The sequence below is a fragment of the Vicia villosa genome, linkage group LG6, assembly GCF_029867415.1.
Source record: "Vicia villosa cultivar HV-30 ecotype Madison, WI linkage group LG6, Vvil1.0, whole genome shotgun sequence".
In the NCBI taxonomy this organism is placed as follows: domain Eukaryota; kingdom Viridiplantae; phylum Streptophyta; class Magnoliopsida; order Fabales; family Fabaceae; genus Vicia; species Vicia villosa.
The window spans coordinates 154,464,041-154,583,657 of NC_081185.1; the positions used below are offsets into that span (position 1 = coordinate 154,464,041).

At 33.8% G+C, this 119,617-nt stretch overlaps 8 protein-coding genes, 1 long non-coding RNA gene, 2 other non-coding genes and 2 pseudogenes across 13 annotated transcripts; 7 read left to right on the top strand and 6 right to left on the bottom strand.

Annotated features, from left to right (window-relative positions):
- Positions 1 to 9,293: 9,293 nt before the first annotated feature.
- LOC131610635 (stemmadenine O-acetyltransferase-like) lies at positions 9,294 to 10,586 on the top strand. Its single transcript, XM_058882635.1, has one exon. The coding sequence runs from the start codon at positions 9,294 to 9,296 to the stop codon at positions 10,584 to 10,586; it is 1,293 nt and encodes a 430-aa protein (XP_058738618.1).
- Positions 10,587 to 10,636: 50 nt separating this feature from the next.
- LOC131610634 (double-stranded RNA-binding protein 2-like) lies at positions 10,637 to 14,970 on the bottom strand. Its single transcript, XM_058882634.1, has 4 exons — positions 14,819 to 14,970; positions 12,829 to 13,076; positions 12,363 to 12,582; positions 10,637 to 11,960 (listed from the first exon to the last, which is right to left on the bottom strand). The coding sequence occupies exons 2-4, from the start codon at positions 13,072 to 13,074 to the stop codon at positions 10,867 to 10,869; spliced, it is 1,560 nt and encodes a 519-aa protein (XP_058738617.1). The 5' UTR covers positions 13,075 to 13,076; positions 14,819 to 14,970; the 3' UTR covers positions 10,637 to 10,866.
- Positions 14,971 to 26,561: 11,591 nt separating this feature from the next.
- LOC131610636 (phytyl ester synthase 1, chloroplastic-like) lies at positions 26,562 to 31,702 on the top strand. 2 transcript variants are annotated; one of them, XM_058882637.1, is made up of 13 exons: positions 26,562 to 27,067; positions 27,421 to 27,472; positions 28,059 to 28,114; positions 28,251 to 28,409; positions 28,497 to 28,601; positions 28,955 to 29,061; positions 29,191 to 29,309; positions 29,460 to 29,568; positions 30,074 to 30,207; positions 30,369 to 30,738; positions 30,839 to 30,952; positions 31,039 to 31,124; positions 31,209 to 31,702. In XM_058882637.1, the coding sequence occupies exons 1-13, from the start codon at positions 26,629 to 26,631 to the stop codon at positions 31,510 to 31,512; spliced, it is 2,154 nt and encodes a 717-aa protein (XP_058738620.1). In that variant the 5' UTR covers positions 26,562 to 26,628; the 3' UTR covers positions 31,513 to 31,702. The 2 variants fall into 2 exon arrangements, with proteins under 2 accessions (XP_058738620.1, XP_058738619.1); XM_058882636.1 differs by having other exon boundaries at positions 29,188 to 29,309; positions 31,209 to 31,700.
- Positions 31,703 to 34,798: 3,096 nt separating this feature from the next.
- LOC131610638 (uncharacterized) lies at positions 34,799 to 46,073 on the bottom strand. 2 transcript variants are annotated; one of them, XR_009286551.1, is made up of 20 exons: positions 45,906 to 46,073; positions 44,877 to 44,983; positions 43,830 to 43,988; positions 43,353 to 43,418; positions 43,142 to 43,231; positions 42,681 to 42,977; positions 42,405 to 42,502; positions 40,927 to 40,962; positions 40,731 to 40,851; positions 40,367 to 40,603; positions 39,108 to 39,203; positions 38,920 to 38,985; positions 38,731 to 38,769; positions 38,477 to 38,611; positions 37,710 to 38,068; positions 37,106 to 37,199; positions 36,696 to 36,893; positions 35,798 to 35,920; positions 35,251 to 35,323; positions 34,799 to 35,127 (listed from the first exon to the last, which is right to left on the bottom strand). XR_009286551.1 is itself a non-coding variant. In XM_058882638.1 (19 exons), exons 2-18 carry the CDS (start codon positions 44,973 to 44,975, stop codon positions 35,822 to 35,824), a joined length of 2,289 nt encoding a protein of 762 aa, XP_058738621.1. In that variant the 5' UTR covers positions 44,976 to 44,983; positions 45,906 to 46,073; the 3' UTR covers positions 34,799 to 35,323; positions 35,798 to 35,821. The 2 variants fall into 2 exon arrangements, 1 of the variants encoding a protein (XP_058738621.1); XM_058882638.1 differs by having other exon boundaries at positions 34,799 to 35,323.
- A 10,879-nt stretch (positions 46,074 to 56,952) lies between these two features.
- On the top strand, positions 56,953 to 60,137 carry LOC131612851 (uncharacterized). The gene is made up of 5 exons (XM_058884605.1): positions 56,953 to 57,391; positions 57,478 to 57,626; positions 57,740 to 57,901; positions 59,014 to 59,129; positions 59,765 to 60,137. Exons 1-5 carry the CDS (start codon positions 57,151 to 57,153, stop codon positions 59,781 to 59,783), a joined length of 687 nt encoding a protein of 228 aa, XP_058740588.1. The 5' UTR covers positions 56,953 to 57,150; the 3' UTR covers positions 59,784 to 60,137.
- A 3,497-nt stretch (positions 60,138 to 63,634) lies between these two features.
- LOC131612853 (uncharacterized) lies at positions 63,635 to 64,326 on the bottom strand. The gene has a single exon (XM_058884606.1). The coding sequence runs from the start codon at positions 64,305 to 64,307 to the stop codon at positions 63,774 to 63,776; it is 534 nt and encodes a 177-aa protein (XP_058740589.1). The 5' UTR covers positions 64,308 to 64,326; the 3' UTR covers positions 63,635 to 63,773.
- Positions 64,327 to 65,966: 1,640 nt separating this feature from the next.
- On the top strand, positions 65,967 to 66,127 carry LOC131615263 (U1 spliceosomal RNA). Its single transcript, XR_009287690.1, has one exon. It is a non-coding gene; the product is annotated as a U1 spliceosomal RNA (small nuclear RNA).
- Positions 66,128 to 76,785: 10,658 nt separating this feature from the next.
- LOC131615264 (U1 spliceosomal RNA) lies at positions 76,786 to 76,946 on the bottom strand. Its single transcript, XR_009287691.1, has one exon. It is a non-coding gene; the product is annotated as a U1 spliceosomal RNA (small nuclear RNA).
- A 1,655-nt stretch (positions 76,947 to 78,601) lies between these two features.
- On the top strand, positions 78,602 to 79,259 carry LOC131612854 (uncharacterized). The gene has a single exon (XM_058884607.1). It carries the CDS (start codon positions 78,606 to 78,608, stop codon positions 79,137 to 79,139), a length of 534 nt encoding a protein of 177 aa, XP_058740590.1. The 5' UTR covers positions 78,602 to 78,605; the 3' UTR covers positions 79,140 to 79,259.
- A 4,023-nt stretch (positions 79,260 to 83,282) lies between these two features.
- Positions 83,283 to 85,018, top strand: LOC131612855 (aldehyde oxidase GLOX-like). The gene has a single exon (XM_058884608.1). It carries the CDS (start codon positions 83,342 to 83,344, stop codon positions 85,016 to 85,018), a length of 1,677 nt encoding a protein of 558 aa, XP_058740591.1. The 5' UTR covers positions 83,283 to 83,341.
- A 12,139-nt stretch (positions 85,019 to 97,157) lies between these two features.
- LOC131612856 (benzyl alcohol O-benzoyltransferase-like) lies at positions 97,158 to 99,196 on the bottom strand (annotated as a pseudogene).
- Positions 99,197 to 100,533: 1,337 nt separating this feature from the next.
- LOC131612857 (uncharacterized) lies at positions 100,534 to 101,577 on the top strand. The gene is made up of 3 exons (XR_009287487.1): positions 100,534 to 100,685; positions 101,237 to 101,365; positions 101,455 to 101,577. It is a non-coding gene; the product is annotated as an uncharacterized LOC131612857 (long non-coding RNA).
- A 13,025-nt stretch (positions 101,578 to 114,602) lies between these two features.
- Positions 114,603 to 116,418, bottom strand: LOC131615047 (benzyl alcohol O-benzoyltransferase-like; annotated as a pseudogene).
- Positions 116,419 to 119,617: the final 3,199 nt, after the last annotated feature.

Genomic DNA, 119,617 nt, shown 5'->3' on the forward strand with positions numbered 1-119,617 from the left:
AGAAAAAAAATTAACTTTAAACTGTTGAATTTTCACTTTAACTGTTACGTTAATATCCGGACAGCTAGTTACCAGTCAAACCCGCTATCAGCGCAATTCTCCGTGTTTGTACCATCAGTCAAATCAATTTTTCGCACTTCAAATTTCCAAGATTTTGTTCTAGAAGTCTTCTGATAATCACGTGGTCAACAGAGACTCAACACTGCACAAAAATCAGGTACGCCTAACTGTCTCCTACACAAACAGTCCCTAACTAGGGTTTTTGTTTTTTTTTCAGGAGAACGAGTTTTTGAGACCTCAAATGGATTTCATGGATCTCCATATGTCTCAAAATACCACCAGACAAAATTTCAAACTTCGATTCGCTCAGACGCACAGTCAACAGCTCAAACAGTCAACAGACGACCAGTTTGACCAAAAAGTCAACAGACAGTCAAAAATGCAATTTTTTGTCAACATCCATATTTTGTCAAAAGATTCATCATGTGATCAATGGTTGATCATAATTCATCAAGAAAAGTTCAGAAATCGACAAAACTCAAAATTGCAAAATTAGAGTTTTTTAGCTAAAAGTCAACTGAACTTTAACCGACCATAACTCTCTCATAATTTATCAGAAAAATTCCAACCAAAGCTCATTCTCAAGGAAATTCAATTCTCTACAACTTTGATGTTGGGACCAAGGTCAAGAAATGCTTCCGCCTAAGAGATATAAGCCAAAACATTACGGGTCATTTTGAAAGTCAACAAAAAGCAGTTTTTTGTCAAAGCCCATATCATCAAAATAACTTCTCCAAATGCAAAAACGCTTCCAAAGTGGCTTGTAGAGGACATCTTGGGCTTTCCAAAAAGTTAAAGAACACTTTCATAGGATCAAAATTGAGGGAGATATGCCTTGATGAAGTTGACCTTTTTCGGAAAAATGCATGAAACAAGTAATGACCAAAATTTGATTTTTTTTCAAAAAGGCCAATTCTTTTGTGATTCAATCTTGATTCTCATATGTTTAAAGGGCATCCACGACCCATCCATGGTTCATGACATTTTTATTTCATTTTAATTAAATTTTATTCATTTAAAGTTTAATTAAAGTGAGATAATTCAAAGATATTATCAAAGATGCTTATGGTTGCCAATCAAGACCAATTCAAGATGCTTAAATATATTATTGCAAGGTTGAAGAGAATAATACTTGAGTGTTTTAACCATGGTTAAGAAATACACTCATTGAAAATATTCCATTATCATATTTTTTCCACAAAATCAATCATGACAATTTCCACTTGCAAGGCTTCCAAGATCAAACTCTTTGCCTATAAATAGAACTTCATTTTCTTCATTCAAGGGGAGGAAAAAAAGAGAGGAACAAGAGGAGAGCACAACAACAAACACCAAAGCCATAGCATAAGTTTTATATTTTCCAAAAGTTTCAATAAACTTGTAAAAATCAAGGCTCATTCAAATAGCCACTTTCAATCAATTTCAATCACTCTATTCCACTCTTGGGACATCATAGAGTAAGTACAATGTAATTTTTAATATGTAGTAGTGTTAGGAGTTCATGAATTAAAAACTCCATATTTATGCATATTTTCAATTTCTCAAAAAAAAAATGTTTTAATTTTAGTTTTAAGTTAATAAAATGTTTATTTAATTTTTAACATAAAAATATTTTATTTCTTTCCATAATTAATTTATCTTGCTTAATTAATTAGTAATTATGTAAATATTGCTTTTTAATTATTTTAAACCAATCAAAAAACTCCAAAAATATTTTCCTTTTAGATTTAGGTTTATATTTTTATAATCTAATATTTGACATAAAAATATTTTATTTTTATTCATAGTTAATTTATTTTGCTTAATTAATTAGTAATTATATATATATTTGCTTTTTTTAATTATTTCTAACCTATCAAAAAATTCAAAAAAAAATATTTTATTTTGTTAAATTAGGTTTATGTATCATATACTAATTTTATACATAACTAGATTTATTTTTTTTGTTAAGTTTAATTATTTGTATAATTATTTGTTTAATTAGCTTGTTAATTAACTTAAAATCAAATTCCAAAAAAAATCACAAAAAGAATGAGTTAAGTTTAATTTGTTTTATATTTATTTTTGTATATTATTTGATATTGTTTCTTATCTTTTTCCTTTGTCCCGAATCAGAATAAAAGATCAAATATGGCAGAGATTGTATGCAGTTGTTTTAAGACTTTTGGAAATTTATCGTGTAGTCGCTATGATTCTATCAAGCTTCTGATAAATTTTCATTAATTTTAAATCCGAGATCATCATTCACTCACCATTGATCTTCACTAACATCGTGAATATACTTGACTAGCTTCAAGATGATTCACGTGCTAACATACTAACAATTAACTTTAAATTCTGCATTTTATTATATTGTTCTTTATATTTCTTGCTTTATACTTTATTTTATCATTCATATTATTTATGTTTCTGTTATTTTTTCTTTGTCCATTTGGACATATTATTTATGTTTCTGTCATTTTTTCTTTGTCCATTTGGACATATTATTTATGTTTCTGTCATTTTTTTTCTTTGTCCATTTAGACATATTATTTATATTTCTGCTATTTTTCCTTTGTCCATTTGGACATATTAATTATATTTCTGCTATTTTTCCTTTGTCCATTTGGACATATTATTTATATTTCTGCTATTTTTCCTTTGTCCATTTGGACATATTATTTATATTTCTGCTTTTTTTTTCTTTGTCCATTTGGACATATTATTTATATTTCTGCTATTTTTCCTTTGTCTATTTGGACATATTATTTATATTTCTGCTATTTTTTCTTTGTCCATTTGGACGTATTATTTATATTTCTGCTATTTTTCTTTGTCCACTTGGACATATTATTTATGTTTCCGCTATTTTCTCTTTGTCCATTTGGACGCTATGTTTATGTTTCCGCTATTTTCTTTTTGTCCACTTGGACCATACTTTACTTTTATGCTAAAACACTAATAAACAACAAAAAAACTAAAAAAACGCCTAAGGTTCTCTCTTGGACTACTGGTTACTATCCCTAGCATTTTGGAGATTCGGACTTATGGACTTAATGCCTCTGGACCCTTATTCTGTTATTACTCTGTGGTTGTTCTGTCTGTCTGGCATTGGATTGTTGTTTGTTTGTGTATGCAGGTATTTCCTTGAAAGTCCTTGATGGTTAATTCCGAGGCATTGAGATAAGGATTTTACCCGAAAACAGCCGTTACTCTGCCCGATTTTCATCAAAATTTTAATGTGCTTAATGCAAAGTGGTACTAAAGATAATAAGTTCATCTGGATCCCCAAGTGGTAATGCGTCGGTCAACTGTTGGTTTCTTATTTTGGTCAGATCATTCTCTCCTTAAACTTTTATTTTATGCACTAGGTTAGCCTCTTCATCTCCTCCCACTTCTTAAATTTTCAAAATCTTCTCCCTTTTTTCAAAATCTTCTTATGTTTGTAAAACCTCTTTTAAAAATCTTTTCTTATAAAATACCTTTTGCCCTTAGTGGCTTTTCTTTCAAAGTTTAGACACGATTAAGTGTTGTAGTGAGTTGAGATACCCCACGATTTTGAGATTGATTGATATAATGGAATCTTTTCCACGTGAAAGAGATAGTGTCATACTCGTTGATTTTCATCCGAGTTGGAGCCCTTCTTTCATTTGTGATGCAAAGAATCTATTTGTTCTCATGATCAAGATCAATGGCTGAGTATTTCTCTCTGACGACGATAAAGTGTTTATTCCTTTTTTAAATAAAAAAAAACCATTTTCCCTTTTAAGCGGAACTACATTAGCTCTGACTTCTCCATTGCACCGAGGAGGTATGTAGGCACAAGGCTTAATGTCTTGCCGAGCTTATTTTTAAAAAAATCAAACAAGAGCAAAAGTGATCTAAGCAAAACTAAGAGCCCATGGATAACCATGGATACAAAGGGTGCTTAAAACCTTCCCTTTGTATAACCAACCCCCCGAACCCAAAATCTGTCAAAAGGTCTTTTTCTGTTCTTTTATGCCTTTCCTAAATGTTGGATAAAATAAAAGTCGGTGGCGACTCTTGCAAACAAAATAAAAATAAAAAAAAGATTAAAAAAAAAGAGCAAGGAGTCAGTTCGCAAAAACCGAGTTTACAGTCACCACGGTTCTTCACTATGCCGTGGTGATATCTCAAAAATAAGGCGCTACCATATTATTTTTATTTTTGATTAAAAATTAATTGTATATAACAACGGTTGAGCAGCCAACTGTGATAAAACAATCAAGCTTTCATGGGTTCGAACCTCAACGCAATTATATATATTATTCCTTTAATATTAAGACGCGTCTTTTTTATTTATTTATTTTATATAAAAAACTTAAAGGAATATAACTACAGTTGGTACGTTCCACCATTGTGATATATTTATAATAAATAAATATTTATTAATACGGTTGGTAGATAACCGTTGTGAAATAATTTACCCATATATAAGCGAATTAACTCTCACTTATTGAAAGTAGCGTCTTTTCCTTCACAGTGAAACCCTAGCATCCATTTTTTTTCTTCTTCTTCACCATTAGTCGTGAATCTTGTGCTTCATACGTTAAACTATTCTTCTTCTTACATCTTATTCTTAGATAGTTCTGTATTATTTCGTTTGTTGCGTGTTATTTTTGTTGATTAATTATTTTCCTTTTTTCAGATTCGTCTTCACTACCTTAAATAAGACCATACTTTGGCTATGATACATATTGTTTGTATAGTTACGGAAAAAAGTACAAGAAGCATAGAGCTATGATGGAAACTTCATCCAGCTTTTACTTCTTCTTCATAGCTTCACAACCAATATGTTTTTCATACTTTGTTGACAAATAAGTTTGCGTTTTCACATGTTAATAACTTTCATGGTTATTGTAGGACTCAACAAGAACGACACATTTTAGTTAATGAAGAAACAACAGCGACAACAAACTTCATCTATTTTGAGATACAATGAGAAGAAATATAAGAAGTATGAAGCTGTTGTGTAAACTTCTTCCTCCTTATATTTCTTTTTCATTGCTTCACAAACTAGATGAACTTCAGAATTGATTCTTGTTCCACGATTAGTTTCAATAAAAGGTGCATCCTGGAAATTTATAATATCTGGTTCTGTTGTATGATGTTGTTTGAGTTTATTATATTCTATGTAGATTGTTTGTTTCACTAACCTTCACTTAAAATACATTCATTTAAATTGACATAGATAATATAATCTGAAAATTAAATTGTATTTGAAAACCAAGTACTTATGTGTTTCGAACCCAGTACCTATGTGTAAGTATCAAAATGGTTTATAAGTATAACCGTTGTGATAAGTATAACAGTTTCCAGACTGTGATAGAAACAACGAACTTACAACCACACCCTATTTAATTACAGTATGACTCGCGTGATGTTACCCCTTTTCTAACCGTTGTGAAAGAGGTCTTCTGTAGTAGTGTATGATACAATTTCATCTGATGGAAATTCATCTGAGAAAAGTTCAAGTTTTATCTGATACATGCTCGATTGGATTGTTATTTTGAACTTATGACTTTTGTTATTCATCTGCTTAAGTGCTCTGGTTCATCTGATATTAAGCTTTGAGGTTAATTCAAAGGAAGAAAATTCTTGTGTTAATTTATTTGACTTCTTCTTGGTTAGATCTTTTTATTCCTTAGCTTTTACTTTGTGCTTTAGGATAGTCCCTTCATCTCTTACCCATCCTCTTAAATTTCAAAATCTTTCTCTCTCTCTCTCTCTCTCTCTCTCTCTCTCTCTCTCTCTCTCTCTCTCTCTCTCTCTCTCTCTCTCTCTCTCTCTCTCTCTTCAAAATCTACTTGTTTTTAAACTCTTTTGCAATAAACCTTGACTTTGTCAAGTGATCGTCAAATCTTTTCTTGAATACATACTAAGACACTTAAGCATGTCAGAACTCTTTCAAAATTAAGGGAGGAAATGTTCAAGTACCTCTTGCCTAAGGGGCCCACTTGAGATAGTTCTCATAACAAAACACAAACCTCATTCAAACCTTTTGCCATTTGGCTTTTCCTTTTAAAATTTGTTTCTTAAAGATTAGACATGAGTAATAATCATAGTTGAGATGTAATTCTCCTATCCCCATGATATTGATTGATATGGTGTTGATTCTTTTCCACTCGAAAGAGCTAGTGACATACTTGTTGATCTCTATCCAAGTTGGAGCCCTTCTTTCATTGTGATGCAAAGATCCATCGGTTCTCATGCTTATGGTTGATCACTTGAGCTTTCTCCCTTAAGATGACAAAGTGTCTCTTTACTTAAAATCAATCAAAACAAATCATCGTGTTTTCTTTGTGAGTAGGACTACAAATGATCTGACTTCCCTATTTCACTCAAGGGGTATGTAGGCACAAGATGGGACGTCTTGCCGAGCATAAATAAAAACCATAAAAAATGTTCTTTTCTCATCCCATCAATCTTCTACACACAACTATTTATTTTAACACAGATTTTCAAAAAGGTTCCCATGGAGTACCATCAATGTGAGGGGTGCTAATACTTTCCCCTTGCATTACCAACCCCCATATCTTTTTCTCTTTGTTTTATTAGTTTTATTTTAAAACATCTTTGGGTTCTATTCATTATTTTTTCATTCCTTTGGAAACAATAAAGATCAGTGACGACTCTTGCTTTATTTCCGAGTTAAGTTAATTAATAGCCCAATCTCAATTTTCCCTCCACGACAGGTGTCACAAACAATAATCCTTCAACATCACACAAACATTTAGAAAACATGCAGCGAAAATATTAACAACATTCAATATTTGTCATCGCATGCTCACCTCCTTTCAGGGTATCATTGCAGCAGAATCATATTAAATTCAAGAATAAAACGTAACAACCTCAACTTGATCTTATAAAGACTTAACTTTCATAAAATGGTTCAAATGGAGTTGTAACGTCCAACTCATAACACTTCAAAGCAACTCAACATAAACAATATTAAACATTCAACGAAATAGAGTAATCAACTTCAAACATAATAAAAATGCCATATTCCCGATGTTACAAAATCAGAGCACTAAACCACTAGGAAAGCGATAAACAAATAGAAATAACTTCAAAAGCTATCTTCCACTTACAACAATAACTTCCAATCCTAATTATCATCAAGATTTCCATGGTGGACATCATCAAAGCAAAGAGGGTGAAAATTCACATCAATAAGATAAATGGCATAAGCTGCAAGGTAGAATTACAAACATCTACACATGTATCACAATATTCACATAATTTCATTCTCACACCCAAATCCATCAACATATTCAATACAATCACATATTCATCATTTAAATTATGCAATGAGACTCGCAACATCAATTAGACTCATACGCATATGATACCATATTATCAAAAGTTGGTTCACTCAGGAACTGGGTTCGCCCTGCTCGAACGCCGATTCCACCTTACTCGAATTCAGGACAAGTCACCAATTCATCCTGCTCGGATTGCAACTTACCTCTTTCATTAACAATAACAACATAACGAATGCATGTCAAAACACGTCAATGCCAGTATGCCACAACCTAATGTTTAAAGTCTCCTCCCGACATTAAACAAACATGCATTGACCCAACGATAATAGTTCTCCCCGCTCGAACTATTATCCACCAACACAACAACGATATCACTATTATACAACCACCTCAACATAACAACATCATCAACATCACTGCTCACAACAATCAATGCAACATCATCACCGCATTTGTACATATTCATCATTCATCAATTAAATCATAAACTCGAATAAATTCAGGTTTAATCATCAAGTCACACCAAAACATCCTCAAACAATAGCTAACACTAGGCCAACAACTAAAACAAATCTCAAAGAATCGAAACGACAAGCTAATTCCAGTAACTGGGCAAATTACGCCCTTCTTGTTATCATGACGGGTTACCCGTCACTATCATGGCGCCCGCCATAGACCTTAAAACATCAACACATCACCTAATGACGAGTAGCTCCACAATTGAGCGTGGGCTCCATGACGGGTTACATGCCATGGCCATGGCCCCCGCCATGGACCTGTAGAATGCAAAATTTGGTTTTCTACTATAGAGTTCAATTCAGAACTCTTATTTTTCATCCCAGACACTCACATTGATAAGAAAATATCAGAGAATCAATATATTAATATCACTCAACCTACACCTATAAATTAACACGCATAATAATCGATTATTCACCACTTTTAACGATTTAATCATCATATTCACCACTTTTATCGTATATGAGATATTGGATTTATTTGTTTAAGTTTGTTTCCTACCTTTTTTTTTTAAATGATTAAAAATCAATTTTATGATAAAAATGAAATATCTATTTCTATTAGCTTTTGAAGAAAATTATTTTGATAAAAGAATCAAAAAATAATATTTAGCATCTATAAATAGAATAATTCAAATCAAAATTTTCATGTATAAAGAATGTAAGTAAATTAATTCAAATCACTATAGATTATTCAAATTATTTTTTCTCTTTTATTTAAAAATAAGTATGAACTAGTGTTTGACTAATATTACCTATTGATCTACCTTTTTTGTTTTTTTTTCATAATGTTGTTTCTTTTCTTAGAGTATTCAACCACTGAGTTAAGATACTGAGAGATGATTTAAAAAAGGGCCGGTTTAATTTACCTTTAATTTTTTAAATTTTTATTTTAAATATTTAAAAATGATGTTTATAAAAATATTTTTCAAAGTACTACAAGTTTTTAATATTATTATTTTTTAATTAAAAAATTAATTTTGACATCCTAAAAGATAAATATGCATTATTAAAGATTAAAACATAGTTAAAATTACAATTTTTTTAAAAAATTTATCTAAAAAATGATTTTTATGAAAAGCTATTTGAAATAGTTTCAAAATTAAATACTCTTTTTAAAATTTTAATATCCAAAAAAAATCAATAAAATGATGAATCACCTAAAATATCTATTCAGACCAAATTTTCTTTAAAATATTTACAAAAAATTTATTTACAAAACTTTTTAATTAATTATTTAAAAAAAAGAAACGAGCCTTAACTTTTTTTTTTTAATTAATTATTTCAGATATGCTCATAAATCATACACTATATATGGATACAAACATCTTTAATTAATAATTTTAGATATGTTCATAATTCATACACTATATAAACACACACATGTCTTGTAATACCAATGTATTCAAACGACAACAATATATGAGAGTGATAGCATAAGTAATTAGCTATGGAGATTGAAAGAGTTTCTAGAGAAACCATCAAACCTTCATCACCAACTCCTTGTCACCTTAGAATATATCCACTTTCTTTTATAGATAACATGTTTGTTTGTAATGTTCCACTACTCTTGTTTTACAACCCAGACAAGAGTAATGACCAATTTTCAAAAATATCACAACTCAAAAGATCATTATCTCATGTTCTATCCAAATACTATATTTTTGCTGGCAGGTTGAAAGATAGAATTACTATTGAATGTGAAGATCAAGGTGTGCCGTTTTTGGTGACAAAGATAACAAATAAACTATCAGATATCCTCCAACACCCAGAAGAAAAATTGTTGAACTCTTTGTTCGCTGACGGGTTGCAATGGAAAGACGCAGATTCGAGTGTTGCTTTAGTAGCCATTCAAATTAATTGTTTTGAATGTGGAGGAATGGCTATAAGTATTTGCATGAATCACAGATGTGGAGATGCTTCCACACTTATTAATTTCATGAAGGAATGGGCTATCATCAATAAAAAATTACAAGAAGAAGAAAATGGAGAAGAATTATTAATAGTACCATTTCCTTTACTTGAGGGAGGAGCTTCAATTTTCCCACAAAAAAACTTACCTATTTTCCCACAATCTGTTCTTAATAGACAAAAGAATATGATAGGTAAACGATTTGTATTTCAACCAAAAATAATTAATTTTCTCAAGGAATTGGCAAGTTCTAGTTATGTACTTTATCCCTCGCGAGTCCTAGTTGTAAAAGCTTGGATTTACAAGCACGCGGTTTCATCAATGGGATTAAATTTCAAGACATCGTCGTTTCAAATGGCCGTAGATCTTCGCAAAAGAATGATACCTCCGTTGTCTGAAAAGTGTGTGGGAAATATAGTTTGGATGTCATCTATGATCGCTGATAAGGAGGAAATGGAGTTGAAAGATGTAGTATGCAAAATCAAACAAGGGTTGTGTGAATTTTGTGACATTTATCCAAAATTATTTGGAGGGAATAATTTTTCGTTGTTATCCGAGTTCATGAATAAAATTATTGATCTCAAATCTAAGAAAAAAGATGGGATTGGTTTTAGTAGTTGGTGTAATTTTGCAGTATATGAAGTAGATTTTGGATGGGGAAAACCAACATGGGTTACTACTTGTGGTTGTCCTTGGAAGAATTTCGTAATTCTGATGGATAGAAAAGATGGAAACGGGATTGATGCAATAGTGAGCTTGGAAGAGAATCATATGACTAAATTTGAGCATGAATATGTGGAGCTTCTTCGATATGCTTCTCCTAAGTTGTGACTGTTCATGGGATCATCTCATGATTGTGTTTTTTGTTGATTACATGTTTGGTTTGGTTTGGAATCATAGCTTATATGAGTTGTAATTTTTTATTTTTTTTACTATTACTACTACTGGTTGGAATCTATTCGTAGAGTTTTTGTTTACAATCTCTACAAAAGCATCCAACATATTATTTGGCACAAACTACTACTACACTTTTTAAATTCTATATTCAATACTCAGCAACATTTATATTTAACAACTAAGATGGCCAAGTTCAGAGCTTGTTCTTGAGACATCATTTGTCTTTTGGTTTTGAATCTTCTTTTTCCTTGCTTTTGGACGTCTCTGCCATGAACCTCCTTGGAGGAGCTGAGCAGACCGGAACTACTGATCTGATTCTCACAGGTGGGGCTATATTGATTACAGGAGTGGCTGTTCTTATCATGCCCGGACTTCGTGGGACCCCTGTTCTCAGCCTTGAAGCAGCAGTCATAGGTACTTCCCTTTGGTGCACTGTCGATGAAGTAGGGCTTATGGTTCTCACCGAGGAATATGAAGCTGCTGGCGGTCTAAAACATCGGTTGGAACTTGCTTGTGAACGTCCTATGGCAATCCTGGATGGGTTCTGCAGCTCAATGTTAACTGGTTTGTGTGCAAATCTCATGCTCCTATGAGAATCCCATTCAGATTTCGCACTTTGTTCTCCTCTCAGTTCATCATTTCTATTACTACTATTGCTTCTAGAGCCCTCGTGCTTCTGTCTCTCGATCACGGGAGCTGATGATGAGGCTCTTGTCTCATTGCTAAAGTTGCAAGCTGTGGGATCTTCTGTTTTTTCCTCGTGTATCTCTCTAATGATTACGGTTGACCTCCCCCTGTTTAACTCGGGAACGATTTGGTTTGGAAAGTAAAACGGGGGCCTTGGAGTTGCAATAGAAAACTTCGGTCTCATGGGAACTGATGCTAACTCGTTACCTGGAAAATAAAGATAGTGATCTGGTGGGATCACAGATGGCATTAAAGGATATATCTGCGGAGCGGGTGGAATAATTGGTCGAATGGTTAATGCCAACAGGCGATTTTGTTGCTGCATGATTTGTTCATGCTGCCAAATCTGATAAAGAACCAACTCAGGCGAGAAATTAGAGATTTCACAATGTTGGTATTGCATAGGAGACATCACTGGAGTTTGTTGGGTTGACACCAATGAGGCTGTATTGGAGTTTTGCCATCTATGTTGATGATCACATTTCGGAAAGTTCTTTGATCCAGATGAATGTAAACTTGCAAGGACGCGGGCGATAATGACGTGTTCCTGTTCTTCATTGTTTTTAGATTCGGAAGAATATGAGGATGAAGCTGAGGAAGATAACTGATGATTCTCTGACACTTCAAATAAATTTAAAACAAATAGAATATAAAGTCAGTCCTAGAAAGAAAAGAAGAAGCACAAGCTAGATAATGTCAAATAAAAAATAATAAATGGTAAATTGAAAATAACACAATGAGGTTATACTACAGTGGCAAAATGCACGCATTCAAGTTATTATTGACCGTTCGATCAAATCCGGATGGTTCAAGAAAATACATATTTTAGTTTTTGTTTTAAAATTTTAAATATCAAATTTAAATCTCTACCATCCGATCTTGATCAAAAGGATACCGGTATTCTTAATGTGTGAATGCGTGATTCACTGACTACAAGGAAACCCGGTCCAATTATACTACTCATGACTCTAAATTGGAAATATAAAGAAGATACTCGCATAATTACATCTGCAAAATGCTCACATTTTTTCAATGCAGACCAAGCAGCTATTGCCGCATTTTTCTGAGCCTGTTTCTTGGTTCTAGCTGGGTCACCAGCAAAATGCATTCCTGCAATCTCAACGGTACAATAGAAGTTAGGGACATGACCTGGTCCAGCACGAACGGTCCTATAAACTGGAAGGTTCAGTCCAGCTCTGTGGGCAGTTTCCTGGAGCAAATTTTTGTATACTCCTGTCTCGTCCTGTAAACATTCAAACAACAATTGTTACCTTTTAGTATATATCGAACGAGTAGTGATAAGAACACTCCTTCGAAAACTCTTCCTAACACTCATTCTCTTATTGGACAAAATTTATGCGGACCCTATGATAGTCTGTCCTAGTATTCAAAAGCATTATACATGAAATTACAATTGTTAAATAATTATGCACTTGTCAATCAGGTGATTACGACTTAGAAGAAAGAGAGGATGATAAAAATTTCTCACCAGAACTCTAGCTGCCAAAGTTCTAGAAGGACCTCTATTTGCCAGTGTGTTTAGAGCTACCTCAGCTGCTGCATGTTCGGCCTGTCTAAGGGTAGAGCAAAATGTAGGGCTTTCAAAGGTCTCTCCATTGAAGTTGACAGTTACCTTGAAACGAGGAGCGTGATCTGGCCCTTCACGAATACATGAATACGCTGGCAAGTTAAAACAGCTCCTTTGAGCTAATTCTTGCAATCGGTTCTTGTACATATCTGCACAGTGCACGCAAATGAACTTGCCAGCCTAAGATAAAATGAATTTATTTTTTTCATAATGCAAGGGATGTTTACACTTCTGTAAAACTATTTGGATATAGAATCGACAATACAACAGATTCTATTCCAGTGAAGCAATTAATAGATAATGATAACCAACAATACAGTGAATCTATGATATCAGTTTCGGATAGTGGCGCGGACATCCATAAAAATGGAACGAAACACAAACGGGAAGCTGAACGGACAATATTTTAGTGACGCGGACACTGATATAAATACTAATGAACAAGTAATTGTTAAAAACAAAAATAAATAATCAAAATTCATGAAGTATTCATATTTAGAAATAAAACCATAAGTCTTAAACAAAGCATACTTGCAAATGCCAACAAAATTCAATAAAATAACTTTGCTATCCTTAAAAATTTAAGGGGTATTGTTTAACGCGGCCGGAGCAGCCACGTCAAAAAGGCGTCGTTCCAAATCCAATCTCATTATTATGGTCGTACCAGCCGAGCCAGCCATCCGTGACGGAACAGCACGGCTTGACGCGGTTTTTTTGGTTTTGATGTTTCGTGCAGAGATAACGACCGGAACTGCTGAGTTTAATAGCATAGATGTGAACATATATGGTAAGGAATTTATCACATTCTGTTATATTCTATAACCCTCTACATTTATTTCTTTCTATTATTGAATAGCAAAAAACTCAGATCAACCTAACATTATACACTACGATATCGTCATAAGAAGGGGAGAAAGACAAAGAACCCCTTCAACTACATGATCTATAGAATCAGGCTAGCTTAAAATATGCAGGCAAGACATATCTAAAACATCTCAAACTATCTAGAGTTGTTCACTATGATACCAAAATAAAGCATACAACATCATACTCCAAATTTGATTTGTGCGTATGAGAGAGCATACTTGCAGGTAGGCAAATTAAGGATTTATTCAATAAACTGACAAAAAAAAATGAGCAACCTATTGTCCCAACAGCACTAGTAGTCGGCGATAATCTATGAAATACTAACACAGACACAGAAAATGAGTATGTAGTTGGTGATAATCTATGAAATACTAACACATACACGAAAAATGAGTATGTAGTTGAAACATAGACACTGATTACAATTCAAGAAAAACTGATTGAATGTAGCATGTGTTTGGCTCTGCATCGAAGAAAATTGATTATGTAAAATTGATTCTGGCTAAAAGTGAGTTGAAGGCAATGTGATTGTGTGTGTTTGGTTATGCAGTAAACAAAATTGATTTTGAGTGAATTGATTATGTTTTAAGTGTAAAAATCACGTTTTGACTCGAAAGGTACAAATTCTAACTTTAATTAGAATCAATACTATTTGAGAGGAACTAGCCCTATCAAAATCAATTCTAAACATTGAGAATCAATTCTTGATGCTACAAACATGAAATCAAACATGCATTTAACCAGATATGTCAAACACCAGATACACATTCAATTTGAAGTTTCAAAACTATATAGATAATAGTAAACAGAGGATTTTGGTACTATATATTAAAAAACACCATAAAAAAAGAGGTACAATGAGTAAAGCAACAAAAAAATGAAAAAGAAAGAGATTAGCAAAAAAATCCAGTGAAGCGATATTCACAAGGATCAGATCCCTTATATGAGAAAAAGAGAGATTGCAAATTTTTTGCATTGATGGATAAAAGTAAAAGAAAGTTTGATAGATAAGTAAGAATGAAACCTGTTGAAGTGAGTCTGTAAAGCGTAGCTGGAAAGGATCTAAGGAAGCAAGGTGAAGCAGAGAGTTAGGCGTCAGTGACCGAAAGTTGGGACCAAACTAAATAATAAATTACAATTAAATTTGTTATTATTATGAACTAAAGTCAAACTAAAAAAATAATGTAAGAGTAAGAGAATATAGCGCAAGTGTATCTTTGTACTAATTCAAGATGTAGCACGGAAGCCATAGTGGCAGCTAGGGATGCTCATGGACGGTTTTTGTCTATAACCAATCCATATCCATATATTATCCATTTGGTATAACCGGATTTTAAAACCAATTTTCATAACCGGATTTATTTTTTCAAAACCGGTTATAAACCGGTTATATCCATAACCAAATTTTATAACCGGTTTTAAATTTAAAAATTTCATTTTTAAAATTTAATTTTAAATTAAGTTATTAAAATATTTTTTTTTGGAAAATCGACTTTTCATATTTTTTAAAGACACGGTTTTTTAAAAAAACTCGAATTTTTCGTTTTTTTAAAATACTCGATTTTTTGTTTTTACGAAAAAAAACTCGATTTTTTCGTGTTTCCGAAAAAAAACTCAATTTTTTTGTGTTTCTGAAAAAACTAGATTTTTTTTTATTTTTCAAAAAAACTCGATTATTTCCGTTTTTAAAAAAAAACTCGATTTTTCATTTTTTCAGAAAAAACTCGTTCTTTCATATTTCTGAAAAACTCAATTATTCGTGTTTCCGAAAACTCAATTTTTCATTTTTTCGAAAAAAACTCGATTTATCATTTACTTTAGAAAAACTCAATTTTTTTCGTATTTCCAAAAAACTGAATTTATTCGTATTTCCAAACAACTCGATTTTTTAGTATTTTCGAAAAACTCGATTTTTCAATTTTTCAAAAAAACTCGATTTTTTTGTAGTTCCGAAAAACTCGATTTTTTCGTATTTAAAAAAAAAAACTCAATTTTTCGAAAAAACTCGATTTTTCGTATTTTCGAAAAACTTGTTTTTTTGGTATTTTCAGAAAATTCGATTTTTTCGAACTTTCGAAAAACTCGATTTTTCATTTTTATGTTTTTTTTTCTTTCTGCAAAATATTTTAAAAATTTATATATTTTTTTGATTTAAAAATAATAGACCAATTAAATTTTTATGTTGGATATGGATATCCAAAATATGGATTTGGTTAAAACCATATTAATAATATATCCAAAATATGGATTTGGTTAAAACCATATTGATAATTAACCGGTTTTTAATAACCGGATATGGATATGGATATGGATAAATCCAATAACCGGTTTATTTGAACATCCCTAGTGGCAGCCTCATACCTATATGCTTCTATTTGTTTGTGGTACCTATCCCGAAGTTAAGATATTTGAAGGAGAATTTTTCTGTTAAATTCAAACTCCTCTAGTACATCCTGGTCATTGAGTTACAAATCTTCTACAACCTGTAACAATGTTGTCGTTTGGTTAATAATAGGAGTAGTAAAGAATCTATCGTTGATGGGGAGATGGAACAATGAGGAGACATCATCCAAATAGATAGTCATCTCCTCAAATGAAAGATAAAAGGAAGATGTCTCCTTGTGTCATCGCTCGACAAGAGCAAACAGAAGTGAAGCGCCAAGCATGGTCAATGAGTAGTCGGTGAACTCAAGGAGACCTAAATCAACAACAATACGCATGACTTGCTCAAACATCAGACTGAGTGGAAAGTTCTTCATCTTCGAACTGTGGAATTTCACATTTAGAGGATGACGGTTGTAACACCCCTTTTCTAACCCCAAATTATAAAATAACATTCACAGAGTAATCATGCATAAAGGAAAAAGGGCGTCACATGTTAATTTCCACCGCAATGAAAATCCAAAAACCAACATACAACATTCATAATATGCACTAATCATATTGTAACGCAAATTTAAAATCTCATGCTTTCATACATTATGCATAAACGTTTGCGGAAAACAATAGGATTGCTATCAAAAGTTTCAATGAATATATCCCATACTATATTCATCTACCAAGTTCAATTAACATCTCCAATATGCTATTTGAAATTCACCATCTAGACTACATAGCCTTTAAACAACATATCCAAAATATCAAACAAAACATAGAAAATAGCAATCTTCAATATAAGCAAAAGTCTAAAGGAAACCCCCCAAGTGTTACATGATCAAAGCATATGACTCGTGTAATACGATGGGAGAACTGACTTTTTAAAATGTTGCGGATAGCAAGAGTCACCACCGACTTTTATTTTATCCAATTAGGAAAGGTATAAAAGAAGAGGAAAGACCTTCTTTGAAAAGAGATTGAGTTCGGGGGGTAGGTTATACAAAGGGAATGTGTAAGCACCCTTTGTATCCATGGTTATCCATGGGCTCTTAGTTTGCTTAGCTCACTTGTTTTGTTTGAAATGTTTGAAAGGTGTCGTGTGTGTTTAGAAAAACAGTTTTATTTTTGAGAATGTCTGAAAAAACAATGTTAGAAAACATGGTGTGAAAATCGTTTGATTTGTTGTGAGCAAGCACTTAAGATTTACCTACCCTAAAATTGTAAGGTCTTTCCTATTCTAAAGACTTTCCTTGAGCGATAGTACTATCCATACCATATAAGGGTAGGTAGTCTTATACATTGCATGTGCGGGTCATCGAAGGGTCATCAAATCATCATAGGGGCTATCCATACCATAAAGAGGGTAGGAAGTCTTATGAGATGTGAAGGCAACATGTAAGGATACCTTAGCAATCAGAAGGGACTATCATCATTAATCGCAGGCAACATCGAGGGACAGGGTCATTTTATCGTAGACAACTCGAAGGGACTGTGATCTTTATTCTGAAGGACTATGATGATTTAGAATCGTAGGCAACAGGCTAAGGTATCCTCACGTTCGAGGGACTTGACTATTGTTCGAAAGGCAGGAGAAGAGAGGGTTACCCTAAAGGTGGGTGTGTGCAAAGAGTGTGTTAGATTCGAATATTTTAATTCTTGAGTTAGTGATCTAACGATTGATTATTAGTCTTGCCATGCACACCCTAATTAGCATACATCTAATCAGTATAAGTTTTGCAGAAAAATAAAGTGCGGGAATGTAAATCTACGCTATTACAAAAAAAAATACCCTTTTGCAACCTATACATCAATTTCTAGAATTTAAATAAACAATAAAATAAATAATTAAATAAAAGGCGGAAATTACACAACCATACGACATTCAATGGAATGAGGTGATAAGAGAATCGCGAGGAAATCACATTTTGAAAACGTTAAAAAACTAAGCTAATTTAATGATTAAACTAATCCTAATTCTAAATTGAATCTAAATTAATTATCTAATTAATTAATTAATTAATTAATAGTTATTAAATTAAAAGACTAATCCTAATTAAATTACTAAATTAAATTAATTAAGTGGAATCCTAAATTCTAATTGGTTATTTTTGATAAAAATAAATAAAATAAGTTAGTGAGAAATAACTAAAAAAAAGAAGAAAGGAAAAAACAAACATATGGGCCAGGGGTGCAATCTGAAAGTGGGGGTGTGAATTAAACTTGAGAGAAGCCCAACCCATTTGCAAAAAAAACTCCCAGCGTGTGAGATCCGGTGTGGCACGTTCTTGATGATCCACGGTGAGTACGTGTGCATCTGGCCTTCAGATCTGGTAGAGGTGGAGATCAATGGCGGTAAGGTGAGGGTGAATCACAGGCATGCATGGGCGAGAAGCACTAAATCCTGTAGATAAAACTTTGTAAAATAAAATGTCTTTGGGGAGTCTCGAACCCAGGACGCTCCACTTAACCTCAAAACGCTCTCACCAGCTATGCTCCTTGCCTCAAGTGATAAACAATCAACACCATAAAATTAAATGCAAAAACAAAGTCAATTGAATGATAAATTAAAAACTGAGTCAAAGTGGGGCCCTCTGCTGTTACGAGCGACCAATAAGAAAAGAGAGAGAGAGGCCTTCGACAATTGACTGGCCAATGAGATTATGGCGCGCGTGGAGAGAGGTTATGAAAGTGTTGACGGACCAATCACGACACACTCTCCAGCCCAGTCAGCTTCGTCTTCTTCTTTGCGTTTTCCTGCGGATTTAGTTACGCATTTCGCTGTGATTTTACCTGCGATTTGTTCCTTTGAATTTCTGCAAAATCAAAACTCAAACAACACACGTTAAACACTCATGAGTCGTGCCCAGATCCACTAATTGGAGGTCCACGAATCTAATGGTGCCAATGTTTTGGTCTGTAACGGCCTATATATGGAGAACGAAGGGACGTCTTTGTTAAGCCCTGGCCATGGCGAAATATTATTCGTGCGTGAAAACTTCTGTTTGGTGGTTCTAACAGCTTCTAAACATCATCAAAAACTTAAACACATCATCAAGTCACATTAAAATGCAATCATATATGAAACACGAATTTCAAAACTATGAATGAATATGTGGAGATTGATGTGCGTATTATAGGTGTTATAGAAGCTTAACAACCATGTATACCTACTCAATATTACCTGAGGAGTCGAATAGGATCGTTGTTTGGCTTTGAAAGTGGTTGCACCAAGGAATACGATTTGCACTTTTTTGTAAGATTTTTGTAAGTTTAAGAATGCTCTTGGAGGCTAGGTTTTTTTGTGGAGAGTGAGGTTGAATGCTTGTTGTTTATATATGATATGAATTAGGTCAAGAATAAATGGAGAGAGAACAAGAAATTTTAGTGAAAATATTTCCTTTAATTCTTTGCATAAAATCTTTCTTTTTTGGGTTGGATCCTATATTTTGTATATTTTCATGATTCCTTGGCTTGGCATATGGATATGGACTTGATTCAATGAATGGGAATATTCCACTCCCAAACTTTTGCCAAAAAATTAATTTTAATCATTATTTTCCTACGATTTAAGGTCTATTAACCTAGTCTAATCATGGATTAATTATTTTAAACACACAAAAAAAAAACATAAATGTTCACCATGTCTCCAACAATCTTCATCAAACCCTAGACCCTCAAATCCATAAATGTGGTGGATTTGACAGTTCATGTTATTATTCACCAATTTATCAATTAACAACATCACACATCATAATAAACATATAATCCAAATAATTCATCATGGTAGTTCATGAAGATCATCCAATTCATTATAAAATCTTAAACCCAAAACCAACATACAATTATCAATCTCCCCTCGATTCTACGGTTCTTCTTCTTCTTCTCTCCTTGCCCTAGCTCTCTCTTCTTTTCACGTTTCTCCAAAATTTTACGACAATGAGAATTATCTTCTTTCTCTTTTTACCTAGTTAGCCTTAGGACCCTTATTATGAACTTCCTAATATGCCCTTACTAACTCTACCTCATATTATTTCCTTATTTTATTTATATAATAATTCTAACTAACGCCTTAATTCCAGTACCCCACACATATAACATCATAAGCATCACACGTCACATAAACATCGCATCTAGTCATCGACAAATCACAATGACTCAGATAATCACCTCCAAATAATCAAATAATAGTTTAAATAATTAAATCTAAATATCGGGGTGTTACACATATTCTGGGTGGACATAGTCCTCAAATCCAGAAGGTTGTTTGACATAAACTTCTTCAGAAATTACACTATTTATAAATGCACTCTTAACATCCATATAATATACAATAGTATTATGATTAGTAGCATAGGAAGATTAGTCTGATTGCCTCTAACCTTGTAACAGGTGCAGAGGTTTCAGAGAAATCTATACCTTCTTGTTGATTATAGCCTCGAGTTATAAGTCTAGCTTTATTTCTTACCATATCTCCTTGTTCATTAAGCTTGTTTCTGAAGATCCATTTTGCTCCAATAATGTTCTTCTGATGTGGTTTGGGTATTAGATCACAAACATCATTCCTTTGAAAATGATCCAGCTCTTCTTGCATAGCTACATTTCATCCTTCATCTGAAAGTGCTTCATCAATAGAAATGGGTTCGATCATGGAGATAAGTCCTAGCATATAGTGTTCTCCTCTGAACGCATATCTTGTATTCATGGGACTATCCTTATTTCCAATTATTAACTCTTCTGGATGTGAAGAATTATACTTGAAAGAGTTCTTGGATTATGTAGCTTCTTGAGATTCATTATTAGCTTGTTTAGATGCTTTTTTATCCTGATGCCAACTGAAGGTGAGAAAAACACAAGAAGGGGTAAAATTGTGTTAACTTTTTCTTATTTTTCTCTTGCAAATCTCTTATCAGATTCTGATCATAAGGATAGAATCTGAGTTAGAGTCTGATGATTAGCATCAGAATGAAGTTTATCATAAATAAATAAGAGAGCAAGCAAACACGCAAGCAATTATCCGTGTTTCTTCTACAAATCAGGAGTAGTCTAGTCCCCTTGCACTTCTAAGGAATTTCTACTATAACCAAATCGGATTACAAATTGCTCAAGCACATAAATAAAAGACTTCCAATTTCCAAAACACGCAAGTAAGGGACTTCAATTCTTAAGTACACAAGTAATAGACTTTAATGCTTAAGCACATGAGCAAGAGACTTCTAAATGCTCAAACACACAAGCAAGAGACTTCTCAATCGATAACAACAGTTAAAAGAAAGTGATAAACTACATTTGATATACTATCATAGGTGTAGATATGATACAACACAATCAGACTCTAAGACTTAGGGATTTCTAGAATATACAAGAGTTAAGAAACCCTAAGTTAAACGTGTGCTCTTTCTTTTGACAGAGTAACTTCTCTTTGTTTGTCAAGGCGCAATGTTATACTTTCTCCAAGTCTTCGTCTCCATTTATATAAAATCATCAAATAGGCGTTGGAGAGAACTTTATGCATTAGTGAGTCTTTGAGAGAAGCAATATCTGATATGTTGCAAAGCTTCTTGTTATGATTAATGCCATCACAATACCATCTGAAACTCCTTTGCTACAAAGGGAATTATTAGTTTCAATTTTTCAGGCTTCTGCAAATTTTTACTAAGTCTTCACGTGACCAGAAGAAGAAAAACTGAATTCAGAGTCTGATAGCAACTTATCAGAAACTCATTGGTTCTTGAGCTTTGATTGTATTCATATTCTGATCCTTTAGAGTTTAAGTATTAGCTTTTGATCCTTCAGAATCTAAGTCTCCAAAGATTGACTTTTTCATAGTCTGACTCTTTAGAGTCCAATCTTTATAATCTGCGTATGTAAGCTTCTCTTTGAATGTTTGATGCAATATCAGAATTAGCTTTCAATCAATATATTAATCTTTATACCTGCACACTTGAACACACACTAGTCTACCCAATTGTTCTTTAAATACTTTGTTATCATAAAAATCCAAGGAATATGGTTAACACCAATTTTATTCCGACAAAGTTGGGATGGTTTATCCAACCAGGGTTATAGGTGTTTGAGTACGGGTATCCCTATTGGGAATAGTACATTTGATCGTGAATGGGTTCAATTACAACCATCAATTGACATGGAACACCAATATGACTAGCTACTCCATAAATTTCTCAATTTGGAATTACAACAACTACAATATCAGCAAGTGTGATGCTTAAGTTATCTAAATTTTGGTATAAAGCGTTCATATTTACGTTCATATGATCGAAGGTGATAACTTTGTAAAGTCTTCCTTTTTGAGGAGCTTTTTCTACAAGAGTTCATTCACTTCCCCACTAATAGAGGTTTTGGGTCATCTCCTTGATAAGAGCATAAGCCTTATCGTGGGCTTATTCATATTGTTTCCTTTGGCAACAACGTATAGAGTAATTCTTATATTGTAGAGAAGACCATTGTAGAAGGTACGGACTACAAGCAACTTTTCGAGTCTGTTTCATGGGCATTTTTGCATCATATCATTGAATCACTCATATGCTTTGAAAAACGATTCTCTATTCATTTTCCTAAAGTAGGCGATTTGATTCCTAAAGTGTATCGTCTTACTTGGTGGGAAATATCTGGCTATAAATTCCTTTTTAATTTTGTTCCATGTCGTTTTGGAATTGGATGGAAGGGACTGCAGCCATGCTCTGATTTTATCCCTAAGAGAAAATGGGGAAAGTTTAAATCGAACCACGTCTGGGTCCACTCCATTGCATTTTAGAGTGTCACAATATTCGACAAACATGGATGTTGGTCGATGCATATCTTCACTGTCTGGGAAGGAATGTCGTCCACCTTGATAACTTCAAATTTGCCATCCATTACTAGTCTAAACGCCTTCACCCTGCTGCCAACAAGTGAATGGTATCTATTGTCAGAATTGACCTTATCTTTCCAAACATCGAGGTTCGCCATGTAGACTTCCCACGAGGCTTTTTGTGCGATCGCTGAAGTAACATTGACTATTTTGAGTATTGCCTCGTTAATACGGTGCACTCTGCGAGATTGACGAAGATGGCGCCCTTTGCCATATTATTGTGATATTTCATCTTGAGGTGGACTAGCAGGACACTGCATCCAATGTTGCTAGGAAAGACCTCTTAAGGATGTTTTTGAAAACGCTTTTGCAAGAGGATGTTTTTGAAAACGCTTTTGCAAGGAACTACCAAGAAGTGTTCACATGTACTTCTCTCGACTTTTCTTTCTTTCAACAAAACTATCATGTCTACTCTTCCATGGCCGAGTAGTGGAATCATTGAATGCTAAAAGACTTTTGTCTTCGCATGGTTTTAGATCTTACACACGCAAATCTAATCTCTAGAATAACACCAAGTACATTAAGTTGCATGTGCTTCCGTCATCGATTAAGAGGCATGATATGATGTGGTTTGAAATGGTGGCACTTATAACTAATGACAACATAACATTAGAGACTATATCTACTTTCTTTTGATCGCCAAAGCCTAAAATTAGCCTATCACCTTCTGGTTATTTGATATGCAGCGTATATCGGGCAAAATCTAGCATCAAAAGTTATTCTTTCCTCTGTGACACTTCCCTAATCTCATCAACCATAGAAATCGGCGAAGGCGCTGAATCAAGTTGTTCGGAGGAGCGCACTAGGTTGAAATCGGGATATATCTTCTCCATCGGAGGATACTACTTTGGTGATATGGATTTGGATCAAATTAAACCTGATTATAAAATGTTATGGGAATTAATAGTCTTTCCCATAAACGGTACCACTATTCCATATTGTAACCAGAATTATGCTTGAATTGCAATGTTAGGTACCTAATACAGCGTTGCAAGTCTCCGATGCAGTGTAACACGAGGGCGTACCTGCAAGATTAACACTTAACGTCAAGTAAGTGAATGAGTTAAAAAATAATAGAGCGAAATATGAAAAGTGTGTACCTAAAATGTTATGCATATAAAAATATATATGCTTCTAAATCAAGTGACTATTGGGTCTTCTTTAGATTAACAGGTGAACTCCTTTATCAGGTCTTGGCCTGTCCAAAACAATTAGTAATACAAAACAACATATATTTTGATACAATTTTTTTAAATAACTTATGATAAAAAATAGTAAATATTAGGCAAAATTAAATATTTTATAATAATTTTTTTATTTAATTCTATATAGATTATTTCTGAATTATTTAATAATAATATATACATAAATACTTTATATTTTAAGGAAATTTAACCGACATTCTTAATGAATTTAAAAATATATGTCTTTAAAATATTAATATTCAATGTAATGTATTTCAAATTAAAATAATTTATTTTAAAAAAAATATCTTCTTTATTCTTTATTTTATTTTTATAGCAAAAAATATCTTCTTTATTTAAAATCAGCTTTTGGAGCAACGAATGACCTTATATTTGGTTATAAAGTGCAACATTCAATGAATATTGAATTTAAAAGTTTCCATCAATTGTTTTCTCTTTTTTACTCTATTTCTTATATTTGTAGCACTGTTTTAAAAACTGGATCAGACATCAAACCGGTGAGAATGTTGGGTTACTGGTTTATTGATTGAAGTGAACCACTGAGTTATTGGTCGAATCGCATGACTAAATCGGATTAAATCGGATAATCAGTTGAATAGATTGGTCGTTATAACAAAATTATACAGGTAAAAACTCGTCGAACCGATTGATTCAGTCTCTAGAAAATATAACTAACACTTCAAATTTTTTGAAAATATTTTATTATAAATAAATTAACAAGTTCATAATTTAAATTCAAATTTTAAACATATGTATCGCACATAATAAAATAGTACAAAATTACAATGTATAATTGTAAACAAAGTTTAATCGCAACATAATCTAATTGAATAATTTATAACAAAATAATTTCATTATCTACTAAATTTAATTTCAAGAAAGGAAAAATTGTTTCAACGTTGGAATCTCCTTCTTCAATATCAAAATTATCATTAACAAAATCAACCGTTTTTGCAATATTTTTTTTATTTTTTAGTTTTATTTTATTTATTATTTTAATTTTTTATTAAAATAATTAAAACGACGTCATTTTAATTTTTTTAATTAAAAAAAAAAAAATACAGTTTAACCGCCTATTCATAAAAACTGCCGATTTTCTCGATTTTATAACTTATATCGATTTTGACCAGTTCACACCAGTTCAATAACATTCTGATCCAACTACTGAACCAAATCGATTATGTGACCGGTTCTCAGTTTGACCGGACGGTTCGATCTGGTTTTTTAAACACTGATTTGTAGTGTGTACTACACATTAAGAGAATGAATTGCTTTTTAAACAAAAAAAAATGAATGCGTGTAATAAGGAAGTTACTTACAAGGAAGGAAATTATATTTTTTTTTTTTGTTTTTTGGGAAATTATATTTTGGTCACGGAGAATAATAATTGTCTTGCAATTGGTTGTGCTCTGTACACAACTCAACATTTGCGTGTACTGTCTGTGCGTATCTCTAATTTCGCTTCTATCACTCCTTCTTTCTTTCACTTCTCCCGCTCAAAACCAAACACGTGATTCCATCAAACACAACCACAACATTTCCTTCCACACATTGTCACCGCCATTACTCTTTATAATAACACTTTTATATATATTCTTTGATTATAAAGGTAATAAGTAGAAGATAAAATAATAATATAGATATAATTAATAACTAATATATAGATATTATTTGGCTATTAAAATTTTTCTTCCAAAATAGGAACGAGAAAAACTTGTATGGATACACACATAAATCATTAGTGTTAGAAACAACCAATAAAAAAAGAGAAATTTTTAAATTTATTTAAAATTTAATTTATTTTTTAATTGGACTCATGAGGTGGTTGTGATTGAGTAGGAGATAGAAAAAAATATTTTTATTTTTTAATTAATAAATTTTTTTGATTAATTGTTTGTAAAACTACTTGTTATATGTTTGTGTTCATGAGTATTTTTTAATAGGAACATGGTAATTTAGCCTAAAGAAGAATAAATTTAAGCATTTAATTTATTATTTTGTTGACTCAAGTCAATAACTTTTATTGAAAAATAGAAGTTACTTTTCTTAATAGAGTTTTTTTAATCTATGCAACATTACATAGGATAAGGGTAATTAATAAACTATTTCTTTCCATATAAATTATCATATTAATTATCTTTCTGTTGAAAAATAATCTTTTATATTTTCTCTCTCCTACCCGATTAATGGATGAACATAAATAAATATAAATATGGTAATTTATATTTAAAAAATGGTGTATTAATTGTCTCTTATCCTATACAAGGTTGCATAGGTTAGAAAAACCCTTCTTAATATAATTCTTAATATAAAAACAAACCAACTTTATTTATTCACTTGTCTTCCCAAAGAAGCCGTTAATACTTCTTCACTTCATCTTCTTTCATGGCTTCTCTAACAATGGCTTTCGGAGTTTCACCCATTCCCACCATAAAAACAACAACAACATCTCTAAGAAAACACCGTCACAAACTCCAAGTTCATCAACCACGTAACTTAGATGTACTATCTTCCGAATCCGATCCACTCAACGGAGCTTCTTCTTCTTCGGTTTCTGTTGAAGCAAACCAAAATGGTTCTGCTATCAAGGAGGTAGTAAAAAGCAAGGTTCCTTCATCATTGAGTTCTAGAGTTGTTGTTGATGATGATGAAGAAGCTGGTTTGGCACCACTTTGGGACGATGGATATGGGAATCGTACGGTGGAAGATTACTTTGCTGTGTCGAAAGAGATTTGCAAGTTTGATGGTGGGCCACCACGTTGGTTCTGCCCAATTGAATCTACTCGTCCTTCCAATGATTCTCCCACTATGATGTTTTTACCCGGTAAACCACTTATTTACTATCTCTACAAAATTTTATATGATTATTTTGAAAATAATTTGTTATTTAATTGATTGAATTCAAAATAAAATAGTTTAAATGAAAATTAGAATTGAAAGCATGCAAATCCTAGCTCAATTGTGTGTGAATTTTTAGTGATTATTATTAGTTTGTCTATGGACAAATAAAAAATGAAGAAAAAAAATGGTTGCACCGAGATTTAATGTTTATGTTAAATATGGATTTTTTGATGAAATTTTGATATTTTTTTTGTTTGGTTGTGATGATAATGTTTAATATATTTGAATGTGAAGAATGGGTAGATCATGTGGAGTGATTGGATTTAATTATTGTAGGGATGGATGGGACTGGATTTGGTCTATCTTTGCATCATCAAGCTCTTGCCAGGTTTGTTCTATTTTTTATTGTGCTGTATTGTATACTAATGGAAATGTTTAATAAGCACGTGTTTAGGTGATTAGAATAAGTGCTTTTATTATTAAATTGTACTATGTTTGATACATTAGTCACTTTCACTATTTTTGCGGTTGAAAATTTGTCAATCATATTTATCGATTGAGAATAATTTTCCTCTCACGGACGCATCTGAACAAAGGCGTGTCTGGTATTCGACACTCAGCTATGTGATTACATTCAATATATTTATTTTTCCCAATTATTACTAGTATCGTGTCCGATATCTGTGTCTGTTTTAGTGTTTCATAGCAATTTATTGGCTAAATTGAGTATGCTCAGACCGGCTAATGTTTTCAAAGATTTTCAACTTCAATGGTGTTTTTTAGAATTTCTATAATTTAGATGCCAAATTACGCGATCCTTATAATTTAACTAAATGAGTAGTGAACTCTTTTACTTTATTATGCTCTGCTCATATATTGATTGTACTGATTCCAAGTTTATTGTGCTGTTCAGAAGATCTATTCTATGTAGTTTATATTTTTTTCTTCCTCTTATTATCAGATTTGTGCAACAGGTTTTTTGAAGTTCGTTGCTTGCATATTCCTGTTCATGATCGAACGCCATTTGAAGGTTTTTGCTTTTTAACGTATGCTTTTGTCAACTTTCTGATGCTCAATATTGTGAATGAAGCCATGATTGTTGTGCATTATTATTTATTTGTTCTTGAACTGAAAGCTTTTCCTTTTTGTTTTTTGATTTTATGAAGGACTGGTGAAACTTGTTGAAGAAGCTGTTAAACTGGAGCATGCTCAATCGCCAAAGAAGCCGATTTATCTGCTCGGCGATTCCTTAGGTGGATGCCTTGCACTTGCCGTTGCCGCTCGTAATCCAACGGTTGATCTAATACTTATTTTAGTCAATCCTGGTGAGTCTATAGATGTTGCATTCTTTTTGTCCATTTTGTTCACACATTTTATTTATTTGGTAATGTTTTCTCCAATTTGAATCACAGCTACATCCTTTGGTAAATCTCAGTTGCAACCTTTGTTACCTATCTTGGAGGCTATGCCGGATGAATTACATGTAACTGTTCCATTTCTTCTTAGTTTTATCATGGGTAAACAATCTTATTTCTCAACACTCTCAACTTTTCCATTAAAATTTTCACCAGGGTCGTCTTTGAGGGCGTGTAAGGCAGGCTACTACACATGGTCTAAAATTTGTCACAGTTAAACCGTAGCTAAATAGGACTTCATAAAATATTTGTCACAGTTAAACCGTAGCTAAATAGGACTTCATAAAATATTTGTTAGGTTAAATCGTGATTAAACAGAGCCTCTATTTATTTTACCATGGTTAAACTGAGGCTAACCTACACATGGTCTCGAAATACTTGAGACCGCTTCGATTTTCACGGTGATATAATTCTTTTGCACATAATTTTTCACGAATATAATTTCATAACATCAGGTGAACCATTGAAGATGGCATCGGTCAATATTGGAAACGGGCTTCCTCCTACGAAGATAATGGAAAAACTGTCAAACAACCTTACTTCATTGCTGCCATGTCTTCCTGTAAGAAGCTTTTGATTTTAAGCTCTAATGAATTTACTTCCTAAACTTGTAGTTACCCCTTATTTTGTAGCAGTATCCATCCTTTCCTCTATCATTTTCCTCTTACTTAGTGTGATCTATTGTCAGGAGCTGGCTGATATTATACCAAAAGACACTCTTCTTTGGAAGATTAAACTTCTCAAATCAGCTGCTGCATATACTAATTCGCGTCTGCATGCTGTCAGAGCCGAAGTACTTGTACTTGCTAGGTTTTTATCTCTCGATTATTGTATTGTCTCATTCAAATGTTGTGTATTTTTGGGATTCTTGTTTTCTTATAACATGCGTAGAGTATACATTTTTTTTTTAAGTTGGTTTTCTCGAATTGCGTGGTGAGATTGACGATGTTTCCTTTCTAGTGGCAAGGATAACATGCTTCCTAGTGTAAATGAAGCTCAAAGACTCGCGGGTACGTTGAAGAACTGCAAAATTCGTATCTTCAAGGACAACGGACACACCCTTCTTTTGGTATGTGTTATGAATAGAGATACTTACAACTATCATCAACATTCATCATGCGATTTTTTAAATAAACATGTGACTTAATATTATTTCTGATTTTGATCATTCATTTGAAATTAAACCATTGGTCAGTGTTTGGGTCTAGTGGAAGGACTAATCTCATATAATGTGTCGAACAACAGTTTGAATGTCTGATGGAAGAAGTAGGGCCATCTTTGAGGGCATGCAAGGCAGACAACTGCACAGAGCCCAAAGTTTATTCGTGACTAACTAGGGTCTCATAAACTGTTTGTCAGTGTTAAATTGTGGTTAAATAGAGCTTCTATTTGTTCTGTCATGATTAAACTGTAACTAGTCGACACTTGACCTCCAATAACTTGAGACGGCTTTGGGGAAGAGGCACTGACATTTATTGTGTATTCCTTGAATATGATTTTCTGCTGCCTATGTAATTCTTCTGTGCTAACAGCTGCATCTTAGTTGATTAATTATACTCTCCATGGTAGTGCAGGAAGATTGTATTGGTCTGCTAACAATCATCAAGGGAACTTGCATGTACCGACGTTCGGGGAGGCATGATTTGGTCACGAACTTCATTCCCCCCAGTATGACAGAATTCAGATATGCAATGGATGAAGTAGTTGGGTAATTTGTTTTCGCAATATTATGCTTGCCACATATTGATTTTATTCGAAATCTATTAGTTAAGTTCATCTGCCGTTAACATTGATCCCGGATCAAGGGATACTCAATAGATACAGGTTTTCATTGCTAATATGTTATTGACATGATGTGAATGACAACAGATTATTCCGTTCTGTTACTGGATCGGTGATGTTCTCTACATTGGAGGACGGAAAGATAGTAAAAGGTCTATCAGGTGTTCCAGATGAAGGTCCTGTCTTATTCGTCGGTTATCACATGTTGTTGGGATTAGAACTTATCTCACTTACAGATGAATTTTTAAGTCAGAAGGGTATTGCTCTTCGCGGAATAGCCCATCCTGATCTGTTTACAGGAAAAATCGAGAGCACTTCTTCTGAGTTTTCTATGGTTGATTGGGTGAAGGTATTTGGTGGTGTGCCTGTTTCCGCAAGCAATCTTTTTAAATTGCTTTCAACTAAATCTCATGTTCTCCTATATCCTGGTGGTGCTCGCGAGGCTCTCCATTTCAAGGTTCATCGACTATCTTTGTTTAACCGTATTTTCAAACTTAGAGACCGACACTAACTGTATGTGATGATGGTTCTATACAACTGTCCTCTTATAATGCCAGGGTGAAGAATACAAGTTGATTTGGCCTGATCATCCCGAATTCGTGAGAATGGCGGCACGATTTGGCGCTACCATTGTGCCATTTGGAGCTGTAGGCGAAGATGATATCGCTGAAGTAGGTTTCTTCTTTTCTCTCCAACATCTTAACATTTACATTTATGTTGAATGTATTGGACTTTTCCTGATTGAATCTTATTACAGATAGCTCTTGACTACAACGACTTAATGAAGATTCCGATAGTCAACGGTTACATCAAAGATCTTAATCGAGACTCAGTCAAAATTCGGTAATTATTCTTCACTTTAACTTATGAAATATGATTTTATTCAATAAGTCAAAGAATGTGATAGTGATATTTTTCAACCTTTAGAGATGAGAAAAGTGGCGAGGTAGCAAACCAAAACCTGTCATTTCCGGTGCTTCTACCGAAAATACCGGGTCGATTTTACTATCTATTTGGGAAGCCGATAAGAATGAAAGGCATGGAGAATATAGTAAAAGACAGAGAAAATGTGAACGAATTGTACCTGCAGATTAAGTCTGAAGTTGAGAAAAACATAGATTATTTGATCAAGAAGAGAGAGGAGGATCCTTATAGGAATTTAATAGATAGGAAAATGTATCAGACATTTTATCCTGCTCAAACTGATCAAACCCCAACATTTAATCCCTGAAAATTTGTTGATATGATTCATTATAATGTTATTCATTTTTCTGTAACATAATTATTTGGAAACTGATAAATATATGTAGATGATCATCATCATTATAATTAAAATAATAATATTGATTTTCTTTATTTATATAAAATATTGTTTATGGTTTCAATTAAATTCTCCTATGTAGCATAATACATATTCTGCCGTTCTTTGCAAATTGAAATCAACTAAAGTTTTCTGTAATAGTCAATCAAGTTAAATTATAATATACTGGTTGATCTAGTTAACAATCTTAGAGGAAATGTTTTTGAATTAAGTGCTACATAAGAGAGTTTAGAGCTCTTCAAAATTTGTATATGAACTTTTGTTCGAAATTGCAAAGACGCATTCAAATCATTCTTGTCATCGTTTAGCTCAGACATTTTCATTCAACTTTCATGGATTTCATTTTGGTGAGTTCAACACAAAATAAAAGAAAAAAAAATATAGAAAATGGGCTATATGATTGGACACAGTTTTTTCGAGTATACCCAATATTTAATAAATGAGCTACATGATTAAGAATTTTTCAACTAATCATATAGTTCATTTATTTTCAATTGGAATACAAGTAATTTGAGAGTTGAAATTTCTTTGTTCAAACATTGAAATCTCAACTAATCTGAATAGAGGTGACTTCAAAGCCTAATTATCTTGAAATGGCTTTCTTGTCCCATCTAGTTTGGTCTAAGACTACCCCAAGTGGTTGGAATTTTTTTAACCGCGTTGTTCATTCACGACTAATTAGAATAATAGCCGGCTGGGAGTTAAAAACCAAGAAAGTTGCGTCAGGTCGTGTTGTTCCAATAGAGATGGTGACTCGACTGGAGCGGCCACATTAATCAAATTGAATTTGGAACAACGTCTCTTTAGTGTTGCCGCATATTATCTTTAAAATTTTAATGATATAAAAGTTATTTTATTGAACTTTATAGGTCTTTTGAAGTATATTCTGCTTAAGACTTATGCCTTTTATTTCTAAATATGAATATTTGATTAATTTTGATAAAAAAATTAGTTTTTAACAAATATGTGTTCATTAGTATTAATTGTTTAAGTGTTTGCATCATTGAAACATCACCTTGTTACGTTACCCACTTTGTTCCATTTTTGGGGAATGGCCGTGCCATGTGGTTATCTGGGATTGATAATACAGGTTTCAACTAATCTAAACAATGGAAACTTGATAATAATTCTCATTTATAGAGTATACATCTGTTACGCAACATGTAAGGAGGTTTTCAAGCTTTGCAACTTTATGAATGGGTTATATGAATGTTTAATAAAAAGGTCTTTGTGGAGGAGAAATATTGGCAATCATAGGAAGAGTTCCAATCGACCAAATGTTGTCAATATCTTTTTTAGTCGTTGAAGAGGAAACAAAGAACAATTGGACATAGTTTCTAGAATTTTTAATTGACAATCTTGGGTGTAGGATTTAGTATCGTACTTACACATTTATATTCACATCTATATTCGATCATCAAAAGGTACACCTTGTTAACAAATTGTAATTATTTAGAGTTTTGTATTTCTTGAGTTTATGTTGTTTTTAAGACCATTTACAATGGTTGGTTTAATTAAACTCAACACCACAAAATCAAGTGCAATGGGGTGTTTAGTGGAGTGTTGAGTGTGTGTTGGAGGAGAGAGATGTTGAGAAAACTCAACACCATGTAAACTGTCCAAGGGGATGACGTGGCAGCAATTGGTTGGCTGAAGGCTGGCGCGTGTGGGCCACGCGCTGGAGTGAGAGTGGGTGAAAGCATGCACGCGGAGAGAGAAAGGGAAAGGTGATAAGTGCAACCACGTGGCTGGTTTTGATTGGCTGGCCAGATTTTTATCCATTTAATACTTTGAACACAATTATTTCGTTGCAAATTAATTTTTTATTTTTTTTTATACCAAAATTCATGATTTTTTTTCTCTATAAATAGAGACTTGGTTCATTTGATTTGGACACAGAAAAAAAAACCAAGTTTTTCACTATCTTTCTCTATTATTATCTTTCTATAAGTGTTTTTTTTTAAGTTAAGTGTCTTTTTTTAGTGAAATGTATCCCAATAATCATTTTAACACTCAAAATTCTGCTAATTTTCCATTTAACCAAAATCCCAACAATTTTCAAAATCCCATCTTATGTTAATTTTACGTTAATTGTGTGTTGTATTTTAAATTAATTTAAGATGATTTGTATCGTATCCAATTATTTAAATAAATTTTGTTTTTATTACAAAAAATTAAAAATAAATTATTAAGTATTTATTATTTTAATTTAATTTTAATCGATAATTGTAATTTTATGTAATCATAAAAATAAAAATAAAATTTAAATAAGAATATGAAAATAAAAAGTGGTGGGGTAGGGTGTTGAGTGAAAAACCATTGGAGAGGGTAAAAGTTGAATGGGTGTTGAGTTATTAGGTGGAAGAAAGAGAAAATGATGTGGAGTGTTGGGAGTTGAAAAAGTGGGTGTTGAGTTTTTCAACCATTGTAAATGGTCTAACAACTTAACTATCTTTTATTGTAGGGTCTATTGTCTGTTATGGAGATTTCTAAACTATGGTGATGAGAAAATTTTAACTAACATTATAAAGAGGTAACATAATTTATTAACATGTTCACTAATTATTGTTTTAATATGTTTAGTAATATATTTACTAACATGTTCACTAATTGTTGGTTACTTAGAATTGATAGAATTAACAACTACACCAACATGTGGATCATAAGATATTAATAATTTTTTTATTGTGTTGAGGTATTCACGTTTTTTGTTGTACATTGAGATGTTTTATGTTTGTAGAATGTCAATCGAGCATTATATTTTATGTTAGACACATTTAAAATTCTTAAGACAAATCTTCAGTTAACTTACAGTAACATGTATGATCATGCAAGAAATGGAAGCTCATAGGCTTACCTTGCCTTCATGCAAGTGCTTCCATGAAGAGCATGAACTATAAGGTAGAAGAATACATTCTTGATATTTACACAAGGATCTTACGTTAGAAAAAGCCACACATTCAATTGGAAAATGTGAGTATGTGTAAGGATCTTACGTTAGAAAAAGCCACACATTCAATTGAAATATGTTGTAGCTTAACTTTGGGCACAAGATTGAAGGTTGGCACATTGCCATTTTAGTTCTTACATATTTTGTGGGTGCTCTCTTTGAACTGAGACACACTCCCCTAACCCTGACATTATGTAACCAAAAAATTCCAACATACATACAAAAGCAAGGGAGAAGAGCACGGAATCAAAAGCAAGGCTGGATCCAAACCAGCCCTAGATTTATAAATAGTTTATTTTGACTTTCGAGAATAATATTACTAGCAATTAACAATTAGCAAAAAAATTTAAAAACATACATCTGTAGAACATAATTTCTATGGGTAGATTATTTGATGCACAATTCAAATTTACAATATTTTCGTTATCATCTTAAATTAACCACCTCATTCCTGAGAAACACCCCAATATGCCAGTAAGATCCCCGTTAGTTCCCAACAGAACCAATTAATAACCTTTGTGCTGTTCGCAAACCACTTATGACTCCGTCATGTCCAGCAAAAGTATGCACTCCAGCTATATATATAATTCAAAATTTATAGTAACTGCTCTCTACTAAAGAAAAACTATCCAAGCAGGTCAAGAGAATGCTACTAAACATGGTGACAAATGAGAGTTCAGAATTTACAACATTCTTACAATGCCACCGATCGATGCAGGCAACCAAAGATGAAGCAGTGCCCAAAGGTTTTTTAGACAATCATAAGAAAACCTGCGAGTTTTAATCATAATAAGGTCAGAATCCCTTGATGAGACAACACAGACCAAGTATATTCAGCATGGAGAGTCAACTAAACAAATACGCTTACCTTCTCCAATTTTTCTTTTACTGATAAAACTTAACGTATTGTATAAAGAAATAAAATGGTTACACACCAGTTCCAGACATCTAAAAATTATTAGCTACATCAATAATGACCATTTGAATACAGGTAATTTCCTCTTATTTGATAGAGAAAAAACTATTAGCAAAGATTAGTTTGCATCGACTAAAATTACTTTTGTAACATTTGCATCAATAAAAAGAAAAAAATGATCTCCATAAAAGATAAAAGACTTCCTCTTTCCAGATGGCAGTAAATTATTTTTACATAATTATTTTTACATACTACACAGGAACGAAGCCATTAAACAATTAATATCACATTGTAGCTGATAAAAGCAAGCAAAGCTCGAGATTACCAACCTTTGATGCATATCAAATTTGAGGTCATCTTCCTTGAACAACTCTGTAATTTAGGACCAGGTCATCTGGTTTCTTCCATACATAAGATCGCACAGTGGCTAAGCTCATGTCAGGAGATAACACCTGGAAATAAACAACAGTCAGTTAAATCTACATAACTCCAAGATGAGAAAGTATCATATTAATGCAAAGACTGCATTAAATTAAATAACTTCCAGTTAATTAGGGTCAAACAATGTTTCTTTTTGTTAAAAAAGATGTGATGTTATCATTCAATCAATCATGAGACATATCTTCAAAATTACAGATCAAATACTATTACTGTGATCCATTTTAATACTTCAATAGTTCAATTTAACTGTAATGAGGCTTCAATAAGAAGCCATATGTTAAATGAGTTTTAAAACTTGGAGTACAGCAGCAGAGTAGATGAAGAGTTGTGATGGTGAAGATAACCTATCACATGACTATAAATGCTTTTGCTAAATGAAGCTTTATTGTTGCTTGATTTGAAACAAAGTATTTCAAAGAATCATTTCAAATCAACCTTAAAAGGTACGTTGAGCTAGTTTTAGGGACAACCAAACCAAGAATACTTAAACCATATTTAAAGCTACCTACCTTCCCATGATTTTACCAACTCAAAAATCAGTCAAAATGGCAACTTATGTAAACTAAACTACAACGAAAAATGAATTACAATTCTGAAGATATATGATGTATTTGATAACTTCCACTAAAACATCATAATGGCATATGCATAAATTGAAAGATTCTGGAAAGCATTAACATGAATTGAAAAGTAGGACAAGTATAGAAAAATAAAGCACGAACTTGCTCAATCTCAGCATCTACATGCACGTCATCGAAACCGTGTTCAAGATGACATAACACTTGCCTGATTGTTGCACAATATTTCAATTGAAGGTTTAAGCTTTTGCCAAGGTTTGAATCCAGATCCAGATCGGAAAGATCCATCCCCGATTGCTTGTAGTTGTGACTGTGACCCAGTAAGTCCAGGGGTAAAACTACCATCAGCAAGTAAGTTATCCAAAGGTTTATCGAGCACCATCTTTTCAACCACATAATTAATAACCTAACCAACAAAAAAAAAGGAAAGTTAAGTTGATCATTCAGAAATGCATAGTCATGTGGGACAAGTATGCCTCCAAAATACAAAAATTGAAGACTTGCATGAAAAATATATTAACCCTTTTGGTAAGCATGACCAAAGTCAACAACATGTGCAAATATTTTTAATGAAATTATAATTCCCAATTGTTAATCAATATAAATATGAAAACTTACTTTGTGAATTCTTAATATACGTGGAGCACTTAGCTTTCCTTGTGTCAGGATCTGGACTGGAGAGCCTTCACATGGATGCAAATAGAAACTACATCTAGAGATTATAACATAGGAGTTAATATAAATGATCTAAGACCAACGATAATCATATTAAAAAGAATTTCCATCAGACTCGGACAATGAATTCATAGACAATTTTTCATTTGTTGTTATATCTACAAAAGTAAGGAAACAAACTCAATATTTTCATGCCAAAAACATTCAAAGTACATAAAAATGTTCAAAGATAATGTAATAATCAACAAATAGATAGACCAAGCAACAGATACCATTGGCAAAAGAGAGATTCATAAGACTCCTTAAGCATATAGAAAGTGAGGTCAGGTATGAACGATGTGTTTTAGCACCGTCATTTTTTAAATAAAAATTGCAAGTGAAAAAAACTTCCATTTAACACTCTAAAGTCACGTTGTCATTAACAAGGGCAGCGCCAATTTTAAATAATCAAAACATGCAATGATCATGGTTCCTTCCTTTAAACTATGACCAGGTCTTAGTGCAACGCTTAGCGAAGGAAAAAATTAAGAGAAAGGTAAAAAGTTACTTTGTATTTTCTCTGGGAGGTAACCGATTATTCAAAACACAGTCTAGACACCACCAGGGAAAGTCTTTCTCATCTTCCGTTCCATCTAAATCAGTTATTTTTTTCCTCCACGGACCTCCATGACTGCCCTCAGTAACAATTGAAGGAGGGGAAACAACTGAGAATTCAAACGGAGGATAAACCATAGCATCATTTTCAGAACTCACGTCAACCTCAGCTCTCGAATGGATAAGACTTCTAGAAGAAACATCCTTTCCAGATAAGTCTCCATTAGCTGAAGCAGGAGACCCCATTCTTTGCTTTCGTTTTCTTAACCAGTGAGCCAAGAGTCCTTTTAGGGTTTCTCGACCCAAATTAACCTGGGCAGAGTAACAGACTGATTTAGAATGCTGAGCATAAATTATTGAAACAAAACATAAAATATAACTCAGCCAATGTCAGTTCAACAGAAATGTGACATTTGAATACTTCCTCGTTCATGATACTAGTACCATGATAGGAATAATTTCAAACTGGGCAAAAATATGGAGTAAGATAGGAAGATGGTCACATGATACCGACTATGATGGATCCCACATATGAGGAGACAAATGGTGTTGTCAGTTGTATAAACTTGACATCAATTATTATAGTTGACAGTGACAAGCAAATAGTTGCATGAAGTTGATACTGATTCTTACAGCATACAAAAAACTAGGAGCAAAATCAATATAATTAGGAATTTAAGACGAGGGTAGGTAAATTGCTTATGACAATGGAGCCAGTACCTTGTCGTCTTCAGGCTTCCCAATGATATTAAGATCTGCTGAATACATCTCTGCAGAAAAGCACTGGGGAGTATCCAAATGGACGGACAAAGTTCCGAGCCTGGTATCCACTGTGAACCAAGCGGGAACACTAACCTGGAGCACAACACAGAAAGAAAAATAAACACTAGCTACAGCTAACGAAATATTACAATTCATAATATTTTTGTAACAGATAAAAAGTAGTAATTTAAAGTAAAAATCACTAAGTATACCATCTCAAATAGCTCTTCCTTTTTCTCCTTAAATGAAACCTAAATAGTCCACAAGCAAAGCATGAGCTATTTCAAACCAATAAATAAGCTGGCTATAATTGAAATTCACAAACATCATTCAATAAAGGCAATCTCCTTCCCAGCAAATATGCAATGCAAGTTAGCAAATGAAAATCAACCAGTAGTCACCTTTCCATAATCTTCAACCACAACACCTTTGGTAATCTCCCAAAGCTTCACCGAACCAGATGTATCCTACACCAGTGCCAATCATCAGTTCAACAGATAACCAACAACGGTTATTAACTTTACAAAAGAACGAATAACAATATTAGCATGTATGGCACAGTAACATGAAAAGAGAATACCACGATTACCTTTGTCAACACATGCCTCTTGTTATTTAAAACTTCATGTTGCACAATTCCAGGGGTGCCCCTGATAGTTAAGGTGGGTTCTTTATATAAAGGAACCTATTAAAAATTTATAATTTAAAAACAAATTAGACAACTACAATGTTGCCCAGAACAAAAAAAACCAAAAGAAAATTTATTTCCTACAAAAACTGTTTAGAAGACAAACCCAGTCATACTCACAAATAGGAAGCAATATTATGGGATATTTACGCGAACATCTTTCATCTATAAATTAACTTAGATCTGTTTGGGAGTAACGAGAGAAAGGGAAGGGAAAGCCTTTGAAGAAAAGCAAAGAGGGAAAGAGATGATAGCTCCCCCACTTTGCAGGGAATTTATTTTCTCCGTAAAACTAAATCTCCTATATGGAGGAGAGGAGCTCAAGAAATGAACTGGGGCTGGGGGAGGGTTTAGTTTAGGCAAATTCTCCAAATCGTTTACCTCATTTTATAATATTCTTCAAACACAACAAAAAATCTATCATAAGCATTCTCCTCCCCCCTTCTGATAAAATTTACTCTAAAAGAAAGCAACAAATTTCCCTCCACAACCGTTCCCTTCCTTACCCTCTTAACCTCCAGCAAAAGCTTAGGGTCTGTCTTTTCACGAACAAATTCCCAGAAAACAGGTAAAGGAGCATTTGATATACTATGTTAACTATTTTAAAAATATGTGTTGAATGTTTGTCATTTGCTTTAATTGTTATTTTGTTTCTTTAACTAATACTCTTAGGCTTTGTTTGGAAGGTTGGAGGGGAGGGCTTTGGGGAGGGAATTTGTAAAAAAAAAAAAAATAGAGAAATCTTTAACATTTTTTGAAATTGTGCTTTTGTATAGAATGATAAATAAATGTTTGTCATTACTATATTTATAATTTTCAGAACATTATAACATAAAATATATTTGAAGAACTTCTGTAAGTCTTCCAAAACCCTTGTCCAATACAAATTTTGAGTTCCTCCACAAATTAGGAGGATTTTGTGTTATGAATAAAAACAAACCCTCCAAAATTCCCCCAACCAAAATCCTTCAAATCTTTCCACTCTATCCTTCTCTTTTTTCAAAGTCCTCCCCTCTCTTTCCCTCCAAACTCCCAAACAAAGCCTAAGAACTCATTTACATAAGCAACTGGTATAATGAGTTGTCATAGTAACACAATACTTTGAAGATAAAAAAATAGAAAATTAATATAGTGATTTATCAGAAATAAATGTAACATACTGGGAGAGCTCCTTCTAGTGACACCCTTGCTCTTGAAAAGGACAAGTTTCCAGCTAAAAAGGAATTGCCTTTTTGGAAAATCTTTTGAGGGTTGCATCCTTCAGCTGGCCATCTATGAACTGAAGAATCTGTTGATGCAGCCCATATGCTATCATTGTGCAAAGCTAATTGAAGAATAGGGTGTTCACCGGTGGAAAGCAAACTACTCTCTTTTGTTTGCAAGTCTGTCAAGTATAACTAAAGGCATGAAAGAATTTGGCATTAGAAAGACGAGCTACACAAGTTATTAAACAAAACAAGATGTCAAATAATGCAAGTCATATTAATAAAAAAATAATGTTATTATCATGGAAGTTGCACTCACTGAAAAGTCTCGGCCCCCACTATAAACATGACTAAATGTTGGGGTGCTGGCAAGTGCCCAAACAGAATCTGTATGAACTGCATAAGAATGAACACATCTCTGCTGACCTATATCCCAAAGCCTACAAGGAAAGATTATTAGCCAAACACGCAACAAAATAAATAGAAATGTTAACAACACCAAATGCATTCATTACCTTATCATAGAATCTGATGATCCTGACAAACAATACCTGCAATAATGAAATAATATAAGTGTTACAGTTGACTTGTTTGAGGGGTGGAGGGAAGGAGTTCGGCTTAATTTAAAATAACAAAATTTATCTGATGAAAAATGCATTAGGCATGGAAGCATAGAATAGCAATGAACACCCAATGGTATTTCTTTCATTGTGCTGACTATCAAATAGCATTCCACGTACACAGCCAATGAAAGCTCTTGGGATCCTAGGCATATGGCCAAAGCAGTTCTTATATGGATTCAGCAACCCTAACCTCTTGATTCTTGAACTAACTTTTGGGATTGAGTTAGGTCTAGCCCAAACTCTTAACATGTATCAGAACTTAACCTGAATCTGTTTTTGAACCACCTGTATTTGTCAATGCTCTAGAAGTTCAAGCACAGGCATGAGAGATACTGTTATTGGGTCACTATGTTACTACTCAGAGATAGCAAGGAGTCCCAAAAACTGAATATAGGTATGACCAGTATTCTAATTTTTTTATATTTATTAAATACTACATGTTATACCTATATAACTTTTAACACTATAGATAAAAGTTCTATTTATTTACAAATTTAATAAACTATTATATTTTTTAAATAGCACTAATTTTGTTTGTTACTTAATAGGAACAGTGTGGAGTGATAAGAGGCTGGAATTCAAAAAAAAAAACTAACAGTACTAACATTTGCCATTTCAAAAAAAAAAAATCATAGGAATAGCCATGCCCGGATGGATTTTCTTTGTTTTCACACTTTTAATATTTTTTACTGGTCTTGGGCCAAGCCATGATCAGTTGTTTCCTCACTTGTGTTCTTATTCTCTCATCTCTAAGTCCTCGTTTGTGACCTGAAAACGCAAGCTAGCCGCAGAATAAAGAGCTGTCCTTAAAACCTTGATGGAGTGAATCTGGGGAGGAAGTCCCTTTAGTCGTTGCGATAGGACACTTCCAGTGCGGTTGGCGGCCACAATCACCACACCTAAAAAATACTCTGCACCAGCAATTCGCATCACAGAAGACCTTGATTTTGCTCGTAACCGTATGCTATTGTGCCACTACTCACGACATAGGGGCTCCCGCATTTTTTCAGGCTTCAGATTGTTCCTAGGCAAGAAAATGTGTTGAATGTCGCGCCAACTAGAGGTATGACCAAAGTAGTCTTATAAGGCTTGGGCAATCCTAACAGCTTGACCTAACTTTCATTGAGTTAGGTCTAGCCCAAATTCTAAGAAAAGTATTACAAGTTTATCATGTGTATAGTGTATTGTTATCTATCTATAGGTTGCAGAAAGGAAACAAATGCCAAACTAGAAGGATAAAAAAAAGGTGAGGAAATTTTTTTAATAATAAAGAAATTATACATGAATTGAAGGAAAAGCAAGTTATGAAGTTTAAAATACAAATGTCAACTGAAAATTTGCCACTAAACTTATATATTTATTCTACAAACCTGCCAGTAGAATCCAGAAGTAGAGCCCTAATGTTATCTGTGTGCCCTTTAAGCTTTAGAATCTTTGATCCTGATCTTGTGTCCCAGACACGTACAACCTAGAGTGTCCCAGACAAATTAATAAAAGAAGAACTAACGAAGCATGTTTTTAGGTCAGAGATAATATTACATAATCTAGCTAGTGGAAAATTTAAGAAACTGCGCTTCAAACAAAATCTCATCTAACAGTCCAAAGGTAAAAAGCCTCATTAAGTCAGAGTGTATGTCATATTGTACCTTTTCTGTGCCACCAGAAACAAGAATTGACCCACCTTCATTCATGGCCAATGCATAAACAGACTCCTTATGGCCTTTGGCAGCAATTGGAATGTACCCTTGAGTTTGAGTAGTGTGCAAGGATATACTGTTGCTTGAGCTGATATTACGCAAGTTTGTCGAAGGTAATGAGTTGGCAATACCATTTGTAGACTCATCAACCGAAGCATCGTTGCACTTAGACACTGGAGCAAGTGCAGCTTCAATATCCCACATAAAAACCTCCCCACCAAGGCCCCCAGAGGCAACAATATTGCTCTAAAATGCAGACACTATTAAATGATCAGAGAATAGATTTGACAATGGCACAAACTTTTAATTGAACCAAAGTGACTATTAGATTAAATGTGGAACATGTTAAAATAAGAAAATCAACATTTTATGAACTTAATAAGAAGTGTAGGAAATTTGAAGTACATTACATTTTTTCCAGCTGCTGCGAGGCAAGTAACATAATCAGTATGTTGGCGGTGTGTTCTAACACAAGTTCCAGTGGACAAAGCATTCCATGTCTAGCACAAAAATACAGCAACCCAATTAAAAATCAAAATGAGTAAATAATCATATTAGTGCTGGTACTGTTGTGGAATGGTAAGGACTGTCAGAACAAATAACAGCCAGCAATCAACAAACCTTAAGAGTTGCATCTGAAGAACAAGAAACGAGTGTATTGTCCCCGACAAGAACAGCATCGTTAACCTGCAAGAGTAGAATAATATTTATATATTCAGCTGTAATTTATACTGTTGTGCACGTGTTATAAATTACATTAGTTTCATGTTATACAGGAACAGTTGGGTCCTGTTACAGTAGCACATGCAAATCAAATGCTAATAAAAAATGTGAGTCAAAAATTTGTTAGAAGTTGTGAATTGAGATTCGACATTAGACATTATCACATTAGAGAAATTTAAAAATGCGTTATTAACAATCTAGCTAAATGGTTCACCATATGAAAAGAGCCCAAAAAAACATATGTGGGGGGAGGGGTGTCATCGTAAATGCAGATGTAGCTTCAAGTAATTGTATTGGAGAAATATTGAGCATCACCAAAATAAATTACACCAAATAAGGACAGGAAGAAAAAGAAGAAATAAATAAAAGGATTACCCAGTCCACATGAGATTCAAAGGTAGCAGAGCAAGTTGCCACATCCTCAGAAAGCGCCCATCGTTTTAGCCTGCCATCACGGCTTCCAGTAAAGAGATAATCTGACCCATCAGATATTGCAGACGTAAGTAGGGCCAGACAGTTTATGCCTGCACAATGCTGTAGAAAAAAAAAGTTTTCAAAGACAGTAGGCCAAGAAACTAAGAAAACTATCAAAATTGACCTAAGCAAGCCATGTTAATGTAAAAATAGAATCTTTGACTTGACTTGACACCTATATAAGCAAAATGCTAAGCACCTAGCAGAAAAATGTCAAATATCAATATGAACCCAAAATGAAGCTTTGAATGATCAAAGATTATTTGGTAAATGTTTAAATATAAAGGGGAAATACACAAAGCAGCAAATAGCTGGTTCAATTTTTAAAAAGAGAAAATATTCCCTGCAGTCATATCTAACTGTCCGGTTACATGACAAATTGTGAATTATACTCTTATCTTCGTCGAATTAATTAATAAGAGAGAGAAATGTCAAGAGATAAAAATTACTATTTAACTGAAATCTCTCCCTGTGTGTTGCCAAGATTAAAATACTAGCTACTAAACAACAATTTCAATGCAAATACACCAATTGTTATTAATCTCAGTGCCCTTACCTTGAACTACACTTACAAATGAATGGAGTGGGTAATATTAAAATTTAGAGAAAGCATCCATTTTGAACCTTGTAATTTTTGTAAGAAAATCAATATAATCCTTGCATAACTATTACATCGATTTTTTTCAAATGTTCGGTTTTTAAAATTTTAAGAAGTCCAAATACATTTTACTAAGACCAAAATGATGTCATTCAAATATTACAACTTGAGGATTAACTGGACGCCAATAATCTTTCAAGGACCAAACTTTAGCTGCAAAATAATATTTTGAGGGAGAATTGGGGATCCACTCTAAAGATATAAATTATATTTTCATCCACAACAACAACAACAATGAAACTTGGCGTTTTCCTAGAAAAAATAAAACAAATAACAGATAATGAGATCACCTTTGTGTCGTCAGGGTCGTGCAACACATATGTTAATCTCTTCTCCTTTCGAGGACGAGTTGAATTGTTTGCGTTACCCGTACTAGCCACACGGTGCATTGCAGAAACTATAACAGTCATAAATCACATAGGTATTCACATGAATAAATTGAAGAAAATAATTCCAATTAAGAAATTTTACTTCCCAACATTTACATCAGTAGATAAAATAACATTATGAAACAAATACTTCATATGATGTAATTTATGAAATACAACCCATCTACTTAAAAAGAAAGTTCTCAAGGGCACAGTTGAAGAAATAACACCCTCACTTTGAAAGAAGCCATAAATGTGTAAGGCATAACCACATGGCTCATTAGCTATTACCATTCAATAAAATAACTCATTTGAGATAGACCTAGTACCAGGTATTTAAAAAACGGTCCGCGCGACCGCAACAAAACGGTATCGGCAGGTACCGATACCGATATCTCCATTTTTATGTTAAAGAACAAATTGTGATTAATCCACACTGTCACAACCACAATCAGTGTCACGACAATTCCATTTGTTTCTCAGCAACTGTATTTGTATAGTGAAAATCACAATATCTATATGCACAGTTAAAACTCAATACTTCCACTCTCTGAACAAAACTACCAGTCAAAGCACAATTATCAAATCCATTCAGAACTCAATGAAAATCAAACCAACATACAAAGCTACACAATCAATCATCGAACACAAACCTATAACACATATCAAACTGAACTCAGTGAAGCTACTGAATTCCCCAAATCTTCCCTAAACAAATACACATACAACACGAAAAAAACCAGAAATCGAAAACAAACACAACTCTTCATAAAAATTAACTACTCTGATCATAGAATTAAGCGATTCGGGATAAGCTCTAAGCTAAAACGAACTTAATGAGAATCAATAAATTACTATACAGAATCGAAACCAGTAAATAATCCAAAAAATCGAAAATCAAGTTGGAGAAAGTGAAGATTGAACAGTGGAAGAAAAAGGAACGAAACTAACCTTGATCAGTGAAGAAATTGAAGCAGTTTTGGGTTTATGATTGGTTTTACCGAAGCTCGAGTTTCAACTTTAGAGAGAGAAAGTGGTGTGTAGAGAGAGAAAGTGAGAGGGGGTATCGAACACAGGGTGTAAATATGTGGGCGTCAAAATTTATTCCGGTAGATCCTTTGACCTGATTTGTGCATTTTTAACTCTAGGGCACGATGGTCTTTCGAGTATTTAATTGTGGAACTATATATAGTTAGAAATCGAGTTGATTCCTCTAATTTGATTTTTTTATTAAATTTAGGATGAGGAGAAATTGAATTAATTTAGTTATAATAATAATTGATAATTTTATATTAATAATTTTTATGATAAAGAGAAAAAAAGCACAACTAAACAATGAAATGAGAGATATATTAAAACACTTTATATTAAAACGTAAAAGAAATGTGAAGAAGAAAAAAAAGTTTTAAAATTATTTTAAGAAAATTAATAAGAGTTGATCTCGTGATATATGTGATTAACTATATATTAAATAAAAAGGTTAAATGTCTTTTTATAAATATTTTAAATTTTGATTTTTAGTCTTTATGGATGTGTTTGATTTGCTAAAAAATCAGGTACGGGACAGGACAACTTTTTTTTTGTACTCTGTTTGATGCAGAGACTAATCATGGTACTGGACAAAAAATTTGGCAAGGTACTGGACAAAACCATAATTTCTTGTCCCCCACTAAACCATGGGACAACTTTTTGTATCAAGCACTAAGGGTGCGTTTGATTAGCAAATTATGAAATACTAGACAGAGCAGTACTAGACAGTACAGAACAGTACATGATAACTTTTTGTATTGTACTGTGTTTGATGGTTACTGGACTCGACAACAATATAATTTTTATTATAATATTTTTTTGATATATATAAAATATTAATATTATATTTATGAATTAAAATATTAAATAATAAGAAAGAGAAAAAATAAATTTTTTTGATTTTTTTTTTAATTAGTGCTTGATACAAAAAGTTGTCCCATGGTTTAGTGGGAGACAAGAAATTATGGTTTTGTCCAGTACCTTGCCAAATTTTTTGTCCATGATTAGTTTCTGCATCAAACAGAGTAAAAAAAAAGTTGTCCTGTCCAGTACCTGATTTTTTAGCAAATCAAACGCACCCTAATTATAAAATAAAAAAAATCAAAAAAAATTATTTTTTCTCTCTTTCTTATTATTTAATATTTTAATTCATAAATATAATATTAATATTTTATATATATCAAAAAAATATTATAATAAAAATTATATTGATGTCCAGTCCAGTAATCATCAAACACAGTACAATACAAAAAGTTATCATGTATTGTTCTGTACTGTCTAGTACTGCTCTGTCTAGTATTTCATAATTTGCTAATCAAACGCACCCATATAAGTGAAAGTCATGTTTCAGTTCTTATAAAATTGATTTTGCATGACGTTTTAGTCCTTCTACGATGACTAAAACTACGTGTATAATTAATTTTGTAGAGACTACAACATAATTTTTTTTATAAAAACTAAAACTCAAAATTGATAATTTTGTAAGGATCAGAAAATATATTTAATCCTAAATAAAATGAAGATATGATGCATTAGACATTCGAGATTTTGACAATAAAAGTGTATTAATCAATATTTTAGATTACGTTTTAATATAAGAAGGGGGCGATGAAACGCTTTTTGACAACACAAATGTCGTGTAACATACATCGGAACTCATCAACCACGACAAAGGAAGCTTATGTAGGGTGATGATGGAAACTTTAATATATAACACTCAAAAGTAGAATCTCTAACAAGACATGAAAAATGTGATACTTATTAAAATTAAAACATGAATGTATTTTCTAAAAAAATATCTTCTTTTTTAGACATTCAAGATTCACAATAGGAATGTATTAATCAATATTTGAGATTACGTTTTAGTATAACAATGAATGATAAAAAGTTGTTTGGCAAGGCGAATGTCGTGCAACACATATCTTAGAATCCAGCAACCACATCAAAGAAAATTTATGTATGACAATTAAACTTTAATATAACGAATAAAATAGAATCTCTAAAAGAATATTTGTATGAAAAAAATTATCCTTAAGAGTGTGATACCGGTTTAAATTAAACTTAGATGTATTTTTTGAAAAAACATAATAATTACGACAATTTAATCTTTTCATTAACTAATATTATAAAAAGAAAATTTTAATTTTTGATAGTAAAATAAATTGTTATAAATGTCATGATTATGAATTTTCATATCAATTTTCTATTTATTACATGAGCATTTTTATATCAATTTTCGACAGATTTTATACCTATATAATTTTGTTATAACGACCGGTTTATTCAACCGAGTTATCCGATTTAACCCAATTTAGTCATGTGGTTCGACCAGTGACTCAGTGGTTCGATCAATAAACCAGTGATCCAATACCCTCACCGGTTTGATGTCCGTTCCGGTTTTTAAAACACTGGTTCCATCTACTCTACTTTGGTCTCAAATTAATCAATAAATATTATAAAAAATTCAGTTAAATAGCATTAAACGAATACCACTATTGTAACTTGGACAATTCAGCTTAAAAAATAAAAAAAACATCAAGTGAATTTTGGTTTATTTCCTTTCGTGAATTTTTTTCGTGAAATATATTTCGCGAGATAAGCATTTCCCTTATTACATATGTTCTATAAATATAACTCATATTGTACAATCATTCCCTGATAATTAGAATACTATAATATTATTTCTCTCATTCGTCTCTTCTATTATATTGATTCTTATTAATTTCATAACACATTATCATCACGAAACTCTATCAAACTTGAAAAGGAAATGATAACGAATAGGAAAATAATAATTAATTATATAGTTCCTGAAGAATTTACTAATCATCCCTGAAGCAAATTAAAATATTATCAATCATACTAGATGTAGTCAAATAACCATTTATTATATAGCTTCAAAAGAACTTATCAAGTATCCATAAATGATAGAAAAATAATAAGTTTTGTTTTTATTGTTCCTGAAGAATTAAACATCCTCAGATTATTGAAATATATTAAATTTTTTGTAGTTCTTAAAGAATATATAAAAGCATCCCTGAAGGATAGCAAAATAATGAATTTTTTGATATAGTTCCTGAAAACATAAATGAAGAGTATTATTTTTATTAATAAAAATATTTGTGATTGAATTTTTAAAGAACTGCGTGACAAGATTTGCGATTAAGTTCTTGAAAAATTCATAAAATAATTTGTGATTGAGTTTCTGTATAATTACCAAAAAAATTTGATTGAGTTCTTAAAAGACTTATATTTAAGTATCATAGTAAGAATTGTGTAAATCATAATATTTTAATTTTTATTGATGAAATTATTTATAGTTTTAGAAAAACTTAAAATTTAATATTATAATTAATAATATATTTTGTCTCATTGATCAGAAATGTATCAATGACGATTTGTATGCATTCTAAAGAAATTCATCAATTATTTTAAACAATCCTAAAAAATTGCAACTATATATTAAAGTATCATAAGGAAAATTTAAAATTTATTTTGATTATTGTTTATAACTATATGTATACGTTGTTTGTGATATAGTTTTCAAAGAATTGAAATAAAAATCTGCTTGTTTTGCATTTGTATTTATTTAAATTATATGATCAATATTTATGAGATAATCATTTATATAATTTTTTAAGAGCTAATATTTATTGATAAATATTAGTCGTCTATCCATGCGATGCACGGATAAATTTTATTGATTTACTATTAATAAACACATACTTTAAAAAATATTTAAATATTTCATGTTGATTGTGCTTTTTTGTAAAAGAATATTAAAATTTTAATAATTTTTTTATAATATAATAATATATATTGTTAATATAACTTAAAAAATTACAATTAAAATATAATAAAATTTGCAAAGTGTACAAATTTATACGAAAATTTATATACTAATAGTAATATATATTTTTCAAATCAATTTATTTTGTATACATAAAAAATAGAATTCAAAATTAAAGATAAATAAAAAGCAGACAAATCATGAAAAAATAAATAAATAAATAAGTAAGGAATATAAACATATCATAAAAAGATAAAAAAATAAAAAATTTAAAAAAATAAAAAATTTTGAATTAATTAATACAATATAAAAATAAGTTAGCTCCATGATAATTAATTATATTTAGTTTATTAGTAAATAATATAATTATTTGGAAATAAATAATTAGAAAATAAAAACAAAATGAATTTTATTTTAAGGGCCAAAAGTGTTTTCATTTACATTAATAAGGATTGGTTGTTGTAGAAAAAGAAGTAAAATAAAATAAGATTGTGGTGTTGATAATAGTGGCAAAGAGGAATAGAGAAAGAATGATTAAAATGAAATAACAATGTACATATAAATTAATTGTTTTATGGGAAAAGCTAACATGTCCCCAAGGGCACAAGTTAATAAGTTATTTATAGAAAGATTTTTTTGGAACACGTGCATTCAATGTGTTGAAACTTTAAATATGACTTTATTATATTTAAGTAATAAATGTTAAATTTTTTTGGAACATGTTAGCCTGACCCTTGTTTTATTTGACTATCTATTGAAAACCTTACATAAAATTAATAAATGTTAAATTTTCATTTGAAAAAAAAAATACATAATTAAATGGACAAATTAAATTTACATATTTAAAAGTCAAACAAAATACATCAACTTATAATTACTCCATTTGAGACCGGGAGACAAATATTTATTAATTCTTAAAAGAAATTTTTTATAACTTTTATCTTTAAACCCTCTATCTTTTCAATTTGATCCAAAATGTAAATTTTGTAAGGGAAAAGCTAACATATGCCTCAAGGGCACAAATTAATGAGATATTTATAGAAATATTTTTTTGGAACGCGTGCATTCAATGTATTGAAACTTTAAATATGACTCTATTGTATTTAATTACATTTAACTTTTTCTAATTATAATATCCTTAAGATGTGCCCTTAGGCCACACGTTAGCATGACCCATTTTGTAATATTTCAAAAATTTGTACCTAAAAAATATAATAATCAAAATTATCAAACATAAAATTATAAGAACTTTAAAATCTACACCTCTGAAAAAAAATAATCAAGAATTAACAAACATCAATAAAATAAATATAACATAATATATTATAATATAAACTAATCGAATAAATTAAAAATTAATGATATAACATTTATCTTATTAATTAAAGAGTAAATTATAATTTCGTGCTATGAGATGAATATGAATGGTGAAGATCAAGTTCAACTTGATATCTTTGTGATATTTCTCATTAGTAACACTAGTCATGACTTAGTGTATTTATACATAGGATGCAATTAGTTGCTCTCTACCCAATTTCATGAGTAATCTAACTACCTAACTATGAACCCTAACTACCTTACTATGTACTACACTCGTTGCATTCTTAGTATGAACCTTACTTACCTTATTACCATGTACTACACTCGTTGCATTCTAATACATACACCCCAACATCCCAAATCAGATAAAACCAAAAAATAAAGAATTGAATAAAATGAGATGAATTGAATTCCATCATATTCCATTCTACTCCAATTAGGGGTATATATAGATCAGAAAAAATTAATTAAAGCGACAATCCAAACCAAACAAACAAAAAAATGATTGTTTTTGGTTCGGTTCCAAAACCGAATCAAACCAATGAAAATCAAGGTGGTTAGGGTTGATTCGGTTCTTAGTTTTAATTTTTAAGAACGCCAAACCGATGAACCGAACTAATGACCATAATGACGCTCTAAATCTTTTATTCTTCCCATCATTTAGCCAAAATTTTATATAAGTCCAACTATTCTTCATCGTTGTTTACACTTCATTCCTTTTAGCAAAACACACAACTAAAATCAAACTCTAGACACGTAGAAATCATAAGTCACAAAAACTATCTCTCACCGAACTGTTGTTTTCACCGCCCACCACCATTGTTGCTCTCTCCACCATCGTTCTGATATGTTATGGTCGCCTTCTTTGTATTCAAGTTTTTTTCCTTAGTTTTCATTATTTGTTTACCTTTTTTTTCTTCTTCTTCAATGAAATTCCTTATAGTCTTGTTGCAAAGTAGTTTTGATGTGTTTGAGGTGTGAAACATGTTAATTTGTGTATTGCGACTTTTATTGTTATTGTTGTGTTTTATTTGTTAAGCTTTTAAATCTCTTCCCAACTCTCCGATGCTTTGTGCCAATTTTTATATTTGATAGTGGACTTATTTTATGGTGCAATATAAATTATGTCACTTTCGAATGAATTAAGAACAACCTGTAAGTTTTTTTTAAATAAAGCGTGAAACAAATAATATGAAATTATTTAAAAAATTAATAGCATAAAGTACACAAGAAAAACACGATAGTGAAGGATACATAAATAAATATAGAATAATTGACAAAATTTGGTATAAGCTTGAATAAGGAACTGAGAAAAACACAACTTTGTCAATCACAAAAAAAAAACACAAGAAAATCACAAGAAAAACACTATAGTGAAATACATAAATAAATATAGTGTTTGTAGCTAAGACTGCTAGAGGATTGTTGGTTGAGCTACAAACACAACATTATTAACTACTGCATCTAGAATTTATGACTTGAGCTGCAAGCTAGCCATTGAGGGTGCCACATTGAGCTTACTGAAACAATACATACCACTTTCATTTAATAATCCCTTTAGTCGCACATAGTTAGATTCCTGAGATTTCACAAAGCATGTGTTAGGGTGAAATTCAAAATAAGCTTTATTGTCTTTGGTAAATTCGGAAACTGAAATAAGATTTCTAGTTATATGTGGAACATGGAGTAAATCAACAAGATGCAAATGTGACTTAGACTTATAGGAAGAATAAAATTTGGAATTGCCTACAACCTTAAATTTGAAGCTATTTCTATTTCCAAAAACTACTTTGTTTGGTCCAACACATGGTTTAATATATTGCAAGTTTGATAAATCAGAGATAATATGATGAGAAGCACCTGAGTCTGCAAGCTATGCTTGGGATTCCAATTCTTGAGGAATTTGTAGTTGATCCTGATGTGCCAGATAGGCATTGGCTTGAGTGGAAGCACGAGTCGAATTCTTGGTATCTACTTGAGCATTAGTTGCCTGATGAGAAGTTCCAGCTGAATTTTAAGCTTTTGTTGTTGAGGGTTCAAAATAATCATCAAATTTATGCCAACATTTCATGAACGAGTGTCCATACTTGTTACAGAGTTGGCATGTGGGGCAACTCCCAGTTGAATTATTGGACTTGCTCATGCCTCTACCTCGACATGCTTGCCTTGAGCTCTTTTGTGATAACGTGAACCACCTGAGTTAGTGGTGGCATGATGATTCTGATAAGATGTTTGAGCTACATTGGTTGTGGCATATGGTGCTACAAGTTCTTGACGATACTTGTCAAGTTGAGTTTTTTGCACATATAGTAAGCCCTCAACTTCATAAATATCCATTAGTTCTGTTTTGTTGTATGCCATAATGATAAAGGAATTATATTCTTCAGGAAGCCCTTGAAGAATTGCATCAATTTGATCACGATCCGATATTGGATCACCAATGGCCATGAGGGAATTAACAATCGATTTGATGCAAAACACAAACTCAGAGATTGAACGAGTACCCTTCTTACTCATTTTCAGTTCAGCTTGTAATTGATGCACTCTTGCTTTCATTTGTGCATTATAGTGCTTGTGCACCTCGTCCCATACCTCATAGGCATGCTTGCATGAGAGAAACCTAGGAAGAACTGACTTAGAGATCATAGATAATGGCCATGTGAAAAGTGCTTGATCTTGCACTATCCATTCCTCATAAGCTTCATAAATGCCATTCTCAAGACGACCACTTTCAGACTTGAACATTGGTGGGATGTGAGGATTAAAAACCATCTTGTGCAGCTTGTGTGAAAGAATCACTCCTTCTACTTGTTGATTCCCCGGCAAGAAATTGATTTACTGAAGTTTGATATAAAGTCTGGGCGCGAACGTGTTGGAGGAACCTGAGAACGCATGGATTTTACAATAACTTGCGAATCTTGAGTTTTCATTGGGAAACTTTGTGATGGAATTTCAACATTCATTTCACCATTATTCCTCTGAAAAGATGAATTTCTTGCACGAAATCTTTTAAGAACTGAAGCTTATTTGAAGTAGAAGATTCGCGCGAGACGGATAACACACCTTTGCTCCGATGCTATGCAGTTTCTTCAAAATTGAATTCTCCACAGGTCACACAAAGGTGGCAGATGCACGAGGAAGACGATCACAGATTCTCTGAATCTTGTGATGCAAGTGGAAACATGAAGCTCTGTGTGTTGTGCAGCGGAATAGTTGGTCCCCTAGGCGAGTAATACCATGTTATATGAGAGAATTGATTCACCATTGATGAACATGATTATGCACAGAAGAGGAGATGAATATGAATGGCAAAGATCAAGCTCAACTTGATATCTTTGTTATATTTCTCATCTATAACACCAATCATGACTAAGTGTATTTATACAAGGGATGAAGTTAGTTGCTCTCTACCTAACTTCATGAGCAATCTAACTACCCAACTATGAACCTTGACTACCATGCACTACATTCATTGCATTCTTAGTATGAACACTAACTACCTTACCATGCAGTGCACTCATTGCATTCTAATACATAAACCCCAACATTCTAAATCAGATGAAACAAAAAAACGAATAATTAAATAAAATGAGATTAATTGGATTCCATCATATTCCACTCCACTCCATTTAGGGGTGTAAGTAGATAAAAAAACCAATTAAACCGACAATTCAAACCAAACAAAAAAGCGGTTTGTTTTTGGTTCGGTTCTAAAACCGAATTAAACCACTAAAAATCAAGGTGGTTCCGGTTGGTTCAGTTCTTAGTTTTAATTTTTAAGAACCGACAAACTGATGAACTGAACCAATGACCATAATTACACTATAAATCTTTTATTACTCCAATCATTTAGCCCAAATTTTATATCGGCCCAACCATTATCCATCTTTATTTACACTTCATTCCTTTTAGCAAAACACACAGCTAGAACCAAACTCTAGACATATAGAAATCATAAGTCACAAAAACTTACTCTCACCGAACTGCTACTCTCATCGCCCACCACCATTGTTGCTCTTTGTATTCAAGTTTTCTTCCTTAGTTTTCATTATTTTTTTATTGTTTTTTTCTTCTTCTTCAATGAAATTCCTTCTAGTCTTGTTACAAAATAATTTTGATGTGTTTGATGTGTGAAACATGTTAATTTATCCGTATTGCAATTTTTTGTTGTTATTGTTGTGTTTTATTTGTTAAACTTTCAAATCTCTTCCCAACTCTCTATGCTTTGTGCCATTTTTATATTTGATAATGAATTCATTTTATGGTCCAATAAAAATCATGTCACTTTCGTATGAATTAAGAATAATTTGTAAGTTTTTTTTTTTAAAAATAGAGCAGGAAATAAATAATATAAAATTATTTAAAAAATTAATAGCATAACGCACACAAGAAAAACACATAAAATGGAGAATATATAAATAAATATAATATTTAGAAAAAAATTGTAAGCCGATCAACCAAATCGATGATGATATTCTCGATTTGAATATTTTTTGAAAGATTCTCATCCAACCCCATGAATCTCTTAAACACCACACGAAATTTCATTTTTGCCCCCAACTTTCGTAGATAAACATCGGGAAGCACCCCATATTTTTAAAAAAATTGTTTCCTTTTGTAGATACATCTACGAAAGCGTAATAAACTAGTGTATATGGGAAAAAATACACATAAAATCAGTTCATGGACGTTTCCGTAGGTGCATCTACGGTATAGCTTAGCGTTACATTGTTCCGTAGATGCATCTACGGAAGTGTCTAATATAGTTTGAACCAGCACGATCACTCCACTCATTGTTTCATTTCTTCAAACTCTTCATATCCCACACCCTAAAAACCCTACACCATTGCAATATAATCCCTTTTTTTGTAGTTTATGTGTTTTATACTATTACATGCCACTACTGCTACTGCTTTGAATTCTGCCAAAAAAATAGCAGGGAAACTTCCGTAGATGCATCTACGGAAGGGTGTTACATAGAAAATTATGCGTGTTTACCATAGATGCATCTACGGAAGGGAGAAATCTATGACCCTTCTGTGGATATATCTACGGAACGTTCTGTGCCAGAGTTTCTGTGATCCATAGTCTCCAAAGGCTTCTATAATTTGGAGTTTCTAGGGTTTGCATTACACACAAACACAAACAGAAACCCTAAACACAAACACAAAAATGTCTCGCATAAGGTCCTATTCATGGCAGCGAACATCATCCAGGCGTCCCGATCCGGAACTGAAATATAGTAGAAGGAATGAGCATGTTATTTTCTCTCTGGTCAAACCCCCTATGCCAATTATATTTTGGAACATCCATACCTTCAACCAACTCAAGAGGACTCTGATGTCTCAGTTAGAGGGGGAGTACAAACCCGACAAAGTCATCCGAAGGATCCAGAGGCTTAGAACAAGGACCAATTTTAAAACCGGAGAAAAGCAACGTTGGTGGGATGAAGTTGAAGGCGGCGTCGATTCTGGTCTAATGATGCATGGATTAAAAGATATTGTTTTAGCAGTTGTAATATCTTAGATCTCTTAGTTTTCTTAGTTTTCTGTTTGAAGTTTCGTCGTAATGTCTATTAATCAATGAATCAATGCATGAGTCTTTTATGGTTAAAAATGCTGCTGTTTTGGTTTTCTGGGTCTAACTGATTCTGTAGATGCATCTACGGAACAAAACAACGTTAAATAAAAAAAATAATACTTTCGAAGATGCATCTACAGAATACGATGACAATTTCGTCAATTCGATAATGCGCCCTATACCTATGGGGTTGGTTAAGAAATCTTCATTTTTTTTTATCAAAAACTGACCTAAAACTCTACCGGAATAAGTGTCATAACAACCTTAATACGTTAAAGAAGCCTAATAGTCTTGTCACATACTAGTCACGTACGAGGGCTGTAAAGCTCGGTTGTTTCTGCTCCTTGATCTTAAGTCGCAAAATAGGTACTGTCAGTCAAGATCCGTGACCAATTTTTCATTGATAGCTGCAGCTTGAACTTGAAGTCCTAATATTTTTTAACCGAAACCTATATTAAACGGAGGTAGCAATTTTTTATGCAAAAACCCCATCTTAAAACCCTTGAAAATTCAGACATTACAGAAATCCATTCCATGGCCTTATTTCGCATCGCAACCAGAATCATAAATCGTCATCATCACCACCGTTCAATTTCCACCACACTCCACCTTCAGAATTCATGGCTCAACAAGGTCAAAAACGTCTTCACACCCCAAAAAACCGAACAACCATTGCCAGACGCATCTCAAATTCCCTCCGGACCATTCACACTTCTCAGTAACTTCATCTCCCTCACTTCAATCTCTTCTTCTTATTCTTCTTCATAATTTTAGGTTTTCATTTTCATCCAATTTTGCTCACAGATTTCGCAGATGAAATGAAGAAAGCGAGAAAAATTGGCGCGTTTAAAGAGTATATGGTTGGAAGAAGCAGCGAAGTTACTTTCGCTACTGCGTTTGAGAAATACGAAGCAATTATTAGATATCTCGCGACATTCGATTATACCGGAGAGGTATCTTTTTGTTTAGATTAAACTGTAATAATAATGTACTAATTTGTTATTAGGATTTTCTGCATTTGTTTTTTTTTAGGGTTTATGATGATTTTGTTGTTTGTTATGTTTAGAATTTGAAGACTAGTCATAAACAAGAAGCGGCGAAACATTGTAATTGCACGATTGCTGATGTCGAGAATGCACTTGCGAAGTTTACTTGGGCTAAAGAAGCACAGAAGAAGATTCAGGAGTTGAATAAAGAAGGAAAACCAATGCCGAAAAATATTGCTGAAGTAATCTTCATACTTAATTAACACTTTAACTGTCTTATTGAAGATATGAATCTTGCTTTTATGTTGGTTGTTATGCTTGAAAATTGGTCTTGCTTAGGAATTTTTATCTTGACATTTGAAATAAAGAGGCCAATTTGGGTTTGTATAAGAGAAGTTATTAAAAAAAATGTTGAGATTAATGATTTAGATATAAGTATGGTCCTCAATAGAACATTATGGTAGAAGTTGATCCATGTATCCGACTCCACTTAGTGGGATAAGACTTGGTTGTTGTTGTTGATGACTAACTAGGTGCTAAGCCTTGGGTTAACCCTGTGATTTTTTTCTGTGACAATTAATGACGGAAATGGTTGCTTCATAAACTGGTTTTAGAATTATTTTAGACTGTGGAGCTAGTGAATTTTGATGTACACCATACTAGTCGTCTTAAGTTTTTGGAGGCCCTGTGTAGGTTAACCACGATTCAACCATGACAAAACAATTCGAGACTCTATTTAACCAAAATTTAACAATAACAAAATTTTTATGAGGCCTTAGCTTTAGTTTGACTGTGATAAATTTTGGGCCCTGTGCAGTTTGGACGCCCTCAAAGACGGCCCTGATCACACTGCTCAATATTAATTGCTTATATTAGTCTCGACGCATTCTATATATTATATAGCATGTTTGGAATTCCAGTGACAGGGGTCAAGTCATGACCTCACTGCGTAACTTGATGTATCGTGTTGTCACAGCGTGATGATTGCAGTTTCCAAACCCGTGCATTGTGTTCTTCTGTTGAGATCCATCACAAACTGTATTCTTGATGTTGATTCATCTTACCGGAAATGTATTGTGTGGCATTGCACCATAGATTAAAAAATGGATGTTTATGTGTCTGTTGTGTATTTTCTTGTCTTTTCTGTTGGTATTGATATTTCATTGAGAGTTGGTTTCATTGTTTGCATGATTTGGATGTTTATGTGTAAATACTCTAATGCATGCAAACCAAGTCAATAATCAATTTCTTTGATAACTAAGATATTTATGAGTTTATGAGCATATGTATAATACAATATGAGATAAGAGGATTACTTTGCTAACCATTCATATTTATTTTTCTTGTTCTCTAGCTCCAAAAGCTGGTCGGTACGAATCCAGTGGATCTTGCAAGGTCTAATTTGGCGAAAAGTGGACAAGTTAGCAGGAATGCTCCCTGTCCATGTGGTTCAAAGAAGAGATATAAAAGGTGCTTTTTCACCTTCTGTTCAAAATATAGAAAATCTTTTGAGAACAAGCTAATTCCTTACTCTTTTTTATTTTTTATAGTAGTTGACTAGTTGAACTTATTTTTCAATTAGAAAAGCTAAATAAATAGTCTCTGAATCTTTGCTTGATAGAGTTGGACTTAATGTTACATCTTTACATGGCTAAGCAAATAGGTTTATAGAATAAACTAGTGCTTTCTGACCTATAATTACTGCTTTTCTATTTTTCTTGATAGATATTAGATTAGTTTACCTCATAGTAACTTTTTTTATTCTCATGTCTCTTACAGTTATGATTAAAATAAATTTCTTATTCTCTTATTGAAAAAAGAACATTGATTAAAATAAATACGAGTAATTCCTTACTTGTATTTGTAGATTTTTCAAAATAGGATTTGGTGTTAATATGTATGTATCACTGTGTGAAAATTATTGCATGTTTAATAAACATAACTGTCATTTTTCAGTTTTTCTTTTTAATTCCTTCCTATTGAAAAAGTGAAAAACATTTTTCATTTCTCCAATTGCTTTGAATTTCAAAATACTAGCAGGGTGTTATTTATGATAATATTTTCGAAATTTATCAGCATAGGCTTCTTAACATTTATTTATGCAGGTGCTGTGGAAAGGATTGAAAGAATTGAGAGGCTAAAGATTAAACTGCAAGGAAGCCTTGTCTGTTAGATGTGCACACATATGCCTGAGTGAATCTACACCCGTGCTCTGTTTTATTTAGTTCAGATCAAGCCATCGATTGCACTAGACTACGGAATCGCTCACAATAATCAAATGTTAGGATGAGAGATTTTGCCAAATAGTTGTTTGAGTTTGTTAGTCTACAATTTTCGGGGTGTACTTAGGTAGAACTAAACAGAATATTTTTTGTTCAGCTGAAGAGTAATTAGTCAGTTCTATTCTTTCTGTTAGTTCAGCCTTAATAAAAGGCAAGAGAATAAGAACAAAATTTATAGTGGCAGAAGTTAATTTTATGCTCTGTCCTCTCATTTTCTTATTTCACTGATCCAGTGTAGTATTGTTCTGAAAATTAACATATTTCAGTTTCAACTCATTTGTTTACGATTTTCGAATAGAAATTGAGGAAAATTGATCTCACTTATAGATAATTATCTTCCTACATTTTTGTTATTGTAAATGCTTAAATTATTTATTACGGCAATGTGCGTCTCTGTTCTCTGCATGTCATCTAGCACGTCTGAGCAGCATCTTATGCTAATGGTCTATTCACATGATAATTGAGACCAAATAGGGAGGGAGCCAAATAGTTAGTACGTGGATTTGAGAATTGGGAGAAAGAGGCATGTGTGAGAAGAAGAAAAACAAAGGTTTGTGGGAAGGATGAAGTTATAGCTAGAGCTTGGAGATTGCTGAAAATTTTCAGGTAAGGGGTGGAAAGAGAATTACTCTAATATTAGTGTCAAATGCATGAAGGATAGAGAGGGATCCTCACCCTTCTCTAGGTTTTTCTCCATTGTTGAGACTTGTGTATTTGATTGAGGTTTATGTGAAAACTATTTTGTTGTTGCAATTGATATGAAATTCGTGCTCTGGTATGTTGTTGAGATTGCGTATGATGTGCAAATCTGAATTTTTGATGTTTATGTCCATGAGCGTTGGCTTGATAAACAAATCCTTAAATTTTTATTATACCTTTTGGGTTCCAAAAGGCACATGTCTCTTTGAACCTTATCAAGTGCTCATTATAATGTATAGAAGCGCTTTTGTTAAATTGAGGATCTCTAAAATCTACACGCACATGATTTTTCATTTCAAACAAAGATGGGTTCGCTAGTTGAAACTTGTAAGCTATCTTTTCTTAAGATAGTAGTCGTCCAAAATCTCCCATAATTTTTATTTTAAACATGAGTTTGTCAGTTGGAACTTGTAAGTTATCTCTTCTTAAGATAGTAGTCGCCCAAAATGTCCCATAATTTTTATTTCAAATATGAGTTTGTCAGTTGGAACTTGTAAGCTACCTTTTCTTAAGATAGTAGTCGTCCAAAATCTCCCATAATTTTTATTTCAAACATGAGTTCGTTAGTTGGAACTTGTAAACTACTTTTTCTTAAAATAATAGTCGTCCAAAATCTCCTAGAGTACGCCTAGGTGGGTTGTTTTTAATATGATTAACATTCCAATCCTTAACCGAGGTCTCAATGTTACTGCTGCAACTAATTCCAAATCGATTCCACGATAAAGATTTAACCCGAAAAATCACAGTATTAATGTCCAATTGATCACCTTCGAATAGAATTGCATTCCTAGTCAGCCAAATACTCCAAATCACTGCAAACCACAAAATTCTCTGATACTATTTCTTGATATTTACTAGCAAGAGAGAATAAAAAAAACAAACCCTGCCAAATTTGAGACGAAACTCTCAAAATTTGTCTGCAATAAAGTGAACACCAGAATTCCCAACCAAAAAAACAAACCCTGCCAAATTTGAGACGAAACTCTACAATAAAGAAAAAGGTGGCCTACTGATTCTTCATCATCAAAACAAAGAGTACTCATTGTGTCATGAGAACCACTAATTATTCCTCTTCTGCAAATTCTTGTTGGAAACCGATCAAGAAGAAATTTCCAACCGAAGAAACAAATATTTGAAAGAATGGGGTTCAAAATCCTTAAAAAAAGATGAGAGGGAATAAAATTCTGAACTGACTCTATCGCACATAACAAATACACAGCCTAGAATACACCGCTTTAACCGTTCACATTATAGACATATTTATCTAATAACCAATCAGAGTATGAGGCATGTATGTCCAACCTATCGATGACTCTTGATATGGGGCCTAAGAAGTAGCAGTCAAGTCCAACTTTCAGCTAGTGAATACTATCAAGTTAAAGATCTAATTATTAGCATTTTAACTTCTTTCCATAAAGATAATGGACATTCTTTTTTTTCTTCTAATTGGCATACTCCCTTCTATTTATTAAAAATAGATAGTTAAAGCAACAAATGTCTTTTTTAGGCAATGTATTTCTAACATTTCCTATTCTTTTTTACATTTTTGTTAGAGAAAACCTCAACAAAGATTGATTGAGTTCCTTGTGATCTCATCAACTAAACAACTTGTAGACATTTTTAAGAAGTCTTATTTTCTTCAACTTTTCACCAATATAATCTCTAAGCTTTTACTATAAACTTTGTATTGTCTAGCTTATAAGAGATATTAGTAATATATCACTTGTGATAATTGGAATAGTGGATAATTAGTTAGTTGGTTAGTTAATTGTTATAACTTTCTAATTCTTTGTTATAAGTTTCTATTTTTTAGTTATTAGAACCAAAAAGTACATGTCTCTTTGAACCTTATCAAGTGCTCATTATAATGTATAGAAGCGCTTTTGTTAAATTGAGGATCTCTAAAATCTACACACATAATTTTTCATTTCAAACAAAGATGAGTTTGCTAGTTGAAACTTGTAAGCTACTTTTTCTTAAGATAGTAGTTGTCCAAAATCTCCCATAATTTTTATTTCCAATATGAGTTCGTCTGTTGGAACTTGTAAGCTACCTTTTCTTACGATAGTAGTCGTCCAAAATCTTCCATAATTTTTATTTCAAATATGAGCTCGTCAGTTGGAACCTGTAAGCTACTTTTTCTTAAGATAATAGTCGTCCAAAATCTCCTAAAGTACGCCTAGGTGGGTTGTTTTTAATATGATTAACATTCCAATCCTCAACCGAGGTCTGAATGTTACTGCTACAACTAATTCCAAATCGATTCCACGATAAAGATTTAACCCGAGAAATCACAGTATTAATGTCCAATTGATCACCTTCGAATAGAATTGCATTCCTAGTCAGCCAAATACTCCAAATCACTGCAAACCACAAAATTCTCTGATACTATTTCTTGATATTTCCTAGCAAGAGAGAATAAAAAAGAACAAAGCTCTCAAAATTTGTCTGCAATAAAGTGAACACCAGAATTCCCAACCAAAAAAACAAACCCTGCTAAATTTGAGACGAAACTCTACAATAAAGGAAAAGGTGGCCAACTGATTCTTCATCATCAAAGCAAAGAGGACTCATTGTGTCATGAGAACCACTAATTATTCCTCTTCTGCAAAGTTGAATTCTTGTTGGAGGCCGATCAAGAAGAAATCTCTGAAACAAATATTTAAAAAAATTGGATCCTTCCAAATCTTTAAAAAAAAATGAGATGGAGTAAAATTCTAAATTAACTCTGGCGCACATAACAAATACAGTCTAGAATACACAGCTTTAACCGTTCACATTATAGACATATTTATCTATTAACCAGAGTAAGAGACATGTTTGTCCAACCTATAGACGACTCTTGATATGGGGCCTAAAAAATAACAGGCAAGTCCAACTTTCAGCTAGTGACATCACAAGTAAAAAGATACTATCAAGTTAAAGATCTAATTATATTGGATATATACACTTGATTTCAATATATATTGTAATAGTAGTTTAAACAATTTCCTTTTTAATACAATAAGCCATATTAAGCATATCATTCATTCATTCAATATCTACCAATAATAGGTAGCATTATGATACACAAGAACATAAACATATCTTACATTATTCTGAACCAAATTACAACACATTTACTATAGGCCAACTAGTCAACGTGAGGAATTTCATCTGTTGACAAGAAACTAAACACTGCTAAATCCTTAATACTACCTTTGATAAAAGTATACTTTCTAAGAACACCCTCTCTAACAAACCCAGCCTTTTCCAAAACTCTATGAGAAGCCTTATTATCCACATCAGCAAAAGCCTGCAACCTTAACAAATCAGAAAAATCATTAAACACATGTGACAGAGCAATCTTGATTGCTTTTGTGGCTATCCCATGTCCCCAGTAGTTAGCAGCAACAGCATAACCTATGTCAGCTTTGCACCTATCATCACCCGGCCAACGATATACAGAAACGAAACCGATGGAACGATCGTCGAGACAGATAGATCGGCGCCATGGGTGAGGTATGCAGACATCTTTGATGAATGTTAGAGCTTCTTCTCTTGATAAACATGTTTTCCATCGGATGTTTTTGGTTACCTCGTTGTCACCTGCCCATAAGAAGAAATCGTCAACGTCTGTTAGCTTGAATGGCCTCAGAGATATCCCAGACAGATCCACCTTTGCCATGTTAGTCAAATGCTCGCTGTTATTCTTGTTACCTACTACCCCCTATATTATATATTTGATTTATTGCAAGTTTTGCATTTTTATAATAGAGGTATAATAAACAACCGATTTCTAATAACATTATTTGAAAATTGACTTGAATTTAGGGGCAAAATATTTGTTAAATAAGTGTTTGTATTAAGAGAGAGAGAGGATATTAGATTTGAATACAAAGCCGAAGAGCTAGATCTAGAAGATTCTTCTGTTTCAACACAAAGAACCATGGCTGAAGTATACATTAACACCAACAGCAATGGTGGCACACCGTGTCAACATAGTCCCAAACGTTAATCCATCTCACTAAAATGCAAAAGGAATGTTCAACAAAATAAAATGAAAACGGAATTATTGCAAATTTTGTATGCTAACCCTTTTGCAGGTTTAAATCATAAAGACCCGTACACGCACACGCACCCCATGAAAACGGGATTATTACCACTACCGTTCATTTTTCACTACGCTACACCTTCTGAATTCATGGATCAACAAGGTTGAAATCCTTTTCACTACTTTTCTCTTCAAGGGCATGACCAAGATTGAGTACCTTTATAAAGCCTTGTTACTCTGCACATAAATAAAATTGCAAAGCCTGGTTAATGCAATCTAGTAACTGCCAGTGAAATCTTTATAGTTAAATAAGAGTTATTATGATTCAAAATATTATGATAACTAGAGTTATTATTTGATAATCACTGAATGATTTTTTTTTTTTTTTTGGGCACATGATCACAGTAATTGATATTGATCCAATCATTGAATGTTTTGCATGTAGTACCTACACTGACACTTGAGATTATCAGTGCCGGGGTCGTCTTTGGATACCTACACTTACAAATGGCAGCAATAGATGAAAAATGATGAAGTGGTGTACAACTGCAAGAAGGATGCTGATGTCTGCATATATACTTAATTAATTTGACTGCATTAATAATCACAATGGAACTTTGAAGTTAAGTAAGAGCTCACACACACCCCTTGATATGAATCCACCAGCAAATAGCAATGACTCAGAGTTGTAGTAGTAAATAAATAGAAGAAACAGATAGTGAAAAACTTGAAGCATATTATTAATTAACATAAAAAATGAGCAAATATATACTATGGGAAATGGCATCAGCTGGTAGATATCAAATACTAGCATTTATATATTCTTTGGATCTCACCAAGTGACAAAATTGAATCTGCAAACCTACTAATTAATGGTAATTCAGTTCATTTACGTAAGTAACTATTTGATGGAAAATGTAAGGAAAGTGTTGAGAATGTGTAAGTAAGAGAAGAAAACAGTGAAGTAGTATGACCCATTGAAATGGGAACATGTTAGTATATGGCAAGATTTGATATGGATGATGAAGTATTTTTTCTGTTAAAAAAAGGTGGCTATAACAATGGATTCCAACTAGAGATGATTAATCTATCATCATAAAAAATGTGGTTTAAGAAGAAAAAGTTTGGGCAGACACGTTTCACGCAGCTCTTGGTAACAAGGATCTCAAGTGTGACTAGTAGTGGCTTGTTAAAAAATTGAAGTAGCAATTTACTTAGTCCCACATCGGTAGACTTTTAGAAGTGCAATGTGATAGCAGGCTATAAGTAAAAAGTGACATGCAACGTTGCAACATACTTACCTGGATGGGGTCAATGGGTGATCATGAAGGCCCATGGCCTAGAATTGTGACCTCCATTGCACTTAGGAGGGGTGCTTTTCTAAGGTCTACCCAAGTGGTGGAGCCTACATCATAATTTGTTGCTGAGGGGGCCTGCGTTCGCGCGGCCCCCACCCAATTCAAGTTCAAATTTTTAACAGTTAATTAAGCTTATTTATACTTCGTAGATCTACAGCGTATCACAAATTTACTTGGTAGATGTATTACATATACTTGATCTCGATTTTAATGTTTTTTGGTTTTTGTTATTTAATATAAAGAAACAGTTTGCTAAACAAATTCAAATTTAACTATTTTGCTTTTAGCTTCTAGCCTGTATTCAAGAATGAGTCCCACATTGAGGGTATTAGCCTGTGGTGAAAATAAATAAAAGGATATCGGTGCCACTCAAGCACAACTAATCTAATAAAGCCTCTATGAGAAAACTGATGCATGCTATGTATTCTGCTTCATAGTAAAGATAAAGATAGTTTTACTAGTTCTAACAAAAGAAATTGATGCTTCTCTAATTAAAAATAAATGTGATTTGCAATGAATTTCATGTTATCTACGTCGTTGAAAATATGTATTTTGCAATAGATTTTTCATGTCATCTATGTCACTACACTACTTTGAGTATTTTGCAATAGATTTTTCATGTCATCTATGTCACTACACTACTTTGAGTATTTTGCAATAGATTTTTCATGTCATCTATGTCACTACACTACTTTGAGTCAGTGTAACCTTATATTTGAGATGCATCTTAATTATTCAATAAGTCTTCTATATTCCGTCGCGTCAACTTAACATTCTTCTGTAATCTTTGAAATTCACCATCTCTAATCTTTTGAGATTTTAACTAGCATATCTCATCTGGTGCATTTGCAGGCCTCTACTAGTTCTTTGAAACTCCTTGATCAACCATCTTAAACTCCTTGAATTCATCCATATAGACTTTTTTGCTACATGTTGAAATTGCTCAATTGGTAACAGTGAATTCCATTTGTGTATTTTGACGATCTGTCGTGTTTGAGATACTTCTGAAATATCATCTATTTTTAATTTATTTTTTTCGATTTGTTTGTAATTTGATCATTAATTGTGGTATTGTACCTTGAGCTATCCCCTACACTCATTTAAGTTGAATCTATTGCACCGTTTTTTAGTTTGAGCAATTTGGTCAAAACCAAAGTATACGTGCCTTGAATCACAAGTTAGAAGTCTTAAAATAAGGTTTGATTGAATCTTGATTTGAATCAAAACTTTGGCTGATTCGAATAAAATTTAAAAGAGAATTTTGGAATTTATGTGCTATTTAGATGATTTGAATTAAGGATGTTCCTGATTCGAATCAAAGATCTCCTTGATGCAAATCATGGCTAATTAATTGTTTTGAAAATCAACTAAGGTTCAATGTAATTGCTTGATTCAAATCAAACACGTTTCTAAAATTTATCACATTGATTCAAGTTATTCTTTCATCTGGTTCAAATCATAACTGCATGATCTAACTCAAATCAATTGCTCATTTTCTCACCTATTTTGTGTCTTGCCTTTATCATCTATATAAATCTTTTTAGACATTCTATTTATATACACATTGTTGAAGTTGTTGGTGTTCAACAATAATAAAAATAATCAAAAACTATATTTTCACAAACATTGAAAAACTTTGAATGTTTTTTCTTTTACAATTTCTATCTTAAGTCAAGCCTATAGAAAAATTTCATAGTGTGTTTATTGAGTTTGTCCTATTTAAGTGTTGTGTGAGATTATTTAGATCTTCAACCTTGAATTAAGAAATCTCATCGTTGCGGTGCTCAACTCCAACGATTGAGTGTGATTGGTAGACACAAAGTTCATTAGGGAATCTAATATTTTTTTCTTGAGACTGACTTACGTCAAAGAAAAATATTATTTTCTCTTCCATTGAAGACTTCGGTAGAATCAAGTGAAGATTGTTGTAAAACGAAGTTGCGAGTTTCTGAGATCCTTTAGTAGAACAAAGACTCGAACAAGGGACTTACAATAGGGTTGAATGAAGATTACTTCGGAATGAAAGTTTGGAACAAAGCTTTTGGTCTATCAAGGTAATCGACTCAAGATCAAGTGAAGATCTTTTGAATTCGATAGTTTTTTTTTGCCACTATAAAAGTGAAATCCACATTTAGACCTGTGTTTGCTTAGAAATTTGACTTGAAGTGTTCAATTTTATCTTGATTTTTTTTTTGTAACAAAAGATCTTGTATATTAATTTTAAAATAATGGAAGACCTAACAGATTTTCAGTGGTTCTCCATTGAAGATTGAACTAAGAGAAAAGCAATGAAGAATGCGCTGAACCAATATAAATCTGGTGTATAATCTCTCTCTCTCTCTCTCTCTCACACACACACACATTCCAGTATAGATTTGCATGACTTAGAATTTATCACTTTCTAAATTCACACGATGATAGGCTATCATTTACTTATAGTGATTTATTGTGTAAGTTTAGGTGTGTGATAGATCCAGGTAGGGGTGTTCGCGGTGCGCTTTGGGCGATTTTGGCACTAAAAATCATTCGAACCACAAGAGAAATAAACGTGCACTTCGGTTTAAATTGTCCATGCAAAAAATCATCACAAAATCCTATTCCTAAGGCAAGGTTTCTTCCTTTCCCGTTCATGAAAATCGGGCGCTTTGAAAATTCATAATTAATTCTCCCGAAGTCGAAAAATTACAATTTTTTGTGGGAGGGGCTCTTATATTGTGTTTAACAAGCCTGCAAAAAATTGTGAAAAAAATTCAAAGTCTAAGACGTTGAAATGGGAATATATGTCTGCAAGGAAAAAGGGACCATTCTGATGCAAACGTTAGGTGTGCAAATCAAACATATATAGGGGGAGGGAATTGGCTGGGCAGACTGGGACTTTGGCAGACGTGACTTGGGCATAGGCAGCAGCGACGGGGGCACGCCAATGGGTGTCCTAACTAGAAATACCGCAGCCTCCCCTCAAAATCAAATCAAATCGAGGAATTTTTCATCGACGAATCGATCGTTCTTGATCAAAATTTAAGATTTGGTAGGATTTTGCTGTGGTACCGTGCTTGCCACACGGAAGGTCTGCGAGCTGCCACAGGCGGTCCTGTCGCTGGAATGAAGTTGCGGGGGTGGTCGTCCTGCAACATCATAGAAACATAGAAACATATGGGTGAGAATACATTCTACGAAGTATAAGGTATAATAACAACAAAGGGTAGCACGACTCATAACATACATTCATATGACATAACACCAATCCATACAATATTACACATACTCATGAAACATTATGCCAATTCCTACGATGTTATACAAAATCATACGACATTATACAAAGTACACTTGAATGGTTATGCAATGCATTTTATCTTCTACTCCATATGCATGTGGTACTAGTCACTAAACTTATGATATATTATAAATGTACATGCAGACTACATTTCGACCATAAAACTCTCCTTGAGTTCTACAATTTATGAGTACACGTGAGCTACGTCCCAGACGACAACACTCTCTCTAAACTCAATATTTTGGAGTATATGAGAGCTACGTCCACACTACAACGCTCTCACTAAACTCTAATCTAGGTTGTACATGTGAATTATACCCGTACTACAACACTCGCGCGAGACTCAATAGCCCAGGAGTACAAGCGAGCTACATCCGTACTACAACACTCTCTAGACGCAAACCTGCTCTCACTTTAATATGATGCATGATCAAACATACGTGAATTTCTCTCGAACCTCCTTCCTCTTTTGAAACACACTTGCATTTATAGCCACATTAGGGCTTTACAATAGTTTACCAAACTTGTATAGACACATTCACAATGTTTGCCACATTAGGGGTTCACATTAGTTTTTATCAAACGTTAGACTCAAGTCCTACATTACCTTACAATCATTTATTAATCACAACATTACACATATATACAAGTATTATGAAATTTTATCATAATATTTTTAAATAAGATTTCTAACACGACTGGTCCCACCTAAATCAGAGCTACCAAACACAAGTTATATCAATTTCGACTCTGCCTCGTACCGAAAATAACAACAGCTACGGTGTGATCGTAGCTAATGCTACAGTTGTAGCAAGCCAATACATGTCCTTACCATTCAGAAAACAGAAACAACTATTATCTTCCAGTAGCTAATGCTACGAGCCGTAACTATAACCTAAAATTACGTGTTTCCTTTGTTTTTCTACGAATTTCAACAATTTCTCAATACTCAAGGCCTCACATTCAACTCAATAAACATCATATTACCGCATCGAAAAGCATTTAACATAAAGAAGCAATTTAACACATTCAAACATCATTTAAACATAACTTTGAACACAAAATCTATCCATATTAACATATCTCCATGGAGGTAAACACGAATTCCGAAATTATATATATAATCATGATCAAACATACCAATTTACACAAATACCTTAATGATCTATCATTCAAGAAGCAAACCCCAATCTAAGGTTCAGGACAATTCATCTCTTATAGAAATTTCCAAATGAATTAGGTCGAAGTCGGGGTTTAAGGGAAACCTCACTATCCTAAACACTAAAATATACATTATAGAATGAAATTTTGTTCTTCGCAGGACAGATGTTAGACATAATGTTTTGGATAATGTGTACAACTAGATTAAGATAGATTGGCAGAAAATAGAGAATAAATCATAAGACAATAAACAACACAAAAGAATTGGTAACTCAGTTCGGTGCAACGTCACCTACGTTTGAGGAGCTTTCAACCCAACAAAGGAAATCAACTCATAATAGTATTAGTATAAATATTCTTAGATGAACAACCTTTGTTCAATGTCTCTCTTCCTAATACTACATGTGTCTTTCTATTTAGGACTCCCCCTAAATATGAGAACCCCTCTCACTTTATCTCAACCACTAAACCTAATGATCAATACATAATGTAAATCAATGATTGTTGAATTACAACTCAACTAACATAAACAACCTTTATACCTTTGATATATGAACCTTAGGCGCTATAGAGGTTGAAATTCTAGCACTTACAAAACATGCTAATAATGATGCTTTAGCATCAGAACAATGCCAAGACAGATGTTGTGACATTTGTTTCTGATACAGAATAATAACATCAACCTGTAATGTATGTAAAAGGATAAACTACAGAGTGATAAACACCACTCAACACAAATCACAATGTCAAGACAGATGTTAGGACATCATCTACTGACATAACTCACTTTTACCAAACATAAATCATGCAGGATTAAATTGTAGAATGGTAAATCACACAGTCAATTGTAAACCCAATTCAATGCAACGTCTCCTACTCTAAGGGCTACCAAGCCAAGAAGGAAATTCACTATGACAACATTAGTTCTAAGCCTAAACAGTTCTAGCATACAACTTATCGCCTAATCACTACATTGTGCAACTTCTACCTAGAAATCACCATCTAGATATGAGATCCTCCTCTCACTTCCTACAAACAATCACCGCAGTGATAAAATAGTCTCAATCCTAGTTATTGTTTCAAAACAAGTCACAATCCCAGTGACCAAAACCAATCACAATTCTAGTAACTAGTAATCAAAACTGAAGATTACACTTCCAATACAACACAATACTTGATCTTGCTTAAAAGCTTTAACCAAGAACAATAATCAACTTTATGCTTAAAAGCTTCAAGAGTGAGAACAATAACTTGACAAACAGTCAACTATCAGTCTACCACATGGTACCAAAATATACATGGGTGACTCAAAACACAAGAGACTCTCAAAACCTAAGACTTCTAACCTTCCCCTAATTTTACAATTGTGGAAGACTTTGTTACATTAGGTCTAGGTTCCTCTTTAAATACTACTCAACAGTCCTCGAGCTTCAAAATCTTCACCCAAATATTACTTGATCCACAAGCTGAGAGTTGTACCAATTTTGCAGAGAATCTCCTTAAACCTTGGAATACAACATTAAGTTTCCTCAATTGTCTCAATATCCAATTTTAGAAACTTATGTACAATTAAATTAAAATAAAAATTATCTATCACGCTTCATTATTCGTGATTTAAATCTCAAAATCAACTTCAAAACCATTATCGATAACTTATAGAATCATGTTCTCAGACAATAGAATATTAAAGTCACACGATCTCAATCCGATGTTACATATCAGAGCAAGACCCTTTATTTAACGGAAATAAACTAAACGACTCCATAGCACTATCCTTACTCCTCAATATGTTATTCATGATCACCTGTGTGTTACCCACGTGGAGGTAACATTCAAATAGAAAGGGTGAGTAATCACAAACATTACAAAAGATATACGGAATATACATTATTAACAGTAATACCATCACCCCATCATGTACACACAATACCACTGAGACATCAATTCACATCACCATATCATCAAATTATCTTTTACACCAACCATCATGCAAGCATACAAACTATGAATTGCAACTTCACTGACTCATGCATGTGGTACCAAAACATCACTGATGACATTAAGTCTTCTACCTCCAAAGATCCTCACCAATATGATCGATTCCCACTTGGAACCGGAGCACATATTTTAAACGCACACAACCCGCACAATGGGATTGATGCCACCACTGGACTGGAGTCCTACAAATCACCACCGAACCGAAATCCTAACATATGCCATGAATGCATACAATGAAAAACATCACGACCTTGGCTGGTCAAAGTGCATCATCATTCACGTACTCGTCACAACATCATATTCACAAACAACATCTTTTGCATCAAATCATTATTATAATTATTGTCAAGGTACATATATATTATCAAGGTACATATATATCATCAAACATGAATTTCATAATACGTCATGCCTCAACATACATCACATCCTCACAACAGTCAACATACATCACATCCTCACAACAACTTCACAATACATCATAGTCATCATAAGAATAAGGGGACATCACCAAGTATCAATCATACTAATTATTCTCACATTCCCCACAAAACAACATAACTCGAAACACTTGGAAACACACATAAACGTGTTGAAGAGGTGGAATTCTGACATGAAAATAACTTTACATAAAAGTGTGTTAAATCAACTTTCAAACGGTTTGAACGACGCGTCAAACAGACACCCTAGTCAAAAGTTATTAATTTTTAAAATTTGGGAAAATCTGTCAGTTTCAGTAAGGTAACCGGTAACCTCATGATGTAATCGGTTACATCATCCTTCCCATCCCCTGTTACGCAATTTTTGACGATGTAACCTGTTACATCACTGAACCACTGCTAATTTTTGTAAGATTCTTATCGATGTATCCGGTTACCTCATGATGTAACCGGTTACATCACTAAAACAAAGCCAAAAGCCTACAATTTTTCTGCTAAGAAAATCCTCCTCTTAGGCCCAAAATTCCATCTTGTAACTAAAACAAAATCAGTCAACCACACAACTTCTAACACATATGATACACTACATTCCTCAACAATTTACCACATCAATTTCATCATTTGTATTCGATTATAGAGGTCAATTCAAAGACAATCAACACCGAAACCTAAGATTCGATAATCTCCACATACATCTAAACCCCATATCAATTATAATGAAATGATCATCCCATTACCTTAGATTTTCTTAGCTTCGATCCTCTCTTCGAGTTTCTACTGAATCTCCTTGTTCCTCAGTGCCCCAACTCTTCTTCACAATGTATTTCCAAATTTTCACGATCGTAGAATAACTCTTTTTCTCTTCTCCCTTCCTTTTGTCATTCTTGCCCCTTGGACCCTTACTATCATTTTCCCCATTTGTCCTAAATTACTATAATTTAAATTATTAAAAATAATTCTAATAATATTATTAAATCTAAATAATTTTCCTCTAAAGGAATTCATACTGCTCCTCAATGTCTCACACATAGCACCACCAAATATCACAACTCATCAAAATAATCATCATAATTCACATATAATTTGAAATAATTATTAAAACTTGGTTAAATAATTATTCAGAAATTTCGGGGTGTTACACCAGACCATATTTAAAGACCATATTAAGAATGTAATTTCATGTATATCATTCTTTAGACTTGAGATAAATTTGTAAGATGCAATTTTATGTATCAAATCTTAAACTTATTGACAATTATAAACTTTTTTTATGGTAATGTATGAATGATAAAATTTAAAATTATATTTTCCTCTATATATGTAAGTGTGACTCGATAATATTTTTGTAAAAAATCGAACCAATCCAAACTGCATTAGTTTGGTTCGGTTTATTTTTGAAAGTCAACCGAATCAAACCGAAGTGCACGCTTATTTCTCTTGTGGTTCGAATGATTTTTAGTGCCAAAATCGCCCAAAGCGCACCGCGAACACCCCTACCTGGATCTATCACACACCTAAACTTACATAATAAATCACTATAAGTAAATGATAGCCAATCATCGTGTGAATTTAGAAAGTGATAAATTCTAAGTCATGCAAATCTATACTGGAATGTGTGTGTGTGAGAGAGAGAGAGAGAGAGAGAGATTATACACCAGATTTATATTGGTTCAGCGCATTCTTCATTGCTTTTCTCTTAGTTCAATCTTCAATGGAGAACCACTGAAAATCTGTTAGGTCTTCCATTATTTTAAAATTAATATACAAGATCTTTTGTTACAAAAAAAAAAATCAAGATAACATTGAACACTTCAAGTCAAATTTCTAAGCAAACACAGGTCTAAATGTGGATTTCACTTTTATAGTGGCAAAAAAAACTATCGAATTCAAAAGATCTTCACTTGATCTTGAGTCGATTACCTTGATAGACCAAAAGCTTTGTTCCAAACTTTCATTCCGAAGTAATCTTCATTCAACCCTATTGTAAGTCCCTTGTTCGAGTCTTTGTTCTACTAAAGGATCTCAGAAACTCGCAACTTCGTTTTACAACAATCTTCACTTGATTCTACCGAAGTCTTCAATGGAAGAGAAAATAATATTTTTCTTTGACGTAAGTCAGTCTCAAGAAAAAAATATTAGATTCCCTAATGAACTTTGTGTCTACCAATCACACTCAATCGTTGGAGTTGAGCACCGCAACGATGAGATTTCTTAATTCAAGGTTGAAGATCTAAATAATCTCACACAACACTTAAATAGGACAAACTCAATAAACACACTATGAAATTTTTCTATAGGCTTGACTTAAGATAGAAATTGTAAAAGAAAAAACATTCAAAGTTTTTCAATGTTTGTGAAAATATAGTTTTTGATTATTTTTATTATTGTTGAACACCAACAACTTCAACAATGTGTATATAAATAGAATGTCTAAAAAGATTTATATAGATGATAAAGGCAAGACACAAAATAGGTGAGAAAATGAGCAATTGATTTGAGTTAGATCATGCAGTTATGATTTGAACCAGATGAAAGAATAACTTGAATCAATGTGATAAATTTTAGAAACGTGTTTGATTTGAATCAAGCAATTACATTGAACCTTAGTTGATTTTCAAAACAATTAATTAGCCATGATTTGCATCAAGGAGATCTTTGATTCGAATCAGGAACATCCTTAATTCAAATCATCTAAATAGCACATAAATTCCAAAATTCTCTTTTAAATTTTATTCGAATCAGCCAAAGTTTTGATTCAAATCAAGATTCAATCAAACCTTATTTTAAGACTTCTAACTTGTGATTCAAGGCACGTATACTTTGGTTTTGACCAAATTGCTCAAACTAAAAAACGGTGCAATAGATTCAACTTAAATGAGTGTAGGGGATAGCTCAAGGTACAATACCACAATTAATGATCAAATTACAAACAAATCGAAAAAAATAAATTAAAAATAGATGATATTTCAGAAGTATCTCAAACACGACAGATCGTCAAAATACACGAATGGAATTCACTGTTACCAATTGAGCAATTTCAACATGTAGCAAAAAAGTCTATATGGATGAATTCAAGGAGTTTAAGATGGTTGATCAAGGAGTTTCAAAGAACTAGTAGAGGCCTGCAAATGCACCAGATGAGATATGCTAGTTAAAATCTCAAAAGATTAGAGATGGTGAATTTCAAAGATTACAGAAGAATGTTAAGTTGACGCGACGGAATATAGAAGACTTATTGAATAATTAAGATGCATCTCAAATATAAGGTTACACTGACTCAAAGTAGTGTAGTGACATAGATGACATGAAAAATCTATTGCAAAATACTCAAAGTAGTGTAGTGACATAGATGACATGAAAAATCTATTGCAAAATACTCAAAGTAGTGTAGTGACATAGATGACATGAAAAATCTATTGCAAAATACATATTTTCAACGACGTAGATAACATGAAATTCATTGCAAATCACATTTATTTTTAATTAGAGAAGCATCAATTTCTTTTGTTAGAACTAGTAAAACTATCTTTATCTTTACTATGAAGCAGAATACATAGCATGCATCAGTTTTCTCATAGAGGCTTTATTAGATTAGTTGTGCTTGAGTGGCACCGATATCCTTTTATTTATTTTCACCACAGGCTAATACCCTCAATGTGGGACTCATTCTTGAATACAGGCTAGAAGCTAAAAGCAAAATAGTTAAATTTGAATTTGTTTAGCAAACTGTTTCTTTATATTAAATAACAAAAACCAAAAAACATTAAAATCGAGATCAAGTATATGTAATACATCTACCAAGTAAATTTGTGATACGCTGTAGATCTACGAAGTATAAATAAGCTTAATTAACTGTTAAAAATTTGAACTTGAATTGGGTGGGGGCCGCGCGAACGCAGGCCCCCTCAGCAACAAATTATGATGTAGGCTCCACCACTTGGGTAGACCTTAGAAAAGCACCCCTCCTAAGTGCAATGGAGGTCACAATTCTAGGCCATGGGCCTTCATGATCACCCATTGACCCCATCCAGGTAAGTATGTTGCAACGTTGCATGTCACTTTTTACTTATAGCCTGCTATCACATTGCACTTCTAAAAGTCTACCGATGTGGGACTAAGTAAATTGCTACTTCAATTTTTTAACAAGCCACTACTAGTCACACTTGAGATCCTTGTTACCAAGAGCTGCGTGAAACGTGTCTGCCCAAACTTTTTCTTCTTAAACCACATTTTTTATGATGATAGATTAATCATCTCTAGTTGGAATCCATTGTTATAGCCACCTTTTTTTAACAGAAAAAATACTTCATCATCCATATCAAATCTTGCCATATACTAACATGTTCCCATTTCAATGGGTCATACTACTTCACTGTTTTCTTCTCTTACTTACACATTCTCAACACTTTCCTTACATTTTCCATCAAATAGTTACTTACGTAAATGAACTGAATTACCATTAATTAGTAGGTTTGCAGATTCAATTTTGTCACTTGGTGAGATCCAAAGAATATATAAATGCTAGTATTTGATATCTACCAGCTGATGCCATTTCCCATAGTATATATTTGCTCATTTTTTATGTTAATTAATAATATGCTTCAAGTTTTTCACTATCTGTTTCTTCTATTTATTTACTACTACAACTCTGAGTCATTGCTATTTGCTGGTGGATTCATATCAAGGGGTGTGTGTGAGCTCTTACTTAACTTCAAAGTTCCATTGTGATTATTAATGCAGTCAAATTAATTAAGTATATATGCAGACATCAGCATCCTTCTTGCAGTTGTACACCACTTCATCATTTTTCATCTATTGCTGCCATTTGTAAGTGTAGGTATCCAAAGACGACCCCGGCACTGATAATCTCAAGTGTCAGTGTAGGTACTACATGCAAAACATTCAATGATTGGATCAATATCAATTACTGTGATCATGTGCCCAAAAAAAAAAAAAAAATCATTCAGTGATTATCAAATAATAACTCTAGTTATCATAATATTTTGAATCATAATAACTCTTATTTAACTATAAAGATTTCACTGGCAGTTACTAGATTGCATTAACCAGGCTTTGCAATTTTATTTATGTGCAGAGTAACAAGGCTTTATAAAGGTACTCAATCTTGGTCATGCCCTTGAAGAGAAAAGTAGTGAAAAGGATTTCAACCTTGTTGATCCATGAATTCAGAAGGTGTAGCGTAGTGAAAAATGAACGGTAGTGGTAATAATCCCGTTTTCATGGGGTGCGTGTGCGTGTACGGGTCTTTATGATTTAAACCTGCAAAAGGGTTAGCATACAAAATTTGCAATAATTCCGTTTTCATTTTATTTTGTTGAACATTCCTTTTGCATTTTAGTGAGATGGATTAACGTTTGGGACTATGTTGACACGGTGTGCCACCATTGCTGTTGGTGTTAATGTATACTTCAGCCATGGTTCTTTGTGTTGAAACAGAAGAATCTTCTAGATCTAGCTCTTCGGCTTTGTATTCAAATCTAATATCCTCTCTCTCTCTTAATACAAACACTTATTTAACAAATATTTTGCCCCTAAATTCAAGTCAATTTTCAAATAATGTTATTAGAAATCGGTTGTTTATTATACCTCTATTATAAAAATGCAAAACTTGCATTAAATCAAATATATAATATAGGGGGTAGTAGGTAACAAGAATAACAGCGAGCATTTGACTAACATGGCAAAGGTGGATCTGTCTGGGATATCTCTGAGGCCATTCAAGCTAACAGACGTTGACGGTTTCTTCTTATGGGCAGGTGACAACGAGGTAACCAAAAACATCCGATGGAAAACATGTTTATCAAGAGAAGAAGCTCTAACATTCATCAAAGATGTCTGCATACCTCACCCATGGCGCCGATCTATCTGTCTCGACGATCGTTCCATCGGTTTCGTTTCTGTATATCGTTGGTCGGGTGATGATAGATGCAAAGCTGACATAGGTTATGCTGTTGCTGCTAACTACTGGGGACATGGAATAGCCACAAAAGCAATCAAGATTGCTCTGTCACATGTGTTTAATGATTTTTCTGATTTGTTAAGGTTGCAGGCTTTTGCTGATGTGGATAATAAGGCTTCTCATAGAGTTTTGGAAAAGGCTGGGTTTGTTAGAGAGGGTGTTCTTAGAAAGTATACTTTTATCAAAGGTAGTATTAAGGATTTAGCAGTGTTTAGTTTCTTGTCAACAGATGAAATTCCTCACGTTGACTAGTTGGCCTATAGTAAATGTGTTGTAATTTGGTTCAGAATAATGTAAGATATGTTTATGTTCTTGTGTATCATAATGCTACCTATTATTGGTAGATATTGAATGAATGAATGATATGCTTAATATGGCTTATTGTATTAAAAAGGAAATTGTTTAAACTACTATTACAATATATATTGAAATCAAGTGTATATATCCAATATAATTAGATCTTTAACTTGATAGTATCTTTTTACTTGTGATGTCACTAGCTGAAAGTTGGACTTGCCTGTTATTTTTTAGGCCCCATATCAAGAGTCGTCTATAGGTTGGACAAACATGTCTCTTACTCTGGTTAATAGATAAATATGTCTATAATGTGAACGGTTAAAGCTGTGTATTCTAGACTGTATTTGTTATGTGCGCCAGAGTTAATTCAGAATTTTACTCCATCTCATCTTTTTTTTAAAGATTTGGAAGGATCCAATTTTTTTAAATATTTGTTTCAGAGATTTCTTCTTGATCGGCCTCCAACAAGAATTCAACTTTGCAGAAGAGGAATAATTAGTGGTTCTCATGACACAATGAGTCCTCTTTGCTTTGATGATGAAGAATCAGTTGGCCACCTTTTCCTTTATTGTAGAGTTTCGTCTCAAATTTAGCAGGGTTTGTTTTTTTGGTTGGGAATTCCGGTGTTCACTTTATTGCAGACAAATTTTGAGAGCTTTGTTCTTTTTTATTCTCTCTTGCTAGGAAATATCAAGAAATAGTATCAGAGAATTTTGTGGTTTGCAGTGATTTGGAGTATTTGGCTGACTAGGAATGCAATTCTATTCGAAGGTGATCAATTGGACATTAATACTGTGATTTCTCGGGTTAAATCTTTATCGTGGAATCGATTTGGAATTAGTTGTAGCAGTAACATTGAGACCTCGGTTGAGGATTGGAATGTTAATCATATTAAAAACAACCCACCTAGGCGTACTTTAGGAGATTTTGGACGACTATTATCTTAAGAAAAAGTAGCTTACAAGTTCCAACTGACGAGCTCATGTTTGAAATAAAAATTATGGAAGATTTTGGACCATAGTACGAGCTCATGTTTGAAATAAAAATTATGGAAGATTTTGGACGACTACTATCGTAAGAAAAGGTAGCTTACAAGTTCCAACAGACGAACTCATATTTGAAATAAAAAATATGGGAGATTTTGGACAACTACTATCTTAAGAAAAAGTAGCTTACAAGTTTCAACTAGCAAACTCATCTTTGTTTGAAATGAAAAATTATGTGTGTCGATTTTAGAGATCCTCAATTTAACAAAAGCGCTTCTATACATTATAATGAGCACTTGATAAGGTTCAAAGAGACATGTACTTTTTGGAACCCAATAGGTATAATAAAAATTTAAGGATTTGTTTATCAAGCCAACGCTCATGGACATAAGCATCAAAAATTCAGATTTGCACATCATACGCAATCTCAACAACATATCAGAGCACGAATTTCATATCAATTGCAACAACAAAATAGTTTTCACATAAACCTCAATCAAATACACAAGTCTCGACAATGGAGAAAAACCTAGAGAAGGGTGAGGATCCCTCTCTATCCTTCATGCATTTGACACTAATATTAGAGCAATTCTCTTTCCACCCCTTACCTAAAAAATTTCAGCAATCTCCAAGCTCTAGCTATAACTTCATCCTTCCCACAAACCTTTGTTTTTCTTCTTCTCACACATGCCTCTTTCTCCCAATTCTCAAATCCACCTACAAACTATTTGGCTCCCTCCCTATTTGGTCTCAATTATCATGTGAATAGACCATTAGCATAAGATGCTGCTCAGGCGTGCTAGATGACATGCAAAGAACAGAGACGCACATTGCCGTAACAAATAATTTAAGCATTTACAGTAACAAAAATGTAGGAAGATAATTATCTATAAGTGAGATCAATTTTCCTCAATTTCTATTCGAAAATCGTAAACAAATGAGTTGAAACTGAAATATGTTAATTTTCAGAATAATACTACACTGGATCAGTGAAATAAGAAAATAAGAGACTGTAAATACTACACTGAAATATGTCAATTTCTCTGCTCAAAATTTGGGTGGCTGTAAATGGGTCTTTCGAATCAAACGGAATCTGGATGGATCGATTGATCGTTACAAGGCTCAGTTAGTTGCCAAAGGGTTTCACCAACGCCCTGGTTGTGACTATACGGAAACATTCAGTCCCATTGTTAAATCGGCGACCATTCGAATTGTTCTAACACTTGCAGTTCATCAAGGGTGGTCCATCTATCAACTTGATGTCAATAATGCATTTCTTCAAGGGACGCTCAAGGAGGAAGTATTTATGGTTCAGCCACCTGGCTTTGTCAACAAAAACTTCCCTAATCATGTTTGCCGCCACAAAAAGGCACTTTATGGGTTGAAGCAGGCACCTCGCGCCTGGTATACGAAATTTCGAGTATTTCTACTCTCCATTGGCTTCGTTAATTCAACTACAGATGCATCTTTATTCATCCACCAAAAACCGGGTGTTACTCTGTACTTATTAGTATATGTTGATGATATAATTGTCACTGGGAGTTCTTCTATAGAATTATCAAGCCTCATTGCCACATTTGCCGTCTGTTTCTCGTTGAAATATCTTGGATGCCTCAACTATTTCTTGGGTGTCGAAGTAATTCCTTCCGCTACAGGTATGTTTCTTTCACAAAGGAAATATATCACTGATCTGCTACATAAATCAGGCATGGCAGATGCGAAACCAGCATCCACTCCGTTATCTGCAACTGTTCAATTACTCAAGGATTCTGGTGATCTCCTGCCTTCCCCAACTGAGTACCAAACGCTAGTTGGAAGTCTTCAATACTTGAGTCTTACACGCCCAAACATCGCCTTCAGCACCAACAAACTTGCACAGTTCATGCAGAACCCAAGAACGGTGCATAAGTCTGCACTCAAAAGAGTGTTCCGTTATCTAACAGGCTCGTGTGACAAAGGAATTGTAATATCGGCAACTGCTCCGCTGAATTTTTATGCATACTCAAAAGAGCATGGATTTCATATCAATTACAACAACAAAATAGTTTTCACATAAACCTCAGTCAAACACACAAGTCTCAACAATGGAGAAAACCTAGAGGAGGGTGAGGATCTCTCTCTACCCTTCATGCATTTGACACTAATATTAGACAAAGACCTGTACTTAGAAGTCAACCAAACCACATTATGATTTTGACTTTTACTCCGAAATTGTCAAAATTTTACTAGAACTAAATGAATGTGCATGTGTTTCTAACAAAACCTCTCAACAATGTAGGCAAAGACCTGTAATTAGAAGTCAACCAAAACACATTCTGATTTTGACTTTTACTCCAAAATGAAATGATGCTTGTTAGTGATGCAGAGGGAATGTGAACAGATAATTAAAAGCAAGCAGTCACTCTTGGACCATTTACAATTTACATTCAATTTTTAGACACAAATGAAAGTGACGACTTTACAAACATTCAAATGAAATTGAATACTCTTGACTCTTCACCCATCTGAACCTTTGAAGTTTGAAATATGCAATAAAATAAATTGTACCCTGAGTCTATGAAATACTCTTGGTTCCTTAATCCACGTATAAATGAATGAATGACATTAAGATCAAATAAAATGCTTGAAATATGAATAAATATTTATAGTGTTTAACATTATCTGAAATATTTTTATTCCTTAATAAAAATATTTCACATAATTCACAATCTAAGTTCAACAAATTAATTATCAAACTATTTTTATGTTGTTTCGACTCATTGCTCGCTCCAGTTTAAACTAATTAATTGTATTTTGAAAATTTTAAAAAATAAATTATTCCAAACTAAAAAAAACACATCCGAAATACTTACCAACTTGACAAGTCCATTGCCTAGTCTTTCTTTGTTTCTAAACATGTGGAATTCAAGATCTCCCACATGTGTTTAGAATCACATATCTTGGCCTTAAACAACATTCCTTGATTATCTCCCCTTTAATTGCCGATTTCATCCCTTCATTCAAAGAAACTTTCCATCAAAACCCATCAATACATATCTCATGTTGTATTTAATCATTCCGTTAAATTATGGATTCTATTAATTTTATACTAAACAAACCTAAATCTCACCAACACTTCACTAGTAAAAATACTAATTAAACTCTACCTCTACCTCTTTTTTCTCCCACACAATGAACTCTATCACATTAACCCTAATTTTCCTCATATTATCTTCACTAATCCCACATTTTCATCTCACACTATCATCATCATTATCATTCTTATTACCCTTTAGCAATCAAGGAAAATGGCAGCTATTACAACCAACCATTGGAATCTCAGCCATGCACATGCAACTTACACGCAATGACAAAATCATCATTTTCGATCGAACCGATTTCGGCCCTTCGAATCTACCTCTCCCCAATGGCAGTTGTCGAATGGATCCATTCGATACCGCCCTTACAACCGATTGCACTGCTCACTCGGTTATTTACGACATTATATCAAACACCTTCAGACCATTAACTGTACAAACAGATACATGGTGCTCCTCAGGTTCTGTCCTCCCAAACGGTACATTAGTCCAAACCGGCGGTTTCAACGACGGCGAACGCCGCATTCGAATGTTTACACCGTGTTTCGATAATACTTGCGATTGGATCGAGTTCCCGAGCTACTTATCGGAGAGAAGATGGTATGCAACAAATCAAATACTACCAGATAGCCGCATTATCATAATCGGAGGTAGAAGACAATTCAACTACGAATTCGTTCCTAAAGAAACAACATTATCTTCTTCGTCTTCTTCAATTCATCTACCTTTTCTTCAAGAAACCAACGATCCAAGCGAAAACAACCTATATCCTTTCGTTCATCTTCTACCAGACGGAAACCTTTTCGTATTCGCAAACACACGATCAATACTACTTGATTACAAAAACAACGTGATCGTTAAAGAGTTTCCCGAGATTCCAGGTGGTGATCCTCACAACTATCCAAGTTCAGGCTCATCAGTTCTTCTTCCACTCGACGAAAACCAAGCCTCCGTCGAAGCTACAGTCATGATTTGCGGAGGAGCGCCTCGAGGATCATTCGAAGCAGCTTCGAAGCAAAACACGTTCATGAAAGCACTTACAACATGTGGATTTCTCAAAGTAACAGACTCAAACCCTAGCTGGGTTATGGAGGAAATGCCAATGGAAAGAGTGATGGGAGATATGTTAATTCTACCGAACGGCAATGTTATTATAATCAACGGTGCTGGTTCCGGGACTGCTGGTTGGGAAAACGGCCGTCAACCGGTTTTAACACCGGTGATATTCCGTTCATCGGAGACAGAATTATCGAAACGGTATAGTGTGATGTCACCGGCTTATAGACCTAGGCTTTATCATTCTTGTGCAGTGGTGTTAAAAGATGGAAGAGTTTTAGTTGGTGGTAGTAATCCACATGTATACTACAATTTCACTGGAGTTGAATTTCCAACTGATTTAAGCCTAGAAGCTTTTTCACCACCGTATATGTCGCCGGAGTTTTTTCCGATACGGCCAACGATTAGGCATATCACCAACACTATATTAGGGTATAGGGTTTTTTATTATGTTACATTTACAGTAGGTAATTTCGGTTCGGCGAGCGATGTTTCGGTTAGGTTATTGGCGCCGTCGTTTACGACACATTCTTATGGAATGAATCAGAGGATGGTGATTTTGAGGTTGATTGGAGTAACAATGGTGAATTTGGAGACTTATTATGCTACTGTTTTGGGACCATCTACTCAAGAAATTGCACCACCTGGTTATTATCTTTTGTTTTTGGTGCATAAGGGTGTGCCTAGTTTTGGTGAGTGGGTGCAACTCATGTAATGTAGTTGAAGATTGGTTTATTTAGATGGTTGTTTGTTAGGTAAGTATGAGTTAGGAGAGATTGTTAGGTTAGATGGATGCAAACTATCATGAAGAATGGATTGTTTTGTTTCTTTCTTTTGTTAATTTTGTAGGTAGGCCATCATTATTTGTGTTAGAATTTGAATTCTATTGAAGTTTATTAATTATTTGAGTTTTAATTAGTTGATTAGATGCATTATAATTTTGTAAAATATATGAATTAAATCCAAATAATACTCCAAGAGTTAATACTTTATTTGTTCCCAATCATTTGAGTCGAAAAAGGTTAACATAGATTCTTTTTAAAAGAGAAGCTTGGACCCTTAAACGTGATTTGAAATCTTGGAATCATTAAATTTTCGGTGATCTTGATTCTCAGATTGTTTCTTTGAGGGAAGAGGTAAATTCTCTAGATGCTAGAGTTGAGTGTGGGGTTTTTTGTGGGGGGGATGGACTCTAGGAAGAAGGTGGTGTCATATCTCTGGTCTCTTCTTTGTATTAGGTTAGAGAACATGTTAGGATTTTTTTTGGTTAAAAACTCTAAAAGCTTTGTTGGAAGTGGAATACCTTATAAATATGTTTTTATCAGCTTTTGCGTCAAATTTTTTGAGGTTATCTTTTTTATTGTTAAGAATAATATTTTTACATAAAATAAAATATAAGTGATACATTTATATAGATCATAGGGCGCCCGCTTTAGAATTGGTCTTATAAAGACCCGATTCATGACATATCAAGCAATGCTTACTACATCGGCACATACATATTTAGGAATATTAGTCTCATTCAACATCATCCTTCCAAGCTCTTCTAGTGATCTATTTTTCCTCTCTACTACCCCATTTTGTTGGAGAGTTCATGAAGTGGCAAAGACTCGTTATAAATATTTTTCAATTCCTCATTTCAGAATTCCCCACTGTGGTCGCTTCTAATGGGTGTAATGTTTATTTCTTCTTCGTTATGGATAACCTTGGCTAGTTTTTGAAAGGAAGAAAAAAATATCTATTCTGTCATATAGGAATAATGTCCATGTGTAACGAGAGTAGTCATCTGCAATTACAAGGGCATACACTTCTAAAAAAACAAGTATTAGCGTCAACCGTTTACTGACGCTACCAACATAAAAATCAACGTTATATCAGGTTTAGCGTTGACTTAGCATCGATGGTGGGGGCAGGCTAAAAGGCTCGAAGGTAACAAGTTAGTGTCGGCCAAAAGAGTCGTGTCTAAAATAGCCTCGACAAGTCCGAGGCTAAGCCAACACTAAAAAACCAAAATTTGAAAGTTAACAAAAACATAATTAGCGGGGGCCAACCGACGCTAGAGTTAAACTTTAATAGTCAACAAAATTTGATAGCGTGAGCCTGACCCAAGCTAAAATCAAACTTCAAGAGTCAACAAAATTTAATAGTGTGGGCTGACCCATGCTAATGTCAAACTTCAAAATCAACAAGACGCTAAATTTATACTTCAAAAGTCAACAAATTATGTTTAACGGGGGCTGGCATATGCTAAAGTCCAACTTCGATAGTCAACAAATTATGTTTGGTGGTGGTCAGACTTCAAAAGTCAAACTTTCAACATTATATTTTCCATCACTAGTATATTTTCCCCCTACAAACTAACTCAGATGAGAACATAATACACCTAGAGAAACATAAATTTAACAACAAAATTACACAATAAAAAAAGAAGAAAGTGAATATCAAGTCTTAATGTCATTAGTGATCTCACATAGTAAACTATATACTCCAAGGTGTTGTATCTATGATTATAAAACTTAATTTGTCTGTTTCCAATTTTAACAATTTAAGCTCCTCCTGAAAAAACTTGTTCAATTTCTATTCCTTTGGCAGTGGAGATAGAATTAAATTTAGGGTTAAATACACGACACTCCCCTGCCATTAGAGCGAGATTCGGTTTTGCCCCATGAGGTTATTTTTTTATGAAGACACCCTTGTAAAAGTGTTAATCCACTTTTACCACACCCTTTTACTCCACATGCTAACTAGGTGTTGACTTAATGGCTTATGTGGAAATAGAATTAGATGACTATATACTGTTACTTGAATATCTCAATCTAGGGTTTGTTTTCTCCCATCGTTCCATACTTGCCCTCTTTTCTAGAAATTCTCTCGAAATTCTCCTACATCCTTCTTCGTTTATATATCGGTTCTCCGTTGTTCTTCTTTGTCCACTCAATCGGAAGCATGGTTGGATGCAGTTCTCGTGGAAGCAGTGTTAATTCAGTCTCATATCCTAGTTTGCCGAGATGTGGGTCGCCAACGCAGTGCAAAACCGTAATCAAAAGTTCTGGAAATGTCGAAATGCTGGGGTGAGTTTGTTTCTGGATTAACTGTCGAGAATTCTTAGCAAGTTTTGATTTTTATTAATGCTAACAGAGGTGCAAATAATTTTTTATAGACTGGGAATAACTGTGAATTATTCCTATGGGATGACGAAATTGGAGACTTCAACAAAGGGGAAACTGTCATTCATCCATTTTGTAAGAAGTGTGAGGTACTAGAACTGAAAGTGGAATCCGTAACACTGAAATTAGAGAAATTGAAGATGAAGCTTGAAGCTCAGAGAAGGAATTAACAGTTGACCTCCATATTTAGTCTTAAGATGACAACCATCAACCCCAATAAAAGGTCTACAACCATTTATGAACCCTTTTTACATCCCTCAGAATAGAAATAGAAAGATCCAAGCCTTGGTTGGATGGAAGGTGATGGTATCTCAATGTTGATCTTCACAGTATTTCCAGCACTTACCTTATGCAGTTCAGCTGCATATCTCCCCAGATTTGCATATTGCTTGTCTGCATCTCTTTCTATGATTTTTCTTGCAATCAATTTCGCTTTCCATGCCCTTGCCACAATTATACCCACTGAATAGTTTTGCCTCATATCTTGAATAATATCACATATCCTCACATTGTCAGAAGTCTACATTTTCTTTACCACAACCTTAGCCACCCACTTTGAATTTGCAGATCTATTATCCAAAATCCTAGCACATGTGTGGGTGTCCTTTATAGTCTTAATTGCATAGGTTGGCTGATGACCCACTTTAGAACAAAGTATTAAAAAATCACACTTGGCCTTACATTCAACTCTCACCCTATACCCCGCATTTTTTACAAATGTTATTTCCCTCCCATTTAAAATTGTCCACTCACGAATAACCTCCCTAAAGTCATTTAGGGAATTGAACTCCATACCCCACTTAAACTTAAAATTCCTAGTAAGTTTTTCTTTCTTAAACTTCTCAAACTTAGGACCTTTTTCATCTTTTGAGTTATCAGGGTCAGAGCTATTTAGCTCTTCACTAAGATACTCCTCATCATTATCACATTTCTTCTTAATTGAACATGTTAATAACCTTGCAATGGCTGGACCCTCTCTAAGTGGTACAGTGACATCAATACCATCAAACCCATCAGCAACAACAACTGTTCTTTTATCCTCACTATCATTCAAGCCTTCAACAATCTCTTCATCACTAACATCTAACTTAGACACACACTTAGGGATGCTTCCAAATACACTTGCATCATGTTCCACAAACATTTCCCCATCAACTTTCATCACACAAGTATAGACAGCAAAATCATACGCATCCCCATCATTCTTAATATGAAAATAATTAGGGTCTATGTCAACTATTTTCGTCCACAATCTAAAAGACCCTTCTAAGTAACCCCGCCCATTTACTAAGTTAAGAACATGAGGCATAGTCCACTCATTTACGTGTTCCTAAAAAATCAGAGTAGAAACACCACTCCTATAAATCGTTTCACCGTCACTAAGCTGAATGAACTCTCCTCCATGACGAAACATAACATTAAACATAACGTTGTTCTAAAATGTTAAACTGAATGTAAGAAAAAAACTACAATGTATGGTATAATCAAGCTTAAGATATTGTATAAGAGAATTTACCTCTGAAGCTTTGTTGTTCCCATCCATGGCTTCTTCTTCTTCACGTTCGCTTCGTCTTCTCCAAACCAACTCTGAAACCTAACTATTTACGGGGGTAAACATGAAGATGAGGGAACTTTTTCTAATTTTCCTTTTAAATTAAATTCTATTGCCACATAAGCCATTAAGTCAACACCCAGTCAACATGGGGAGTAAAAGGGTGTGGTGAAAGTGGATTAACACTTTTATAAGGGTGCCTTCATAAAAAAATAACTTCAGGGGAAAAAATCGAATCTCGCTCTAATGGCAGGGGGTTTCGTGTATTTAACCCTTAAATTTATTATCAATTACTTTTTGAACATACAAATGGTGATTCAATCAAGATATTCCAATGCAGAAAATATTGTGGAATTATAATTGAATGTTTGTTAATTTATCTCGTTCTTGTTCTAGTTGAAACTTCAACTTTTGTATCTTATGAGTATGCGGTACTTGTGTTGCTACTGTGGAGATATTTTTTCCTTCTACAAAATTTACTAGCTCTTAGAAGGCATTCATACATCTGTTGAAAAAGTTTACAATCAATGAACTATTGACGGAAAAATAGAAATATATTATTGAAACAACATCCGCATAAATGGAAAAGTATGTATGGAATACCTTCTTACTCAAAACCACTCTCTTCGGCATAATAACTATTTGACACTGAAGAGAGTGAACGGTTCAAAGCTTTTGTTGATCTCCATGCTCAAGAACTCGGAATACATTAAAGATCATGTTCCAAAAAAATACACCCGAGACTACTTCTATTACATGTCATACCCTAATTTTTACCCCTAAGATCCCACCTACCATGCATTTGCATCTAACCAAGAGAACACAAGCATGACACCCCCTTCAACCTTAACTCTTTGGTTTTGACTTTTTATGGGAGATCACCAAGCACCCATTGTGTTTCTTTTTGCATCTACGTATGTTCATATTTTTAACTTTTCTAACCTTATTCGAAATACAGATATATGTGTTGCTTTCTTATTTTTATTATACAAGGTAGGGGTTTGCAATCAAATGAGCGAAAGTGTGTCTAATGTCTGAAGATCTTATTCAATGATTAAGAATGATTGGAGATTCAAGTTTACTTGGTTTGATAGAAGAAATTTGGAAGTGATCTATGCATACTCTTGACTTTTGTTCAACCAAGTCAACCATGGTCCTCATCATGTTAGAGTCCAATTTCGTTTTGCATTTTAATTTCAGTTTATTTCAAAAGTTAAAAAGAAAGTCAACACTTTTTAATACGTCAAAGTCAACATTTACGTTCAACATTTCTTGATTTAAAATTTTAATGTCCAATTTAATTAGGTCTTATTTCAATTCAAAATTTTTTCTTAAAATTGGAATTTTAAGTAAGGAGAAAGAGGTTTTTGTAATTTATGTTTGGAAAAAAAATTACATTTTCAAAAAAACTTATAATTCATTCAATTTTGGAAGACTTTTAATTAAGACATCCAGGTAACATAAAAAAAACGAATTTAGGCAACTCAAGAAAAACTTTTCCTAAAGTGATTGACTAAACCTTCTACACTTCAGCCCACGTGTTTTTTTTACAAATACACCACTTTTAGCCACGGTTTTAACACGTTGCCTAAAGTCTAAAATTTGAAAAAAAATTAAACCACCGAACACTTTATTAAACTTGTGCAGTGAGTAGTTTGAAAACTACCGGAACACTTTAATTAAGTTATTCGATAGAGTAAAAATTAAAATTTGACTACCAGAACAGTTTTTCTAAGTATTCCGGTATATTAAAAATTAATTTGTTTTTACTGGAACTCTTTTGTCAAGTATTTTGGTAGGTTAAAAATTAAAAATTTAGCTATCGTAACTCTTTTGTTAAGTGATCTAGTAAACTAATGTAGGGGTAAAAAAAATTCAATTTCAAAAAATTTAATAATGAATAAAAAGGGTATATTTGGAATATTTTGATAAATGATGGGGTATAGAAATAATAATAGGGGTATAAGGTAAAAAAGAAGATGATGAAAAAGCGTGAACCGGTTAGGGGAAATAGTTAACGCTTACTTCAATTTCTCGTCACCAACATCTTCGAAGCTACCATAGCTTCAATCTTCATCGTCACTTTTCTCTGCTTCCACACAAGCAATACACAACAACACATAATCTTCAGCTTCTTCTCCACCCCAAACAACCACGTCATCTTTGTGTTGTTCCCTACTTCAATTCAACAATCGAACTTCTTCATCTTCAAATCTGCAGAACAACAATGATTACCATCACGTAATCTTCACTCATCATCAACCTCAACGTTCATCATCAATCACCGGCCATCAATCTTCACACGATTCACCATCCCTACAATTTCAATCTTCAATCAACAATCCGCCGTTGCTTCATCACCTCGGCATCGGCGGCGATTCAACGCATACATGAGACTCAATCGGAGAAAAGAGTTCTTCATTCGTCTCGGTCGTCTGAGAGAGATGAAGGCGGAGAGCTTGATCGAGAGAGGGAGAACGAAACTGAGTCGGAGAAGCGAATGAGAGAGATGCGAGAGAAGAGGGATCTGATTGGAGTTTTGAATCGGAGATTGAGAACTAAGGAGAGTGGCCGGACAATGCTGTGAGGTGGATCGGAGGAGAAGGATGCTCTTCGCCGTCGTCGTTTTGCTCGAGTTCGTGGGAAGGGGCTTCTCCTTCAAAGGAATGGCTCCATAGTTACAATTTCTTAACCCTGATCCCTTTCTATTTTGTTTTGTTATTTGATTAATTGATGTCATGGAGTTTAATTGAATGAATTGAGCCATAAACCTGATTAATGGAATATAAAATTTGCATTTAATTATTTGAATCAAAAGTTTAGAATAAAAGTTGATTGAATTTACATTGAACAAATCTGAATTTAGATCATCCTTGGGCCAGCAATTTTGATTTCTACTTCATCCATAGGCCCAATACCACTTTTTTTGGCATGACATAAAATCTGAAGAACAAAAACTCTGTTTGGGCCAATTCTTGGGCCTGCCTTGCAATCACCATATAACACCACCTATTTCCAACAATAAACTCTCCTTGATCTATGTTATGTTTTGTTTAGAATTAGAATTTAATTTCGTGTTTCTAGATGATAAAAATGAATAAAAAACATGTAACATCTTTTGCTTGTTAGAATTTGATATTTTGTTACATAGTTCTATTCTAGTTTTTAGATGAAAATGTCATAAAAAAACAATTTGCTATTGTTAGATTTTGTTTTAGAATTTACTTAGAACTTAATGGCTATTATTTGCTATGGCGGTGTGCGTTTACCTTGTTATTACTGATTGGATTGTTAAGATGTGCGAGGTACCTTCAAGAGAGCCTTCGATTGCGATTCGACTTGCTTCGTGTTCCACTTTATTTGTGGGACACGAATTCGCTTTCAGTGCGATTGATTTGCGTCGTGTTCCACTTTATTTGTGGGACACGAACTTATTCCCGATGCGATTCGTATGATCTCTCACTTGCTGAGATGTATATTCCTGTGATGTTTGTATTGTGTTTCTCTTGCAGTTTATTTGTGTGGTTATGACGCGTACCACCCTTCGTTTGTGATTTATTTTCACGACGACGCTTTCTGACTTGCTTTGATTGATGCTGGCTTACGCGAAGTATTCCGGACTTCTCTGCTTACGCCTGCTAGCTCATTGCGGATTTTCTATCCGTTCGGTATTGTCTCCTTGTCCCTTTTACTCTTTTGCGCACCATATGATGCCATGAGAAGTAGGGTAGGCATGCCACATCATTCATAACATGAGAAGTAGGCTAGGTATTCATCTGGCCAAGCCCTCGAAAGAGGCTCTGTTTTTGTTTGTTTATTATTTCCAATCTATTTTTCTTGTTCACCCGTCTCGGAGGACTTTCCCCGTGGATGGGAGCTTCAGAGGACTTTCCCCGTTATCTAGAACATTTGTTTTCAGTTATTTTCTTGTTCAACCGTCTCAGAGGACTTTCCCCGTGGACGGTAGCTTCGGAGGACCTTCCCCGTTAGCTAGAACGTTTATTTCCAGATATTTTCTTGTTCAATCGTCTCGGAGGACTTTCCCCATGGACGGTAGCTTCGGAGGAACCTCCCCATTAGCTAGAGCGTTTATTTCCAGTTATTTTCTTGTTCAACCGTCTCGGAGGACTTTCCCCGTGGACGGTGGCTTCGGAGGACTTTCCCCGTTAGCCAAAACGTTCATTTCTAGTCATTTTCTTGTTCAACCGTCTCGGAGGACTTTCCCCGTGGACGGTGGCTTCGGAGGACTTTCCCCGTTAGCTAGAACGTCTCCCTAGTTCCCAGGTCACTACTTCGGTAGTTTGCTTGCTTTACGAGCCCAACTCGTTTGTGTGTTGCATTTGCATTGATTATTACTTCGGTAGTTTGTTTGTTTCTCGAGTGGAGCTCGATTGTATGCCATATGGTTGTGATGCTTGTTCACTATCTTCTTATCTGCGATGCCTGTTCGTATGATATCTTTGTGATGCTTGTTCACACACCTGCACATGTATGCCTGTTACATGTTGTTTGCGATGCCTGTTCGCATTTTTATTCGTGATACTTGTTCACATTTGACGTGTATGCTTGTTACATGTTTGCCATGCATGTATGCCTGTTACGTGTATGTCATTTATCTGCTATGCCTGTTAGTATGATATCACTTGTGGTGCCTGTTCACACACTCACATTCGTGTATGCCTGTTACGTGTATGTCATTTATCTGCTATGTATGTTAGTATGATATCACTTGTGATGCCTGTTCACACACTCACATTCGTGTATGCCTGTTACATGTCTGTTTTCTATCTACGATGCCTCTTCGCCTGTTCTTATTTGTGATGCTTGTTCACGTGCCATGTTTGCTAGGATCTTTATGACGCTCCTTGTTTGCATGCTCCCTTAGGGTGCTCGATTCCGTTTCGCTAGGAGACACGAATCGAGATAGAAACAAAAACTTATGAGCCGAACTACGGTGCTCTGATTTCTCCATTGCACGTTGGAGGTACGTAGGCACAGGGTACGAACGCCCTAGCGAGCGAACTTTTCTTTTTTTGTTGTTTTGTCCGAACTTTTATTTATTTATTTTTTTGCTCGACTTTTTTCCTTTATCTTATTTGCCTAATATTTGTATGTTTCCTGTTATCTTGTATATCTTTCCATTGCATGTTTCCCTTTGCATATCTCATGACACACACACACACACACACACACACACACACACACACACACACACTTAGATTAGAAAACTAGCAAGAATGGATCCCGTGGAGTACCACAGACATGAGGGGTGCTAATACCTTCCCCTCACGTAACAGACACCCTTACCCTTTCTCTGAGACCATTGCTTGTTATTTGGTTTTCTTCGATATTTTCCATTCATGTGCGTAGGATAAATAGATGTTCGGCGACTTCATTGTTTTTGTTTCGACGAGTTTTCCAGTTGCTTCAACATACATTGCATATTTTGTGACGGCCTGGATTGACAAACTGCGACGAAGGCTTATGCCTTGTACTTGATTGGCAAACTGTGATGAAGGATTATGCCTTGTTGATGCCTCTATTAATTGACAATTATTAAGTTGGGAGTTCTGCTCCGTTTTTAAGTTGGGAGTTCTGCTCCAATGGTACCACATGCATGTGCATTGTACGAGTCGCATTTCTTGTTGCATTTCTGAGTTGTTGTGATGATGAAGTTGTTATTATGTTATGTTGATGATTGTGTTGCAATAAACTTTTTTTATAAATTTGTGCAGTGGTGATTTTATATGATATGAATTTATTATATTATTTATCATACATCTGATTATATGGTTCGATATCTCACCCATTCTGTTTGAATGTTACTCTTATGTTGGTAACGTGCAGGTAATCCAGAGTGAAGGTTGTTTACCTTCATTAGTTTGAGTCATGTATCGGTTGCTCTGATACGTAACGCTCGGGGGGATGAACGCTTGTTGCTTTATTGTTGTCATGGTTTTAGTTATTGAATTTTAAGTTGATATCAATAAGTATTTTGTTGTCTTTGAATTTGTTTTCAGTTGGACAAGACGATATGTCATTTAGTTGAAATTGAGATTTCGCTGCTTAATTAATGAAAGTTGGTTTGTTTTCAAAGATCAAATTATGTTGTTATCGATTCATCTGAATTTTAAGTGTTATGTATCTATTTTATATGCGATTAAATGTCATTGTTTTAAGAAGTAAATGTTACATCCTATTTGTATGTTGAATTTTGTAACTCTGATTTTAATAATATTCGCCGGGTAGAAATGGGGTGTTATACCAACCATCTCATACACTCTCAAATATTGCCACTTTCTCCACCCAAAACCAGACAACATCATACACCCATACTGCTAAAAACAAATTATTCTACCAATTTTTATAATTGCAATTGTGTAGTAGATTGTTCACTTTAGAACATAACTGGTTATTAGTCATCTCCACTTACCCATTCTTGGTTCATGTCTCACTTCTTGTGGGGCATGCTTTCCTGTGTCATTTCAACATGCATTTCGTAGTAAATCATCATTTTGGTCCTAAAAATTTAAATTAACAAATTCTTAGATGATTTATGAAATTAATTTCAGCAAATAAAATGCATAATTCTAACAATTTCAAAGCACGACTCTTACAAATAAATAAATACTTGTATGACTACTTCTTAAATGTATTGTACCTAGCAAGTATGATTACTTGTTTGATCCAGATGATCCAGATGAATTTAAAGTCAGAGAGTTTGATGTTATGTCAAAGAGTTACTAATAAATAAATGCTTGAAACTCCGTTACAGAAGTTATGTCAAAGCCATAAGAAATAAAAAACCTATCAGATACTAACACAAAGAGCCTTGTTTTTTAAGGGCATGAATCAGCACTCACAGCATGTAAGAGTATCCTTGTGTTCTATTGAAAGATTATGTGCATTAGTTTACAACTACTATGAATCACATTACAGATGAAATATTTCAATTATCAATGATTTAATGGAGGGTCTATTCATATTCTTCTCTTTTCCATTATTTTTAAAGCAAACTCTGCATGCCGGTCACTAAAAGCAGTGATTTTTGCATTCAAGTAGCGGATCTTATCATTAGGAAGTTATGGAAAGAAATTTAAAAGCACAACTAGATCAACCTGACTAACCAACCTGTTGGGCAAACAAAGGTAAAGTCCAACGGATAGAAAAAATAGGATAATAACTTGATTTGTTTTTTTGTTCAGTGTTGTTGCTTTATGTATATTAACAAGTCCCACATTATTTTTTACAAAGACAAAATGAGTCTTTATAAAACAAACACACACACATATGAATTAAAAATAGACTCATACAATTGAGCTTCTAATGCAACAAATTCGGGCTTAGACCCAAACATTAATTTTTAAAATTCATAAAAACTGATAAATATTATGTAAAAATAATTTACAAAAATTATTAAAAAATAATTTAAAAAAGCCACGTGGACTGCCACGATGACAAAGAAGGAGAAACATTACACTGTCTTGCGAGGGGTTACCACAAAGTTTAAAACATTATTTTCTAAGCCACATACTAGCACGGAAAATAGCATGAGAAGTAAAGTGACGCAGAGTGACGTGATTTTTTTTGCCATGGGTTAAACCCCTAGCAAATATGGATTTTTCTTGTTGTGAGAAGTTGAGGAGAAGAGTATTTCTTGACTTGAAAATAATTTCTAAGTGTATCATGGGTGAACTCATGCACGTTTGACTTCAAAACCCTATCTTCATTCACCATTAGTTGATCGAGTGTTCGTCTTAGCTTTGAGGTATGTTTTGTTTTTAATTTTAGTTGTTCACAAAGTCGATTCTGATGAGTTTATGGTAGCGCTGGAGGTAAGAGGTCTAACTTGCATGCTAAGGGGTCAGTCTTTAGCTGCTTGAGTGCTTTTCTTGTCCTTTTTGTATGATTTATTATTCGGTTGATTGTGGTGTTTTCTTTTTGTTGGTTTTTTTATTTGTATCCTTCGTAATACTCTAGGCACTTCTTCTCGTGCTTTGGAATTATTAACATTTCAGTGGTTTTCACCTTTGATATTAATATATTATTTTTTCATTTAAAAAATCAAAAAACAAACTATCAAGTTGATACCACAATAAAAACAATAAATAACATATATAAAAAGTACAAAAAGGAAACACTCGAAAATAAACATATAAAATCGGGCAAAATGTCAAGCAATACAAAGAGAAAAAATTCAAAGCAATAAAACACCAGCCCAAAGAAGGAGAAACATGCGAGAGTTCCCTCCTTAGAAAACCACCATTAAAAGAAGAATCATTCTTCAAGAAAAACACCAACTATAAGGTAGACTTGACAAAACTGGAAACACTTGTGGTAGGATAATTTTGGCTATGAAGAATCTCATCTAACTCCTTAGCAAACCTCTTCATTACTTTAGAGGGCAAACAAATTGGTAACATCATACATTCTTCTCCTTTTGCATTCTTATGTGGAACAATATAAGTTACACCTGGAAAAGGTCCAGCCCCACCTTTAGCAACTCCACCATACACCCCTTCACCCCATCCAAAATTCACTTCTCTAAATTTAGCTCGAGTCAAATCTGAAATAATACAAGAATTTACAGTTGTAAATAAACACCTTTCGTTAATAACCATAAAATCTGCTACAGATTGTATGTATTCCTCTGTAACTTCATCTTTTACTTTTCTTATCAACTCTAATGCATAACCTAGTGAGTTTCCACAAAGCTTCCCCGCCGTGGTGAGGGCCGCAGGAAATGCAAAACAATTACCGTAATACCCGACAAATGAGGAATGTTTAGCACTAAACCTTGAACGCGCATTGGCGATCACCATCATTCTTACTTCTTCTTCAGGCTTTAACTGCAATGCTTTTGTGCGACAGTACCAAAAACATGCAGTGATAAGATCGAATGTGGTACATTGGCTAAGGTGAAATGGAACCAAGAGACGAATTCTAGCTATGTCTGAAGGTTTAAAGAAAAAAGATTGATGGACTATGGTAGTAGTAGTTTCTTCTTCTTTGATGGTATTGTTTGATGGAAGTATTTGTTTGTATTCACGATGGCTACATGTAATGTGTGGTGGATCTCTTGCCATTAGAAGCTCTCTATGCCACACAGGTTGAATCGAAGGTTGATGTGCTCCTCGAGCTATTTCTGCCTAAGCATTCATGAACTGTTTCAAACCAGCTGCATCACCACTTGTATGATTCCAATTAATTGCCACTATGAAACCACCGCAACTGAGACGTGTCACCTGTAATTATTTTAACTAAATATCATTTTAGAATATATATATATATATATATATATATATATATATATATATATATATATATATATATATATATATATATATATATATATATATATATATATATGCATGTTCTAATTAATTAGACTTGCTATATGTATAATATTAACATGTTGTAAGTTCAAGTAGTTGCATAATTTAATCAATATATTTACATAAAGAAAAATGATATTTCAACATAATTTTTTTTTTGATTTTATTTGAATGTCAAAATAATCATAATTTAATAATTTAATAATAAGAAAAAAGGACAAAGGGGATCACATCAAAAACTGTTATAGTTTAATAAAGAAACCTTTATAAGTAAAACATACTAGGTTTCTTTCTGGACTATATATACACATAAATATTCTTTTTGTTATATCTCATTTTTTATGAGTAAAATTTAAAGGATGAGAGAATTAAGATAATTGAACCTGTATGAGTTGAATTGGACGGTCAATAATTAGTTCAGAGCCGGTAACATCATATAGAAGTTCTTGGAAGCAAGGGAATGGTGGATAGAGAGAGTCACCAAATTGATCAAGAGTTACATCAGCTTCAGCTCCAACGAACATGACACCTTCACCAGTACAATCAACCATCAACTTGCGTCCAACACCCTCTTTAATCCTTCCCGCAAGTGGATAGTAATAAACAAGTGTTTTTGAGAGTGCATTTCTAAGAACTTCAACCGGATCTTTTCCAGCCATTGATGGCTCATGGCTATAGATAAATATGAGAGGAATATTAAAACGTAAGCCTTGTTGATCATCTATGTCAGATAGTAGTTTAATTTCACGAGGAGTGGGTGCAGCCGGAAGCACCAACTCTGGTGGGAACCTCCTCACCGTGAATAATAATAGTGATGAAGACATGCTATAAGGAATGATGATAAAAAACAACAACAGAGCTGATAATAAGTGTTGTGTTTGGTTAGGGTGAGTTATAAATTGATTGGTTGGGAAAAGTTGAAATTTATAAGGACCATCATGTTACACCTTTTGTCGTACTAGTAAAGACTAGTTGTTTTCAAGCAATGTCACGTTTTTCTTCTTCTTTTATATATAAATACCGAAACATTAAGAACTCATCATGCAAGGACATTACTATTCATTACCCATGCGTTATCACTATCTCCCTCATTCATTACACATGTTATATATAGTATTAGTATGGACAAAAATTAATTACGTGCATTAACATATGTATCATGTTCACATTGTTTGCCACTCAAATCATGACACATGTATGAAGCAACTGAAAAATTCATCGAAACAATGAAGTCGTCATCAAATATTTATTTATTCTACGAGAAGGGAAAGAAAAACATCGAAGAAACCTATAAGGAAAAACACACAAAGGTTTTACCACTACTAGAAATAAAACATTTGATTAAATGATTTTACATCAGGTTTCAAGATATATGATGTGAAAAATATTTGTTAAAGAATTTTACATCAGACATTTATTTTCAATGATGTAAAAAATATTTGATTTAGAGAAAAATATAACACGATGGCAGTTTGATAAATAAAATCAAATTTTGTTAATAAGGATTTCACATCGGGTCTAAATTTGCACCGATGTGAAAATTCATTTATGAAAAAATAAAGCACGGTTGTAGTTTGGTAATTAGATGAAGTTTTGTTATATCTGGCCTTTACTTCAGGCGTTTTAGTCCACCGATGTGAAATGGTTCCCTTACTAAACAGAAACCCTAAATCCTTGAAAACATAATTTGTTTCTTCTTCTTCTGCCTCGCAACCGAAACCGCTTCACCCTTACAAACGATGCATCACCACTCGAACCCCCTCCACATCAATGCTCCCTCTGTTACCAGAATTCATTCATCCCAAACACCGTTGGATACGAAATCAGCCTGATGTTGATTACCAAACATCTTCAATTGAAGTTCAGTGGAAACCATAACACGAATTTTGGAACCGACTTTGAGAATCCATGGACCTTGAGAGATGTCGTTTTGTTCATCGTCTCGTCTTCTTCTTCGATTTTGACGAAAGTGTACGAAGTGCGTTTGTCGAAAAGGATCCATTTGCCGTTGGGTGTGTTGTCGCCGATATGAAGATAAAGCTTGACGGTGTTTGAAGGAAGAAGCGTTGGTGTGTGAGGTTGTGAAGGTGATGAAGAAAAAGGGTATTTGAGTTTTAAGGCCTTGAGTTTGGCGTCTACTTCTTTGAGTTGGGTGGAATGCGAATGGGGCTGAGAGTGAGATTGTGCATCCTGGTATTTGTCTTCTACTGAATCTTGTTGTTCGTCGTAATTGGAGTTAGAATCAATGAATTCAAGACTTTCACGGCTCTGAGATGTACACATCAGATTCAGATCAAATGAAATCGAGATGGGATTGATATTTTTGGTGTGAGTGTAGGGGTGTGCATGGTTGGTTATTTTCAAAAACCAAATCATAACTATTTTAAAACCATTTAAATGGTTTGGATTTATAACCATAACCACATTTTAATCAAAACTGGTTATAATTTTGGTTATGATTATATAACCGGTTTTTTAAAAAAAAAATCCAATTTTGAAAATTTATTTTTCTGATTTTTTTTTTCAAAAAAAATAATTTATTTTGAGATTTAAAATATTTGGATTTGGATAATAACCTGATTATAACCAAATCCAAAATAATTTAACCGGTTAATAACCATTTAATTATATCCGGATTATATGAATGAATAACCAAACCATTAATAATTAAACCGATTAATAACCATTCAATTATATCCGAATATTTAAAAGTGGTTTAGATTTGGTTATGAATTTGACCATCATAACCAGATATTTTGTACACCCCTATGTGAGTGATGTTTATTTTTGGGATTTAAATTTAGTTAACAGTGTATATAGTGTTAGAGCTAATAGTTATTGTTTAATTTTGGTGCTAAAATTGAACATGGTATGTGCAGGTTTTGGGTGCGCCTTCACTTCAAGATGACTTTTACTTAATCTTGTGGATTGGTCCTCACAAAATACTCTAGCAGTGGGGCTTGGCACTTGTGTTTATCTATGGAGTATGGAGTGCTTCAAATAGCAAAGTGAGTATGAAACTGAAAATTTGCCAACGATATCACCTCTTATAAACATGTAAAATCATAGTTAACATATATATTTTTGTGGCTTTCAGGTGACTAAGCTTTGTCACCAAACTAAGCTCTTATATGTGTATAAACATGCAGGTCTGTAACCTTCCTTGAAGTAAAAATGTAAATGAGCTAATAAGTACTCATGGTTACTCACAAAATCATCACAATGGTTCTTGAATTGAATATTATTTTTTCCTATGATGAATATGTCTGATCCCAAATTTTTCATGAATTAGTTATTACTAACTTTTCCTTACATATTGTTTCTTGAAAATTCTAAATAGTTAATTTCATTAACTTACTTCATGATTTTTTCTTCTTAATTTCCTAAATATTTAATGTAGCAGGATGTTTTCTTGTTTAGGCATTAAATATCTTCTTAAATATTATTTTTGATTCACTAGGTTTTTGTTCATATATCCAAGGAGTGGGAAGAGTAATGGCCGTAGAAACTGGGAAGTTGTGGCTCCGATATTCTCATGTGCTAAAGTAGAATGTCCTTAATGGATAGCAACTAATAAAATGTTTGAATATGTTTTAAGTCCAATCGGGTGTATTTGTCTAAGTAGCTCATATCGAGGGACCGTTGGCCTAGCTTTCTTTGGCATTAAAAGCTACTTTCATGCCGCTGAGTTTAAAAATTGGATAACTTAATTCATTCAGTACATGATATTAAGTAGGAAGTGATGATATGTTTATGACGAGGCTTCATGTTCTTGAAGTTTTAAATTATTGTTTTTTATTTAGATGCAGTCATTTAACCACTTTTAAAGTTTCCTTGTTGCTTTCAAGTTTAAAGTGATTTTCTTATGTTCTTCTGAGTTATTGTATTTTCTAATTGAGGTGTTGCAGGGTGGTGATGGATTTTTCAATGAAATCCTTAATGGGTTTCTTTCTACCAGGCTAAAAGCTCCCTACCCACCAACTCCTCCAAGTTTTGTTCATTTGGCTCAAGATAAAGGCGATTTCTTGGCTACGGACAAAGATAGAATATTTTAAAAGACTCCAAGTCAAATTGAAGACCACCTTCCTCCGATTTCAAGTCCAAACCAACCTTGGTCTAGAATATCGAATTCCAGTGAGTTCAATTTCAACCGATGCCATTGTGATATGGTATTTTTTCCTTCCTTGTACTTTTGGATTTTCAGTTCTACTTCTACACAAACAGAAGATGTGATTGTAGTCTATCCTTGTAGTTTTCTAATATTATTCTTCTTCTAATATTATTCTTCTGTGTTACGGGAAATTCTGAATATTTTCTAGTACAACTGGAACTAGGGGTGGCAAACGGGCATGCCCGTCCCGTTTAGGCCCTCCCTGCAAAAGCCTGCGAAAAATGGGGCGGAGCGGGCGGGCACATTAAAGGGAGCGGGCTTAAAACCTTGTCCCGCCCCGCGAAAAAGTGCGGGCGGAACGGAGAAAGCTCGCGGGCATTGAACATTTTAGTCCTAAAAATAGTAAAATTATATAAAAAAGCTCATGCCTGCAAAAGCCCGTAAAAAAAGGCGGAGCGGGCACATCAAAGGGAGCGGGCCTAAAACCTTGCCCAGGCCCGCAAAGAAGTGCGGGCAAAACGAGCTTTCCCCGCGGGTCGGGCCCGTTTTGCCACCCCTAACTGGAACTTGAGATCCTATAACTTCTGCATTTAACTAGATCAATCTTTATCTCTCTATATCTCTTCCCATAATCTATATCTCTCTATTTCCTTTCTTTTGTTCCTATTTTTTTTGGGTATGATTTGTGACTCTGTTGGGCAAAATGTTTATTTCAGTTATATAAAGATTAAGTTTTATTCGGTGAGTTATATAGAATTGTCTATATATATGTGATTTGAGTTTCTTGACTTTGGTGTTGTCTGTTGATGTTAATTGGTATTATTGTTTATTGTCAGCAAATGTGATTTTGGTGTTGTCTACAGAAGCTACAACTCATCTTCTCGTGGATGCATGTTGGTATTTCAAGTGCGGGAAAAGACTTATAAATGGTTGGATATTTTTGTATGATTTCACTTGTTTTGTTATTTATGTAGTAGTCCACCGTGTGTAAACTTTCTTATAATTTTGTACACTTGTGTGTATCCTAGATTAATACTTTTGTAAATCAACTGTTCATTTTGAAGAATATATATATATATATATATATATATATATATATATATATATATATATATATATATGCATCTTAGCTATTTGGTGCAATGAAATTGTCCTACACTAGTTAGAAAAATATGAAAACAGTGACCTAAATGTAGTCTGTGTGATATGGGAATATGAAAAATAGCGACCTAACTGTGGTTTGTGTGATATAGAAAAATATAAAAAGTTAGGTAAAAAAATTACAAGAAAAACATCTTTAAAAAATAGAAAACATATTACATCGGGCTATTGAGGGAACAGATGTAAAAACCTGTTTATTACATCGGGTAATTGGTGAAACCGATGTTAAAAACAATATATTACATCGGGCCTTTGAGGCCACCGATGTAAAATATGGCTTCTTTTAAAAAAATTGGATTTTTTTTCACATCAGACCTAACTTTTAACCGATGTAGTATGCGGATTTCTCACATCAGGCTGTGGGCCGATGTAAAATGTCTCTGATTTACTACATCGCTTGGATTTACATCGGACCTAGGCCCGATGTAAAATGTACTTTTCGCCCTATGTAAAAACTATTCTCTGCACTAGTGTACGACCAAGGGAAAGGGTAAGGGTGTCAGTTACGCAAGGAAAAGAGATTAACACCCCTCACGTCCGTCGTACTCGACGGGATCCACTATTGTTGACTAATCTATGGGTGTAATCTATGAGTCTAAAGCCTAATGCTAAAAGGAATGCATGCAAAATAAAGAGAAAAGAAGACATGGAGAAAAGAAGGAATTTTTACAAAGATGTGCTCGCTTAGGCCCCGCGACTAAATGCCTACGTATCCCTTTTAAGGAATCAGAGCGCCGTAGTTCGGATCAAAAGTTTCTGTTTGTTTGTGTTTTTATTGAACGATGTTAACTTCACATTCTACTGCCGCTCGATATTTGAAGACTCACGCAATTGACGTTGAAAGGTTTTAACAAGTTCCTACCTAGTCAGACAAAGCTAAAAAACAAAAGAGTTTGATTGGTGTTTTTGGTGTAGATATTTGTGAATTAATCTCAATGCAACGATACTCACCTTTCTCTAATTTTTTAGGGTTTGAGATTTGAACCACACAAAAGACTATGAACGAAAGAAGAACAAGTTTAGGGAATGCACCCACTCATTCTTTTCCATTGCTTAAGGCTCGTGTTAGTATGATTCTCATACATATTTATTAAGTGTTTTATGTGTTTTGTTGGGTGTTTTTTAAGGGAAGAGTTTGTGATTTGAATCACACTAAAGACTATGAATGAAAGAAGAACAAGTTTAGAGAATGCACCCGCTCATTCTTTTCTATTACTTAAGGCTCATGGTAGTGTGACTCATATCATCTTTTATTAAGTGTTTTGAAAGTTTAAAAGAAAAAGAATGCAAAAGAGGAATAAAACATCTAAGCGAGACTAGAGAAGTCCCAAAGTTGTCATGCAATATGGATCTAAGATTGGGATGAGAGGGAAATCTACCTAAAGCTATCATGCTTGGATATCAATCCTAATGTCTATATGATTTACCTTAAACAATGTAGAATCATACCCTAAGGGAACATGACATAAACAAAGAAAAGGAAGTAAACACTTCCAAAAGAATAAGCATACAAACTAGAAAGTAACCACTTTCAAAAAGTATGAGATAACCATCTCAAAAGGGAGGAGATACTACTTGAACAAGTAAAGAAGATAGAGAAGTGAACACTTCTTAAAGATAAACAAAACTCACAATTTAAACAAGTAAAGGACATAATGGTTTAAAAACTATTCTAGATCAAGACTTAAGAGGGGGACATGACGTATAGATTAAGTTATCTCACAAACAAAACTCAATCATATGAGAAGCCATGGACCATGAACATGTTAAAAGAAAATAAGGAAATTCGTCAAACAAGTTATGATATCATACCACTAGAGAATATGTATCAAGAGTCAAGTAAGGTAGGACCTCTAAGGATCAAAACAAACCAAAGGGGACAGTAGCAAAAGAAACAAAGTATGGTAGGACCTCTAAGTTACTATCTTTTGTTTTTCGTGCACGAGGGTGTGCCTAGTTTCGGTGAGTGGGTGCAAGTCATGTAATTTGGTTGCATATTGGTTTATTTAGATGGTTGTTTGTTAGGTAAGTATGAGTTAGGAGAAATTGTTAGGTTAGATGGATCCAAACTATCACGAAGAATGTATTGTTTTGTTTCTTTCTTTTTGTTTTGTAGGTAGGTCATTAGTATTTGAAAATTTCTTTACCAACCTCCCAACCTTCTAGTTCACCTCTGGTGAAAAACCCAAACTACCCCTAACTTCGGAAATAAACTTCCGAAATGCATGAAAAAGGTGTTTTCGGAGATGCATCTCCGAAAGCGCCTTTTTTTTAAAAAAATTTGACTTATTTCGGAAGTTCATTTCCGAAAACAGCATTTCGGAAGTTCATTTCCGAAATACTGCGCGTTTTGCAGATTAAGCAAAACGGCCCCCTCCCCCAAATCATTTACCCTAATCTTCTTCAAACTCAACCCCAAAGAGATTTTTGTGCAAACCAGTTCCAAGCACCCTCAAAGGCTCCATCTAGTTGCTCTATTACATTCTAAAGCCCTCCAATCTATTCAATAGGTAAGCATTTTGATTTTAAGATCTATGATTAAAATGTATATTAGGGTGTTTAGAAATAGCAAAAAATGTATTAGGTTAGGTTTATACTGATTTTTAGGATGTTTAGAATGTGTATACATAGGTTTGAATTTTGATCTTGGGGTCTGCCATTGAAGGTTGCAGAAAAGCTCTGCGCAGGGGTGTTTCGGAAGTTCATTTCCGAAAACACCTCCATTCCAGTTTCGGAAATGAACTTCCGAACTGTATCAGAAGTGCAATATTTTTTTGTTTTTTCATTTGTCTCGCATATTAATCGATTTCAATTTCGATTGTTTACAGGAACATGACAGGCAACCAGCCAGCACGCATCAGATAGGGCAGGGAGTCCCAGACTGCGTCGGCTAGACGCGAGCGGGCGGCGGCGCAGCTGGCGTCGACACGCGGGCGGGGCCGGGGACGCCGTGTGCGCGTTACACAGGACTTGGTGGAGAGTTCATCTCCTTCAGGCTATAGGAGTAGGCTGGCTCGGGTATCTTCTTCCCGCCAGCGAGAGGAGGAGGAGGAGGAGGTCATACCGGATGTTGACCCTCCAGTCGGGGAGGAGGAGGAGCAGGAGGAGCAGGAGGTGGATAGCTATCCGGGAGGGCCTTTTGACACTTCCCTGCTGATTCACTACCAGGATCACGTCGCTCGGCGGATCTGGGAGGGAGAGGTAGTTTTTTTAACTTAGCCGTTTATTTGTCACCATTTTTTATAATTTTACCGTTTATTTCTCGTTTATTTGTTTTTTTTTGTAACAGGAGAGAGAGCCATTGAAAATGGTGAACCACTCTAGGAAGATTTTCGGTTTGTTTAAACCAGCAGCTCAGTGGTTTAACGACCATGTGCGAGGTTCAGGGCTTAGCGGGCTCTGCATGACCGGGTACACCACCATCAGCACCGGCATGCAGGGGGCATTTGTGGAGCGCTGGCACAAGGAGACGTCATCTTTCCACCTGCCGGTTGGGGAGATGACGATCACCTTGCATGACGTCCAGTGTCTTCTCCACCTGCCTATTAGGGGGCCGCTGTTGACCCACTCCAAGATCCAGAGGGTGGAGGCCATTGAGTGGATGACGCTCTATCTGGGCATGGAGGAGGAGGTTGCTCACTTTGAGTGCGCCACGACTTGTGGGCCTCATGTCCGGTTCACTACACTGAAGATCTATTTTGAGTTCCACCTGGACGCGGCTGCCGAGGCTGAGGGTGAGGGTGACGAGCTGTTCACAGAGTATCACCGCGGCTGCGCTCTCCGGTGCTGGTACATGCATGTGGTAGGCGCTGCATGCTTTGTGGACAAGAGTGCCAGGTACGTCGACGTGACCTACCTCCGCTATTTCATGGACCTGGATACCGTTCACCAGTGGAACTGTGGGGCAGCTACTCTGGCATATCTCTACCAGAAGCTGAATGAGGCCTCCAACTGGAGGACGAGGCAGCTGGTCGGATCCTGCACTCTGCTTACGGTACGTTTGATTTTAACACATTCTCGTATTTATTTATTTATTTATGTTTCGTATTTAATTTTAATACATTATCTTGTTTCTGTTTCAGAGCTGGATCATCTCCTACTTCTCCCACATCCACGGCTTCCACATCGATCCTGAGTATGTGGACCCCATACCCAGGGCCGCCAGATACGTTCTCCAGAGGGGGAACGATGCGGTGGGACCATACCGCCTGTACCTGGACCGCACGATGCACGACGACGTCACCTGGAGGCCGTTCGCCGACTACGCTCGGGTTGTCCCCTTCGACGGGGTTGCTCTATATTCAGGCTGGTTGGCATGCGGGACCGGCATCATGGTTCGGTATCTCCCGGAGCGGTGCATGCGTCAGTTCGGATTCGTGCAGATCATACCCAGGTCACCCTTCGAGGCTGCTCCTGACACAGTGACCAGAGTGTAGCTCACTGCCATATGGGAGCATTGGGAGGATCATGTGGTACCGGAGGAGTACCGTCGCATGCGGGTCACCCAGGACTGGCACAATGTGGAGGGGTACGTCACATGGTTCTACCGGGTGTCCCATCCTCTCTTGAGACCCGACGTTCCCGGCGCTCCTAGGCCAGCACACGAGGAGATCCTGGAGAACCAGCAGGCCGAGGATGATCACGCCATTGATCTCATGCCGATCTGTCAGCGGATATCGATGATTGGGCGGGACGCGTTGGATCGAGGTATCGTGGAGCGGGGCGGTCCAGAGGCAGTCGCGGTGATGGAGATGATCGTCCTTGATGCGGACCGTGCGGCGACATACAGGCGGCAGAGGAGGGCCCAGGGTGAGAGGGTTAGGCACACCCAGTAGTGGTCGGGTTTATTTATTTTTTGTTTTCCGGATTGTATCTTTAGCACACTATTTTTATTTGTTTCGGTTTGTATAATATTATTTTCATCGGATTAGTATTTTTTTTTGTTTATTTATCATATTAGTGTTTTCAGTCTATCTATTGTTTATTTTATTTGCCGGTAACGTTTAATTAAAATGCGGTTGCGTTTAAGAAAAAACATTAAAAAAAAACACAGTTTCTGCATAATTCGGAAATGAACTTCCGAATTCACCCCCCATGAGGTGTTTTCGGATGTTCATCTCCGAACGCACCCCCCATGAGGTGTTTTCGGAGATGAACTTCCGAATCAAGGAAATTTTTAAAAAAAAAAGCGCTTCGGAAGTTCATTTCCGAAGCAGGGGTAGTTTGGGAATTTCGCTGGGGGTGACCCCCCATAGGGAGGTGGGTAAAGAAATTTTCTTAGTATTTATGTTAGAATTTGAATTTTCTTGAATGATTAGTCTTTTATTGAAGTTTATTACTCCCTTCGGTCTTGTATTTATAAGAGAAAATTAACTTTTTAAATTTATTAAATAATCAATGTATTAGATCCATGATACAGGTACATTGATTATTTAATAAATCTAAAAAAAATATTATTTTAAATAGGACCTAAAGTAGTAACTATTTGAGTTTAATTAATTCATATAATTAGATTCAGTATAATTTTGTAAAATATATAAATTAAATCCAAATAAAATTATATGAGTTAATACTTTATTTGTTCCCTACCTTTGAGTGAAAAAAAGTTATAAGATATTACTTTTAAAAGAGAAGCTTAAAATTTTAAAAGTGTTTTGGAATACTGAAATCAATAAATTTTTTGTGATGTTGATTCTCAGATTGTTTCTTTGAGGGAAGAGGCAAATTCTCTGGATGGTATAGTTGAGTGTGGAGTTTATTGTGGAGGAGATTGACTCTAGGAAGAAGGTGGTGTCATATCTCTAGTCTCATCTTTATATTAAAATGTCTAAAATTTTCAAAGAGTTAGAGTTAAGTGGTTTCATGAGGGTGATGTCAATATTAGTTAATTTCACGCTTGCATCACGAGCAAGTCTAGGAGGAATGCAATCTTAGCTCTTAAGGTAGGTGATGCTTGGGTGAAATGGGTCTCGGAGATTCGTCATGAGGTGGTGAACTACTTCTCTAATCACTTTAGTGAATCTATCATGGATCGTCCCAGATTAGAGAACTTGTTAGGATTCTTTTGTTAAAAACTCTAAAAGTTTTGCTCGAAGTGGAATACCTTATAAGTAGGTCTTCATCAGCTTTTGCGTCAAATTTTTCGAAGTTATCTTTCTCATTGTTAAGAATAATAATTTTACATCCAGATAATGTAAGTGATAGATATTCGGTTTTCTTCATTTATATAGTTCATAGGGAACCCATTTTAGATGTGGTTTTATCTAGGCACAATTCATGACATATCAAAACAATGCTTACTTCATTGGCACAAAAATATTTAAGAATATTAGTCTCATTGAGCATCATCCTCCCAAGCTCTTCTAGTGATCTATTTTTCCTCTCCATTATCCCATTTTGTTGGGGAGTTCATGAAGTGGAAAAGATTCATTACAAATATTTTTGAATTCCTCATTTTGGAATTCCTCACCGCAGTCGCTTCTAATGGATGCAATGTTTATTCCTTTTTTCTTCTGGATAATCTTGGCTAGTTTTTGAAAGGAAGCAAAAACATCTATTTTCTAAGATAGGAATAATGTCCATGTGTTGCAAGAGTAGTCATTTGCAATTACACGAGCATACAATATTAGAAAAGCAAGTATTAGCATCGACCATTTACCAACGCTACAAGCATAAAAATCGATGTTTTATCAGGTTTAGCTCGGTGTCGGGGAAGGCTAAAGGGCTCGAAGGTAACAAGTTAGTGTCGGCCAAAAGAGTCATGTCTAAAATAGCCTCGCCAAGGCTTAGTAGAGGCCAATGCTAAAAACCTAACTTTGAAAGTCAACAAAAACATAATTATCGGGGGGCCGACTAACGATATTGTCAAACTTTAAAAGTCAACAAAATTTGATAGGCCCACGCTAAAGTCAAACTTAAAAAGTGAACAAAATACAGTAGTGTGGGTCTGTCCCACGCTAAATTCAAACTTCAAAAGTCAACAAATCATGTTTAGCGGGGGCTGATCGACGCTAACGTCCAACTTCAATAATCAACAAATTATGTTTGACGATGGTCAGACTTCAAAAATCAAACTTCCAACATTATATTTTTCCATCACTAGTATTTTCCCACCTAAAAACTAACCCTGATGAGAATATAATACATCTACAAAATATAAAATCACCTGAACTTGAAGATATGAAACTCAGATCAGTTTTTGGTTCTAAATCCCCAACGTACTCTATATCTGAATATGAAAATGAAAGATAAAATAGATGAGTTTCAGAATTGGAAAACCATTTTTGTGATTGAAAAAGGAATCTGAAACTCACAGTGAATGAAAGATGAAAAAGGAATCTCACGGTGATTGAACCATTTTTGTCAACGATTTGTGTGAACGATTGAACATTTTCAATTTGAGGGTGAAGAACGATTCTCGATTTCAGTGCGAAGAACGATTCTCGATTTCGGGGTGAAGAACGATTTTCGATTACAGCGTGAAGAACATTTTTGATTTTGGGGTGAAAAACGTTTTCGATTTAGGGTGAGCAGCAATTTTCGATTTCGGTGTTAAGTTTTATTTTTAAATAAAGTTATATAAATAAAAGAGTATATATATATATATATATATATATATATATATATATATATATATATATATATATATATATATATATATATATATATATATATATATATATATATGGAGCATATCAAGTGAGAGCATTTTATAATGAGAGATGAGAAGAACAAATTAAATATCAACCATTTGATTCATCAAGAGAGAGAAATTAATAACCACATTAATGCATTAACATTCTCTCTCTTGATGAATCAAATGATTGATATTTGTTCCTCTCATCTCTCATTATAAAATACTCTCACTTGATATGCTCCCTATATATATATATATATATATATATATATATATATATATATATATATATATATATATATATATATATATATATATATATATATATATATATATATATATATATATATATATATATATATATATATATATATATATATATATATATAAAAGGAAAAAGGTATTAAATAGAAAGATAATTTAGTAATAAGTAAAAATTGTTATGGTGAGAATAAAATAAAATAATTTTTTCTCTATGCTAATTGTTTTACAATCTATAATTAATTTTTGTAAAAATTAATTTTTTTTTAAGTAAGGTTATACAAATAAAAGGAAAAAGAGTATAAATATAAATAAAAGGAAAAATGTATTAAATATAAAGATATTTTAGTAGTAAATAAAAATTTTTATGGTGAGAATAAATTAAAATAATTTTTTATTTTTACAATCTACAATTTATTTTTGTTAAAAATTATTTTGTGAGCAAAATTAATTTTTGTTTAAATCAAAAAAATTATTTTAATTTTTGTTATCATAAATAATTAAAGCATTTTTAATGAAAATAGTAATATTTTTTTAAAATATAAAGTTAATTTTGATTGCTTTAAGAGTAAAAATCAATTATATGTTTTTTTGTCTAATAGGACAATAGTGATAGAGTAAAGCTGTAGGTAAAAGTAATATTTAGTGACAAATATTAGTGATAGAGTAAAACTGTAGGTAAAAGTGGTCTTTCGTGACAAATATTAGTGATAGAGTAAAACTGAAGGTAAAAGTGATATTTAGTGACAAATAATTAGCCATCACTAGAAATGAGTGTCACAATATGACATTTTTTTTAGTGTACACAATCAAGAAAGAAGAAAATGATTATCAAGTCTTAATATCATTAGTGATTGCACATTGTAAACTATATACTCTTAGTGTTATAAAATTAATGTGGTGCTTTTATGATTATATGAACGAACTTTGTCCCTTTCCAATTTTAATAATTTAAGCTCCTCTTAAAAAGACTTGTTCAACTCATGTTCTTCTGGCAGTGGAGAAAGAATTAGATTTATTATCAGTTTCTATTTGAACATGCAAATTGTGATTAATCAAGATATTCCAATATAGAAAAACACTGTAGAATTATAGTTGAATGTTTGCCAATTTATCTTGTTCTGCTCTAGTTCAAACTTCAACTTTTGTATCTCATGAGTATGCGGTACGTGTGTTGCTATTGTGGGGCTATTTTTTCCTTCTACCGAATTTGCTAGCTCCTATAAGGCATTCATATATTTGTTAAAAAAATTTACGATCATGAAACTATTGATAGAAAATGGAAATATATTATTGAAACATCTCGCATAAATGGAAAAATATGTATGGAATGAAATACCTTATTACTCGGAACCACTCTCTCCGGCATAGTAACTATTTGACACTGAAAAAAGTGAAAGGTTACAAAGCTTTTGTCAATCTCCATGCTTCTAGTTAGGGGTGTTCAAAAATATGGTTATGTGAATTGTATATTTGAACCATTTAATTTAAACAATGTAAGTAGCCTCATTTGATGCCCGAATAACTTTGGTTGCCTCTTGGATTCGAGCTACTGTAGCCTCAGCCACAAATTTTAAGCTATGTGATAGGTGTGTGAGCATGAGAATTTTTTATTGAAAAGGATCGTCATGTTCACCAATACTAAGCACTGAAATAACATAAATTGTGAGAAATGGAAGAAATGAGAAAGAAACATAATGAGGCAGCATGCGAAGTAGTAAAAAAAGGAAGAAATGAGAAAAAAACAAATAGAGTTGAAGGTAGAAATGAGAAGAAAACAAATTGAGTTGGAGGAGACTTTGCGACTTGCAAATGAGTGAGCACTTAAATTTGACAGTTCTCACAGATGAAGCAAACTTCGTGTGGTGGATATGGAGGTTTTGGTGGATATGTCGAGAATGTAGACGGATGGACAAGGACAACATGGTGTAAAGAGAAGAGCGAATGGAATAGCTCGGTTGATTGATTATATGATAATTAATTTGCATATTTGCACTATTTATTTTTATTTCAACTTTAATTATGAATTTTTTTTTTAAATTTTTATAATTCTATTTGAATTTTTTCTAACTAAAAAATTATTTATGATAATAATGTTTACTTATTATAATATTATATATATATATATATATATATATATATATATATATATATATATATATATATATATATATATATATATATATATATATATATATATATATATATATATATATATATATATTAGTGTAATATTTATAGCAATATAATTATAATAATATTTTTTATACAATATTTAAAATCTTCCAAGGGTTACCCCATAAAATTTAAAATATCACACCGTCTTGCAAGGGGTTACCCTCCAAAAAATTTAAAACACTATTTTTGTAGGCCACAGATTAACATGGAAAATAGCACGAGAAGTAAAGTGACGTAGAGTGACGTGACTTTTTATTGCCATGGGTTAAACCCTTAACAAATATGGCTTTTTCTTGTTGTGAGAAGTTGGGGAGAAGAGTATTTTTTTTACTTGAAAATAATTTCTAGATGTATCATGGGTGAACTCATGCACGTACTCTAGTTGTCTTCAAAACTCTATCTTCTTTATTCACCAATAGTTGATCGAGTGTTCGTCTTGGTTCTGAGGTATGTTTTGTTTTTTGGTTTTCGTTGTTCTCAAGGTCAATTCTGACGAGTTTATGATAGTGCTGACGGTAATAGATCTAACTTGCATGCTAAGGGGTTAGTCTTTAGCTGCTCGAGTGCTTTTCTTGTCCTTTTTATTTGATTTATTATTTAATTTGTTGTGGAGTTTTCTTTTTGTTGATTTTTTTTATTTGTATCCTTCGTAATACTCTAGGCACTTCTTCTTGTGCTTCAGAATTATTCACATTTTTGTGGCTTTCACCTTTTGATATTAATATATTATCTTTCTATTTAAAAAATAAAAAACAAAACTACCAAGTTGATACCACAAGAAAAATAATAAATAACTTAAATAAAAAGCACAAAACTCAAAAACAAACATATAAAATTGGACAAAATATCAAGCAATACAAAGAGCAAAAATTCAAAGCAATAAAACACCACCCCAAATAAGGAGAAACATGCGAGAGTTCCATTCTTAGAAAACCTCCATTAAAAGAAGAATCGTTCTTCAAGAAAAACACCAACTATAAGGTAGACTTGACAAAACTGGAAACACTTGTGGTAGTATAATTTTGGCTATGAAGAATCTCATCTAACTCTTTAGCAAACCTCTTCATTACTTTAGAGGACAAACAAATTGGTAACATCATACATTCTTCTCCTTTTACATTCATATGTGGAACAATATAAGTTGCACCTGGAAAAGGTCCAGCCCCACCTTTAACAACTCCACCATACACCCCTGCACCCCATCCAAAATCACTTCTATAAATTTAGCTTGAGTCAAATCTGAAATAATACAAGAATTTACAGTTGTAAATAAACATCTTTCGTTAATAACCATAAAATTTTCTACATATTGTATGTATTCCTCTGTAACTTCATCTTTTACTTTTCTTATCAACTCTAATGCATAACCTAGTGAGTTTCCACAAAGCTTCCATGCCGTGGTGAGGGCAGCAGGAAATGCAAAACAATTACCGTAATACCCGACAAATGAAGAATGTTTAGCACTAAACCTTGAACGTGCATTGACGATCACCATCATTCTTACTTCTTCTTCGGGCTTTAACTGCAATGCTTTTGTGCGACAGTACCAAAAACATGCAGTGGTAAGATCGAATGTGGTACATTGGCTAAGGTGAACTGGAACCAAGAGACGAATTCTAGCTATGTCTGAAGGTTTAAAGAAAAAAGATTGATGGACTATGGTAGTAGTAGTTTCTTTTTCATTGATGGTATTGTTTGATGGAAGTATTTATTTGTATTCACGATGGCTGCATGTAATGCGTGGTGGATCTCTTGCCATTAGAAGCTCTCTATGCCACACAGGTTGAATCGAAGGATGATGTGCTCCTCGAGCTATTTCTGCCCAAGCATTCATGAACTGTTTCAAACCAACTGCATCACCACTTATATGATTCCAATTCATTGCCACTATGAAACCACCGCAACTGAGACGTGCCACCTATAATTATTTTAACTAAATATCATTTTAGAATATATGTATGCATGTTGTAATTAATTAGACTTGCTATATGTATAATATTAACATGTTGTAAGTTCAAGTAGTTGCATAATTTAATCAATATATTTACATAAAGAAAAATGATATTTCAACATAATTAAATAATAAGAAAAAAGGACAAAGGGATCACATCAAAAACTTTATTAGTTTAATAAGGAAACCTTTATGAGTAAAATATACTACGTTTATTTTTGGACTATATACATAAATATTCTATTTGTTATATCTCATTTTTTATTAGTAAAATTTAATGGATGAGAGAATTAATGTAATTGAACCTGTATGAGTCGAATGGGACGATCCTGTTGGAAATTATGAGCATTAATTTCATTAAGATGTGTTCCAAAATGAAAAATGTGAAATAAAGTTAATTGGCAATAAATGCTTCATAAATAGTCCCACATAGAAAGTGGAGTAAACTTTAAAAGCATTTATAAAGTCCTTAGATCAATGTACTTTCCAAAGGAGCCAAAGAGGATAAAGTGCCACATAGACATATGTGGTGGTCCCAAGCATTAGGCCATTTGTCTCTACCAAAACACCCTCGCCGGTGTCGGAGACACCGTCTCCGGGACCGGGTCCGAGGGCGTGGGCGTAGAGGCGCTAGTGGCGACTTGTAGACGACACTTGAGCACTTAGGCACGAGTAAGGCTGAATTATCCTGGGTATTCAGGCCATTCCAACTCTAAGACAATCGAGAGTATGCTTGAAATACTTTTAAGGAAAGTGACTCCATTCGCGATTCAGCCTGGTTCCATTCGATTTTACGGAAATATCTAACAATCTTAAAAGTATTTATACAATGGCTTCCGACGTTGCAGTTTCAAGCATCAAAGTTATGAACCAGGATCTTGTCAAATTGGATCGCTTCGATGGAACCAACTATGCCAGATGGCAAGACAAGATGACATTCCTTCTGACTGCCCTGAAGATTCACTATGTCTTAGATCCTGACTTAACGCCAATTCCAGAACTAACAGATGATGATTCTGAAGAAGTCAAGAAGAAACGCAAGAAACGTAAGGAGGACGAACTGTTGTGTCGTGGACATATTCTAAATACACTATCTGATCGTCTCTATGACCTCTATACGAATAATCCCTTCGCAGTTGAGATATGGAAAGCCCTCGAGTTTAAGTTCAAGGCCGAAGAAGAAGGTATGAAAAAGTTTTTAATTTCTAAATACTTTGATTTTTAATTTATAGACTCCAAACCCATTTTTCCCCAAGTGCACGAATTGCAAGTCCTGGTGAACAAAATCAAAGCGGTGAAAATAGACATCCCCGAGACTTTTCAAGTTGGTGCAATCATTGCAATGTTGCCACTTTCGTGGAAAGGCTATAGAAAGAAATTGCTGCATAGTTCTGAGGACTTTTCCTTGGAGAAAATCCAGAAACATCTTCGAATCGAGGAGAAATCGAAGGCAAGGGAAAAATCAGAATCTGCAGGTCTTTCCAAAGCCAATGCTGTGACCAACAAGGAAATAAAGAATCATGATGGCAACAAAAGTCATCTAGGACCAAAAAAGGAACACAACAAGTTCAAGAATCCTAGGGGTCAAAAGGGTCCAAAGAACGGATGCTTTGTTTGTGGAAAACCTGGACACTATTCTCGAGATTGCAGGCACAGCAAATCAAAAAATGAGATCAATGTTGTTCATGCAAATGATGACATAATTTCTACCGTGAGCGAAATTATGGCAATCAAGGGCAAAGTACAAGGTTGGTGGTATGATACATGTGCTACGGTGCATGTCTCCTATGACAGGGCTGCATTCAAAACCTATTCTGAGACAAATGATGGACAAGAAGTACAAATGGGAAATGAAGTACGATCTAAAGTTGTTGGAACTGGATCGGTCGAACTCAACTTTACTTCTGGAAAGAAAATTACTCTTGTCAATGTGCTTCATGTCCCCGACATGAATAGGAATCTTATTAGTGGGGATTTGTTGGGAAAACCTGGTATTAAATCCGTTTATGAATCAGGAAAACTTATATTGACCCGTAATGGTGTATTTGTTTGAAAAGGATATTCCGCTGAGGGAATGATCAAACTATATATTACCGACAATATGATTAATGAAATTTCTAATTTTTATTACATGCTTGATTTTGTTTCTTTATGGCATAATAGATTAGCCCATACTGGTATTAGTTCAATGAAGAGACTAATTAAATCTGGAATAATATCATGTATTATTAATGATTTCAACAAATGTGAATTGTGCGTTAAATCAAAGATGATTAAAAAAGCTTTCAGAAGTGTTGAAAGAAAGACAAATCTACTTGATCTTATACATTCAGATTTGTGAGAATTTAATGGCATGTTGACCCGTGGGGGAAATAGATATTTCATCACATTCATTGATGATGCTTCTAGATACACATATGTATATCTCTTAAAGCATAAAGATGAAGCTTTTAATGCCTTTAAGATATATAAAGCAGAAGTAGAAAATCAATTAAATAGAAGTATAAAAGTCCTTAGGAGTGACAGGGGCAGTGAATACTTGTCTACTGAATTTGATTCATTTTGTGAAGAACATGGCATAATACATGAATGTTTGGCGCCTAGAACACCACAACAAAATGGCATAGCCGAAAGAAAGAATCAAACATATCAAGAGATGATGAATGCCATGCTAATGCACCCAGAATTACCTTTCAATTTGTGGGGCGAAGCCTTACTATCCGCTTGTCACATAATTAATAGAATTTCGTTGCAGAAAACTGGTATTTCTCCATATGAGGTATGGAAAAGCATGACACCAAATATCGGTTATTTCAAAGTGTGGGGGTGTGTGGCTTACTACAAAAATATGGATCCTAAGAGAACCAAGTTGGGTCCTCGAGGGATAAGATGTGCTTTTGTTGGATATGCACAAAATAGTAAAGCATACAGACTCTTGAATTTAGAGTCTAATGTCATTGTTGAATCCCAGGATGTAGAATTCTTTGAAAATCTTATCACTAAGGATAAAGAATCAGAGTCGGCCACAAATAAAGAATCTTGTGAAGAAGATCCTTCTCGGATTGTAGAAATACAACCTGAAGTCACATCTCGAATCATTGAATCACAACCCGAACCTAGGATAAGAAAAAGAGTCCGGAAAACAAAAAATCTAGGACCATACAAAATTGATTCTCAATCTATTTCATTTTATTTGGTCGAAGGAAATAGTACGAAATTCGTTCAAAGTATTCCGGTCATTCTTCAAGTAGGGGATGATCATAAAACTTATAAGGAAGCAACAACTTCAAGGGACTCCTCTTTTTGGAAGGACACTATCAAAGATGAAATGGATTCAATTATGTCCAACCACACTTGGGAACTTGTCGACTTACCAAAGGGATCAAGGCCCATTGGATGCAAGTGGGTGTTTAAAAGGAAATATCATAGTGATGGTACCTTAAACACTTATAAAGCAAGATTAGTGGCAAAAGGATTCAGACAAAAGAAAGGTGTAATACGGTGAACTGACTTTATTAAAATGTCGCGGATAGCAAGAGTCGCCACCGGCTTTTATTTTTTCCAATTTATAGAAAGGCTAAAATAATAGAAAAAAACCTTTTTTGAAAGAGATTGAGTTCGGGGGTAAATTATACAAAGGGAAGGTTTAAAGCACCCATTGTATCCATGGTTTTCCATGGGCTCTTAATTGCTTAGCTCACTTTTAAATCATTTGAAATGTTTGAAGTGTCGTGTGTGAATACGAAAAGATTTCAAAGAAGAACTTTAGCTTGTAAATAAGCGTAGTCTTTTTGAGTTTAATTTTGAAAAGAGTGGGAAAAAGATTTTGAATTTAGAGCAAGCAATTAGTAGCAACTACCCTAAGTTAGAAAAATTGTTCTTTTAGTCTTTCGGGCGAAAGGGTCTATCCATACCATGAGAGGGCAGGAAGTCTTTCAATTGGATGTGCTGGTCATCGAGAA

What these genes read in the sequence shown, in the direction of transcription:
- LOC131610635 (XM_058882635.1), top strand. Translation starts at nt 9,294, where the DNA reads ATGGAGATTGAAAGAGTTTCTAGAGAAACCATCAAACCTTCATCACCA.
- LOC131610634 (XM_058882634.1), bottom strand. Translation starts at nt 13,074, where the DNA reads ATGTACAAGAACCGATTGCAAGAATTAGCTCAAAGGAGCTGTTTTAAC. An exon ending in CTTTGGCAGCTAGAGTTCTG is followed by an intron (nt 12,583 to 12,828) that starts GTGAGAAATTTT and finishes GAATGTTTACAG; the next exon opens with GACGAGACAGGAGTATACAA. An exon ending in TTGGTCTGCATTGAAAAAAT is followed by an intron (nt 11,961 to 12,362) that starts GTGAGCATTTTG and finishes ATTTATTTGAAG; the next exon opens with TGTCAGAGAATCATCAGTTA.
- LOC131610636 (XM_058882636.1), top strand. Translation starts at nt 26,629, where the DNA reads ATGGCTTCTCTAACAATGGCTTTCGGAGTTTCACCCATTCCCACCATA. An exon ending in CATTGCTGCCATGTCTTCCT is followed by an intron (nt 29,062 to 29,187) that starts GTAAGAAGCTTT and finishes ATCTATTGTCAG; the next exon opens with GAGCTGGCTGATATTATACC. An exon ending in GAAGTACTTGTACTTGCTAG is followed by an intron (nt 29,310 to 29,459) that starts GTTTTTATCTCT and finishes TTTCCTTTCTAG; the next exon opens with TGGCAAGGATAACATGCTTC.
- LOC131610638 (XM_058882638.1), bottom strand. Translation starts at nt 44,975, where the DNA reads ATGCACCGTGTGGCTAGTACGGGTAACGCAAACAATTCAACTCGTCCT. An exon ending in TGGTTGAAGATTATGGAAAG is followed by an intron (nt 38,770 to 38,919) that starts GTGACTACTGGT and finishes TGGACTATTTAG; the next exon opens with GTTTCATTTAAGGAGAAAAA. An exon ending in CCTCCCAGAGAAAATACAAA is followed by an intron (nt 37,200 to 37,709) that starts GTAACTTTTTAC and finishes TATAATCTCTAG; the next exon opens with ATGTAGTTTCTATTTGCATC.
- LOC131612851 (XM_058884605.1), top strand. Translation starts at nt 57,151, where the DNA reads ATGCAAAAACCCCATCTTAAAACCCTTGAAAATTCAGACATTACAGAA. An exon ending in CGGACCATTCACACTTCTCA is followed by an intron (nt 57,392 to 57,477) that starts GTAACTTCATCT and finishes TTTTGCTCACAG; the next exon opens with ATTTCGCAGATGAAATGAAG. An exon ending in TGCCGAAAAATATTGCTGAA is followed by an intron (nt 57,902 to 59,013) that starts GTAATCTTCATA and finishes CTTGTTCTCTAG; the next exon opens with CTCCAAAAGCTGGTCGGTAC.
- LOC131612853 (XM_058884606.1), bottom strand. Translation starts at nt 64,307, where the DNA reads ATGGCAAAGGTGGATCTGTCTGGGATATCTCTGAGGCCATTCAAGCTA.
- LOC131612854 (XM_058884607.1), top strand. Translation starts at nt 78,606, where the DNA reads ATGGCAAAGGTGGATCTGTCTGGGATATCTCTGAGGCCATTCAAGCTA.
- LOC131612855 (XM_058884608.1), top strand. Translation starts at nt 83,342, where the DNA reads ATGAACTCTATCACATTAACCCTAATTTTCCTCATATTATCTTCACTA.